Source organism: Citrus sinensis, chromosome 4 (genome assembly GCF_022201045.2).
Source record: "Citrus sinensis cultivar Valencia sweet orange chromosome 4, DVS_A1.0, whole genome shotgun sequence".
Classification (NCBI taxonomy): domain Eukaryota; kingdom Viridiplantae; phylum Streptophyta; class Magnoliopsida; order Sapindales; family Rutaceae; genus Citrus; species Citrus sinensis.
Genome location: NC_068559.1, coordinates 26047100 through 26185603, shown reverse-complemented (window position 1 = coordinate 26185603; position 138504 = coordinate 26047100). Strand labels below are relative to the sequence as shown.

Here is a 138504-nt window from a genome sequence, read left to right as displayed (position 1 = left end):
TGCTGTGGGACCGTTGATCACATTGTTTTGACAGATGTTAACCCCGATTAACGGCAATCAAAATTTCAATTCTCACCTAAGCTGTAAGGCCTAGGAACCACCAACATTACATATGTGGATGCCAAGATATATTAAATTGTGGATTAGAAAGTCTCTTTGTGCTGCATTGTTTTGTAAGGCTTGTTAGAGCTCATTTGTTCTTTAATGGTGTTATATCCAGCTGGTCAAACCTGGAAACTGTCTTTTTTTTTTCCCCACCTTCTATATTCGTTTAGGAATCTCCAACTAATTGAACTTCTTTCATTGGCCTGTAAGTATGCCCTACGCCTATCCCTGCACAAATTAATAATTACAAAATACCCAAATAAAAGAAATGCAAATTAATTAAGCATATCACTCGAGGTATGTCCTTACCAGTCAAACAAGGAGAGCAGAGCTTGCCAAATGCTCCCTTCTATATCCGAAGTATGTTTGTTGCATCGACTGAATAAAGTTTCAATTTTGAAGAGAAACCAGTCGGGTTAGTTAGCTTGTGAGTTAGTGACGAAGGATGGTTGCACATGATGAACGGAGTATTTTCTGGAGGTCACAACATGGATTACAGATTTTTATTTTAGGTGTATAATGTACTGTTTCAAAGCTTGCGATGAGAGAAACCAAATTCAAAACTATTTACATCAAATTTTTTTCCGTAATTAAACAGAAAATTCCATTTTTTCCCTAATCATTTTGTAGTTTTTTTTTCTATTACTTTCAGGATTTTATCTTTTTTTAGATATCGAATTTCGCTGTCATTTATTTTATTTTTCTTATTTTAATTAGGAGAAATTTATTATAAGATAATATTTCAAGATTGCCTATTTTTATAAATTTACTATACTTATGATTAGTATAAAAGGGCTCTAATCCTTGATTTTGTCCATTTGAACTTTTTTAATAAAATTTTTATTATTCAAAAATTTAGTTTCTCTTAACTATCAATCTCTTATCGTTCCGCATCGTCAACTTATTATTGGATTTTTGTCATTTCTAAATAAAATTTCTTCTTCCAATCTAGGAAAGAGATCAAGGAAGATATAAACATAAGAACGTAACTCCAACTGCAAAACAAACTGGAGAAAAATGTCAATCACTGGTTGTAAATTATATAATTAAGTTACGTTGTTATCGAATTGAGTGTTATTTACTCCAAAAACTTTAGTGTCGTTTTTCTCGCATGTAGCTCTGTACGTATAAGTCGAATCAAACTCGGATGTAATAATTTTTTAATGTAAAGACGACTCATCATTTAACTAATTGATACCATCTAAAAGAGTTGAAATCCTCGTCAGGACTTCGGATACATACATGTGTGTGTATATATATATATATATATATATATATATATATATATATATATTAGCTGTAACTAAGAAACACATGTGCGCACATCATATTATCAATCAACACATTCTTGTTTTATTTTTATTTATTTATTGATGTAAACAAGGATGGTAGAAAATCCTGAATTTTTGAAGGGCATTTGGATAATTTAATTAGAAATCAAAGCAAGAATTAATTAATAATGCAAAATGGGACAGGGTCGGCAGCAATTGGCAAATCAAAATGAATGAAACGGAGCTCACGCGTTGACATGACCATGAGTCATCGCCTTGTGGAGTGTCGACTGGCCGAGTCCCGACCTCAACCGAAGCCAATGGTAATTATTAGGTCACAGACGACTGAGATGCCAAAGTGCCGATGCCTTAACCAATTTTGAAAAAGCACATGCACCGAGACTTTTAAGTCTTTGCTTCGATTGGAGCCCATGAAAAGCAGTGGCGGATTTAGAAAAATAATTTACCGAGGGCTAAATTAAATAATAGTAAAATATAAAAAACTAAAATTTTGAATATATAAAATATTTTCTAATACATTTATAATTATTCTCTACGCATTTTTATATTTTAAAAATGTTATGTAATAGACTCATTATCAATATTATTAAATTTATTGTTTCTTATATAAACAACTAGACTATCATTTATCCCATCCATTCCAAAGATGATTTTTCATGAGTTTCATTATTGAAAACGTTTGTTCTATTATTATTATAGAAACTAGAAGAATTAATCTTATTTTTTATAATATAAAATATTTTGAGTCGTGGGCTATCATTATTTTTAATTAAAATATAAGTTTTTATAATTCTTAAAAATCAAAGTTTAAATTTTATGGGGGTTTATATTTTATAGTGACTATTTTAATAAATTTAACGAGGACTAATTAAAAAATTAAAATATTTTTCTCTTCTATTTAAAAAAAAAAAATTTGGCCAGTGGGGGCTTGAGCCCCCACCAGTCACATGCTACATCCGCCCATGATGAAAAGGATCGTGGGAAGACTTGCTGTCTTTAAGTTAAAGAATCAAGAGGGAGTGGGTATTATATTATTATATGTTGGTGAGACTCATTGGTTTTTATTATAAGGTAAAGCTTTTGTTCCTGACTGATTATCGAACTACTGTAGTTATATACGCGTCGATCACTTATTAAGAATGATGCCTGACATGGCATGCGGCAGATACGAATTGTTTGAAGGTGAAAGATTTAAGATTCGGAACTAAGAAGAAGGAGAGAGAATACGATGTAGCTTCTTTGAAAATAAGTCGGAAGAGAAAAAGGAGAGAACCTCTTGATATTTGAAAAAATTAATAAAAATTCTCTTCCTATTTCAAAAGATATCTAAATTCTCTTGAATATCAATTTTTTTTTTTTGTTGCTGTCTTACTATTTTAGCCTTGATGGTTGTTTGATGTTGAGAATACAAATGCTTTTAAATTATTTAATTAATTAAATAATTTTTGGAATTTTTATTAATTTTTTTATTAATTATGATTCTAAATTTATTTAATTAATTAAATAATTAAAGGCATTTATATTGACAACATCAAACAACCGTACGATTAGTAAAAAAAAAATTGATACTCATGAAAGTTTGGATGTATTTTAAAGGGTTCAATTAGTTTTATCAAATAATAAGGCTTTGGCTCTTTTTTTTCTCAAATAGGAAGTATCGAACAAAAAATATTATTTATATCTAAACCGAATAACTGATTAAATTGTACTTTGTACATAAGTTTATATATTGATGATATACGCGGAGAAATCTTGTGCACTGAAATACCACCATAATATTGTATAGTTCTCTATTGAAAACTAGACATCTTGTGCGTTAATTTAGAAGCGGTCCATGTGGTGACATGGATTTGAAGAGCCTGAGCCTCCATATCGTATCTCAGTCAAATTACTTAACAGATGATGTGCCGCGTAATTTCTGTTTCTTTTCTTCGAAATAAAGAGAGAGAGAGAGAGAGAGTTGTATTATTTTTGCCATTTTAAGAGGGTTGAACTGAAATTTGAATTCTTCGACGGCAAGTTTTCTGTTCCGACTGGGGAAGTTGAAACTTCATTCATGTGCTGCTGGGTTTCGTTCGGTCGGTCCACGACCGCATTTAAAATCTCATCTTTCCTTTTTGTCTCTGTAATTAAATTAAAACCTCTTCGACTGGCAACTTCTTTGTTATTTTATTTGTTTATCTCTGTGTTTGACTGGCTGTGTTTAGTTTATGCATTAATGGGTTGCTTCCTCCTAATTCTAAAGTCAATGCAGACTGAAATGATTGTTTCATTTTTACAATATTTGAATGTTCCTCTGTTATTCTCGAAAGTCTAGGTATGGAAAAATAAATAAAATATTATATGGGTCTGGTTTAAGCATTAATGATCGATATGATCCTGAATGTATTTTAACAATATTTATACCATTGTTCAGTTTAATTGTCCCCTCGAACTCTTAATAAGACTTGTTATGGTGAATGTCTGAATGATTGTTATGGTTTATACTCTCTCTGCTTGGAACTTTGGAATCTATCAACCACCCACATTTTGAGCAAATCCTTCGACTACATCTTTGTTAAACTATATATATATATGTTACTTCGATTAAGCTGAATTAACATTAATTTATCTAAAAAAAGAATATGAAAGGAAAGAAATGCGTGATCACTAAATAAGATAAATAATTCAAATTATAATCACTAAATAAGATATTTGTTAGCGAAATAGTTAATTGACAAAAGTCCATCAATAATATTAAAGATAAGTTTTAATAATATTATCTTGAGTTGATGAAAATAACCCAAAAAAATAATTGTTGAGACTTACTAAGATATCATCAAATTTAATTTCAATGACTTAAGATTTAGAGAAATGTTTCATAGGATTAAGCAACTAATTATAGTATGACTTTTTGAGTTTAATTGCTACCATAATTATTTTTGGGTGGGGGATTGGGTTTAAACTTTATGTTTATTTTCTTAAATTTTGATTAAAGAATCATATTAATTGGCACTTGGTCAATATCAAGTGCCATCATAATAGAGGGAATGTGTTGGTTAGATATCACCTTTAAAACATATTATTTAACTATGTTCAATTAATCTTAAAATAATGAGATGAACATCTTTAACGGCTCATTTGAGATTTTTTTTTAAGTTTAAAAGTAATTTTGAAAATTAATTTTAATGTTAGGTAAAATTTTAAAAATATATAGATAATATATATTTAAAATTTATTTAATATTATATCCACTTCAATCATTTGTATTATTATAATAGTTTAATTGGAAGGATTTACTAAACATATATGATTGTTTTTAAAATTCACAATACTTTTAAAAATAAATTTTACTAAATTTTTAATTGATTATTTCACAATTTATTATTTCTAATGCATAGCCAGCAACAATTATATTAAAAGTTACAACACTACTAAACTGGCCTTAAGCTATGCTCCATTGACCCTTAAGCTATGATATATTTTTAATAATATCAACTTTTCATTGTAGTGTTAAGGAATTATATTACTTTTTAAAATATATATATATATTTGATATGGGAGTAATAAAAATTATATTTTTGTACGTACTTATAGTCATGACGAATATTAGATTAACATAAACTTGATAATGAATTGAGAATGTCCTAATGTTGGATAACGTAGAGTGTTAAACTCAAACGTTATTAGTAATTTAAAGGAAAAAAGAAAAAGAAAAGCAAATCACATGGCCTATCCTGAAATAAAGGGAAAAAAAAAAACAAATGGAGAATCAACAATGTGAAATAAACGTAGTTAAAAATTGTGAAAACAAGAATGTATTGGACAATTTGTGTCATGGTAATTTTATGGTATAATAAGCAATGATTAAAAGTTAAAACCATGTGCTTTGTTCATAAAAATTGTCGTAACCCGACCCCTTAGTTAGTGGTCCACAATGAAATAAATTAAAATTAAAAAAAAGAAGAAGCTAAAATCACATAACATGTTCATGGTAGGACCCATATTCCCTCAAAACGCCGTCTCATATTTTCGCCAAGGCAAACCGATTGGTTATTGGTCCCCCTTGCGACCTGGTTCCTAACTTCCCAATCATAGACTTGAATGTGTCAAACTAACGTCTATTGATTTTTTCTCAATAAAAGATTTAATTTCCCGTAGGGCATTTGATTCTAAAATTTTAACTTTTCAATAGATAGACCCACGCTAAATAATCCGATATAAGAAAAATTATGTTCTTGAACATCTATATACCCGTTTTGAAATTTCATTAAACGAATTGACTTATATGTAATAGTAATATTATGAACATCAATATTCCAATTATTATAGAAACAACACGTGTTCTTTCAATTTTAATTTTCTTAAGTTAATGATTTATGAATTTTTTTTTTCTAAAATTATTTTTAAAAGTGAACACGTCTCTCAAATAATTTGTAAAGTGAATTCGACTTATTTGTATTGCAAGTGCAACACTAAACAAAAATCTTTATGCGTTTATCTTTTTATTTATGAAAATTCTTAATTTTAATTTTTGAATGGTGAATCTCATAAATAAATTCTTTTAAAGTATAATCTCATAAACAATTTGGATCTACTAGGAAGTTAGAATTTTCGTTCTTTTTTTTGGTTGACAAAAATTATCCCATGTGAATTTTAATTTATTCCAATACGTAGTAATTGAGTAATTCAAAACGAGTTCAAACCGAATCCAACAAGATAAAAGTCCGGAAAGCAAGCACAAGGGTGCCATGTGTCGCCGCGACGAGTAATTTAACAAGACAAGAAAACTTGGAATCAAATTTAATGTTAAAAAACGAACCCGGTTTTTGCAAAAGACTTGTTGTCAGCAAATCAAGAAAGACACGACATGGGGTTGTCTTGAGCCAGTCAATAGACGCGTGGGGACCGGGCCCGGCCCAACCCAACGTTCCAACCCGTACCCTCAATCCTTAATTACTAAAAAGACCGTTGCTTATGCCACCAGCCTGTGCATAAGGCATGGGTATTTCCGTCGACCAGGGAAAAAGAAATTGAAATATTTAACAGACAAAGAAGCAGTGGAAAGTTGAGGTACAAGACAAGACAAGAGAAACGGCTCGCTCTCTCGCTCGCTCTTCTTGTTACAAATTCTTTACAACTGCCACCCATTAACAGAGAGGCCACAGCCTTTCATTTTTTCTTTTCTTTTAATTATTTTTTGGGGGCTAATTATTGGTAATTACTTCTTGTTGGGGGGCTTCGATATTAATAATTTAGATTGACGCCACTCCATTAATCGCTTATTTTAGCAATTCTTAGACACCCCTCGTTCTCTCTCTCTATCTCTTGGATTGGGAGGTTCGAGGGATCGACTGGTGGAGTTAAAGATTTGAACTTTTTTGTGTTTGTTCCCGATTTGACCTCCGGATTGTAGAAGAAGAGAAGAGGGCCAGAGGGGTTTGAGAAGGAAGAAGAGGCAGAGTTGGGGACAGGGGGCATTTTGGTCATTACGGGAGCCGATCTGTTCGTGATTATCGAAGACGAAAGGAAGGAGAAAAAAAAAAAGAACAAAACATACGAAAGGAAGAAGAAGAATGTGGTGGATGATGACGAATGAAGGCGGTCATTACTGTTCTAAAAAGAGCGATGATATTTGCGGCAATGTTTGTGGCCAGGTATTTTTCAATTTTCTTTTCTTTTTTTAAAGTTATTTTTTCCTTAAATTTAATTTTCCCCATCTGGGACTTTTGTGAAACCGTGAACCCTCTTCGTCGAGTGCTTGATTCGTTCAGTTTTGTTTGCTGATTTTCCATAAATGATTTCTGGGTATGGAAAAATGTGGGGAAGAAAAAAAAATATTTTTTTTAAATTTTGGATCTAGGTTTTTGGCTACTGTAGACTTAGGCCATAAAAGGCTGGGTTCTGCGTTTTGAATTGTGTCTAATGTGACAATTTATGTGTCTTTGGTCTGATTGCATCACTTTCATCTGATAGAGCCAGGAGCATCAGTTGATTGCAATCTTCAATTTATTTGAAAATTTTGCTTTTTTACAGTGACGTTCATGTTGTGCTAAAATTTTGTTGAAATGTTTGGTTGCTGATTTGATTCTAGTAATTGATGCGTCTGGGTTTGGTTAGTGCTCTGGATTTTTGTTAATCTAGAATTAAAATATGACATACTTTGTTTTTCACTTTTATTTGTATTATTTGCCAAAATATCTGGACTTGATTGCCAAGGGCAGATAGTGAATTTACCTTACCATTAACTTTTGATACTTTGTTTTTTATTTTCCTCTTCCTGATTTATATAATTTTTGCATCTCTTCTTATAAAGCTATCCCTTGGAAATTTGGAAACTTTAGTTGCAATTTGCATATAATATTTTAGTCTCTTCTTATAAAATTATCCGTTGGAAATTTGGCAACTTTGGTTGCAACTTCTTTATTGGTGTAATATCTCCTCATTGAAGAAACAAAAAAAAGAGAAAAAGTTTATGTATTTATACTTTGAAAAAGAAAACAACTTTTAAGCAAGTTTTCTTTACTTTCTATATTCCTTTAAGGGGATTTAACAGAACATTACAGTTCATGCACTTTACTTTTTTTTTTTCTTCCTCCTTACGTCTTAACACAGCCCTGCTTTGTGTACGTGATGAATTATATACGGTCAATTGAACTTTTAGATGTGATCGTGGTATTATATTTGATTATATATGAGTTTGAGTGCTAAGAGTTTACTCTTTATTCAGGAATCAAATCGAGGTCTGAGCATGTCAAGAATCCGCTGCATTATGCGTGGCTTGGATTTGAAGACCTATATATTTCTGTTTGCGCTTGTCCCAACATGTGTTTTTGGCATCTATGTGCATGGGCAGAAGATCTCATACTTCTTGCGGCCACTATGGGAATCCCCGCCCAAACCCTTCCATGAAATCCCTCACTATTATCATGAAAATGTATCAATGGAGAGACTCTGCAAACTTCATGGTTGGGGAATTCGTGAGTACCCAAGACGTGTTTATGATGCAGTTTTGTTCAGCAATGAGTTGGACATTCTTACAATACGCTGGAAGGAGTTGTATCCTTATATAACACAGTTTGTTCTCCTGGAGTCTAATTCGACATTCACTGGAAAACCAAAGCCTCTAGTTTTTTCCGCTCATCGGGATCAGTTCAAATTTGTGGATCCCCGATTGACTTATGGAACTATTGGAGGTAGATTTAAGAAAGGAGAAAACCCGTTTGTTGAGGAGGCATATCAGCGAGTAGCACTGGATCAACTTCTCAAAATTGCTGGTATTACGGATGATGACTTGTTGATAATGTCAGATGTGGATGAGATCCCAAGCAGACACACCATTAATCTATTGAGGTGGTGCGATGACATACCTCCAGTCCTTCATCTTCGGCTTAAGAACTATCTTTATTCTTTTGAGTTTCTTGTGGATAATAACAGCTGGAGAGCTTCAGTACATCGTTATCAGACTGGTAAAACTCGGTATGCACATTATCGCCAGTCAGATGATATCTTGGCAGATGCAGGATGGCACTGTAGCTTTTGCTTCCGCCATATCAGTGAGTTCACATTTAAGATGAAAGCATACAGCCATTTTGACCGAGTTCGATTCTCCTATTTTTTGAATCATAAAAGAATTCAGAAAGTAATCTGCAAAGGAGCCGATTTATTTGATATGCTTCCGGAGGAGTACACTTTCAAGGAAATCATTGGGAAAATGGGACCAGTTCCTCATTCTTTTTCAGCAGTTCATCTGCCATCTTATCTTTTGGAGAATGCGGATAAGTATAAATTTCTTTTGCCTGGAAATTGCTTACGAGAAAGTGGGTGATTTTTTTCAGTTATTTTAGATGCATGTCTTGTAAAGATTAGTCGGAGGTGCTGCTTGTGTGACTCCTCATGAAGAGTTCCATTGAACTATTATGACACTGGTGTTTTACTAACACGGCATGAGATATTTCCAGATGAATTCATTTAATTCCTCGGGAAATGTTTGGAGAGCTGGACAATTAGATGGAACTTTTAGGGTGGATTTTTTTTTGTATATAACTTCTGGATTTGGCTTTTATTCATGTTGGAAGCATATCCATTCACTGAGGGGGGATCTCACTGTAATAGGAGCAGCTAGGTGATTGCAGCCTCACCAGGTTATGCCACTTAGCAATTGTATGACATGTTATCCCCAATATACTCAGAAGTAGATTGAGGTTCTTGCGATATCCCTGCGATGGGAAGTTTTGTTTTGAGACATTTATTTATACGTGTTTCATTTAACTCCCACATGTGCATCGTCTGATTGGTTTTATAGACCATTTATTGATGATAATGTTGACTCCCCCACTCTTGCCACAAAAGAACTTACATGCTGGACCGCTCATAAACTGTTAGTGGCCTTACAGGCAGTGCAGGGGGGCTGCATACACGACGCCATTTACCTTCACACAGTAATGGAATTCGCGCCCGTTTTCACAGGCCCTTAATTTTTCAGTTCAACAAACCTCAGTTTGTTGAATTTCTTCTTAGATGTTCCAGACATCTGCAATTTATGATTTATTTTTTATTAACAAACTTCTTCTTAGATGTTTCAGACATCTGCAATTTATGATTTAATTTTTATTCCCTGTGATGTGAGGTTGTATGGGGTTTAACATTTGTGCGCGAACAAAATCCAAACTAGCTACATAGATCCTTATCGTTTGTGTGAAGGCTTCGACGTGGACGATCCTTAGCACTGCAAACAGTTCGGATGGCCATTTGGCTTCTCAATTACATCTGGAAATAGCTGAGACTCCCACCATCTGCACCAACCAGTTGGTGCTAGGGTTGATCGGCAAATTTCAATTGATGAATTGGTTTTGAATTTGTTCCAGTTATTCAATTTTTGCTTTGCTACGGTGAATGCAGCGTGGACATTTTATAAATAGATGTACCCCATTCGCTTTTACCTGGATTATCCAGGGCCATGCATATTTTGTCAATGGAGAATAAATTCTGAAATGACACTTTAGTCTTTCGGTGCCACTGGTATTGCAATGAGACACAAGAAGACAGCGAAATGAAATATCAAATTTAAACAATGCCGCAAGTGTGGGCATGAGATGCTCTCTCGTCTTATTCTAAACTTAGCTATAAGTAACGCCTGAATTCACAGCAATATGCATAGCAAACAGAAATCTTAGAGCTTTCAAGTACTAAGCAAGAAGCAAGCAACCATGCTTGGAAACGTCAGTTACGGTCCTAATGGCTATGCAATACACGAGGACAGCTATGACATGGAAAATGAATACCGCAACAATTATTCCAGCATGCACATGATGCCTCCTCATTACTCGAAGCAGCATATGACATACAGTTCTGGAACACATGGTGCATATCCAGATGGTGGCTGGAATGTCAAGCCTAAGTACCATAATGCTTGGGATAGCCCATACATGCACCAAAATGGCTGGTCTAGCACCAATGGCTACTGCAGTTATGCCTCAGAAGGCAGGTACCCTGGCATGACTTGTCCTACGATGGCTCCTGGACGTATGCCTAACAGCACGATGGTGAATGCTGAATATGAGACTTACCAAGCAGTTCCTGGGAGAATAAGGATGCAAAACTATGGTGTCCAAAGCGAGAGCTATGATGACTTTGCCAATAGGATGCACAATGACCACCAGAAAGTTGAGTGGAAGAGTCTGTAAAGAAGAGACTGTACTGGAAAATTTCAAACTTCCATCAAAATAAGGCTGCATTTGATGTTTCTGTTTCTGCTGATGTTCTAAAATTAAGGTTGTTGTGTCATAATATGTTGCTTTTGTACTTTAAAAGGGCGTTTCTGCCACCTGCTGAATCAAGTAATACAAATAAGACGCCCTTTAGTTACTAAGAACTTTGGGACTGGCTGAGCTGAGAGTTTTCTTGATACTCCTTTCTTTACTTGCTTTAAGATCTTAAACGGATGGTGCAATTCACCAAAAAAATTAGGATGTTTTGATAAAAGTGTGTTAAAAGTTGAATAAGATTGATAAAGGCTTTGTGAAAGTAACTCAAGCATATTAAACTAGTCTAGTTCTATTAAGTTCAATTCAACAATACTAACAACATATCAACATGACATAAATGTCTGTAAACGGTCTTCGTTTTAGGTTATCACCCATGCCATTTTTAATGTTTGCCAAGATGAGGGAAATTTGCTTAGGGCAATTGAAAACAACAACTTGAATCTAATGATTGTTAAAGCCAGAAAAGGAGGGCATCAGCTGATAGAAAAGTCTATACCCAGTCTTTCTTCGTATTAATCTTGTTTATACAGCTACCTAACTTGCTTATACTGCCAAACTATCCAACTAATGAACTCAGAAATAGGAACACCTACAGTTAAAAGAATTCGACTTCAAAAGGGTTGATGACATGACTGGATACGATTCAAATGCAGGGAATGCTTCTGTTTTGCAAGTTGTGTCTGTAAGATAGATTCTTCACCATTTTTCTTATAAAGACTACCATATTTTATTTTGGATACTAAAGCTACGAATAATGAAAAGATTTGCTTTAAAAATTCCTTATTCCCCAATAATATCAGAACTTGGTTGATCTTTCAGTCCAATTTCTCCTCTCCAGTTTCTTTTGTAGTCCATAAAAGTGGCTGAAATCATCCTTGATCGTGACAAAAGAAATGGTATTAGATTCAACTTTATCATCCAGGAATCATAATGTTAAACTATAAAATGCCGTTGATTGTGCTGGGAAAACAGAAGATACAACACAACTTCAAAACCCCGTATCTGAAGGCAAACAAATTTAAAGTGACCAAAAATGATGTATGGAAATGGAAGCCCTGAGCATCATCGACACGAGCACCATCACGCCAGGCGATATCAAAGCTTTGATTCATCAAACGGTTACCCAGTTTATGGTTCCATGTCAGATGGTTACCCAGTTTATGCTACCACTCTGGAGCCGATGCCATTCCCTGAAGGCCAACATTATCAATATAGTAATCCAACGTTCAACGACTATATGGGGTATGTTCCTGAGGAACCAAGGAGGATTCGTGTAGTAAATTACGAACCTGCTCGCATTCCTGTGCATGCTAAGGTCAACAAGAAGAAGATAGAAGAAAACGTGGATGCAGAGGCTGAGGAATTTATTCAGCATGAGCACAAGAAGTTTCTATTAAGCAAGCAGAGGTCTGAGATGTCTGGACCATATTATTGAGTTGCCCATCACTGATTATATAAAATAAATCGTGGATGCAGAGGCTGAGGAATTTATTCAGCATGAGCACAAGAAGTTTCTATTAAGCAAGCAGAGGTCTGAGCTGTCTGGACCATATTATTGAGTTGCCCATCACTGATTATATACAATAAATCGTGGTTATTTTGTACACTGATACCAATTTCCATGCCGGATAAAGCGTTAGAGCGGCTTGTGTTACGGTTGCTCTTTGCATTTTAAGTTCGATATGTACTAGCCAATAATTTCTTTCAAGTAATTATATCCACGTAGTGTTTGTATTCTATCTGTGTTCTCTCCCAACCCTCACTTCCTGTTCCTTCTGTCACATATATCAAATATAGTTTGAAACTGAATGATTATTGAGAACATGTTGAACCAGCAACAGAATTACTAAATAAACCATAGAAGTCCCTGATAACACAACAGTGGATTGAAGCTTTATTTGTGCAGATTATGGAACTAGGCCACCCCATTGAACAAAAACAGAAAAAGAAATCAATTAGCTTATGCAATCAGTTGCATGATTTGTACTTATTTTGATTCAATAAAGTGCCAAATGACCGATCGTTATCGTGTCCTCAAAAACTTTTCTTTTCTGGTAAAAGGCTCAAAGCTCGACAGGCTTTCGGTTAAAGATCTTTTTCTTTTACTGGTTTGATCCGCGGAGTTTTCAGAATAAGATTTTTCAGATCCAAAATGCCAGCTGAATGGCTGATGCTAATCGCCTAATCCTATGAGAAGGTTTAGGGCCCAGTTTGTGGTCTAAGATCTTCAGTCTATACCTACCTAGTTACATTTATTAGCATCCAATATTGGTAGAACATTTAATTAAACCAAGAACTTGGACCTCTTATTGATCCTCCAGCTTCTAGTTTGTTGTGGATTATTTTTCAAGCCCGAGTCAGGTTCTTTGAAAAAGGTCTAACCTTTAAGCTAGTTTGTTGTGGAATCCACTTATGTGTGATGGTTTGTGTGTTATTCATTCCCAATTGATCATTTCTGCTAAGAAATGAGAACCAGAACATGAGTGAATAGCTGGCCTTTTGCATAAGAGTGACAATTGACAAAGTTTGGCAGCATGATTCCAGATAATGTTTCCAGAAGATTATTTTTGACAAATGGAGACTTCATCAAAACGAGGTTTCCATCTTTACGCAAAACAAAAAAGAAAGGGGGGTAAAGAAAAAAAGGTACGGGCCCATCAACAGCCTTAAAAAGCCACCCAAAAATGGCAGCTTTTTAAGAGTCTTTCAATACCATATCATTGCTATTTCCAAATACTATTACCCAATAGCATGTTTTTCTCTCAAGGATTAAACTTGCTAATAGAAGAAGGAACTCAAGACGAAGAATTTTTAAAACTGCTTCAATCCCTTCATCTTGTACCAATAATACACGATAATGTTAACGTACAGAAACATAGCAATGCAAAAGCAAGCTTGTCACATAACATTTCCCTAATTTTGAGCAAAAATCAAACCTGAAGCCTGAAGGGAGAAAAAGAGACAAAGAAAACGTACAACCAAAAATATAGAAGGACTAGTATTGTATCTTCTAAAAAGTGAAAACCTGCATTAAAAAAGCTGAACCCACCCACTAAGTAACCAAAAGCTTCTCCAATCTAGAGAATAGATCGACAAAGAGGGCAAGTACTATGCTTGTTGTCGAACCATTTGTCCAAACAACCTCTGTGGAAGAAATGCTTGCAAGACAACTCACTCACCTCCTCATCAGATTGGAATCTACTTAAACACACACAACATTCCATTGCAGCTGAACAGGAGGTGCTGCCACCATTACTTCTTGCAACAGTACTACTAGAACTGGACCTGCTGTCACACAAAGACTTGAACTGGGTTACTGATATTCTCCTCTCTCTTGCATTATCATCTTCTGAGTTAGAACTAATGAATCCATCTGATTCATCCTCGACATTTGAAGAAGAAGAATCACTAGCAGCTCCCATCCCTTGAAGCAAAGATCTCACCATGTTCTTCAGCAAAGCCACAGACAAAACTGTGTTCATTACCAGTCCCGGTAGCAACCCCTCAGCTGCACTAGGGAAATTTGAGAGACCCATGTTATAAAATTCAAAATTTATCTTCTTTGTTTTCAAGAAGCCAGAAAGCAAAACACTTTTTTTCTTCTAAAACTTGGCGCAATAACTATTCTTGCTAAGAGTTTTAGAAGAAGAATTGGCTTTTGGCTCTGGCTAGAGACAACAACAGTGAGAAGACAAAGAAGCAAGCAATTTGCTTCCACTTCCACATAACAGTTTCAACAACATAAACCCAACTTGGGCTTTCGAAGGATGATATATATAACACGGGCAGACGGGCACGGGCTCATCCTAACCACTAGACTGCTTAACCCTGGTTAAATATCTTAACCATGGTGGGGCCAGTCGGTTATATACGTGGCGACAAGTGTAAAATTTTGTGAAAGATTTGTGATTCGATGACCGAATAGTGATATGATAATCGAACATTCAACAAGAGTGAAAGAAAATAAAATTGGGCGGTTGTGCTGCCTTTTCACGGGAACATGAAGGGTAACTTCCACGAACCACGTGTCTCTAAGGCACTAATACTTTCTGAGAGCTAATGAGGCGATGCCTTGTGGCAGTGACCTTCCAGCTTTGCGCCTTGTCAAGAAGTTTCTTGAATCTTTTGATTCCCGGAGCCTCGTATGATTTTTGTGAAGCCTTCGCTTTTTGCTGTCCCTGTTTTGAACCTGTTAATTCAATGTGCTGCCGTCTAAGATGGGTGGTCCCCTCTGAGGATGAAATCAAACGGTTCAAATCTAACATCTAACCCATCGAAGCAGCAAGACCATTTTGATCAAAGAAATGACACTGATAGTTTGAGGGTTTTGCCTAATAAGCAGCTAGATTCCCACAATTTAATAAACTCTTAACGTTGGAGGCGGAAAAGGGGAAAAAAGAAGACATCATCATCATATTCACTTAGAGCAGACCCTGAGAGTCGGGCGTGCCTTTCTCTTATGGTTTTGTGCGCATTGACATCTCTCTGCGGGTCATATTATTTGACTAGTTTTCTTGTAAGCGTGTAGAACACCGTGCAAGGAAAATGTACAAGGCATCATTTTAATTACACGCCCAATACATAAAAGTCAAAAGGAATAACGAAGAAACGTGAACGCGGGCTTGAAAATCAACATGGCAACAACACATCACAAAATTAACGTTTAACCTGTAGCTTTCAACAAAAGCGAGAACACGACAGCAAGAGGTATCTTTAACAAGCACGAAGACAAAATTACCGTTTTTGTCCGCTTTAACGTTAACATTGGCCGGATTGTCATTGTGGTAAGGAATCATGGGAAGAAGCTTTTACGAGTCGGTCGATCTTTTCAAAATCTGAGAACTTTTTCCCTATCATCTGAAATTATGGCGCGGTAAACAACTCCTCCACCCCAAACGTGTGGGCAAAATTACATCCACGGAGGCACCTATGGCGCCAGGAACTTTCTTGATAAATATGTGGAGCTTGTTGACGGTGTGCAGAGAGACAAAATTCTGGTCCCGTTCACGAAGGCATGTGAATGCCTGGACCTTTTCTGTTTCCGTTTGTGTCAAGAAACGCGTCACGTATCTTGTCTAGCATTGGAAGAGACAAGGTGTGCGAAAGATAATTCAAGGGAAGCAAGGATAGAGCATTCAACATTGAAATGAAGGAATGATATGAACAGAATGACTGAAATCTCAGCAGAACTTGAGGTGGAAAACTGGGTGATCATTTTCTTTTCATACCATAAATCTAATAATTGTTAATTAAAAAAAAAATTATTACATTGAGAAATTGGATTCTACCAATATACGTAAAACCCTAAAGCACTGTACTGAATGGCGGTCATTGTGTACGGTCAGCCTCTTTACATTGATGTTCCCTAATGAGCTGAGGAATCCGTAGTATCAGCTCCCAGTGCCTGAAAATATGCTTTTTCAGCATTTGCCATCCGACCCTGAAACATGGTCCATTCCTTTTTACATCTCTCCCTTACCTGGCATTGGCATAGAAGAAAATTAGTTCATTGTAAGCGTCGGCGTGCGTGCAATAATAAAAAAATTATTTAAGAAAGGATTTCACATACTCCTTGCCATGGTGCTTTCCCATCTTTCGACTCTCCCTACAGAAAAAATAAGTGGTGTAAGTATTTCATTCCAGCATACACAAATTTTAAAATGACATAGATGGACTTATTGGTAGCCAATTATTTATTCCAATTACCTGGTTCCCAAGGGACGGAACAGTTTGATGAACAATCCATTGAGAATCTACCACACCTATCTTCTCATGTGCAGGCTGTTTTTCAAGAGATTCACGTTAAGCATTTCAGCAATAGCAAATGATCACAGAGAGAGTGATAATCAAAGACAGATGAGACAGGTCACTAACCTCTACACATTTTCTGAGGGCAAAATCAAGGCCCCACCCATGGACCAAGTCATTCTGAAATCACCACGAAAAAATAATAATAACTAAGCAATGGGATGGAAAAATAATTGAGGACCAGTTAAGGCTTTAAATGAATAAGCAAAATCCTTTATACCTGAATCATATGCCAAACACAACGCCAAGCGTCTCGCGAAAACACGGGTGCCATGATCTCTACAAATCTGCGTGCAATAACTCATCCAGTTATAAGATGTCAGCGAACTAATCAATGCATATCCAAAAATAATATCAAAGCTTATCATACGCGGCACAGGGAGGTAGATGTGGGTTAGAGCACCAGCCTGGTTTCTCCTCAGTTTCTCTAATGAATTCAGCAAACAAAGAAAAATTGTTACTTAAATCATTCAATAAACCAGACTAGATGAATTTTGGTAATAATCCCACAATTCTTACTTGTGAACTTCACGATCACCTCTTCTTTTTGTCATCTGCCATGTTAATCCTTTGTTTGGTTCCAAACCAGGTTGCGAAATCTCCAAACCATGCTTCCGCACTAGTTTTATGTATCTGAAATTAAACAAAAGGTGTGTCACGAAATGAATATACTGAAACAGGACAATCAATTAAAGCTATGGGTTTATCACTCACTCTTCGGCATTGAAATGCTCAACGCCAAGGTCTTCATCCCAGATAAATATGTAGTCATATGATGCCACAATGTCAGGATGCAAAAACCGCTTCGCATACCACCTAGGACAAATGCAAAAACATAAGATTGAACTAACAGATAATAAATATGTTATATTCAAGCTTACCAGCAAAAGTAGATATAATATTCATGATTTAAAATGAAATAGAAGATAATAATAGATAGTTACCATTTAGTTTGCTTCCGAACACTCACATGGATAGCCCGTTTCGACCACTCAAACTCATTCCATTCAGTTGTGCGGCCATCATAATGAAAGAGAACAATTGTAAAGTTGTCTGAAAACTGTTTGGAACAGATATTAGTGACACAAAGATGCACACAAAGAAAGAAAATGGTGGGAGGAAAGCAGAAACCAACCTTTTTAATTGCTGCATTAATATTATTTTTCTGGTCATAACCAACAGTGAAGGTGACAAGATACTTTGGTTGGCTGGTCAAGTCCTGCAATAGCAGACTTCATCAGATATGTTGTTGCCAGCAAACAATAACAATTTAGAAATACCAAGAGGTTGCCAATGGTGTCTTCATTAAAGCATTCACCCAGGACTAGAAAAAAACAACGCAACATTATATTGCTCATGAAAGTGGTCAGATACACACCTCATTAGGATTACCCCACAATCTGCGCAAGTAAAAATCTGATTCAGCTCTAACAATCTTTGGTGGTAGTCTTTCTGCACCTCGAGGATTTGTAGGAACCCAAATCTGTGCCAGAATAAAAAAGGAAACACAAAATGCAAGCTCAAATAAATTGACAAGGAACAACAAATTCTTAAGAGTTTGTAATCAGCGTTGGACACGAATATTAAATAAGAACAATATTATCAACTCTGATGCAAAGAGAGCATACCAAAAAGGTATGGATGTGGAAACTAAGTATAGAACACTCGAAACAGGACTTTTAAGATTATCCACACTTATGCCAACAATGAAACAAATAAATGATGGCCTAACTTAAGTACCACATAGCTCATGCATTTAAGCTCAGTAATATAGAGTACCTAAAAGGAGCCACCTTATCAACAACTACAGGTAAGATCAAAGTACAATTTCTTTACTCAGTAATTACCAATACAGGCATGTCCAGATTTTTTTCATCCATTTCAGCCACTTATAATACTGCTCTGATCAATTATGTAGAATTTTTGTACCAAATAATAGAAAAATCAAGAAGAACCCAGCAATCAACCTCCTTTGGAAAGGCAGAGAAAACCTTGGCAAGAAATAGGAGAAAACAAGAACCAATTTGACGATGGAACTGCCAACAAAATTTACATACAAGCTTCAAAAAATTATTATTAGCATATCTGATTCCCTAATCTTGACCTCCTAAGGTCTACAATTGTCTGAAGACTGAGATGCAGGAACAAGACTGAAAGCTGGGTCTCTTAAACTTATTCAGTAAATCCCTTTTCACAACCGCTTAATTGTCTATTTGTCTATTATATGCTTTTTCAATCTTTCCTACTTTTATCATATTTGTGAAGCTGCAAACCACCATAGCAAGCAGTGTTTAAAGCCCTTTCCAACCTGAAGAAACTATCTATTTGGAAAACAGAGCAGGGATCTCCAATGTGTGTTTATTGACAATAATTGCAATAAACTCTTTAATAGTCAAGAAATTAAGAAACTGGTCACAAAACAAAATTATGAAGTAACCATACTGGCAATAAGCTCCCCAATTAAACAATTTAGCCATGTAAAATCTGTTGTTCTAGATAAAAAAAACCATGGATAGGTGGCATTACCTTTGATGTATCATTCAAAACTTGAGCTCGAGTTGAGCTGCCATTATTACGGTTCAAAGGATTAAAGACATTCAAAAATCTTTGGGTTGAAAGACCTGATCTTTGGTCCTCAACATATTCCACGGTAGGAAGAAGGCTGGATGGGAGAGTCAACTGCCAGAATTGAGAAACAGTGTGAATGTTCCATCATCTAGTTAAAAATAAAAAGTACAAATATAATGAAGGGCATTCTTATAAGCATATCTCTGAATAAAAACAAAAGTGCAAATATCAAATAAAAATCAACTTTAGGTACCTTAGTTAGTGACAGTGTTGGAAAAGATACTCCTATGAAAAACCCAAAAACCACTCCAACGAATGTTGTTACTATCAGCCTCATACTCTCATTTGTTTTTCTATTAATCGAACTGCAGCAAACAGAAATTATATAGTGTTATCAAATCTAAAACGAGTCAAAAATAAAAATATAAAATAGGGTTCACTATTGTATGAAAGGAATCACAAGTTCAGAACCTGCGAGCAGCAGTTCCCATTTTATTTAAAATCTTCTGATTTTCACAACTTCTGAGCATTGCTTTGACAGTCCATAAAACAGACACAGATCCTTGTGGAAGCAAAACAGGACCTGCTGTATTCAATACATTGTTACAAGAAAAGAGGTCTATTAAGAAACATTAACTCACAAATCCAGAGAAACATCTATTGCAACAACATGAAACCGGAAAATGGTGCTCACTATTGACAAAACAATGTTACTACTCTACTAGCCACAATCTAAGATGATAAAAGAAAGAAATCGAGAACTTCCCCCTTTTCAATGTCTTCACAAGGTAATCCTATGCGGTAATGTATTAACTCTGTGGCATAATCACAATCTCACATCCCCATTGTCAAATATATACACACATGCAAGAACAAAGATTTTGAAACGAAATCAATAAATTTGCAGCTATTCCTGAAAACACGAAATGAACCAAGCAAGCATGTGCTTCCGACACATAATCCTCTACAAGAAACTAAATTCATCGAATCATAACAAATGTTCCATTTGATTGAATAAACAATCATACCAAAAATCCCGTTCAAACCCTCAACTTACCATGTTCCCATTTTTCACTAAAAATCAAAACTTTTATTTAAATCAACAAAAGCCCAAATACCCAGATTAGACAAACAACTGACCTTTGCTTACATTCAAAGACACAAAGAATTACACGACCACAAACATAAACCTAAGTATTAAGTTACTTCTGAAGATTTTTTTTTTTTAAAAGAGAATAATAATATATTTTTTTCGCCCCAAAAAAAACACAGTTAACATAAGAACCGGAAAAAAAAAAACCAATTAAGAAAAAAACAGAAAACTTTAGCAGCATACGAGCGATGCCGATCAATAAAGCTACCAGCTTTTGAACTGATTTTTAGTTGTAGAATTACTTAAAAAGCAGAAAAATAAAAAGAGAGTGAACATGTAAATACCTGCAAAACGAAAAAACCGTGCAACAAGTGTGACAAGATCTGGTGAGCAGAAAACGATCAAACTTAAAAATCACAAGAAACCCACTTGCCGTGATCGCCCCTGTTCTCTATTAAACGTGAGCAAAGGTGAAGATTTTATAGCTATTTGTATTTTTCAAGTCAAAGTTGGGCAAACAATAATGAGATCGAGCGAATTTGGAAATGTATCTGAATGATTTTTTTTTTTTCCCCTGATTTTGAGGGATATATCAAAGTTAGGTGTTTGTGTTTTGTTGAGAATGCTATAGATTTTCGCGAGAGAATTTTTGAAAAATAGAAAAAGAATAATCAGAATTTGTTTTTATTTATAATTTTCACTGCAAGAGAAAGGTGAAGTACAACTCACAAAAAGGCTTTTTGCCTTGGTAACTGGGTTTTTGTTCCATTGTTTTGTAATTTTTCTAATTTGTAATTGGATTGATTTGATTTGGTGATAACACTTGGCAGATGCATATTGCTGCGGCCACTTTGTGATGCTCGAAGGAAATAACCGCTGATATGACTTGACATCTGCCTGCGTGCGTGCGTTTTTATATCGTGAATTACTTTAGCGTCGAATTTTCAATTAGTGTTTGATTTGCGTTGTAATTTGGATTGTGGCACTCTCCATTCCATATGGAGAAGTGGGAAAGGCCTCAAACTTCAAATACAATTAAATTAAATTAAATTTGTAAAGATAAACAAGGTTTAGTGAAATTTTTGACAACAAACGCATTTTCAAATATAATTAATTAGCTTCCGAAAAATAAAAAGGAAAAAAAAAGAAAGACATAATTAATTAAGCAAGTCCTTGAAAAGTGAAAAACGAGTGGCTAAAAGCAGCTAGCTTAATAGCTATGTAGATCTACAAAGGGGGCCGGTGACCATGACAGAGTAGCTGTTCAACTTCAAATCCGGTTGGCTGTGTATATGGTCTATTGAAGGAAGAATGGACCCAAATTGCTTTATCAATTTGGCAGTACAAAAAATTTGAGATTGGTCCGGCAAATTAAATTCAATCCGTGCACGCTTTGTAAAATTTGTAACTCGGTTTGCCTTCACTCATGGCAACATTTTCTTAACCAAATGACCAGGAATAAAAAGCAGTAGATAGATCTCTTCCTATAAGGTGAACAAAATTCAATCCAAAAATTCCGACGCCGTGATGTCGATGTGTTAAAGAGAAAAAGACCCCCCGATCAATGACTTAAGAAAATATGGGACGATATTGACTTAATAGTTAAGTAGTATAAATAGTCACCCGCCAATTATGATGGTGTGCATTTTACATTTTCAATGTGATTACGCTGATAATATTTAGCATTTTTCTTGCAATAGAGCATATGTCATACTTTCACCTTTTTTTTTTTTTTTTTTTTTGTGAGTACATTTCCTAATTATAAAATTCCAACGTGGCTTGTCGCATTGCACGTCAAAGAAAATATTGTTAAATAAAATCTTTAAAAAAGAGAGAGAGAGAGAGAATTCAAAGAGGGTGGACTTTGACGGCTGAGTGGTGATCACGATGACATGAGTACGTAACAGCGTCGAACCTTTTGAAACGTTAACAAGAGAGGAGATGAAGCCGCCCTCAATCTTGCTTGGGGTTGTTCTATTGGCTATTAAATGGCGGCCATTCTGGTAACCTACAAGACGGGGCATGCAATCAATGGCACTAGAATTGACATTACAAGTTGATAGTAATTATTTTTTCTTGGAACAACTAGAATTGTTGTTTGTTTAATTATTATTTCCTAAAAATACTTTTGTTGCCCCGACCCGACGAGACACGTGGCACCTAACTCATGCTTAAGATTTCGGAATACTGATGTAGTCGGTTGTTGTTGGTTTGGTTGTGTGTGGTTGACTTGTGGAGGAATTACGTATGGATTCCTTCATCAAATCAAATCAAGTCTTTGACGCGTCCCACTGTTTTGTTTGGCTACTAAACACCGAGGCGGTGGGTCGGGCTGCACCATGTTCTCCTTCTTACGTAGGTCTCTTGACTTGACCCTGACGTTGATGACTCATATTTTCAATTATTCTTCGTATGTACATTATGATTTTTATTTCCATCCCATTAAAAATAAACAACATGTCATTCTCTATCTTATTCCATACAAAAAAAAAATGTTAAAGAGTAGAATCAAATATACATAACTCGTCCTGAATTTCAATAAATAATTTTTTTTTTGCGGATTAAAATATCTTTTTTTGACGTAAGACACAATTAATTGAGTTTAATTAAACTATTGCATGGAACAATTTAAGTCATAGTCGTTCACAAATTATTTACGACCTTGTGTTTAATTTGCCCTCGGTTTCTCTGAACAAGTAACTAATTCTATCATTGCCGAAACTTAAGGCAAGAAACCAGCTCCCTCTTCTCTCTCGGTTTTAACCGACTTTTAATTATTTGCGTGAAACATGGAATGTGAACCAGTCCATTCGGTCCACGCAATAGCACGGCAACAAATACTAAACTGAAAGCCCAGCATCTAACAGGCCAGCCTCGTGGCCCGTTCAAGTTGTCCAAAACCTGAACAAAGCCCAAAGACAACAATAATTGTTCAAATGCTACATCTTCTTTCCTCAACCTTCTTTTATCTACAAGTATGATCCAGCTGCAACGGCAACTCATCTACTCACAGGGCTTTAATGCTTTAAAAATCCTAACCCTTCATTACCTACACCTTGCCTTTACAGCAGCTAAAATACAAGCAATCTGTACAGAATCTCATTGAATTTCAGACAATAATCTACCAACCTGCTTTTGTCAGGATTTTTTCTGTTGAATGGAAAAATCTGAATGCAGTTCCATTTTTAGCTAAGTCTCATTTGATTTGCCATTAAGATCAGATAGTGGAGCCAGAGAAGGAAGCCAGAGTTCTACATGAGTTCCCCCAGATCCAAGGGCAGCATCTGTCTTCCATGGTGATATCACACGGACAACACAGCCATAGCTCTCAAGTAGCTCCCGAGCTACTGTCAACCCAGCAACAAAGTTCCACGTCATATTGTCTTCAACCATGTTTTCCGAGGACAGTTCTGATCCAAATGGAGTGAGTGAGTGCATCTGCGTCTGCAGCATACATGTCCAACAACAAAATAAATTCATAACACGACAAACTGGATATGATAAAGGCAATGGGGGTTATAGCAATGTCTGCCTGGATATTTAATAAGCAAGGTACTCTTAACTCAGAATCCCATGTCTAAAAAAGTGGATTAGATGCTAGAATCTTTTATGATTCCCGAATCTCTTGCAACAGCGTAACATTATACCATAAGTTTTGAGTTCCTCAGACCATGACATGATATTCTTTTGACTGTCGAGTATTAAAAAGGGACACACAATTCACAGCTTCCAAGGACAAAGGAGAAATATGTTCAAAGCATGCAACAACAGAGTTCTCAACTTCTAATCCAATATTGGGGTGAGGTGGGGAGGGGAATTAGCAGCAAAGTTCGCTATTATTACCATATAGTGCATGTCTGGTCCATCATCATCAATTACTACTAAAGCACCACCAGCTGGAGCTGCAGCAGACACAATTTCAACCTTACCCCCAACTTGGGTACGCAACAGTGCACCCTCAATCAAATTGCTCAGAGCCTGACGTAGAGCAGGTTCTTCTACTGCAACTAGCAAAGATTGCGAAAGTTCGCTTAGTTCCACCTGTCGTTGCTGCATGTGGGCAAGAGGCCTCACAGCCTCAACCAAATCTCCCAACACATCAGAAACATTGCACGGTCTTCCTGACATGAATGAAGAGAATAAGCGAACGAGAAATTTCCAAATTTGAGATGAGGTGAATCAAATGAACACTGTTAAATTATTTTGCATACCTTGAAATCGAATTACGCTAGGCAATGAAATTGAAAATATCAAGAAAAGTTAAAGCATACCTAATTCCATTTTGTTTCAAAGGAGCAAGGGCCAGAGGTGGCATGGGCATTTCTAAATCCTTGGCAGGTGTATCCAGTGATAATGGTTTGCAGGAATTTTGCAACTTATTGCCAGAATTCTCTCTTGAAAAGTTATTAGATAATTGAGACCTGATTGACTCTGGATGGGAATACGCTGAATTGTTCATTTTCTTCAGTGTTTCTTCATTATAGCGCACAATATTAGCCTAATAAGTATAAAAAACAATATCAGATGTACAATCTTCAACCCAAATGGTAGCAAAAAATCAATGTTACAAAGGGAAGTTGTTTAAAGTTAGCTTTCAAATTCCAACTTCATAAATAATCTCATAAGAAGCTTGTATTGTATGTAATAAACGGAAAAGAAAAAGCCTGGTAAAGTAGAGATCTATGCGGCTACGCCCAAACAACAGGAAAAGTAAATGAGAAAAAAAAAAAGAAAAGATTATAATATCATTTCATGACAGCAAAAAACAAATCTGAGTAGAATGCTGAAAAAGAAGTCAAAGTGAAGGACTGTATTTAGAAGTCTGTGTGTGCAGTTCTAATACCTTTGTCAAAAAAACAGCATCCTGGAGCTCTTGAAGGGTACCTCTCAAACGATCACCTTGGACCATAATATCTTCAACAATGTCATAAGATATCTGCAAGAACTATTTTATACTTAAACTTTTCAAACAGAAAAAGAAAATTAGAAGGGGAATCCCAGGTCACTTAAGTGCGCAAACCTCGCTTCTCTTCATATGAAGGGATAACATTTTACTTAAAGTCTGAATGCTGGACAGTGGACCGCGAATCTGAGAAAAGTTTAATTACAGGAGAATAAGTTTACTAAACAAATACAACCTTCTCCCCCCCAACCCCCACACCAAAAAAAAAAAAAAAAACACCAAAAACCAAAAATAAATAAATAAATAAATAGGTGCACAACAGTTTGAGAATCAGCTTACCTGCTCAACCAGATTACTCATCCTGGCATTATTTTGCCATGAAGATTGTTGAAGTAACATCGATTTCTGGGGAGAAAATAGCAAGCAAATTGTAAATGAACTGATACAGTCAAAATTGCATTTCAATATGGTTGATAGGCTTAGTAGTGTGCAAATTAGCTACAAGCATGAGGAAGTTCAAATATCATATGCTAAGACTGCCAGGGCGGCACGCATCATAGCAAGAACTAAGCTAAATGCATCAAGTTTCAAGTAGCATATATGAGAGATTGAAGATATGCTCATTCTAATAGCAACCCAACCCATATACCTGATCCATTACATAGGCCATGGCAAGAGACCTACATATATTAATGGCATTCAGTCTCTGGTCAGCACTAAACTTGTACACTCTCATTCTCTCATGATCAAAACTCTCAATTGCATGAGATTCTGTATCGAAGCTGGGAGGGAACGCATAGACTTCCTCTGATGACTGAAACCCAATAGCAGCATCGGGCTCTTCAGTCCCGCACATTTGCAATTCCATCAGTGGCAGCTCCGCAACCAAGAACCCCACAACAAATGGGTGCTTCACCATAGGGAACACCACCGCTCTCTGCTCAGGCACGACTTGAACCTAAAATTCAAATTCAACAATTAAAATAAAGATTAACAAAATCTTATTGAATTTGACAAAGTTAGTTATAACTAATAACTAGTAGTAAGTCCAACTTGTTGGCTAGAAAGTGCAGCTTCAGCAGCACGTAATCCAGCGGGCATGTTGAAATTGCCAACTAATACAACAATGTCCGTTGCGTTCACACCAGGATAGCTAACCACTCTACGCAGCTCTAACCTGTCCATTACATAACTGCCAGCCGGTCTCACATAAACCTGTAAAGAAGGAAAATTGGAAATTGAATGAAGGAAACAAAACAAAACAAAACAAAAAAGGATAAAAAAGAAAGAGGCGAATGAATGAGAGAGGAAGCGGACCGAGAGGACGGCGTCGGGATCGACGATTCTTCGAAAGAGGTGAAGTTGCTCGACGCAGAGTCGCTGAAAATCGGGACTGGGGAGGACTAAGTTGCATCTTTTCTGATCAGTCTCGATCGTCTGGAGGAACTCGATGGGAGATGTCGAGGTTCTACGGATAGCGGAAGCGACGGCGGAAGCTGAGGAGACCATGGGGGACCCAGCAGCAGGAGGCTCGTCATCGTTGGAGAGCGTGCGAGTCACGTGACGGAGGGAGGTGCCGTTGCTGGAGAGAGATTTAGGGGAGGTGGTGAGTGGCTTGGGGTTGAGTGAGGCGCAGAATTTGGGATGATAATTGGGGCAAAAGAGGAGACAGCATGTGTGGTCTTTAGAGAGTGGAGTTTTGGGAGTGACTGCGGTCGCAGAGAGGAGCAGCATTCTTATTAAATTATTATCTCTCTATTCTTCTAATTCTATGCGCCACTAAGTAACACAACAAAGCGAAAAGCAAAGGTAACAACAGACTTAACAGTTCGTGTCTCCGATGAAAACTGTGCGGCTGGTTTTCAACTTCAATTTCATTCATACAACTCGTCAACTCCCTCGTTTAATCGGCGTCCTGTCATATCTCTTTCCTAAGTTTTAAATATTATTCAAACGAATTACATATAAATTATAATTATAAATAACGTCATCTCGTAACGTCACGTGGAACATAAACTTTCTGTTTGATATAATTTTTTAAATAAAATTTATTTTTTTTAAAAAAAAATTATTAGTAAGTTTTTTACAAGCAGAATTTTTACTAAAAAAATTTGGTTATTTAATTATCAATTGAAACTTTTATTGAAAATGATAAAATTATATTAGTAGACAAGTCATTTAAAGTTATGTTATGAATAAATACAATAAGAATATGAAATAAAGAAATAATATTTTAGATATTTTAATATTTTAAAAAAATTTCAACATCGACTCCTAAGAGCCGAAAATTTAAACTTTTACTAATAAAGGCAAAATAATTTATTTAATATTCAAAAATTTTACTTAAAAAACAACCAAACAACATAAGAAAAAGAAAAAGAAAAATAACTCATGAGATTAAATAAATACTTATGGTCATTAAATAAGTCATACCAAACAGACGCAAAAGAGAAATTGTTCAAAATTTCTTCTCAAAATTCAAAACCAAGGGTTGTTTGTTTTTATATCTGAAGTTTTAATTTACCTTAATTTAAGATGTTTTAATATATACCTTATTTGTTTTTTGTATTGGAGTGTTATTATAAGACATTTTTACCTAAGACAAAAAGTAAAGTTTAACTTTTATCTAAATGATAAAATATTTGCAAGGAAAATAATTTTTTTTTCTGACAAATACCTTCATTAAATGTATTTATTTCCTATATAATTATTAGATGTTTTTATTAAATTGCTCATAATCTCAAAATTTCCTTGTTATTAAATATTTAACATACATTCAATTTGAATTTTAAACAAATTCTTTTACTGTTAGATAACAATTTATTTAAACTATAAATATTATTTTAAGTTGTAAAAAAATAATGTTATGAAAATTATTTTTCATAAATTATTTATCAAATGCTTACCATATAAATATTTATAACATACAAAAATTATTGTACTAGATAACACTGTAAATATATACAACTTCAAGTATATATATAATATTTTCAAGGTCATAAGTATAAAAATAATGGATTTAAGATGTTTTAAGTTTATAAAGAAAAGCTGCCTAAATTTATAATTATTTAATAATATAAAGGCCTTTTAAATTTAAAATTACGCAAGAGATAAATTAAACAACTTCAATTTAAGCGATATCAATGATTCGTGGGCATGCCAGTAGCAAATATTTTCAAAGGAAATTGTTTGTTGATATGATAATATCCAAATAATTATTAATTCACACAAAAGAAAAGCCTGTAGCCAAATTTAGGACGGAGTTTTGGAGGATTTGTTTTCCCTCCCACGTCTCTCAAAACACAACCGACCAAGTGTGCAGTCAAAGTTTGACCCACTAATGGTTAGACTACCCCCATCGCCCAACGGCTCGAGCGGAAGCTATCCCCTTTGACCTTTTTATTTGACTCCAAACACAAACAAAAACGAAACAACAAACACTCCTCTCCTTTCCTTTCTGTTTCTCTCTCCCCCCTCTTTCTTTTATAGCCGTTAGCAGCACTCTTCTCCCTCTCCCTTACGTCTTAATGCCAAGCATTCCAGCAACAACTGCAATGGCCGACGACGACAACTCGCGTTCACCTTTTGAAGCAAAAATGGAGAAGAAGCCAAACGCTGCTAACTCTTCAAGTGTTTCCTTAAAGAGAAAGAGACCGCCCAAGATTGAGATCCCCAATGTTTTGCAAGAAATCCAAAGGGATAAGCTCAAGTTCAAAGACTTGACGTCGCCCCTAGTTCAAGACGATGCCGTTTCTTTCAGTGGGATTGGCGTCGCTGTTTCTTCCCTCAAAGGCAAGAAAAAGTTCATGGAAGATACCCACAAGATCATTTCCTGCTTGCATGGCAACTCTAATAAAGTAATCGCTTTTTTTTTTTTTCCCTATTTTCCTATTTTTCTTTCTTTTATTTGTTTGTTTTGCTGAGACATTCTTTTGTTGCTTATGTTTAGAGTTTCTTTGGTGTTTATGATGGACATGGAGGCAAAATGGCTGCAGAGTTTGTGGCGGAGAATTTGCACACGAATATTTTTGAAATGATGAAGACTTGTACAGGAGATAAGGAGGAAGCTGTTAAAGCTGGTTATCTTAAAACAGACGCGGAGTTTTTGAAACAGGTAATTGTCTATTTTTTTTTTTTTTTTGGTGAATTAGTGAATTTTGCTTTCCTAGCAATTATTATTCATTCAATGTCTTTGAAATTGAAATAAATTATTAGGTAAGATTCAATATGAACATCTTAAATTCAAGTCAACCCAAACAAATTGGAAATTAGAAATCTTCGTTCCTAAGTTTTCCTTTATACTTTGTCCACAAAAGCTGCTGGCTAAATACAGTTATAGAGGGGACATTGGTCTAATAATGAAACTGATCAACGTTCCTTCGCCTGTGGCCGCATATGACCAAATTAAGAATCCTTTTGTTTATTGTATTTAGACTAGACTGTATGCTGGCAATCTCTATTACATTTAATGGCATTTCTCTGGTATTTCTTATACCGATATTGTTAAATAGACACCAACAGGCTGCAAAGATTTGAGCTAGAAGGAATACATTAGATTGGCTGATTTGGTTATAGCCTTCTGAACTTAGAACTTGCATAGTGTGTGTGTGTGTGTGGGAGATGCCTGCATCATTTTTTTAACCATTTCTGTTATATTTCTTCATGTTTTATTTTGCAGATATGTTTGAATCAGTGTGTGAATAAATGCAGGGTCTAGTCAGTGGTGCCTGCTGCGTCACAGCCTTTATCGAGGGGCATGATGTTGTAGTCTCAAACTTGGGAGATTGCAGAGCTGTCCTCTGTAGGGGAGGAGTGGCTGAAGCCCTAACAAATGATCATAAAGCAGGGAGAGAGGATGAACGCAAACGAATAGAGAATGAGGTGGGTTATTTTTGAGTGGTCAAAATTAGAAGTGTGGAGCTCAGATTCATTTTGATGGCTTTTATTGATAATGTGTTTCAGGGGGGCTACGTCGAATTCCACCGAGGAGCTTGGAGAGTTCATGGGATACTTGCTGTGTCGAGAAGTATAGGAAATGCTCATCTGAAGAACTGGGTACTGGCTGAGCCTGATACAAAAATTCTCAATTTTAGTTCAGACATGGAGTTTCTTGTGTTGGCTTCTGATGGATTCTGGGATGAGGTAAGAAGTGGCACTCTGCTGTGCCCCTGCCGGTTGTGTTTTTTTTGTTTATGTAATTGCTTGTGCAAAATGGTTTAATCTTCTTTTGTTTAAGGTCCTTCTTATGGTTCTTATCCCAAAAAAAAAAAAAAAAAGGTCTTTTGTATGGTTCATTTTTTGCATAATACCAACGGTTTTTTTTAAGCTGACAATATGGTAGGTTAGGTACTTAAGTCTACAGCAAAATTTTTTTTATTTAATCTACAAAATGTGAAGACAAATCGAGCCATCAGACTCTTGTCTCTTTTTAGTAAAGTTTTTAGTAACCTGTGCCTGTCTGAAATACTTTCCTTTCTAACATAAGGTTGTAGTCAAGTGATCCTTCTAAAATGAAATTGGCTTGTTTCTCAACTTAAGCCATAAATCTAATTGTAATGTGAAGATCCTCAATGTGTTGCTTTCTTATGTTATGCACTGTGCACAGAAATGTGGATTTTATGTTACTGTTAAAGATGATTATAACTTCGCTTGATTTTTTATTTTGACCTCTGACTTCTTTTCCCAGGTTGGTAACCAAGAAGCTGTTGATATTGTGAAACGGTTGTTAGCTGGGAAAGCAATAGGAACCTTAGGAGATTTTAGTAAAGACGATGATGAGGACTATGGCTGTGTGAATGTAAGTCCATCTTCAAAGATACGAAGGGTCTCGCTGGTCAAGCAAGCAAAAGATGCAAGTCTGTCACCCAGATGTAAGAAGACAATTAGTGAAGATGACTTTGCTTCTGAACTTGGATCACCTTCTTCAAAGTCAAGAAGAATTTCAATAATCAAGCGAATAAATGTAAAGACCGAGTCCTCGAGTCAAGAGAACACTGACTACAAGAAGAGTCCTGCTTCTTCAGGACTTATGGCTGCTTGCAAGGAGCTCGCAAACCTTGCCATGAGTAGGGGTAGTTTGGATGACATCACTGTGATGATAATTGATTTAAACCGCTTTAGATGCACCAGCTGATTGAGTTTTCTGTAACTGGGCTAGCCACAATGATTAGTTACACTCCAAAGTATCTCTCTCTTGTATATTTGGAACCATTACAATAAACTAGGATGGGCTCCATGTTGTGGAGTTGCACACAACATCAGTCAACAGTGAAAGAGCAGCGTCATTCGGCGGTGATGTTTCTGATTGGTAACATAAAATTCGGATCTCTTTTTGTAGGAAAAAACTGTTGAGAATTAATTGATTATGAATGCAAGTTCAATTTCGTCAGCATCTAGTATTCATTCCTAACTTCACTGCCACCATTTGCATTTTTAATGAACTGAATTTAGGAAGGTACTTGAAGACGCCCAATTAAAGAGGATCTAGGGATCTACGAATTACGTCATACCATTACTCAGACATCATCATTAATCATGTAGATGTATGAATAAGTGAGTTGTAGGAGAGCGTTTCATATAATGAAGCATATCTATTTTTGATCTTTTATGTTCACATCCAGAGAAGTGAAGATTACTATGTACTTATCTCCATGTCACTGCTCAATTCAAGATAGAGAGAGGATATGCTGCAAATTCTGCAGAATCCTTGGGATTTCAGAATCGCTTTCCCCTAAATATTTTGCCCAAATTTCAAATATAGCTGAAGAAGAAACCCAGGCATATGGTTCCTTTTTCGTTTGGCAATGTATTATTATTATTATAGTTCCAAATTTATTTTATTTTTTAACATATTCGGCCAGCCTCATTTTTGCGCCCACCCACATGCTCTCATGCATGAAAGGGCCCCACTTTTTCTCCTATATGAGCTACTTTTTGAGGTGCATTTTCACATAAACTTCAAATCTGCTGAAAAAGTGTATGCTCGCTTTTTACCATGCACGAAAAAGTTAATTTAATTTTATTGGGATGACTCCTATCATTGAAGCCAACCCACATCGAAGACGGAAAAGGTGCATTCGTATTTGGCACAAACAGAAAGAAAAATTATAAAAGAAAGAAACTGATGAAATAAGATTACTTGGGTTTCATTTAGTTGAATAGAAAATATGTTTCCCTTCCATCATTCTAGTATTGCCTCCATCCTTTAAAAACTGCCAGCTTAGAAGTTGAGCATTTTCCTCTTGATGATAACAAGCTGCCAACAGAAACTCTGGCAGCATCAATGCGTCAGATCTAGTGGGTGAGATCCTGATCCGTTCATTATTATATTATTCTTCCCACTTAAAAATATATCCATTTCCCATTTTCTATATAAACCAAATCAATTCTCTCTGCTCATTCTCTCAAGTACCATGCATGATTCAATTGCAATTCCTGCTTGCTTTTCATCTGGTGAAAGGCAAGCTGATGATCCGGCTACTGTAGCCAGGTCAGGGCAGAGTGTATTCATGTCTGTTTATAGAACAAAGCTTGCTGGTGAATGTCGTTTGATCACCGTCACCTGGTGCAAGAATTTGCTGCTACATGGTCTCTCTGTTTCTGTTGAAGGACCTGATGGAGATGAACATTATCGGTGTAAAGTTGAACTGAAGCCATGGTACTTCTGGAGAAAACAAGGCTCCAAACACATTACAGTAGACAGTAGAGCTGTTGATATCTTTTGGGACCTTAAAGCTGCAAAGTTCAATGGGGAGACAGAGCCACGATCGGATTACTATGTTGCCATTGTTTGTGAAGAAGAGGTTGTTTTACTTCTTGGTGATTTGAAAAAAGACGCCTTTAGAAAGACAGGTTGCAGGCCTTCTCTTATTGAACCTACGTTGGTTTCAAGAAAGGAACATGTGTTTGGTAAGAAGAAATTCTCTACAAGAGTTAAGTTTCAAGAGAAGGCACCACTACATGATATCTCAGTTGAGTGTAATAATAACATCAATTGTGACAGCAATCTAGGTGGGTTTGATCCTGAATTGGAAATAAGAGTTGATGGGAAGAGAGCGGTGCATGTTAGGCATCTGCATTGGAAGTTCAGAGGCAATGAGTTTATCAATATAAGCAAAACTAGAGTTGAAGTTTATTGGGATGTTCATGACTGGCTATTTGGGTCTGGTCCAAGGCATGGTTTGTTCATTTTCAAGCCAGTTGCAGTTACATCATCATCAGCATCAAAATCAACTCCTTCGTCTCCGGAATCATCAGCAGCAAAGTTGGCCGAATTCTGCAGTCATGATCCATCATCTGCAGAGAATGATGATGATAATGCAGCAGGGGTGTCTTCCGGGTTTTGCTTGTTTCTATATGCTTGGAAGGTAGAGTAAAATGAAAATGATGAGTGGATAAGTGATCTTTTTCAGTACCATCATGATATCATATGATAATCCACATCATCATCACTTAGTCTCTTAGGATTTTTGGGACGCTGGTCAATGAGACTGGGAGTTTTGGTCTCCAACACATGGGCCCCGAAGAGAGCTGGAATTATTAAAGATAGGATAAGCCAGATTGGATTACATATGCATTCCATGCCCAATAATTTCTCCAATCTCAATACCAATCTAGGGTTTATATCATACTTAATGTAGTTTCTATGGTTATCATTTTCTGAATTTGTGTGTGTATGTGGCTATGTGCGTCAAAAAAGGTGAGCAATATCAACATACATGTCTAGTTCAGCAAAGGCAGCTTATATTTGGGATCATGTGCAAAATACAATTGATGGTGATGGAAGCAAGCAGAGTTGCACTCAATCAGTATAATAGCTTTTGTGTGTGTGTGTGTGTGTGTGTGTGTGTACATACATATATAGCGCAAATGGAATCTACTGCTGGTTTCTTATTTTGTTAAACGGGGAAATTCAAATATATAAATTTAAACACAATTTTAAGTTTAACACCATAACCTTTTGGCTAAAAGAGGAAAAAAAAAAAAAAAGAAAACCATTACAACGTGCCTGCCACGTGCATGTAATGCACCGAAAGATAGAGACCTTACATAAATTGGGCCAAATGGTGGACCAAACACCCAAAGTGTATCTCTCGTTAGCTAGAAACGAAGCCCAAAAAAACGAAACCTTTTTCCTATGCGCAAAAGCTGGTTCTTCCACACACAACTTTTGAAAAGTGCTTTTAGAAAAATAAAAAGGCGAAGGAAAATCAGTGGTCCATTACGCGACAAGCCATTTTCATTGGAATCGGTGGGTCTGAATACGAGCCATTAATAATTTGATCGTAAACCCAGTTGTTGGCTGCTTCTGTGTAATGGACCCCATCCCAATTTATCCGAACTGATGGAACTTTGCAGGATTTTGCAACCACTATTTCCTTGCCATTTACGGTAACCTTGCTCCCGCATTTCCTGTTCTTGTCGTAATTGTACTTCCCACCATGCCCACAGCAGGCTAGCAAAGGGTTTTCAAAACCTACACATCACAACAACCATCGTGACAAATTATCAATATAATCTAAACAAAGTTATTAATTTTATAATCAAAGAATTTAGATCGTTTGGCTTCTAATTTGTAAAGATTATAACGAAAGAAAAAAGCTAAAATATTCGATGACCACTGACTTTAGGGTTTTGTATTTGTCATATTAAGCGAAAATGTCTAGCTCATTACCTAGTTTCTTGGCTTGAGTGATGAGAGAATGTTTGACAGAGTAAATATCAACGTAGGTAATTGCAGCCAAAGGAAGATCTTTCCTTAACCGAACCACAGCTTCTTTCAATCTACTATTGAAGAAGCGAGCCACGTCATTGAACGGGGTGGCGCAGCCGTGGTTATCAATCCGGGCCGCCATTATTGGAAAGCGGTCCAAAGTATAAGGGAGGCAGCCCAATGGGCCAGTGTTGTGAACCCAAAATGATCTGCCCCCCTGTGCATACACATTCTGAATCAATGAACCAAAACAACATTAATAATTACAACCTTGTTATTATTCATGAAGAAAAAGAAAACGGGTCTGCTTGTTTTGTCTTAGTCTTATTTTTTTTTTACCTTAATGACATTGGAGAACTGGCGCAGCACATCAGGAATATAAGCCTTAACTTGATCAAACGTCATGTTCTGTTTGAAACCAGAAGTGAGATCGTTTTGGCCAATGTCGAACGTGTACAGAGCCTTGGCGAAATAGTAGTCCATGGGCAGCAATTTTTCATAAACCCCTCCTGTTGCCAGAGTAAAATATATTCGAAAGATTAAATCCATTTTTGTCCCAGCAATATATATACATTGAGTGACATTAATAATGTTCTTATTAAGGTAATTACGCATGAATGTGTTCACCTCGTTTTCTAAATACTGAAGATCTTCGACGGAAATCTGAGTACTGAACAAATTGAACATCTATTGAAATGGGACTGTATCCACTCTGAGACATGGTTGTGTTTTGAGGTCTAACGGTGGAGCCAGCAGTGGCAAAATTAGCTCCGTGGCTGAAGTTTGACCCCACAGAATCGAGATATGGACTAAGATAAGGGAGTCCCAATCCTTGAGCTGTAAAATCAAATTCTAATTTCTTTTTTTTTTTCAAAGATAAAAATTATAATCTAATTAACAATAAAATAGATTCAATTAAACTAAATTTAATTAGATTGCAGCACCCTCGATGATAAGAATTATGTCCGGCAAAAACTCACGTGCAACTATTCAAGTTCACTTTTGTTGATAAAGATTCCAATTTAACGTAAAAAAAAAAAACGTTGACCCTATTTGATTGTGAGGTATTATAACTTTTAAGATATAATTATTTTAAAAATTAAATTTATAAAAACAGTTAATAATATATAGTAAATGTGACTTTTGAATAATAATTTTAACTAAAAAAATTATAAATTTTTCATCATACCCATAATGGATCAAAACAACTTAATTTTTAAATTATAACAATTAGTATTTATTAAATATTTTAATAATATAATATTTAAATTATAGCTACCCAATGTTAATATCTGGGTGATAAAAAGTCAAATCATCATTATGCATGTTTCTCATTTTTAATTATTGGTATCACATCACGTGCTGCACTGTTTAAAATATAATAATTGATTTCACAAAAATTACAGAACAATAATCCAAATCTGTTGTGTCGCTAGCTATTTTCATGACCGTCAAAACTTGCACCGTTCGTGGACCAATGTTCTTGAGATCTATGCCTCTCGAATATTTTGAAAATTAAAAGAGTGGTAGAATTTTTTTTAAAATTTTTTTATTCTTGCGAGAATTTTCGTGCAACAATTATCGTTTGCGTGAGAAATTATTAAAGATCCAAGGTTCAAGCTAGCCAACAATATTTGATTTAACCATGCATGTTACCCTGAGGACGGAGAGTTAAAACATGAAATGAAAAAAGAAAAAAAGAACTTGGAAGTAAGATTTGAGTACCTATAAAATCAATAATCAGACGCCCGTCGGAGAAACGTCCGGCGGGGGAGTGAAAAAATGTCTCTCCATTGGGATATGGGGCTTGTCCAAATGCCGCTGATAGACCGCCGGTGTCGGAGTTGGAGTCACCGAAGTTAAAAATGGCAGGAAAATTACAAGTCTTTAAAGATGTTTTAGTTTTGGGAGAATTTGGCAACGATGTTACTGCAGATATGGATAGGGCTAAATTAAGGCTAAGGGTTATGTATTTCAGGTAACAAGGCTCCATGAAAGAAGAGGAAAACAGAGACAGATGGACGAAATTTGAGGAGATTGATATAAGATGAGAGAGTGGAGGTTGACTAAAGCAAAGCAGTAATAAAGAATTTATCCGCAAGTTGTGATGACCTGGTCTCCATAAATTAGAAACTTAATTATGATGAGCCGCATTTATCACACACAATTTGCCTATTTGAACTTTGGTTTTATGCGACTAAACACGTAGTGGTCAGATATAGGATAAGATTAACATTGCATAAATGGAAATTACAATTAGAGGAAGAGCAGATGAAACTCATTAACGTGCTTGAACAGTTATTCATTCAATTCGATGGCATGCCATATTCAGAGGAATTGGCGGATCCGAATATGCACCACCAGCGGTTTGTTGAAAAATAAACTTGTTAGCCGCCTGAGTGAAGTGAACGCCGTCCCACACAACATAACCTGAAGGATCGTCGCACGGCTTCCCCAGCAGCACTTGCTTCCCGTGCTCCATTTTGGTTTGCCCACACCCCACATTGATGTTGTAATTGTACCTCCCGCCACGCCCACAACAATTCCTTATCGATTGCTTGAACCCTGTGCAGGTGCAATAAATTACTTTTGACCTACGATCAGCAATTAATTAGTTAATGAATTAAAAGATATACTAACCGTGCTTCTGGGGCTGGTGAAAGAGAGCGTATTTAACAGAATAAACATCAACATAGGTGAGAGCAGCGGATGGTAAATCCTTTCGTAATTGAACAACGGCTTGTTTCAATTGGCTGTTGAAATATTTAGCCACATCATTGAAAGGAGTTGCACACCCAGCCTCATCAACCTGTGAGGCCAACACCGGAATACGTTCCAATACGTACGGTAAGCAACCCACCGGACCCGTATTGTGTATCCAGAAGTATCTACCTCCGAGCCCGTATATGTACTGTATGTATGTAATTAACAATTAATCATCGAATAACGACTAAACAATAATTAAATAAATAATACACATGACTTACGCGGATAACGTTTTGGAGCTGAGTGACAACTTCAGGGACGTATGCTTTAACTTGATCGGTGGTCATGTTAGCGAAGTAGCCAGCAGTGAGGTCGTTTTGGCCAACGTCAAATGTGTACAAGGCGTTAGGGAAATCTTCAGCCTTAGGCAGCCTTTTCAAAGCTGCATCAAGATCAGGCAATAATTTTTGGTAGGCTCCACTATGGTTGCGAACAATTTGGGATCTACGATGAAAGTCATAAAACTCATTCCACTGAACGTCTAATGAGATGGGGCTGAAGCCGCTTTCCCGAAGAGTCGTGTTCTGGGGCCTCACCGTTGATCCTGCCGTCGCGAAGTTGGCTCCGTGAGAAAAGTCGCTGCCGATCGAATCAAGATATGCACTCACGTACGGTAACCCAAAGGCCTCAGCTGAAATTTTTTATTTTTTCACAATAAATAAGTAAATAAATAAATAATAAAATGTTACATGATTAAAAATATCTTTGTCACGCTTGAAATAATTGAAGATAAAAGTAAAAGAAAAAAAAAAAGGGACAAGCTGCATGCGTGCTCTACATTAGAAGTTACAGCGTGGGACCAAATCTAAAAGTGGATGAAGCTTTTGATTTTGATTTTGATAGCGTCGGTGGATATTATCAAACATTCCACGTGAAAAAGACAACACATTGTTTCTTCTACTCATCGGACACCTCACTACCTTGTTAAGAAATTTTTGTGTAACATTAACTATTAATCCTTTTTTTTTTCCTTAAAATCCCATCAAATTAAACAAGAATATTTATGTATACCTATGAAATCAACAATGAGGCGGCCGTCGCAGTAACGCCCGGCGGGGCCGCCGAAGAATGACATGCCATGAGGGGGACCAGCCTGACCAAAGACTGCGGACAAGCCACCGGTGTCTGAATTCGAGTCACCGAAGTTGAAGATGGCTGGAAATTTACACTGACTGGTTTTGGCCAAGGCCAAACAGGGAGTGAAGTTCAATAAGACCAGCACTAAGATGGTGATAGGAGGTGAAAAGGAACGTGACCCCATGAGGCTAGTGTGAATTCAAAAGGGCTCAGTGGGCGAAGAGTATTACTATTGTAACGCTGAAGGAAATTTGGAATATAAAGACTCTTGAGGTTGAGGCGTGCGTGCTGCGCAACGGGGCCAAAAAATATTTGAATTTACGTTTCTAGAAATGTAGTGGCATTTGAGTGTTCTGATTGGTTTTTATTGTTGGGGGCAGCTTTGTAAATGCAGGAACTAGAAGGTTAATGTGATATGATGATGATTTTTAGAATCTTGTTAATCTTATCCTTGGGGATATATTTAATTACTCCGGCGGTTCTGGGGAGGAGGATTTGCTAAGTTTAATTATCACAGATCTAATTGCCTTGGAGGGTATCGATTTTGAAGTACTAGGCCATGTTTGGATAATTCGTATATAATAAGTTAAGATAAAATGGCCGCATTAACAGGTTTGATAAAAGGAGTTTCCTACATTGATCAAAGTGTCCTTACAAGGAAAACTTGACCAAGGAGAAATCAGCATATTTGCCATTTGTATCGTAACAGTTATCCAAAACTCATCATTATTATATATATTTTTAATGCAAAAAATCAAAGCTATCATACACATGGTGAAATCCAATCTGGGGAGGGTTATGAACCATTTTAATCTGAAAAGGCAACTGTTTTCGTAATCAGCTGGATAGAGTTTGTTGAGTGACGTGGGTTACTTTTTGGAGCTTTAGCTTTGTTATCTTTAGTGAGGCTGTCTGGTGTGTCAAGTTGGGTAAGTGATTGCACGGATCAAATTGTCACTGGGGTTGGCACGTAGCAGTTTCTCGTTAAAACATGTTTTAATTTTGATTCCTTTTTCTGAAGGTTTTAGAATCATATCCGTTGGCTACTTATACACTATGGGAGATAAAGTCTAATTGATTCATCTCTTGTGTCAGGATAAGACAGGCTAAAGACGGTTGGCATTTGGATTTGGTCAGTAGCGTAATCCGCAAAATGATGCACCAATTACTACTATTCAAGTTCGATCTGTCCTCTGTTTATTCAAAAACAAAATTCCCTAATTGTAATTTCGGTATAATGATTTGGATAAAATGTTATCATGACGAATAGACCCCGCCAATGGATAAGTCGCTGGTCTACGGAACCAGTGACTCTGGATTTGATCCCTTTGGTCATTTTTAGGATTGCATACATGCATTGGGGATTGAACCAGGAGGATCCGAGAATGAGCCATCCATAATCCGGTTGGCTATCCAGTGATTTGCAGCTTCAGTATAATGTATGCCATCCCAGCTAATATATTTTGAAGGATCATTACATATAGCCGCACCAACTTTAGTTCCATTTAATATAACTTTCTCCCAGCATTTAGCATCATGTTCCCTCCAGTTCCCACAACAATACTCAAATGGGCTAACAAAGCCTGCAATTGAATCAAACATGTTCCCTATCTCAAGCTAGTTTAATGAGACAGTCAAACGAAATCACAGATGATAATATAAATCACAACATACCATGTTTCTTTGCTTCAGTAATTAGAGTATATTTAGCTGAGTAAATATCAACATAAATGAGCACTGCATCGTGAAGTTGGGCTCTTAGTCGGGAAACTCTGTCTGTAAGTTGCTTGTTGAACTCTTGTGCCACCTCGTTGAAAGGCCTAATGCAGCCATTTTGGTCTGCGTTGCCAGGCTTCGGAGGATACTTAATAACCATTGAGGGCAAGCAGCCAATGGGACCAGTATTATGTATCCAAAATTTTCTTGCTCCTTCTTGATAAAGTTTCTGTAACAATTCAAAAGCAAATTGGTTGTTTTAGGGAATACCCTCCTCTATCTATTTAGGGCCAACTTTCATATTGGGGCATCTTGTGGGAGCTGCTTACCTCAATAGCCAAAGCAAAGTGGTCGATTATATTGGGGATGGATGCCTTAACTTGCTCCTCTCTCATTGATTCAAGCCAAAATTGAAGATCATTCTGTCCACTATCTAACGTGTAAAGTGCCTTTGAGAAGTCCTCTGGTCTCGGGAGATTACTTTTGATTTGTGAGGTTTTGGCTGAAAAGATAGAACTCATAAGGCCAAAGAAGCATCAAGACTAATCAAAAGAAGTAATTCTCATGTTTCCCTAGTGTTTGAATATCTCTAACCTTGATTGTACAACTCCGTAGATCGTTCTTTCAACTGTTCAAACTGCGACAGTTGAATATTGAGAGATAAAGGATTAAAACCTGCCCCAAATAATTTACCATCCACTGGCTGAATTGTAGATCCACTAGCAGCAAAATTTGCTCCATGTTGGAAATTTGGTTGTAAAGAATCAAGATATGCATTCAAGAATGGTAGCCCCAACCTCTCAGCTGCACGGTGGGAAATGGGAGTGTGCAATATAAAGTGCACATAAATTTTGTTCCTTGTGATATTACTCAAAACCAGAAACATAGTTGATCATATCGGAGCAAGAACTAGATTTCCATTGTAAACTTAACAGCTAGTTATTCCATGTCACAACAACTGTGGACTAAAAAATCACAACACCTCATCTTAAACAGACCTTCAATCCTACTATTATTAGACCTATTACTGAATTCAAATAATAAAATCTCCTTGCAATATGGATAAAATGAATATACAACTAGAGTTACCTATAAAATCAATGATCAGACGGCCGACACAGAACCTTCCGGAAGGTTTACCGAAAAAGGTTTTGCCATTGGGGAAAGGTACCCGACCAAATGCAGCAGAGACAGCACCTGTGTCCGAATTCGAATCTCCAAAGTTATATATTGCTGGAAAGCTACAAGCATTCGAGGAACTTAGAAACGGAACAACCAAAACGATGCCTGTCATCAATGCTATTAGACTCTTCTTAAATTTCCAGAGGCCTCTCCATCTCTTCCTTCTGATAATTCTTAACCAGTCCATGGAGGCTTTATCCTTTTGATTGTTAGACCTTCTTTAGGTCAAGCAAAAACAAAGTTACTGAATTGCTAGTTCCAGATTGAGATAGAGAAATTTTATGGTTCTTGAACTGGATCTAAGAATCGTAAGACAAAAGATGTTACTAGTACTTTCTTTAAGAAAACAATTAAACTAATGTGCTGCTATTACCCTCAACTACTAGTTGTAATATAATATGGTTGCATTAGCAGGGTACTAAAATAAAATAATGTCAACTTGATGATACAGGTTCCCAAAAAAAAAAAAAAAAGGGTCCAATCAATTCGCTCCGAGGATTAGAGAAAGCAAATCAAACATTGCTTATCCGCTATATTGATGTGGAGCACCTATGACTTTTAAATTCAGTCCAAAGTGTTTGATAAACTTCTATTTCATAATTGTGAGATAAAATACTTTTATTATTTTTATTATTTTGTATAAAATATTATTGAAAAGTCATATTCAACTAGAACTTTTGTTTCACAGCCACAATGGCTAACAATGGGAACAGGCTGTTCTGAATTCAAAATATAACCCCAACTTCACTTATTGCATCCGTGTGCTACTAAATTGTCTATAATGAATTTAGTTGGTTCAATTCCAGACAAACAGGTCCCTAAATTGATGATGCAAGTAGCTTTCATCATGCATTTACGCTTCTTTCTAATATAAAATAAATTAACAAACACGACATATATCGTAAAGCTAATTTTATACCAATTAATTCACTGTTATAGATGTAGCAATACAAACGGCAAAGAGTGAAGAGCTATCATCTAATTAATATACATTAAGACTTAGGCTGTATAGCATAAAGGTATTATAGTTTTTAAGTCATAACTACTAAAAAAAATTGTAATTATAGAATAAAAGTTGATAGCGTGTGATAAATATAATTTTATTAACAAATATAGTGTGTGTGTGTATAATTATATAGGTATGCGATAAAATTAACTCAACATCACAACATCAAATGTTTATCAAACACGCTTTAGTTAGCAAAGAAACTAATAGCATAATTTTATCCCCAATAAGACTAACGCCTTGGAATTAATTAAGGTGCTGTAGAAAAAATGTTATATTCATGAAATAAAAATTAGTGTTATCTAATAAATATGACTTTTAAATATAATTTTAATAAAAATAATAATGATACTATAGGTGTTTCACTATATTATAAGTGATAGATTAAAATAACTTAACTTTTAAGTTTCAATAATTAGTGTTTATCTACGACTTTAATGCAATAATTTTTAAACTATAGATATCCAATCTCAATACGAAACAAAGTCTAAGAAGTAAAAACATTAGAAAGAACAGAATATAAAAGTGGCGAATGCGCCACACCTAAGGCTGAGGATTGAAAACACAAATTAAACTAACCTACAAAATCAAGAATGATCCGTCCCCGATGCCTTGCGGAAGAAGTTACGCCATTTGGTGAAGGAAGAAACAAATGCTGCTGGTCTGCCCATGTCTTTTTGAAACTGGAATATGCCGGAAAGTGACACTGACACACATTTGTAGTGCTGGTAGTAGCCTTTATTCGATGCAAAGTCATAACAATAAGAATGGAGACCCATGAAACAAACAGGGGAGCTGACGTTACCAAATATCAAATTCAAAGCTTTGAAATTCTTGACCTTGTTCACTGTCGGATCAATCCAAGGCCCTTTCCGTCTCCAGCTGATGCTGCTATCTCATGCATGGACAGCTTCAACCTGGGCTACTCGCATTTCCCTTCTAAGCAAAAATCTGCTTCTGCTTAAGTGCTATAGTCCAATTATAGCAATTAATAACTGAACTATGTTATGATAATCTTTAGTAAGCTTAAATTTAATATAGTAACGACAAGCGCCATCTCTGTTGGTTTTATTGTTCTCATATATGTTTGCACTTTCATGCATGCAATGCAACCAATCATCTGTTGGTGCAAACTTGCGAAGTTAATGAATAGTCAGACACTTGGCAAAACATCAAACATTAAAGGCTCATCTGTTGTGCAAAGGCCATTATAAATACGTAGCCCCCTTTGCAATTGAGAATTTAATGAAAACTCATGGAGGGTTCTGCTGCTTTCGTCTCACACTTCCTTCCTTAATTTCTCTGTCACTTTAAACTTTGGCTTATTTATATTATTCGTATTATTTATTTGGTTGCTTCCATTAGATTCATAGAAAGTACATGATTATTTATCATTTTTCAGTTTAGCTTAATAACAAAACAACTCAATCTCTCCCTGTTCATGTAAACAAGATTCAAGATCTCTTACTTTCAACATATGAAACTTCACCAACTCAATTAATTAACACCCACCATAACAACTGCATCATTACAATTAGTAATCGTTTTTTTCTTTTCTTTTATTCTTTTTAAATAAAGTAATACACGATTTTTTTTTAAGAACAGAAAAAAAAAAAAACAAACCTGCAGGGTCCAGCTTTTATTTATTTCTCGCAATTTGTATGATACAACAATATCATGAAGAGCTTAAGAGGTGCAGGTTTTAATCGCTTAGAAGGTTGCTGGCTCCAGGGAACATGTTCCTTTAGTACCCGCATTATTTATAGAATGGTCTTTTAATCAATTCAGAGTTGCCCAGATAAATAGGGTAAAAAAAACAGTAGCAAGAGATTAAAATTTATAGATAAGAGTAGCATCCACTTACAGAATAAACCAAAGATTTAACTGTATAACACTCAAAACGACTGTCACAAAAATTGAACTAGCGAGCCCCACATTGTTCAATAAAATTGAGTCCTAAGAACAATACAGGCTCATGCCTCAGAACAGACAAAAAAGTGGGGAAAATTTTTGCAATTTTACATTAGTTTCAACTTCAAGAAGTAACAAATAGATCAACGCAAGATTTTGCTGACGCCGGTTCTCAATAGTCCTAGCTCCATTTCTCTAGAGCAAAAACAAGCGATAGATTAAAATAAGTCAGAGAAAATATTATTTGTTTCTGATCTGCCAAAATGCATGGGAGATAATAAATCTACACCGCCAGTTGTTCACCATCTCTCTCTTGAACTTTGCCTGCCACAAATAGGGCACACAACATTAGTCACGTCTGAGATATTACAATCAGATCCAGAACACTAGAATCTGAAGCAAAGAACACAGCAGTAAGATTATGTACTGTCATTAATATTGTATAGGAAGACCATGATTAGAGAACTTTGGGGGATACGGAAGTAGACGCTAATAACTTAACAGTTGAAAATGGAGTAGAGTTTTAAAAAAGGCCTAATGAGGCCATTTTAACATAAATTTATTTGAAAAATAATAGATCAAGTGTCATTGACAGTTTTAATATCAAAAAAAGAAAAAGAAAAGAAAAATAGAAACAGCTAAGTGCATTAACCAATAAAGAAAAAATCTTTACATGTGGATTGTGGTAACAGTTGTCCACATTATCATCGAAAAAAGCCAAATGGAAAAACGAAACTGAACAAAAATCTTCCAATGAGAAAGCCCCAAAAGGGCTCCACTGAAATAAAACTTGGAACGCCTACAATTTTGTAATCATACACTAATTGACAACTAATTCAGAATTCTTTATACAACATCGTTACTGAACGATTTTCAGTCTTAAATTTCTTTTACTTGAAAATTACTAGCAAAGATATCAGCATTCCATGTCCGAAATTAAAACTATTTTATATATTATGATACGCAAGGGAATGCAATCCAAGATGTTGAGAAATATGAGTTCATACTTCATACATCCCTCAGATCTTCCATTCTCCAACATTTAGAAAGATACAAAATAAAAGAAGAGGCGACAGGCCAGCCACCCTGCTAAGATCGAAAACAAGACCAGGAAAACATGAAAAAATGCACTTTACCTGTCCAAGTCTCTGCTGCCCAGAAATCCTCTTTCTCTGCCTTGAAATGCTCTCCTGTCATCTCCAAGCCTTGTCCACGCATCCCCCATGCCCCGTGAACGAGGTCTATCCAAGGATTCCATGCTCCTAGAATCATCAAATGACCCAGAATGGGAAGGCGGTCTCTCAAGAAAGCCGGCTGCCCTACCTGCTCCAGAACCAGGCCTTTCGGCTTTCGGCCCAAACCGAACTTTGCTATCCAAATCTCTGACAAGCATTTCCAGTTCCTGTTCTTTGCTAAGTATATTATCATGCAGACTGGGTTGCTCTCCTCCAGACTCTTGCAGTGATTCCCTGTTAATCTCAAGTTCCTTTTTTAAATAATCGATTTCTTCTTTCAACGTCTTTTCTTCCTCAGTTTCAGGCCTGAAACATTTACATTACATTAGAGGCCAATACATGACAAGTACACTGTAGATCACCCAATCAAGTATCAGCAGTGAGTTTGACACCAAAGAAATAAGAACTACAAAAGGCATTGGCATTGAGACTAAATGTTGAGATTCCGGAATAAGAATCAGGTTTTAAAATGATTAAGCAAAATCTATGGATCATCCACACATTGGCTAAGCCAATCTTACAAGTTAAGAGAGATGGATCAATTAGGTTACCAGGCAAGGCTTCACGTGCAGCTATGCTAGACCCAAGTGATCATGCTAGTTGCTGCAATATATAACAATTATATACGTTATGTAACAAATGCCGAATTCCAGGAGACCTCAGCAATCAAGTGGCTTAAACTACAGGCCACTGGAATCAGGTGCAAATTATCTCTATCATACACTTGCATGCACAGGCACGTATTGAGCAGCCAAGACAAAGAGAACCCAGAGGTTAGGAGTAAAAGAGAGAAAACTTTAGTTTCTTTGATCTTCACAAAAACATACTGCCAATAATTAGCAACTCAAGTAGGCCTTGACTCACATATGGGCATGTGATGTGATACAACATAAACTTCAGGGCAGATCCAGTTCCACTGGACTATTCCCCAATATTAATAAGCCAAAGGATTTAACTTGCCAAATAAATGAGGTAATCTGATTCATTCAAAAATTGTGATAAAACACAAAACTTAAATCAAAGCAAAAAGTAACTCTTTAAAAGACAAAAAGTTTGCTCATAACAAAGAGGTAGTTTATATCACGAAGCTTGATAAACGTGTCAATACTCAGAAAGACACCAAGATGCATTAACATTACTCACTAATAATACGAAGGAAAAGACACCGTGTGACACATGCAATGGAACTCGCATAACAAGTCAAAACCCACAACAGATAGTCAAGGAAGATATTTTTCCTAGCCTACAATTGTATCAGTTGAATCTAATAGGAAAAAGAAAATGGATGCAATTATTCTCTCCCACCAAACAAGGGAAAAAAATGTAGGCCACCAGTTTGAACAATAAGCTAGAAAACATAAACAAAATCTGACAAGGAAATGTGTCAGCAATCTGACCAAGCTGCCCTTCATGTTTTGTCTTTGCATGCTAATCGTGGTTGGTCAACGCCACAATTCAACATATAAACAAAAAGCTATCTTGTATTAAACTTTCAAAACAGTAAATTCATAGCCCATATTGTGCAGCACAGTGAAACTCAGGGCTTAATTTGTATCATCAAAAACCACTGTTCAACCATAAACAAAATCTGACAAGGAAATGCAAATAAAGGCAATCGTTTACAACATGAAAGGAATGATAGTAGCTGCTTTACATGCATCTAGTAGGTAATAGCTATTAATAGTAATTTTCATCAGGACACTTTATGACTTATGTAAAGTACCAGGAAGACGTTCCATAAATCAGTTCCACATGACCTGTTTTCAGGTTCATATACTTCACTTCATAGGGCACAAATAGATCCAATTCACAAACTATTAGCTAAGACGTCTTTGCATTTTCCAATATGGGAAAGTTATCAAAGACAACTGCCTCAGTGTATTCGGCATATGCTAGAAAACATAACTAATGTATTATGATCAGAAAAGCTACCCTAAAGGGTGTGAAGATATTTCTTTATAGCCTTAGGGGCTGCTTGTTTTCTTGACTTAATGGCTAAATTGACTTGATTTCAATCAATTAAGTCATTAAGTCCGTTTGTTTCTTCAACTTAATGAAAATCTTCAGTCATTAAGTTATTAAGCCAATTTTTTTTTAACCTTTTTGCTTAATCTAAAAAGTCTAAATGATATCATTAAAAGAGATTCTCCAAAATATTCCTATCTAATTAATTAATTTTCATCCTTACCTAAATAAAATTTAATAAATAACATTATTATCCATCTCTAGAACTTGCGATAATATAGTGTTTCGCTATTATTATTTTTATCTTTTTATTTTCTTCAAATTAGCATTATTTATCTTCACAATCTTTTATGAATACTTTCCATATAAAAACATCATAAGCTACAATAAAATTGATTAACCTATACTAATTTAGAATAGAAAAAGTTGTACTGAATTGAACATTATGATAATATATTATCTTATTTAAGTCCTTTGATATGCTTATTATTTGTTTAACATGTATAATTTGTAAGGACACAAAAGTAAAAATATCAGCTTTCAAATTTTTTAAGTTAAAAAAAACAACTTAATATTTGTTTCTAGCAATGCAGACAAAAAAACAAACATATCATTCACATTCAGACATTCAACTCTATTCATAATTCAGGTCTATTAAGATTTCAGATATTAAAAAAAAACAAAAGAAAGCCACCTTAGTCTTCAACAACTTATTATAAATAAAAAACCATTGGACCAGCTCAAATCACATTGATGGCAATAATCACCAGCCATTTCAAGAAAAGGCCTACCAAATGAAATTTTAGAAAGTATTACATCATTAATACAATATAAACCAACAAACAAGGTTTGTTAGTCAAATCATTATGCATGGACCAGAAGATCCAGCTAACTGGGAAAAACAATCACATGACATTACAGCTCCAGGATGAAAATGGCTCCAAACTGTTAATGTATTGTCATCCTCAGCAATTATTCGTTATGTCACATTTCAAAATGTTACCAGTGAACACTACGTCCTCTGATCGTTCTAACATCAATTAAGAAACCAAAATCACCCCACTGAAACAATCACCTAATTACAATCAGACAATCTCCACCAACAACATTTAATGACAAACACACCAACACCAAAGCTAATATAGCAGTGCAGTTACTTGCAATGGACAAATAGAGAATGCAATATGAAAACACAAACCTATCAACCCTGCGCCGCTCCAATTCAAGATCAATCTTACGCCAATCCTGACCCCGTTCCTCCAACAAAACTTCCCTAGGCTTAGCATCTCCAAATGGATTCACCTTTGGCCTACTCGGCTTCACCACATTCTCCAATCCCTGCAGCCCCTGACTCTCCGACCTGCTCGATTGGGCACTTGAGGGCCTGCTCGAGTGCGCACTTGTGGGTCGACTCGTGGCCTTCTTTGTTTCCATCTCCATTTCCAGTTTCTTCCAATCCAATCCCTTCTCCGCCAATACCTCTTCTCTTGGCCTTGCTGCTCCAAAAGGATTTGGTCTATTCGTCTTCACGACAACTGTATCATTAGCCTCCAGTTTCGGCGGATCCAAATTCAATCTGGACCGTTCATGAGGATATCCTCCACCACCACCACGAGTCCATCGATCAGGTTCCGGCACGGTTTCACGAGCAAATCCAGAGCCAAATGTAGAGGATCTGGCGGGCATAATCGGTTTCTTGGCAGTTGTCCAGTTATCAACTTCATCGGCACGTGAGAAACCACCGCCAGAACCTAAACCGCCGTACCGATTTTGACGGGCAGAATCCTGGGAATGTAACGGCTGAAATGGTTTCTTGGCCATCGCCCAATTATCGACTTCGTCGGCTCTCGAAGGTTGGTCCAAATCCGAAACCCTAGGAGGTGGACCCCTGCGTTGTGGATGCTCTTCGTCGAATCCGCCATACGGTCGTCTATTACCACCTCCCCATGAGTCGTTGCGGTCTCCCATGCCCATGGTTCGTGAGGGCCGGCCGTAGGAGGAGAAGCCGCCGCCGAGGCGACCGTGCTGCATTTCCTCAGCAGAGCGTTCTCTGGGAGCAGTAGGGAGGTGGATCATCTCGTTGGGCGTGAGGCGGTTGGAGGAGCGGTCAGGTGCGCCGGAGGCGGAGTATGCGCCCATGGTGAATTCCGATAGAGACATTTTCTTCTTCTTGGGCTTGGCGCTAACGGCTTCTTTCAGGCTAGGAAAGCTTTGCGACTCGGCGGGCGTTGCGGCGCCTCCGGATGCAGCTGCTGCGGCTGCGGCTTCACGTTCTTCGGCTTCGGCTCGCTCGGCCTCGGCGGCCCAGGCGCCGATATTACCCCATTTTTTGGACATCTTTAAGATGAAGAGATCTGATGCTGGTTTGCGAAATTAATTTTTAAAAATTGATTTGATTTATCTTGAGCTGGGGCTCCGTTAGTGGAGCCGTAGCTCCGACAGCATGCGATTGCAAAGATGAGTTAACGGTTGTTGTTGTATGCTAGTTTTGAACGAAATTTTAGTTTCTTTTTTTTTTCCTCTTTTTTTCCTTTCAACAGCGAAATGAAGGGAAAAAAAAAATGTAACACTAAGAGTGTAGAGATGAAATAAAATGTGAAACAAAATGTAACAAAGGGGAGGGTGGGGCGGTGAGAGAGAGAGAGAGCGTGTGTTGGTATTGGGAGGTCACGTGACCACGCGCGTGTTCGGGGAGTGGTTAGCACGGTACAATCAGAGAGAGATTGTAGCTCCCGGCTAGTGGGATCGTGAGAATGTGTTTAAACTGTGTTTGTGGGGCCAAGATTGTGTGTCTTCCACTTCGAATCAAACGGTCAGGATGCTCTCTTGACAAGGCCGTTTGAGCGTCAGTGCTAAATGATGGCTGTGATAAATGAATCACTTGTGCGGATGATGAGATATTTCACCGTTAGATGGTTTGGACATTTGTCAACACAATGTTGCAAATTTTTTGACAAATAATACATCAAGTTTGCTAACTTGTGATAATGCGAAGAGGATAATTCAGACATTTAACACATTAACCCCTAAAGTATCATAATATTAATACCCTTGATGGTAACAAAAATAAATCATATTATTAAGGGCCAAGGAACAGTATTGAGTTCGAATCCATCTTATTTTTCCACATCTGTAAATCCTAATTATTGATGTAAAATTTTTGCTCAATGTATAGCGATTGATTTGTGTTTCGAGCTTTCTTCTAAATCGAATTCGGCGGCTTATTTTTTCCTTGAGGCGAATGTCTCAAATTACATGTCTCCTTATCGTTAATTGTTCTGCAAAAAGAAACAATTATCAAAGGGTGCCGGGGTTGCCGGCAATAACCCTCTGACGCTCAAGTCAGCCTTTTAAATTTGATTGTATAGAGAGAATTTAGAGAGAGGGACAGCATTTCCTTACCCTTTTTTTTCTCTTACCTTCAAATGGAGAGTCTTGGTATTTATATAGGTAATTTGATCCATGAGGTGGAGGTGCCATCATGGCACGTAGCATTGTCTTAGTGACAAGTGTCTGCAAAACTCATGCATAAAAACACATGTCATTATGTGTCAAGCTTGTTCATGACAAGTAATCTTTGGACATTTGTCATGTTTTTGGGCTGTTAACCTTTAATGGACTTTTAACTTAAATTCGGCACTTATATTGGTTCCTTACAAAAAGGATTGATTTTGCAACATTTTGTCTGTAAGTGCATTCTGCCCGTAAGTGCATTCCGTAAAATGCATATATTTGCCCATATGCACATTTCGTAGAATGTATATTTGCCCGTAGGCGCATTCCGTAAAATGTATATTTGCACGTGGGCCCATTCCGTAGAATGTGTATTTGCCCGTAGGCGCATTCCGTAGAATGTGTATTTGCCCGTAAGCCCATTCTGTATTTGCCCGTAGGCCCATTTCAAGTAGCTCGTGTGCTCTTATTTAGTAATATTTTCGAAGTATCTAGGTAATTTTTTGTGATAAATGGACCTAGGTCGTTTTTTAGGAGGAATGGACCCAGGTCGTTCTTTGTTAAATCGTGCCTTTGACATTTTGTCAAAGCCTTACCCTTTAGGCGTATTAAGAAATATTTTCTAAGTGCCTAGGTCGTTCTTTGCGAGGAATGGACCTAGGTCGTTCTTTGCGAGGAATGAACCTAGGTCGCTGTTTATAAAGAATAGACCTATGTCATTCTTTGTTAAATCATGTCTTTGGTACTTTTTCGAAGACTCGCCCTTTGAGCATTTTACTTATAAATATTTTCTAAGTGTCTATGTCATTTTTTGTGAGGAATTGACCTAGGTCGTTCGTTGCGAGGAATGGACCTAGGTCGTTCTTTGTCAAGAATGGACCTAGGTCGTTCTTTGTCAAGAATGGACCTACGTCGTTCTTTGTCAAGAATGGACCTACGTCGTTCTTTGTTGAATCACACTTTTATTTTTTTTGTCGTGTCTTGCATTTAGACACTTTAGTTAGAATTGTTAGTATCTTGGTCATTCTTATAGAGAACAATATTAAGTTATTTTATATAAAATAATTTCATTGGGCTTATATTTTTCGTGGGTTTGGGCCTTTTATATTTTGGTCTAACACCAATCTTGTACAAATTAATCCGGACCCGATCTACAAGCCCCAAAATGAGTTTGACCCGTATGATTCATTTATCACTTTTGGTAAGAGATCGCAAAATGCAGAGCTGATACTAGTAGTAACAACAATTTAGTTGATAAAAATGGAAATAAAGGCGTTGTTGATGGTAGTTTTAATGAGTTACTGGAGGGGTTGAGGCTTTGTATGCTCGCTGGTGGATTTAGGATTGGATCATTGACTTTTGATTTTGAGGATTGGTTTAACAGTTTGAGTTTGCTGGGTCTAAATTTCGAGACTAGTGTTTTAGTCTGTGTTACTGTTTTTTTAATCTTATTTAATTATTTACAGGAAAATTATCAATTATTTACTCTCAGATTGTTATGTTATAAGGAATACTATATTATTTTCAAGTTGTATTATTTATACTTTCTAAATTTATAATATATAACATTCATCTACTAAATCATTACCTTCGGTTAGAAAATAATGATGTCATAGGGTAATTTTTTTATTTAACATGCTAAATAAAAAATAAAAGAGAAATTATCAATTATTCATCTTAAATTTAACTTGTTATGCAAAAATTTGAATTTGTTCAATTTCCTACCTTAATTTTATAATCTATATCAACCGTGCACTAAAACGTTAACTATCGTTTATAATTAATGACATTAAAAGGATATTTTTCAAGTTTTAACATCTTAAATACAAAATAAAATAATAGTTTTAAATATAAAACTATAAAAAAAACTATTTTTTATAACCAATATTCAATTAAATACCCTTAAAACTCTATTTTTTCTTAATTAAAAAAATCTAATTGCTTTTCTCCATTTATCTCCACAAATTTATATAATTAAACTAAATTCACAAATTATCCAAACCTAATTCATGTACATCCAATCAATCCAATCTTAAATTCTTTTTTATAGTAATATATATATATATATATATATATATATAAATTATTATTGGTGCAAAGTCACAAATGCCCCTGAATTCAAAAGTTAAATGGTCATTTTACTTAAAATTTGTTAAATATTCTAACAATATTAACGTTTTAGTGGACAGTCAATATGAATTACAAACGTAGTGACCTAGAATGGGCAATCAAATTAATTCAAACTTTTATAGTATTTTTTATAATAGGATAAACTTAAGATATATGGCTAATAATTTTCTTATGTCCTTTTACGTTGAATTGAGTTTCAGGGTAAAATGGTTAATTTGCTACAATTCTGTTAATTTTATAACGAAAACTAATGATTTGGTGGATGAACAGATATTACAAATTTGGAAAAAATAAACGATACAACTTGAAAGTATCATAATATTTTTTATATGAGGACAATTTAAGGATATACGACTCATTTTTTTTCCTTATTTACAATGTAAAAAAAAAAAAATCCACGACCTTTAAGGGTAAAATAATCATTTTGGTAATTGTTTGTTAACTCCTCTCATGGTGTTAAGGAAAAAGCAAAGTAATGAAACAATTTATAAACTTCATGTAGATAGCAATAAAAAAATGTTGGTGTATTTTTAATAAAGTTTAAAACATTAAGCGATCAGTGGAATTTTTTTTTAAATATAATTTGAGATTGGAACAATAAAAAATGGGATTTTTTTATGAATTTCACATTTTAATTATAGAGGTAACGTCAAGGGCATAAATAGGATTTTGGTTTTCTAAAATGCATAAATCAGAAATCTAAGTTGGCTCATGTAAAATTGATGGACCAACAATAAGAACCATAATGTATAAACGGAAAAATGAGTAGGTTTTGGCATAATTTTTTTTAAAAAAAAATTTATGGGAGCAAAACGTAAATAGGCTTATAATTTGGTGTATTTTCAATTTTGCTGGTTCCGCCTCTGTAATGTCATCTGTTGTTTTGTAATATAAATATTTCTCAAATATTGCGTTATTTTATCTCAAACATAACATGATAGCATTAAGGCCCGTTTGGTTTTAGTTATACATTATGTGATTGGATAATTTTAATATAAAATAATCTTATATCACATTTGGTGTAAAAAAAAAGTGAAGGTAGGATAGTAATAATTGGCGCACCACTTAATCCCCAACAGTGGCAAAATTCCATCCAAGAGTAACTCTTGGGATTATATTTTTTAAGCTAAAATTTTATCGTCAACTATTCATGAATTAAAGAGAGCAAAATCCCCAACTTCTTTTACTCTCTCCATCGTGCTAAATCTTCCTGAAATCTCTCTTATGTCAATGATATGTCATATTTTCTTACATATAGCTAGTGACATTGTAATGTAATTTTTTTAATGGACTAATATTCTTATTATATTTGTTGATGATATTCTTGTCATATTTATGATCATATTATTTAGTAAAATGTAAGTTTAAAAACTATAATATGTTAAATATAAAAAAAAATAATGGAAGATTTTGCATTTTTTAAATAAATTTACCAATAGTTATGGATTTAAATTAGATTATATTCCATGTCATTTTACAATAAATCTAAGATAATTTTGATAAATTAATATATAAGACATATTATTAGTTACTAGTCAATCCCATGGCATACCAAATACAAGACATTATTATTTATAGTCCAATCCAATATTGCACCAAACACAACATAGTATTATATATAATTAAATGTTATCCAATCAAATTCTATCTTATCCAATTTCATCCAATCTAATCCGACATACCAAACAAGCCCTTGGCATCTATATAAGAAAAGTAATATGCGCCGCACTAAAGCAAATTTATAGGGAAACTTTGTCATTAAGTTAAATTTTAATGGCATCCATAAAATATTTTAATTTTTATTTGTTCTTTTGTGAGATTGAAATTGATTCTCTATGATCCAATCAGTAATGCGAGAGCAACGATCCTTGCTTAAATCATTTCACTTAAATCATTACTCACCATGTCAAATGCAAAAAATATGGTACAAAACAAAAGGTCATAAAAGTTTAATTGCCGAGAAGAATATGGGCAAGAAACAGACCGCTTTTAGCTGTAGTCAACTGATTTTATTATGCAGAGTTCAATTAGTGTATCAAGCTCTAATTATACCTTGGTCAAGTCTTTATCATGTGTTGGTGGTCAAGTCAGATTAGGCAAATTAATAATCTAAAAATAGAAATTAGATGCACTTTTTATATTCAAGATGGTCAATGCCAGTGATTGTTCAATGAACTTTAAAAGGACACATATTCATTAAATAATAGAAAAGACAAACACTAGTTTAATTTTATGCACGAGTTTAATAAATTACTATAAGAAATCAATTTCATTCATTAAATATATTAGATAAATATGATGGCAAAGTTGCTTCGGCAAGTTATTAAACTGCTTTATTTTGTTTATTCCCATTAAAATTACCTAATTTTTGTTTTATTATTTATTTTGCTACATACTCTAGAGTCTAGAATTTATTGACATTGGGGGACTTCCAAAATATTTGGTAAAGGGCAATAATATTTCTAATGAACCCTCATAGTCATAGCTCATTGAGTTACTGCCCTATTTAAATAATTTTAATAATTTGTCCCCTACTAATTAGTCATCATATCTTGTCTTAAAAAGTAAATAAAATTTTAGAAAATTAGAATTGAAAAGCAACCATAAAATCAATAAGGGTCAGTTTGGTAATGTTATAGTTTTTAAAATAATTGTTGTTAGCTGTGTTATAGAAATAATCAACTGTGAAGAGAATTAATTAAAAGTTTGGTGAATTTTATTTTTAGAAGTGGTTTTAAAAGCAATCGTATATATTTAGTAAATCTTATTGTTAAACTGCTGTAAAAATGTAAATGACTAGATTGAGTATAATATTTAATAAAAATTATTTAAATATTCACATACATGTATATAAAATATTTTTTTATTATGTACATATAATAATTGATAATTAAAATAAATAAAATATTATTAATTTTATTTTTTTTATTTTGCTATCTTACTAATAATTGGCAATAATAATAATAATAATAATAATAATAATAATATCTTTAAGGTTAATGATTTTATTTTCTAATTAATATGGATAATTTTAGATTTTTATAATATATATGACGATAAACACGAAATTAAGTATAAAACTAATTCTCAAAATCCGATTTTAAAAATCTACTTTTTCCCTACTTTTTAAAATCTTCAGTAAGATAAGGTAAATTTACCAAAAGTGATTTCTGAAAATATTTATCAAATAATAAAATTAATTTGTAACTTTTCAAAATAACTTTTAAATCTCGCAAAAAAAAATCCTAAATGAGTCCTAAGTACCTAACTTTATGACGGTCAACAAATATGGTATAAAAGTCTTCTACACCTACTGGGCATTTGAATGGGCCATCTGTCTTAGCTCTTACCTCTTAAAATGGGCTAAAAATCAGAGAGTCAGTTAACTAATATGGGCTAAAATTTGGGTACACCTCTCGGGCATGTTAATGGGCCATCATCTTTCACAGGTTTCTAAAGGGTAAAGGCTTTCTGTCTCCCAAGACTTCGACTAGTGAAATTTAATCGATATAAATATGTAGCTACCTATATTTATATAAGAAAATGATGTTCTCATAAATTTGCGTGCAAAGATTTGCACAAAACGGTGCGTTTTGTGCAGCTTTAAAAATGCTCTTCGTACGTGCACCAAACAACACACAAGCACGCCAATTCACAACATCATTTTCCCACTCGCGTCTGCCTCCTTTCACTGCAACAAAAACCCAGCAGCTTCGTTCTCCACACAGCAAGAAGTCTCCTTATTAATATAATATTATATAATAAACTCAACAGAAGTCTCCTTTCTTCCTCCATTTTTCCTCACGAGATAGCTCCGATCTCTCTCCCTCCGTCCTCCTTTCTTCCTTACAAGACAGCTCGGGTCTCTCTCTCTGGCCTCCTTTCTCCCTCACAAGATAGTTCGGATCTCTCTTTCCAGTCTCCACGCCGCTAATAGTCCCAGTTCTAACCTCTCTCGCCCCGCAGCAACCATAAGATCTCTCTCTCACCCGTTTCAATTCATTGCTCTAATTGAAATCTTTAACTCGTTTAAGATATTGTGCTGAATTACCTATGGATGGTGTTGGTCTTTTGCTTGAGTGTTGTAAATTAGAATCAAATTATGCAAAACCTGATGCCTTTGGGAATCATATTTATTTCAAGCTTTCATGTTGTGATTTGATTGTTTGATGAAGTACCTGGAAAATTTAGTTTGCTTCCTCAAATTATTTTACTCTGTTGAATAAATTGTATTTGCCATTATTTGAAAAGAATTTTTAAAAAAATTACAACCCCTAAACATTGAGCTTATGCTATAATTTACGCGTCTCCCTCATTTATAGCACATTTTTTTCATCATTTACGCGACAAGGGAGAACAGAGATGAGACTGTTACTGGCGTGGGGATGAGAGAGAAAGATCTGAGCTGTTTGGTGAGGTTTCATGAGGGAGAAAGAAGATGGGAGAGAGAGACGCTGAGTTTTGTTCCCCTTACGTGTGTGTGTGTGTGTTTGTTGTTAAACTTTGCAGCAAAAAGTGGGTTTTATACTTTGTACAAAACGCACCGTTTTGTGCAAAGTTTTCTACAAAGTGTTGTAAGAATATCGGCACCGATTTATATATGGGTTGGCAGCCTGCATCAACCTCTTATTACAATTTTCTGAAATCAACACAAACATTAAGACTTTTGTTCATTTTCATTGGAATTCGATGGATTCACGTCTCTTTATAATTATGTTACTCTTGTGTTTAGTAAAGTCTTCTAATGGCGATGTACGATTCTCCTCTGTTCCAAGAATTATTACTATCTCTCAGTCTATCTCTTAAATAGCTAAAGCTTATCTAAAAAGGAGACGAATATTAGTTAGTTCAATAATAATTTTACAAGATTTTTGTTGTATTGTTCCATTTTTGAAGTTTTGAAAGCAGGGGATGACAAGATCACAGTGAGCTGGAGTTTGAATAGGAGCTTTCGGGCAACCGATGACTTGTACAAGAAAGTGAAGGTGACTTTGTGCTATGCACCGGCAAGCCAAGTAGACGGCGCATGGTCAAAGACCGAGGATGATATGACCAAAGACAGGACCTGCCAATTCACCATTGTGAGAAGGCCTTATGCTGATGATGCCGCAGCCACAGTAGAATCATAGCCTTGGGTCGATGATTGAGAATGATGCGCCTGAAGCAAGCTACTTCGTTACAGTCTACGCTTCTGATTCTGCTGGTAAAGAAGTGGGATTTGGACAAACATTTGGTGCTAGGAAGAGCAGCAACTTGTTTGAAATTCATGCCATTAGTGAGCGGCATCTGTCCCTTGAGATTTCATCTATGTGCTTCTCTTTTTTTCCTGCGGTGTCTTTGTTTGGATTTTACTTTGTGGAGAGAAGTAAGAGAAAGGGTTCTCAAGGAATTGAGAGAAGGTGAGTTGATAGAGTAGAAATAACTACGTTTTCCGGGTACTTTATGGTAGGAACTGAAAGAATGTGTTGACACTTCAGGGTTTCTGCAAGCAGATTTCTTCATCAAGAAAATTTTGAAGGGTAAGTGAATATTTGTAACTTGTATGACAAATATAATAACGAGGGGAGCCATGTGTTTGAGTGAAGCAGAAAACAACTAGAAATAATACACTCAGCCCTACACGTACAATGGCATTCAAGAAAGTGCAAAACTGCATATGCAACGTTCAGAACTTGAAACCCGTCCAGCTTAGAGATAAGAAGGATTCTTCTCATCTCCTTTTGACAGCTGAATGAAGGATACAAAGATACTAGCCTATCTACTACTAACTTCTTTGCCTTTGGTATCCGCAAATGCAATCCACATAACCTGTGAGGACTATGTTGTTTTGATGTTGGATGAAACTAACCTGAATGAATCATCCAGCTTCATAGCTTGTGACGGAATCCTGGGTGTAAGTTGAATGAATTCATCTTGAAGATTAAAGTGAATGCGATAGAAATGAAATATCCTGACTCTGATAGAGCTAAAAATTGCGTAACATCACACTTCAGAAGAACCAAACACTCTCGAAGCATCTTTTTCTTTTTTATTTTGGGGAAAGTATCAGACTTAAAACATATAAAAAATGATTTCATCCATAACAAATCCATATACAGTCAATCTCATAGTCAATGATTTACACATCAAATTGATAGCCTTGTTTGGCGGAACTTAATAATTTTCTAAAAGCTGCATCATCAAGATTCAAGATTGAAGATGTGTATACCCGAAACCCTGCATTTGCTGTCTGCATCCAGGCATCCATAGCCTTTGGAGCCCAGTTTCTACATCTGAATTATCTCAAACGACTTTGTAGTTTGTAACAAAATTAAAAGCTCATGTACAACAAAGCATCAGCTGCCAGCAGCCTGTAGGTGGAGGAAACAGGATACATGATGACATGAATTGTGCCTCGAAGTACTAAAACATAGAGACCATCAAAGTCAATTAAAGGCCATTCACTAATTAAAGCAATTACAACCAGCAAAGACTTTCCCTTCTCGCTTCATAACCAAACAGCGAGTCCTCTTCTGCATAGCCAACAACACATTCTGCCACGTGTTGACTCTGGACGCCCCCGCCTTGATCCCAACATGACTTACCCCAACACCAACGTTCATCTCAGTCAATTCCTCAGTCTTAAAGCCCAACACCTCCTCCGGCTCGGCCCCGTCGAGCACCATTATCAGGCACGAACAAAACCCTTTTGAAATCTCTGAATCACTGTCGGCTCTGAACCTCATTCTTCCTCTCTCGTCCATCACTACCTCAAGCCACACCTGCGTGGCGCAACCCGCCACCTTGTTCGCCTGCACGCGCCCTGAGTCGTCCAACCCCGGCAAGACCGCCGCGTAATCTAACAGACGTTTGACCCGGTCAATGGGTTCCGTTAATGAATCGAATTCTGACACCAGCAGTTGAAGTTTAGTGCTTGTTGTTGCGATGGGTTCCGGGTTGCGTTCGTGTACGCAAGTAAAAGACTTTACGGAACGGTTTCTTGGTATCCTGATATTACTGATTGGCGTGCGTTTAACGTTTGAGAAAAACAAAGGTGACGAGAAAGAGCGGCGACTTGTGTTTAGGGTTGATGAAAGTTTCAGGCTCATGTTTAGATGAGGAGGAAGTGGAAGTGAAGAAAATTAATTTAAGTAAAAACAAAGGGCGAGGAGTAGAGCAAGCAAATGGGAAAGATCCTTAAACTGCGCCGACTTTTGTCTGTGTCTTTGAGAAAGTTGTTCTCTATTCTATATATAGGTAACAGAAATACATCGCGCCAAAAATAGATCACGTCATAGTCGTGTTCCGATACAACCACGTCTGCCAAAATTTAGGGGGCAATGGAAGTGTACTGTTTTTTTTCCCCTTTTTTTACCACAAATTTATGGTGAAACTCGAAACTTTTCACCTAATAAATGAAGGAAAAGTTATCTGAAAATATTTAAAAAAAAAGTATATGTATCTACGACTTAAAATTAAAATAATCTTTTAATAGTAACATATGTGAATGTTAATTAACAAATAAATAATATTAATGGAGGGGTAGAATATGGACGAAAGTGAATCCGCAGAACCCGACTGCTATTTTTTTTTCTATTCTATTATGAATATTAAAGTAGAAGAAAAGAAAGCCAGGTCTGAGCATCCTGGCGGCTGCTGTTGAAATTGCTTTGTATTGCCGGCTTAGTTCAGGTTGGGACAAAAGGGGAAGTGATTGTAGTAAGATAGTCCTGTAAAGAATTCTTGGTTGTATCATAATCAAACAGTTATTTTGCTTCTTGTACTTTGCTTTGCTTTTTTTTTTTTTTTTATTACGTGAGATTATTGCTCGGATTACAATTCATATTACATGAGAGTATAACTGATATTTACAAATCAGACTATTACTGAGACCAACTTACATCAATGCTAATGGAGTTCTGCCCAAATTTTAACCCTCATAAATATTCGAGGGATATTCACTCATCACTCATGGGTAAGGAAGATGACTGCTTTCACTCAATTTTTAATTGAGGAAGGAAATATCCCCACAATACTTTTGTGGGGGTTCGAACTGCTGCCCTCCAAGTTGGAAGGCAGCAGTCCTGACCACTCGGCGTTTTGCTTTGCTTTTCTTGATTCATAAAAATTGGAAAAAAAAATTAACATACATTATTACATTCGTCTTTTATCATTGGAAACCCCAATAATTTTGGTTAGATGTTATGTATAGCCTTAATTAAATAACTTTTTTTCATTTCAGAGGAAAAGTCAAAATTGTCATCTTCTTCTTACACTTTCAAACTTTCTTGCTTTCAAGGTACTGCTACAAACAATAACCCAGAGCCGTTACAAGTTGACTGCCCAGCCAATGTCAAATATGTCGTTAGATTATGTATGCCAGTTGGTATTCAATTTCTTCTCTTGTAAATAATAGTTGTAAGCAGGAATATCTTAATTTTATCACAATCTCTCTACCTTGTGAAATGTGCAATCTTATAGAGACTGATTCTAAAGTTATAGACTGTAGATCCCTTATTGTATTAAAATTATATGAATTTCGAATTTAAACCCTTGTTTGTAATATGATATTTCTAAAAGAATACGTCTCTCAATTTTGGTTTTAGTATAATATATACTCTTAATAAAATATTGCATAGTTTTATTATTATTATTTAGACTAATAGCAATTTAATCTTCTTTCCATCTACACGAGGGGAGGTTCGAACTTTAACCTTTTATTATCAAGATCAGAAATTTTGTCATCTCAACATATGATAGTCGCAAAATATTACATAGAACTTAGATGGTACTTTGTGAACTTAGATAGTAATTTATGTAAAATATTACAGCAACCGGCATTTCCTCTTGATGAATTTGGTTCAATGACAAAGGCCACTTCCCAAAGTGCCTTTTTTGGGAGTAGTTTTCAGCTAAAAAGTTGTAGAAGTTTTATACATATTAAGAAAAAATCTGCTTCCTTTATCATTTCTTAACTTTAACTGTTTTGCCACCAAAAGAAGAAAGTTTTCGGACCAAATGAGATTGTCTTTATAATAAAAAGCCATTCATCTGAAAAGCTATGTCCCTATCTTGATTATTCTGACCATGAAAATGATCATTAACAAACTAATGATTCAATGGTTAGTGATCTAATCGGCTGCTAAAGCTACATATTCTTTTGTTAATACTTTAACATCAATAATGTATCATCAATAATGTATCTTTCAACGTGGACTAAGACCCTCCCCACTAACCCTTCTTTTTCTCTACTCCAAGCGATGCCTCGAGTAAGTTGATGTTGCTCAACGAGAGAAGAAAAGGGCAACCATCTTTCTTTTTCTTTTTCGAAAGTGAGGTGTCAAGTCTCCTCATGCGAGAAATTGGGTATCAAACTATCAATCACCTGTCTCTTTTCTTTTGGGCGAGTTTTGGCAATATATGTGATCTACAACTTCGGATTAATATATATGTGTGTGTGTGTGTGTGTGGTGCATTATATTGAACTTAATACAATTCACAATTTTTTTTCTAAAAATTATCTTAATATTCTTTCCTAGCCATTAATATCTGTGTACCTACTTTTGTGGGGGCAATAAACAACAAATTTGAATATCAAATATGAAATTATTAATCCATCCAAGCACGGTCTTGCCTCCTTTAAAATATAGCACATACTGTTGCTGCCATCATGCATGACGTGTAATTCACTTTAGGTTCTTCAACAACATTTATGAAATGATAAAAATGTAATTTACTGTGAATTGAAAATTACGACACTTTGATTTCAAATTTGAAACATATCTTAATACGTTTATACGAAGAACACAATATGGGCATATTTGGAAGGATCAATCACTTACCAAGAAAATTTGATTTGAACTTCTGAAACAAATGCAGTAGGAGTTTTTATTTTTTTTGGGCTATAATATAATTTCCTCTACACTAGTTACAATTAAGAACAAATAGTGCACAACCATGGGTCTCAACTTCTGCCCATACAGACTTTTTCATCACTCCAAAGTCTTTTCCACTCCAGATTTCAGTCCCTTTACATGGAGGCTTTATTTTCCACCCAGGGATTGCCTTGCTCAGGTCTGCTATTTCGGCCCAAATCGTCGTCTTTGCATTGTTCAGATTGAAGAATGCAAGGTATATTTCTCCTGAGGATGAGCAAAGATAGAAACAATCAAACTATGGAATGTAAATTAAGAAAAGAATGCACATATAACATAAAATTTTTAATATGTGATGTTCAATCCTCAAGGCCGAAGCCGAACGTGACCAAGATAACTGGCAAAGAAATCAAACCTTTTCTTCCAGTTGCAATCCAAGAACGAACTCCCGAAGCAACAGCTCCAGCACTTGGTCCAGTAGCTCCTCCTTTTCCTCCATTAATATAAGGAAACTGTAATTAAAGGCGAGAGAAAATCTATTAGATATGAAGCATTTGGAAATTTGTATTCTTCAGATTGCTGTCTTAACTATGTGTGTTTGTGTTGCCTGTACTTGCCTCCTTATTGTTTGAGCTATGATGGTCAATCTCCAGCAGAGTCGGATTTGTAATCAGACCATACGTTGTGTCATCAAGCTTTCTTACATCTCCTCCGAACATAAGAGGAGATTTGGCCATCGCCCACAAAGTAATCTGTGTGAAGGCGAAATGAATGAGCCCTTTTACCAAAGATCAAAACACCAATTCAGATTTGCATATACAAGCATACCTGAGTTTTTTGTTCATCTTGAGTAAGTTTACAAGCTCTGTATGGACCTTGAGTTGAATCTGACAAAACATGAAAACATCAAGATTAATTTGTGAATTACTTTGCATCCATTCTTGAAATTTGAAAAACTAGAGTGTCCAAGCATGCTACATAATTCGGATAACGGAATCTCGTTGAATATTTATGAAAGAGAGCAAAAATTTTCCAACATATATTACTTGCATCAGTAAGCCACCCCAGTGGTAACATATCCAAATCAGGCCATGACTTTCCCTTCAAGCCCAGGGCGCCGGTCATATTAGCGGCAGCGAAATCCCTGAAGCAAAAGGTGACACATTTCAATCCCTATATGGAATAATGAATAATAAACAAAGCACATATTTTTGAAAAAAAAGGAGGGAAAAAAATTCTGATTAAGCTCTCATGGAATCCATAATCTACCTTGCAACACTAAAATGGGCAGCAACATCTGGCCAACTATCCCAATCATCCCCAGTTACCCGGTACATGTTGGCTAATCCATTTATTTTTTGTGCCATAGCTGGTGTTGCACTTGTTCCTGGAGACAAAGAATAGATAATTGGACGGTTTTGTTGCCCCTTGAAAACCTGCACGGTGAAATGTCATAAGGATTATCACCTCAAAGTTTGTAAAAGAGGTTTTTTTTTTTTTTTAAGTGCGGACATACTTCTTTTTTTTTATGTGCCCATGTTTTTTTTTAAATTAAGAGGCTTAGAAAAGTTAGTTTTTAACTTTCTTAAATTTTATAACTCTATAGTTCATTAAAAGATAATTTTATACAGTTTAAAAGTGTGTCTGTATTTTTTTAATGTGATTATTTTGTAAACTTATAGATTTATGACTAATTGATTTTACCAAAAGCAGGATTTTTTTACCTCCGACACAACGGCTATTTCACCCTCATCCAAGTCATCACCAAATGCACAATCATGTTTCACTGCAAGACAAAAGGAGAAAGAGTTTATTAAACGAGAGAAAAGATTGAGAACAATTAGTAACATGGCAATAAAAATGGAAGGAAATTGTTCAAATGTACCAAAATCAACACCCCAGTCGGCATACTGCTTATGCAGTGACCTCAGAAAAGCTTTGCCAGCTCCCAACTTTGTATTTACGGCCATAAATCCATGCGGCATCCATGCGCATGGCTTTTCCTTGATGGCTATATCTTGCGCCCGCCATTGGCGACCTGCCTCCATGTAAGGACCTCCCTGATCAAATATCAAGACAATAATGCGTCAAACAGAGCAGTTCCTACTGTGGTTCGCATATTTGACATCAATTTTATGAGTTGATACCTTGTCATAGTCATAGATAAGGGTGTTAGCATTAACCGCTTGGGTACTAATTCCTTTCATCACATGAATCCCAAACTTCAAACCTATATCATGTACTTTCTTTGCTATTTCTGTAAACCCTTTCCCACCTTTCGAAGATGGCCATCGCTCAGGATCAGGCACCATTCTTCCCCATTCATCGATCAAATCTATCCCTTCTGAATCTATATGTGCACCTTTCACTTTCTTTCTATACCAGAGATAATCCACCACAACGTACTGCATCACATTACATAAAACACACAATGAAAAAGAAAAAAAAAAAAGGCCATTAATTAGTCCGATATTATTTGCGTCATGCCCTTCCCAGTTTGTCTAGATCATTTTACACACGTTAAGAAAATTTAAGCCTCATTTACGTAAGTTCATTATGCCACCTTACGAGATGGAGCAATTGATTACCTCATATCCATGAGGAAGAAGACGCTTAGCAACAATATCGGCACTTTCCAAGAATTCTTGTTCTGAGATTATCCAGCAAAATGAATCATACGAGTTCCAGCCTCTGGGCGGTAAGGCAGCATGTTCTGTCTCTTTGTCTGCTGCATTTACAGACGGTATCCTGAATTCCAAGACATCTCCTAATTATTTGTTTCATCATAGTAAAAATTTTAACTCACTGATCAAAAATAACAAACAAATACTATCATTCATTTCTCATTTCCTACGCATTCAAGAGTGTCTTGCAAGTAACTGTAATGTTAGTGGTAATAAGAAAAAGAGGTACCTGTGAAGGAGTAGGCTAGAGAAGAAACAAAGAATGCTCAATGCAAAGAACTTCATTGTTGCTTGTAACTTTCAGTTCTATAGAATGGTATTTATAGATTCTAAAGAAGAGAAATTCCAGACAAAGATGAGGTAATCCGAACTTTTACCTATTTTTGAGGGAGTCATTTACCGCCAAAAACATTTTTTATTTGCATTTTCCACTTTTCCAGACAAGGAGGACAAAGGTCAAAAAAGTTGATTCAGTGGATAAAAAAGAAAATCCAAAAAGTTATCTAAAGAGAGAGAGCATTTATTTTTTTCCATTTTTAGCATTTTTAGACCCTAAACAATAAGAGAAAAAAGTGGAAAATGATTATTATTAACTAATGAGCTTCTAAACAAGGGCAATCAAGAACACCAACAACTCAGAACACACGACCATCAACCATTTACAACTTAGATAATAATCGGATAATAAATATTTTAAGAACTAAATGAATTAAGGCTATTTTGAGCAAAAAGTTTCTCAGCGTAGGATATCTTTAGGCAATGACACCAAGGACTCATTAATTTTGGTTACTTGTAGGCTCGGTTTTGTTTTATTTTTTTTTCTTTTTCCTCCAAGTAAAGCTGGAAACTAGATCCATGCCCTACTCGTTATGGAATTAGAACCACACCTCTGTGAGAACCAAGAGACTTTACCTAAATCATCTGGCACACCCACAATGTCGTATCGACATTGAACGACTCTGCTCAGTCATTTCAGTTTTTTGTTGTGAATAATACGTTACAGTTTTCAGCCATGCATCTAGATTCCGGCCTTTATCTGCATAAAGAGTCATGCTACCTTAGAGTGGGTTATGATTGAAGTTGGATAACTATACACGCATTTGGGGTAGCTATGCTGCCACCGCGCAGCTACTCCCCATGTCTATTTTAGGGAAATATTCCCCTCGAATATAGCATGTGGAGCAGCTGTGCAGTGACAACACAATTGCTCCAAACGCGCTATATAACTTTAAACTATAACACTAAATTATTTGGTAAATATCAACTGTTGTATCTTAAAAATTATGTTAATATGATTTTTTACTTGTATAGTAGAAAATTTATTATATGTTTAATAATTTTGTTAAAATTATTAATTAAATTTACTAAAATCAATAAATACAATTAAGTTCCATATATAATTCAGCGGGTGCAATGTGCGCGAGTGCATACAAACGATTTGAGGAAAAAGAATGCAGAAAACTCGGGGGTAGTCTGTAGAAGTAAACTAAATAATTCAGCCGGTGAAAAGTGCAAGTACATTCAAACAACTGGAGGAAAAGAATGTAGAAAAACTGTGGGGGAAATCCGTAGATGGAAAATGCGGTATAATTTCCTCTACACTAATCACAATTCAGAACAAATAGTGCACAACCATGCATCCCCACTGCCGTTGATAGTGTCTGTTGTAACACTCCATAGTCTTTTGCACTCCAAATTTCTCGGCACTTACATGAAGCTCCATTGAGGTTTTTTCCAGGTAGTGCCTTAGCTAGGTCTGATATCTTGGTAGATATTAGTGTCTTTTCAGTGTTCAGATTGAAAAAAGCAACGTATATTTCTCCTGAATAAGCAAGGAAACAAAGTAATCAAATTCAGCTGAAAAAAACATCAACCCCGTTGTTTTACAAGAGTAATAGATTGCAGGGATGTGATAATTCAGCACGAATTGTGACAAGAAGCTGAACACTAAGAGCAAGATACAATGATAAGGAAAGTGATTATTAAGCAGAAGCAATTCTGGAGAACGACTTGTCTCCTTTACTAAGCATAACCATCAGAGAAGCTACCCTTTTCAAAGATTGAGGTATTGATAGCTCCCAACCAACAAACAAGTCTCTTAAAAAGACTTGTTTCCAAGCAAAAACAAAATCATTTTTTTTTCCTTAGTCTTCGTCATAATTAGTTACATTTTAGCTTCCCTCAATGAAGTGAAATAGCTTTCAAATGGGTGATTGACCTTCATTTATCATTCTACTTGTAAAGTGCTCAAATGAGCATTTTTAGTGATTCTAAGCCATAAGATAAAGCATTAGAGAAATACCTTCTCTTCCAGTTGCAATCCAAGAACGAATTCCACCAGAACCAACATCAGCTGCATAACACATAAGTTAGCCATTCAGAATCATCATCTTAAAAACAATTTTCAGATGTTTATCATTAGCATGTAGAAAATCTGCTTAGAACTATCACCTTGAACTAAATTCACTGTGGCACAAAGACCTGAATAACTGCTAATGAGGGCTCCACTGGGGTTCAACTGCCACATCTGCAAAGTTTTGAGTTAAAATCTCAATCATATAAACTTCACTTCGGAATAAATATCAATAGTATAAAAAATTGAGATGAGTCATAGAGTTTGATTCTCATATACGGCTAGATTTATTTGAATAGGGTTAAGCTCATAAACCTCAAGTTCTAATTCCAAGAAAGAGAACTTATCAACTTTCCTGTCCAGCTAGTATTAAGGCTTAGTTGAATCAAATTGGTAATGACTGGGAGTGGTAGACAAAAGGTCTCCTGAAAACCTCTTGTTGTAAATGTTTCTTACTGAAAATGAATTGATTGTTTTTTGCATCTTATGTTTATAGCTAGAACTTCTAATGACATATCTTGGTTATGCTTTCCTTCTTTTCATGGTAGAAGAACAACCATTAAATCTTTGTAAAATCACTTGACACCGAGGGGTACCTGGTTGGCATCTCTTTTGCACTTAGAAAATGATCCTCTTCTCAACTCTTTAGAAGTAAGCTTCCACTTTGGAGAAGCATCCAAGCACACCCCCACGCCTTTACTTGCTAGTAGATGAACTTTCCCCTGATACTGCTGCTTGTAAATCATCTCTCCATCTCTACATCAGCATTCATATTAAGTTGAAAATCATGATCATTAATCAAGTGCAAGTAATGACAACAAAATCACACAGATAAATCCAATAATGAATAGGTGAAATAAACATTACGAAGACAAAAGCGCTCGACTCTTGTATAAGCATAAAGGTTCCCCAATTTTGTTTCCTGATTTTCCTTTCCAGCAGATTTCTTCAAGCTCTTGGTCATGAGCTTGAATTGACCAACTGTTTGCTTTTGGATCCTTACAGCTAGTGAGACCCAGAACATGTGTATTTGACTCAGCGACTTCTGAAAGATGTGGAGGGGTGACCTTAATTTTCCTAGTATTTCCCTTTGTTCCAATAATATAAGGAAACTGTAATGCAACAAAAAGTTAGGTACGATGCTAGAGGAAAATATTCTTCCGACACAATTATAAGAATGTGTTCACATGCCTCCTTATTGTTTGAGCTAAAAGTGTTTATCTCCAGCACCGTAGGATTTGTAATCAAGGAATATGTAGTCTCATCAAGTTTTCTTACATCTCCACCAAACATGAGAGGAGATTTGGCCATAGCCCACAAAGTCATCTGCTAAGCAAAATGAAGAAGGTGAGAAAAGAATGCTAGTCTATTAAATATCAACAAACTAACTCAAATATAAGTATGCAAGCATACCTGAGTTCTTTGCTCATCTAGATTAAGGTTGCAAGTTCTATGTGGACCTTCATTTGAACCTGGAACACATGAAAATATCCAAGTTAGTTTTATGGATTCTCATCCATTCTGGAAACTTTTTTTTCATTTAATCTGCCAAGCTAACCAACCATCACTTGCAACTTTATGAAATCACAAGACATAAACCCTCTGTACTTCAATTTCATGATTAGTAATCTTATGACACAAAATTTGCTCCAAGAACCAACGCTGCTAGCTCCTAAAACATTTCTACTTAAGAATAATATGCTTTATAGGGATGGAATGCAAGACAATTAGTTCCTGTGTCATGTGGCTGAGAGTTTGGATATGTTAGACAGATGCTGAGCAACAAGCCTAGAGTTAGCAGCTACCATCTCATTATTTCTTTGTCTTACTAATACATGCAGAAAAGTACTGAGTGGTAGATATGCGTTGTATGCTACTCCACTGTCATCAATCCCACTGTCATCAACCGGTCCAAGAATGTTCCAGATGAAAGAGAGAACTAGTTTCCAATTTACATAACCTGGATCAGTGAGCCACCCCAGTGGCAGCATATCCAAGTCAGGCCATGACTTCCCTTGCAAGCCCTTGGCGCCTATCATATTGGCAGCAGAGAAATCTCTAAAGCAATTGCAAACATGTCAGAGATATGAAGACAAGGAATAAAATAGCTCAAACGGAAGCATAATTCTAAGGTCTTAATGCATATGTATCTCTTTTATTTACCTTGAAACATTAAAATGGGCGGCCACATCTCCCCATGTATCCCAGTCATCCCCAGTGATCCTGTACATGTTGACCAATCCACTTACTTCTTTGGCCATAGCTGGTGTCACGCCGGTTCCAGGAGACAGAGAATATACAATGGGGCGGTCGAGCTCCTTTAGAACCTGCACAAATGCTCTTCATATGTATGACTTCCGCCCCAAAAAATTTAGTGAGATTATCGCTAATTTTATCAGGCACTAATCTGTACCTCTGACACAAAGCTTATCTCGTTTATGTTCAAGTCATCACCAAATACACAGTCATGTTTTACTGCAATAAGACCAAGGATATAAATTAGAAAAGATTAGATGAAGCCAGTCCAGGAAAGTAAATAAAGTGATGCTATAGTTTGGTTGTGATTGATGCATGGTACTTAAAAAAGAAGATGCACTAACCAATGCTACAGAAAAATCAAAAGCCAGCACCTTAGCCAGGTAATTTCATCAGGTTAATTGGGACTTGATTTAGCCTTTAGCCTAGGTGGAAAGTTAATGCCTGATTTATGCTTTCATGGGGGGGCAAAAAAAAAATGGCTCTTAGCATCTGATGATGCATAACAATGGCTCCTAGGGAAAATGGATGCTACCTACAAGGAATTTGAAACTTCAACTAGTTTTCATCATGACACAACAAGAAAGGATGACTTTCAAGTATTCATCATGACATAACAAGAAGGATGACTTTCAAGTAATTCTCAAATTACCAAAATCAACACCCCACTCAGCATACTGTTGATACAGTGACCTCAAGAAAGCTCTTCCAGCTCCCAACTTGGTATTTACACTCATGAAGCCATGTTGCATCCATGCACAAGCCCTTTCCTTGAGCCCTATATCTTTTGCCCGCCATTGTCGACCTGAATCCTCATAGGCACCTCCCTGATGAAAAGAAAAAATAAAGACTCAATCATTAACCTTCGGATCTAACACCTCACACAGTCCTGAGAACTTATGTCTTTAACATAAATAAGAGAAGTAATACCTTGACAGTGTCCAAGATAGGGGTGTCTGCATTAAATGCTTGAGTACTTATGCCTCTCATGACATGAATCCCAAACTTCAAACCCATGGCATGTACTTTCTTGGCTACTTCAGTAAACCCTTTCCCTCCTCTGGATGATGGCCATCTATCTGGGTCCGGGATCATCCTCCCCCATTCATCGATAACATCAAATCCAAGAGAATCAACGTAAGCACCTTTCACTTTTCGTCTATACCAGAGGTAATCCACCACAACATACTACATCCATACACAAAAAGAAGGGAAACATCAAGTTTAGTTTCCAAATTCCAACAGTCCATTATCACAAATTCACAATACAAGGAAAATAAAAATAATGATAAAAATAACTTCCAAAATGGCTTAAAAATTAAGCTTTTAGCTGCTGGCCATGCTGTGTATAATGCTTATACCTCATATCCATGAGGACGTAAACGCTGCGAAATAATTTCAGCACTTTGCAAGAACTCTTCTTCTGAAATGGTCCAGCAAAATGAATCATAAGAGTTCCAACCTCTTGGCGGTGAGCTAGCACGGACCGGTACAGCTTCTGATATAGATGATACCCTGAATTTGGAAACATTTTCACTTCATCAAAGTGGAATTTTTTTAATCACATTAACAAACACAATCACACATTTTTCCACAATTTGGCGCAAAATTAATACGATTCCTGATGTCTTGGAAAAGATTTCCAACGGACCAAAATGGTGAAATCAATGGGCCCACCAAATGAGTAATCACAAGGTAGAAGAAACACCTGTGAAGTAAGAAAGCCAAGTACAAACACACAGCGCTCAAATTCAATACAAATATCTCCATTGGCACCGGCGCTGCTTTCGTCGTTGCTAATTACTAAATGCGAAATTATTTTGACTGAAACGGAATTGTCGGGCTTTTTACTTGATACATCTTGATGAGGGGAAAGATTTTATTTGGGGACGTGTCATTATCTGCGTTTGTCGGCTCGGCCACCTGCGTGTGACGTTGTCTTTTTCTTTACGACAGAGGACACGGCTACCATGCAGGGCATGAAATCCCTGTATGGTGCAGGGGCCAAACTTAAACCGTTGGATTCAGCTTGTTTGAATCCAACGGTTGTGGTTTTAATAAAAAAAAAAAGAGAAAAAATGAACAAAAACAGGAAAAAAATAAGGCAACCGGTTGAATCAAAATATTTTCCCCTCCCTTCCTCTCTTTCTCCCTCCCTTTCTCCCTCTCTTTCTCCTTTCTCCCCCCCGAACATTGAGCAGATCTTTGTCATTCCTCACACTGTCACGGTCTCGTTCTTGGTCACTCTCCCACTCCGGCTCACACTCCCGCTCCCACTCCGGCTCACACTCCCACTCCCGCTCTTGCTCACACTCAGGCTCCCATTCTCGCCGTTGTTGTTGCTATTGGTCTTGGCTTTTCTTCCAACTCACACTCACGCCCGAACTTGCTCTCACTTTCGCTCTAGCTCCCGGCTCCGACTTTCACTCTTCTTATCAAGGTTACTGAACTTGAAACTTAGCCTTGTATTTGTTAAAGTGATTTAGATCTGTAATTTGTTATATTTGGGGAAAAGGATTTGTTAATGATAGTGTAGAAATATAATGCTTACATAATATTTGACAAAATGCCACAAAGAACTATAGAACTATTTGTCATCTTTTAAGATAATAGGTTAATTTTTTTTTTATTGACAAAATGCTGTAGGCGTGTTTTCAATTTTTTTTATAATAATTCGATGATGAAAAAAATTAGACTTGACCATTCGAGTGTGGTAGCTTTGTGTGATAGTTTGGCGTATGCATTCGTTTGATGCAAGATGCATTTCGGTTAATGCCCATCGCACGTGTGAGGTGTGTTTTGGTGCGATAGGCACCGTCGCACCAACACGTGTGGGAGAGGCAGTAATTGTTGTTTATTAACTGCTTTCTTGTAGATTTTACAAGAACACATGGAATCTGTTGATGGTAAGAGGAAAAAATCGAAAGAAAAATCATTATGGCAGGAAAAGCAAGCAGTGAAAAAAAAAGCATGGATATACTATTTGTAAGTATAATTTATATGCATTTATGTACCCATTATGTTTAAGGTTCAATTTTTTTAATTAATGTAACTTAAAATATTGATCACAGTAAGGCAGAAGCAAAACGACTAAGGCTATTAGGGGTAGAAAAGGTGGATAAAACGGTATGTAGCAAAAATAATGACCTGCTGGATATTCAATTTTCTCTTGCCTAAAATGATATGCCACTGATCGTATATATATTATCATTGTTGTAGGTTAGAGCTGATATTGCACAAAATTGGAAGAAACTAACCCCCGAGGAGAGGCATCAATGGATGGTTAGTAATATGAATGAGATATCTAGCTCAAATAGTAGTGAAAATAGTGGTACGAGTAAAAATATTAAGGAATCTGATGAGGAGAAGACTGATGGTGGCAACCTTCTATCTCGATGTCGTGTAGCCTCATTCTCCGATGTGGTTTCATCTTTTTCAAGTGACCAACAAGCAGCAGTGAATGAAACCGGCTTAGGAAGTCTACTTGACCTAAAATGTGGACGCTTAAGACAAGAGTTATGTGCAGCATTAATTCAACAATGTGATGTAGGTAGGCAAAGTATAATTCTACATGGGAAAGAATACAATTTAAGCCCTACAGTGTTTGCAACTATAATGGGGGTTAGAGATGGAGGCACACGTGTGGACTTAAATGACCAAGCAGTTGATATAACTGATTTGCGTGTAGTGTATAGTAGTGGACCTAGAGGAATTCATATAGCGGAGGTGAAAAAAAGGCTAATGAATACTTCAACTTCTGATGATGAATTTAAGATACTTTTTAGTCTTTTTGCGTTGGGAACCATTTTATGTCCCACAAGTGCAATATACATTAATCCGTTGTATCTTCGTGCACTGAAAGATACAAATTCAATTAGAGAAAAAAATTGGGCTAGTTGGTGTTTTACCTTTTTATGGGAAGGTGTGCAAAAGTTTAAAGAGAATAAAGTTAGCTCTGTTAGCGGCTGTGTTCTTTTCTTAAAGGTTCGTATTTAATTAAGAAAAAATATATTGTTTCTTGTTTCTTGTATTTTGCTTATTTCAGTGTATAACATACGTACTTTGCCATTGATGGACAGTTGTTCTACTTTTCCTCCGTTGTATATGATCGACCTTCTATTGATAGAACAATGTGTCCTATCAGTGTATGGAATAATGATGAGATTCGACGATTCTTGAAATGGCAAAAAAAGCTTGGTGGCATCAAAAGCAATAAGGTATAAAATACATGCATACTATTTTAATGAAATCAATTACCATATTTTTGGACTAAATTGTTATTATTTTATGAATTATTTTAGGTTTCGATGCGTGACCCTGATCGGCTTCATAAGCCTGAACAAGCAGAACCTCCTGGGTGGAACAATGCGAATAATGATGCTTTTCAGTTACTAATGGAAAGGTTTGGGTCATTCGTCGCACAAAACAAAGAGTCGTTCCAAACCATTGAACGGAGATTGGAAAATATAGAGAAAATATTGGGAGAGTTGACATCAAAGTATCACGGAGGATCAAGCAAACAACCAGTTGCTCCCGATCCACCTTCAAATGTGAAAAGTCAAAATCGTACATCTCCGGATGGAAAAACAATGTCAAAAACTGAAGGGAAAATGATTTTGGTCAGTGATGACGACACCGTGGATCGTAGAGTGAAAGCAAGTTTACGAGCCTTTGATGTTATGTTGGGCTGTATTGGGACTACTGCACATACTAGTGAAACTCCGCTCGATTCATTTCAATTTGATAGAGGACATGATCTCCATTTAACGCCAAAACCTCGAGAGGAGGGAGAGGTTTGTCTAAGCGATCTTTAGTTGTAATTTAGTTTTAATGATAATGAATTAATTTTGACCCTGGACATATATAGAATTTAGCTGAACCACTTGACACTAAGCAAGAGTTCCAGACCTCCACTAGCATGAGCGTACCAGCAACACGACCAGCACGGAACAGAAGGCCGGGACGATACCAACTCTCTCCTTATGATAAAGTGTCTCGGGGAGCGAAGGCTAAGTTTAAAGCTGGTCCTTTCCATGTAAATAACCCCCTTTCTCTTGACCAATTGAAGCTCATTCAATATGCATTTGATAAAGGTGGTAACGGAAGGTACTTGTGGTTTATAAGGCTTTGTATTTTTTATTCCCTTGTACATATATATTGATTAGCTAACACTTTATTACTTGTTTGTGTTTTCAGCGAAATCGTTGTCTCTACTGATGATCAATTTATCTCCAGGCATAATTTCATGAGCCTTTTGCCTAACACGGCTCTGAGTGGAGAGGTTTGTGGTGCATTGGCACGCACATCATCGTACTATATGTTTGGATGCTTTATTGCAAAATTAAATACTAAGTTCTCACTTATTGACCACTGTTTTAGATTCTCACCATGATAGCATATCACCTCACACTATATGAACGGGCTAAACGCAATGATGCACCAATAAACTGGTATTTACCGACAATATATGCAGTAAGTATCCACCACTATTATTTCTATGTGAATTGAAGTTGTTGTTTATCTATAATAATTTTCAAACATTGCTCTGTACAATAAGATATTTTTCAATACTTGTGCATTTATTGACATATCACTTGTTTACTTATTGTTCTTTTTTAGCAATCAGCACTTACCGTTGGAGCCGACGTTGATGGTTTTGCACAAGCAGCAAGTGTCGGAAAACCTTTCATGCTAGACTTTCAAAGGTGCCAAAAGGTTACTTTCTACACTCTCTACTGAGAACAATTTTACTTTTTGTAAAACATCTTCTATGAGAAAAATACTTATTTTTATTTGTTAGATTTATGTTCCAATTATCGATGGTGACTGATTTTTTTTGTTAGATTTATGTTCCAATTAACGATGGTGCCTTTCATTGGTTCCTGTTCATCGTGAATGTGAAGGAAGGCTATGGTGAGGTTTGGGACCCTCTTCCTGATGGTCGAAGTAATCGAAAACGCGAGCAACAAGCTGAACGCATAGTATGTTACATGTGTATATGTCGTTCCTCACTTTGGTGTAGGTTTTTATTATTCAATAATCTAATTTGCTATTTTGATTTGAACTTCGCAGTTACATTCTCTTGATTCCATTTTTCATTCAAAGTTACCTCCAAATGTCAAGCCATCAACGCGATTCATTTGGTTCCCTATTCGGTCTGGTGAGGGGGTTCCGAAACAACCAAATGGATTTGATTGTGGAATCTATGTCATCAAATTCATGGAGACTCCAGGGCTCATTCCTATCAAATCATATATGGTAACAATTAAAAATTTGAATAGAGATATTTTAACTCGTTGTCTCCTTATTGTATTGATCAAGTAAAAGAACTTATTACATAGTATGTTACATGCGTAGCATGATTCCCAAGATGTTCGTGGAAGACTAGCAGTTCAACTTATCGACTCGGCCTTTAATGAAGCACGAGCTGGATTGCTTGCTCAAGCAAACGTCACATTTGCTGAGCATGCTGCCCAGGCAAGGGCCATACCGTCTACGCTGAAGGCAAACACATATAGAATAGGCGCGAAAGCTCCAGGGAAAAGTCGGAAAAAAAATCCAAAAAGATTACGGTCGTAAATGTTAGGTCTTCTTCATTGGGTTCGTGTGAAATTCCACATTTTGTTGTAGGTTTAACTGTGGAATCATAATTGTTCATTTAGTGCACTGATTTTTGTAGTTTGACCACTAACATTGTTCTAATTAGTGTATTCAAATTAGTAAATGTCATGGATACTACTTCGAAGACACACACTCTATTTGTATAATATATTTTTGAGGATGACATAACACATACTACAATTGTGACGGTTGCTTCCCCTCACTATTGCAAGATTTAAAACTAATTGCAAAAATTTAAAAACCTCGCCCTAATAATCATCAGCATCTCAAGACAAGCACATTGCTTAAAAATTATCCAAACACATTAGGCATGATGGGAATGATTTTTCTAAACCCATTTGATGTCAAAACGGTTGAAAATGATGGCTTTTGGAGTGAGCAAGAGAAAAGATAAAACAGTTTGAGACAGAGAGAGATATCCGGTTTGCCGAAATGCCAGGCCGGATTCGGACAACCGGCAAGCCGATTTCGTGCCAGAAAAGAAAGATAAAATTGTTAACATAAATATGTTAATAATATTGATTTTGATGATAACAAATTTTATATGGTTTTTGACAAAAATATTGGAGCTATTTCTTTATAAACGAAAACCCTTTTTAATCATTGCCTTATTTCTTCATAAAAGATGGATTTTCAAATTAGAAAGAAATTCTCTGCAAAAACTTGTTTAAGATTGCAATTCTGGTCATTAACGGTGAACCGTTTATTTTAAACGGTTAACCGATTAAAGGCAGAGAGTAACACTTTTCCTAAACCTCTAACCGTTTATGAAAAACGGAAAATACAATAGATGGTGAGGTTACTGGAAGTTAACGGTAAACCGTTTTATTTTAAACGGTTAACCGATTATTACCAGAGAGCAACATATTGCCTAAGCTCTAACCGTTTACGCTTAACGAAAAACACCCAAGATGGGAAGGCTACTGGAAACTAACGGTGAACCGTTTATTTTTTTAACGGTTAACCGATAACTTCCAGAATTGAAGGTTGTCCTCCTCTGGCATTGATTAAACGAAAACTGATAAGGCTAAATTGTTGTGCAGGTTACTGGAGCCAAACGGCAAACCGTTTATTTTTAAACGGTCAACCGATAATACCCAGAGAAGCCACTTTATGCAATCCCTTAACCGCTAAATGAAAACGGATTAACTGATGTTCATTTTGCAGGTTACTGGAGACAAACGGCTAACCTTTTATTTCAAACGGTTACCCGATAACATCCAGAAACGTTACTTCATGCAAGTCCTTAACCGTTTAGTATAAGCGGATAACAAATGCTCATCTTGCAGGTCTCTGGAAGTTAACGGCGAAAGGGCAATCGTAAACGGCAAACCGTTTATTTTAAAATCTGGCCCAACGGTAACTTTGACAACCGAAACGGTTAACCGTTTAAGGTTAACGGCGAACCGTTTTCTGTCCGACAGTTTGAATCTCTCTTCCCTTATCATTTTATATTGTGATCATCTTAATTGTTATTGCTTTGAATTTGAGTTATAATTGCATTAAGATTTTCTTTAATATTGAACAATTTTTTAGAATCCCAATTCACCCCCCCTCTTGGGTTGCTTACTTGTATTTCAAAAATTCACGAAACCGGCAAGCCGGATTCGTGCCAGAGAGCTCTGGAACGAATCCGGCTAGCCGGTTGGAGAGAGCCGGCAGGGCGGATTCGTGCTAGAGCTCTCTGGCACGAATCCGGCCTGCCGGTTTAGCACAACCGGCATGCCGATTTCGTGCCAGAGTAGAGAGATAAAATTCACGAAATCGGCTTGCCGGTTGGCCAAAACCGGCAAGCCGGTTTCGTGATTTTAATCTTTCTGCTCTGGCACGAACCGGCATGCCGGTTGTCCGAAACCGGCAGGCCGGATTCGTGCCAGAGAGCTCTAGCACGAATCCGGCCTGCCGGCTCTCTCCAACCGGCTAGCCGGATTCGTTCCAGAGCTCTCTGGCACGAATTCGGCTTGCCGGTTCGCACCAACCGGCTAGCCGGTTTCGTTCCGTAGCTCTCTTGCTCGATACTGGCTATCCGGTTTGATAAATCTATACGATAAACAGCAAACATGTGATTACAAGCGGTATACCGATTTATCTTTGGAAAATATTTTGCCATTACAATTAAATACATGGTTCAAAAAAACTTCAATTAAATACATGTCTTTCGAATAGTGAAAAGCTTCAATTAGATACATTACATGCTTTCCAATTAGTGAAAAGAATTGTCTCCAGGCCACATATCAGAGTGCATGGTGGGATATGGAAGAAATGTGAAGGTATTACTTCCCATCGATGGTGGCATTGATGAATTATTCCACAAGTGATCTGTGGATTCAGAGCACGGTTGAGAACTACTCCCACATTCATTTTGAGTTTCTATTTCATATGAGGCTTCACTGTTGTAGAATGAAAAATGTTCACTCGAGCGAGCTAATATAGATGTACCCCAACTGTCGTTGTTAGCAGCATTGGCTTCGCTACTCCTGCAAATAATCAATCGTGAATAACACTTAATATTGAGACCATAAATGGATCAAACAGTCAAAGACAAACATAAAAACATATTAAATACCTCGCGCTATTACTGGCAATAGGACATCTTCTTGCTGTATGGCCAGGCTGTGTACAAACGCTACACTTCCTGTTGTTTGAAGGGGATTTTTTTAATCTTGTCGCACCACCTTTTGTCCTGACCACAACTGGATCTAGTACCGTGGATTTTGTTTGTGGACCGTATACAGAACTTTGATGGCAAGTTCTCTGTCCTCCAAACAGTTCTTGAAATTTTGATGTCAATTGATTGATCGCAGCTAAAGCTTCTTTATATGAGTGCTCGTTTTTTGCCGCATAGAAACACATTTTGTTAGTTGCGGTGCTCAAAGAACTGAATCTAGCAACATCGGAAATCTCACTATCAACTTGTGATCGGGCTAAGTTGCACGATGTATAATCCTTCGCCTTTTTTGTCCACCGATGAAGAATCATATTATCAGGGATGTTTCTAAATTGTTCCACTTTCATGACATGAAACATGTGTCGACATGGGATTCCAGCAGAATCCATCATTTGACAAGAGCAATCGATTTTGTTAGTGGGTTTATTATATACCACTGTCCACTTTATGTCTACGTTCCCAAATTGTGTCAGCGTGTAGTAGTTAGTATCAGTGCAGTTCAAGGCTTCAAACTGAATCAAAGTGGCTTCTTGACGAATTTCTTCCCTAATCCAATGAAATACGCTAATTGGGAAAACATTTGTAGCATGCTTTTCTAGGCTGCGTAAGTGTGTGGTCAACACAGGAGTACTAAATTTTGTTTTAAACTCATCTTGAACTTCGGTGGTTCGAATGTTGCAGAGTGCGCGATCAATTTGTAGCACAAATTCATATAATTTTAACCTGTACTGTAGAAAACGATTGAGATAACAATGAATACTTTCACACCGTTGAGTGCTTCGCATACCAGCAAAAAATGTTCCTTTAAGAAAAGCTTCGGCCCATTTATGTCGCTTTGCATACATTTGTTTAACCCAACCATGTTCGTGTAGCTTAAACTCATCAACTAAAGCAAACCACCGCTGGTCAAATTCACCTGCACTCATGCCTGTCAACATAAGATCACGAAATTTACGAGTGCAGTCTTCGTTTTTAATATTTGCTTGTGCATTTCTCTCTAAATGCCAGCAACAAAGACGGTGAGTAGCTCCAAAAAAAACTGTCTTAATAGCCTTTGCCATTGCTTTATCGCCATCAGTAATCACGGACTTCGGCTTTCGATTACCCATAGCAGACAAAAAAGTTTGGAGTAACCATGTGTATGATTCAACGGTCTCATCGCCCAATAGGCCAAATCCAAAAACTGTAGTCCTACGATGATGGTTAGTGCCAACAAGGGTCACAAGTGGTTTCTGATATGCATTAGTTTTGTATGTCGCATCAAACGCCAAAACATCACCGAAGCATTCATAATCATACCGTGCCATGTAGTCGGTCCAAAACAAGTTTCTCAACCTATTTTCATCATCTAATGTGTACTCATGATATAGACCAGGATCATTATCAGATTTTGCCGTGAAATATGCTATAGTTGCCACGGAATCAGTATCACCAATTTCAGCACTTCTATCTGCATCTAATCTATTTTGCAAATCCTTACGCTTGAACCTGAGATTATGTGAACCCCCAACTTGATCACCCATGTAATCCACAACTTGGCATGTCTTCACGCCAACATGCCTCAATGCCTTAGCTTGAGCAAGATCTCCTTCACTAACATGTCGATGTGAACGAAGGAGATGTACTTCATTCGGAGAAGTCAACGGATGATTGTGCTCAGTTTTAAATTCTGTCACAGTAAACTTGCCACTAGAATTGTCGTAATTCACTCGAAATGATGCTTTACAACCCGTACGCGTTATTGGTCTTGGTTCCCGCACTCTATTATCATTTGCCAAATATTTTTCAGCCCTATATCCTTCCAAATTACAAACCCACCGACGGATCGTAGTTTGTCCAGACTTGGAACGACGAAGCTCATTTTTTCTAACACTAAAACCAACCAATCTTGAATAGTTCATGTACCATGCATCTGCATCTTCTACTGAATCAAACTGAGCTCCAAGTACATTGGTCCAAGGTAACTTAAGATTATCAGAGGATTTACTCATCTGTAAATCTTGAAAGGTAATAGCACGAAATTTAACAAAACAAATAAAATACAGTGATCAAAATACAATGACAATGGGTATATTTGTAAAAATCAATCCACATTCATCCAACATCAGTTTAATGTAATTCATATATTAAAAAATAAAAATAAAATTGAGATAAAAAAAATATTTAAGTCATAAACACTTACTTGAGAAACAACACTGAGATTTTGCAATGGCTGAAATTTGCACCTGTAGTAGCTATGCAGGCGAAAGAAAATGTTGATCCAAGGTGAGTGAGTTATGGTAGGTAGGTGGCATTTAAAATGGAAATATATATATATATATATATATATATATATATATATATATATATATATATATATATATATATATATAGGTATATTTATGAAGGAATGAACAATGCCATTAATTGGTTCAATAGTTAGTGAGTTATAAATGCAACAATAAATATACTATAGAGTAGGTGCAAAAAATTAATACATTTCGAAAATACGTACATGGAACATTAAACAACAAACACGAAACATCTTACTTAAATTATGCAACAGCAAACATAAAATATGAGTACCTCAATAACAGTGAACATACAACGTAAAACATGAAACATAGAACATCAAACATGAAACATAGAACGTAAACATGAAACGGGTGCAAAAAAAAAAATTCCGGGGTATTTTGAAAAATCAGTACATGAAACATTGCACAACCAACATGAAACATATCACTTAAAATATGCAACAACGAACATAAAATATGAGTCCCTCCGTAACAGTGAACATGAAACATAAAACATGAAATATAGAACATCAAACATGAAACAAAGAACGTAAACATGAAACGGGTGCAAAAAAAAAAATTCCGGGGTATTTTGAAAAATCAGTACATGAAACATTGCACAACCAACATGAAACATATCACTTAAAATATGCAACAACGAACATAAAATATGAGTCCCTCTGTAACAGTGAACATGAAACATAAAACATGAAACATAGAACATCAAACATGAAACATAGAACGTAAACATGAAACGGGTGCAAAAAAAAAAATTCCGGGGTATTTTGAAAAATCAGTACATGAAACATTGCACAACCAACATGAAACATATCACTTAAAATATGCAACAACGAACATAAAATATGAGTCCCTCCGTAACAGTGAACATGAAACATAAAACATGAAACATAGAACATCAAACATGAAACATAGAACGTAAACATGAAACGGGTGCAAAAAAAAAAATTCCGGGGTATTTTGAAAAATCAGTACATGAAACATTGCACAACCAACATGAAACATATCACTTAAAATATGCAACAACGAACATAAAATATGAGTCCCTCCGTAACAGTGAACATGAAACATAAAACATGAAACATAGAACATCAAACATGAAACATAGAACGTAAACATGAAACGGGTGCAAAAAAAAAAATTCCGGGGTATTTTGAAAAATCAGTACATGAAACATTGCACAACCAACATGAAACATATCACTTAAAATATGCAACAACGAACATAAAATATGAGTCCCTCCGTAACAGTGAACATGAAACATAAAACATGAAACATAGAACATCAAACATGAAACAAAGAACGTAAACATGAAACGGGTGCAAAAAAAAAAATTCCGGGGTATTTTGAAAAATCAGTACATGAAACATTGCACAACCAACATGAAACATATCACTTAAAATATGCAACAACGAACATAAAATATGAGTCCCTCCGTAACAGTGAACATGAAACATAAAACATGAAAAATAGAACATCAAACATGAAACATAGAACGTAAACATGAAACGGGTGCAAAAAAAAAATTTTTGGGGTATTTGAAAAATCAGTACATGAAACATAAAACATAAAATATGAAACTTAGAATGTTAAACATGAGATAAATTTCATAGAAAATGAATAAAATTTTTGTCTTTTTATTAACACATTTTATTTTATTTTTAAAAATATTTATAATAAAAAATATTTTTTTTCATTTTTACTTTACTTGTCATTTTTTACTTGTTATTATTATTATTTTTTAAATATTATTCGTTTTAAATATTTTTTTTTAATTTATTTAAATAAAAAAAACATATTAATGGCAGCAACCGGCTGTAATACCGGTTGCTGCCAGTCAAAAAAGTTGTTTGGCTGCCAGATGGCAGCCAAACAACAAAGGGGTCAATAAATTGACCCCCTCTATGATACAGGGACTTTGAGTCCCTGTATCATAGCCATGTCCTACGACAGAAAACAAAACAAGGACTCTGTGCCGTGTAATGTTGTTGGAGAAACTTTGGTTCTTGCTCCACGTGTCGTTTAATTAGTTTGCATTTTTCTTTTTCCCGATCATTCTCAAAAGTAACAGTTACCCTCCTCAGACCGGATGTTGCTTTTTTCCGCTGTAAATCTGTGTTTTAAGCTTCTATAATTATTAATCAGTTGACAATGAAGATAATTAGATATGGCTACATTTGAAATTAAAAAAAAAAAAAAGATATGGCTACATTTATTAGATATTTGGATCCAACTATCTTGCTAAGGTTCCATCGATTTTTATCTTTTATGATTTCAAATTTCATTCAACTCCTTATTTTTTTATTTACAGTTTATTTATAATTTTATGTGCTTTGATTGGTGACCTTTTAAAATGTAATTTTATTTTATTTAATATTATTTAACTTTTAAAAAAGCATAAATATAATAATAAATTTATGACTAAATAATATTCATTTTTAATAAAATAAACAATGTTAAAAAGTTATTTTTAAATAAAATAAATAATATTGAAAAATAAATATAATAATAAGCTATGACTAAATAATATAAAATAAAATAAATGCTTATTAAAAATTATATTTATTTTTTAAGACACTATTGATTATTTTATTTTATTTAATATATTTAGTTTTTTAAAGAATAAATATAATAATAAGTCTATAGCTAAATAATATTAAATAAAAAATAAAAATTATATATATTTTAATGCTCATTACTGATTATTTTATTTTATTTAAATTTTTTTTATTTTTTTGAAAGATTAAATATAATAATAACCTTATAACTAAATAATATTAAATAAAATGAGTAAATAATATTTATTTTCAATAAAATAAATTATATTAAAAATTATTCTTTTAAATAAAATATGTAATATTAAAATAAAATTTACTTTTTAAAACTCACTACTATTTAAACAACATAAATTTGAAACAATCCAGACTTATGTGCTAAAAAATTTTTCAACTCTTTAATTTTTTTGAGTTTTTGTTAAATATTAGGAAGCATAATTTTAATATTCAAATAGATAAATTTCTACCATTAAAATTTTCTTTTCATTAAATCCAACGGTTAAGGATTGAAATTACAAAAAAAAAAAAATCTGTGGTGCCTTACAACTGTTGCAAGGTAGCTGAATCTCATTTATTAACATTTATTAATTATTTATGATTTTGGGGCATCTGCTAGGTTATATTTTCTCCAACTCAACGGAATTCCTAATGTTCGAGTCAACTTGACTCCCTTAAAAGGATAACAAAATATCACGTTTAGAAATTGTTTAATAGAATTGAAGCCCATAAGCCCAAGTAATGATCATCAACAAGCCAGAGACCATTAACATTGCCATCTCAATCTACCATAGCAGGCATAATCTCTGTAATTCAACAGAATTGTCCTGGCTGCTTTTAGCCAATTTCCTTAATCAAGTCAAGCTTGAAAACAATGATGTACAAGACAACAGGGACCAGCTCTTGCACTACAAGCATTTACATCTTTCTCTAGAAAGCACTTTTTATAAAATGACTTCCAAAACACATCCAGAAATTGACAATAGATCGTGTGATGTGAGAAGCCAAGAAGGAAAAAAATAAAAAAATAAAAAAATAGTTATACCAATCACGATTTCAGTTCCTATTCTGTTACTGGAAAGTTTTTACAATTTTAATGGCAATGTCCAAAAAAATGTAACAGCCATATCACACATTTCACTTGAAATTTACACAACATAATAAAGATGAACAGAAACTAAACTATTTGATGTCCTCGGGTCAAAACTGCTACTGATTATCCATCTGTCTGGAGACAAAACTGCCTAGTGCTTCTACAAACAGATTCACAAGTGGACATATGAAGAGACTCCTCACCACAATCATGTTGAATTTCGACTCCAGCAGGTGCCACCTCAATACGTCTATCACAAGTCTCAAGTCATTCCCAGCTAATAACTGTATTGGCCACACTATCATGTAGCTTGTGAGTAACAAATTTCATTTTTTCAAATGATGATTACAGGTTCTTCCCAGAGAAGCACCTCAAGACAGATCAGTGTCAAAGGGAAAAAAATAAAAGTCCAGGAGGTCATCAGGCTTTACACATGCAAGGAGTCAGAGGATTTTCCCAGAGGTCATAGTTAGGGAAGGTCTCTTCCGGCAGTCCAGTCCGCGTCTGGTGGGTGACAACGACATCCTCTACAAAGGAGGCCCAGCCCATGTAGGGATCCCCAAAAGATTTAGACATAAGCCCCTTGTCTGGTTTTATGGACTTATAACGGTGACCCATGTACCGACGTGCCCCAATTATCAATTTAGCAAAGTTGCCTCCATGCGTCATTACAAACACATCGGACTTCAAGCAGACCAGGAAGTCAAGAGCTGCCAAGCTTGTGACATGCTTCCTGAAACCAGCCAACTCCTCCTGGCTTGCCAACTCCTCCTTTGTAACCTGTTACTAAACCTTGTCATGATAGTTCTCAACTTCAATGACAATCCAACACAAGAAGTCTCACCATGGTCAAATCCATATTTATCTTCACATACCATAAAAATTTCAGATTACTACCATGAGTTCAAAAGTGACTCAGAGTTTCTCAATCCCAAATTACAAGTAACGTTGGAAGATCAATTTCTAATATATGTACCTGCATCCATTCATTTGATGTATATATGGACATACAGTATAGCTAGCCAGTTATTGATCTGTTTAATCTTCACTTCAGATATGTACAAAGAGTAAAACTTCATTTTTCCCCCCAAATCATGTGTTTATGATGATGGCTGAGCAATATTGAATAAGCTTTCTATTGTTTTCCCTTTGAATAGCATTGCTCATATATAAGATGCACTAAATAAATACAGAAGCAGAAAACCCATAGCAACATAATCTTTGCCCGGGAAATCAATCTGAACTTCCTAAAAAGAGAGTAAAAGATATTTTAAACAATTAGCCTATGTTTGGTTGGAAGTAATGAGAGGAGAAGAGATGAATAGAAAGGAGTGAGGGGAAGAGAAAATGAGGGAAAAAGAGAATCAATCTCAATTTCATTGTTTGGTTTGACATAAAATTAATCTGTTTTCCCCTTATTCCTTCCCCTCCCCTCCCCTCCTTTGTTCTCCTCTCCTTTCCTTTCCTTTCATTTCTTCAAACCAAACATGCCATATTCCATCATTTGGAGTTAATGTAACTCTCTATAGTAACCCAATCCAGGAAAGGCATTGCATAAGAAATGAATTCAAAGGCCTTACCAGATTTGGGAACATGTTCCTGAGTGGTGCCATCCGGTTCTGGCCACCATAAACCTGACCAGAAGCAACATAAATTTGAGTTTCTTTGGGATAACCCATTGCCCGAAGAATCACTGCCACTTCTCCAGGCTCAAGAGGGCATCGTCCTTCCTTCCGCTTCTGCAGGGCCAGTTGCCATAGATGGGAACCATTCTGCCAGCCAGATAATCACAAAGGTAAGAGATGATACACGTTTCTTTTATGATCCAATTAAACCAATAAAGCTGGTGGTTCTAGGTCACCTTGTAGCGTCGAGGCCATTCCTTTTTCCTATACTCAGCCATTTTAGCTTTCTCCTCCCGTGTCCCCACAAAATCACAAAATGACAAGCCGACCATACCTTTCTCAAACCTAAGGTGCAGAGCCCTGTGTAAGAGAAAATTGTTAGTAACACAGTGAAAAGTAATAACTTGCAACATTGTTCAACAAAGTTTCAGAAACCAAGATCACATACATATAAGGATTTGAACTGCCAGTGCGATTTTTCATCCTTGATGCTAGTAAATCTGACATCTGCTCAATCTCAGGAAGAAATTTCAGAGCATGATAATTAACCCTGCACCTTAGCCTGTTGATTTCTGGAGGAACATTATCATACCTGCACCACTCAAGACATATTCAGTAACATTTCAGTCGCAATTTTCCAAAAAACAAAACTAAATTATAGTCAACTGCCAAGCGAATCCATAGTGTTCATACCCAAGTCGATCAACAAAAGGTTTTAGGGCCATTATCTTCTTCTCCTTGATTCGAGGCAGTACATTGTCAATGTAAAATTGGGCAGGAGCATACTTTGGAATGTTTTTTACTGTTCGTCTAGCATAAACATTAAAAACTTTGTGAATGAATACCGAGAAGCATAAGTTAAGATTCAGAAAATGAAAGGTCCAACAAGCATTTATTTGTTTCCCTATTCAATCATGCCCTCACATCACTTTCAAAAAGGTCAAAAACAGCTTACGTAGATAAAACTTTGATTATGGACATGGCGAACTCCAACATTCAGGTCATTTTATCCTTCCTACCATTTACAAGTTGACTCCCTCCCATCACACCCTCATGTTATGATAAAAATGAGGAATACGTTTCTTAAAGCACTTTAAAACCAAGTTTCAAAATGAGACAGCTCAACCAAGTCCCTGAGCTAATTCAGCTCATTTTAAACAGGTCTAGCAGGTGGCCTGTTCCCTTTCTACATTCACTGGCGAGCTGTGACTTAGTGAATCTTAGTTTTGCATATTATTGTGAGCTTAACGACCTAGACTTCATTTATAGTGATTTAATGAATGACAGTGAAAGAATTGAACCTTATGCTAGAGAATAATTCTGATTTGTCAGTAAACCAGTCTGGGATATCACGGACAATTCGGACATCATCCTTCAAGTAGTCGATAAAATGATCAACATCAAAGATGTCTTCAAATTTCCTGCATAATGATAATGATAATGATGATGATGATGATGATGATAACCCTTAATAGCATGATGAGGTGCATTTAGTCTATTTGCACCAATCTTGTAAGCCATGATTGTAAGCCATGAAATAACTACACAGGTTTAAGCAAAAACAAGAAGCCATCTTACGTTTGATCTTTCCAAATCTGGTCCTGCTTCAATACTGGCAAGATGAGGGTTGCATTCATTATTTTGGCTACAGCAACTGCATTACATATCTGGCAAATGAACTAGAAGTTATTCTAAACCTTCTGGCTAGGCAGTATACATGGTGATATGGAAGTAGAACATTAAGAGGAAAAACAAATCTCAATCAGTTAATAACTGGAATGCACAGAAACCATACAGCAATTCGTTGCTGATTAAGACCACCCTCAGCATGGATGAATATATAACCATTTGTTTCATTCTCAGGAGGAAGTTCTGCAAGGCAGTTGATAGAGGTTACAACTCAAAATTTTAATAAAATTAACAGCAAAAGACAAGCTAGAACATGAAATAGAAACATATAACCATATTTCAGAAAAAGTTGATATAATATGAATTGCATGACACACCCGCATAAAATGTCATGAAACACAAAGTTGCCTCCAGAACTACATTTTGTATTTGTGGTGGCAAATAAAATACAGGGAATATTTGGGAACACATTTAAAGATAAGTGAATGAATATTTCATAAAATTGCTAAAATGAGTCCATTAAGTCCAATAAAATGAGTCATGATGGATGGTAATTCTGATAGCTAAACCCCTCTCAATATACACGATCAGCCAAAATATTTTCATTATAAAATCAGGTTTAACTGTAAAGAATCCCAGAAATATGTTTCAGCTACTATTTACAAATACATAGTATAATTTGTACTAGTGCATTCAAACTGTATTAAAGGGCATATTTCTTGAAAGGATGATGTTTACTTTGTCCTCAAGTGATTATCCTACTTGATGAAATTATACACCATTCTGTAAAACTGCCTACATTACATATGACAATAAAAACCAGGGAAGAAAATACCCACGCATTATTCATTAAAGAGCCTGAGTCTACCTGATATACCACCAAGACGACGCTCAGCACAAGGCTTCCAAGAAGTAGTTGCAGAGTAAGGATTTTCCCATAGAGAAGGAGCCTCTTTGACCTAAATAGAATTTAAATAAATAAATTAACATAAAAAGCAAAAATATAAACGGTATTAATCATCAAAACCACAGAAGCTGAGAAGATAGGAAATTGGAAAACAAGGTCCTTAAACTTACACGCGGGCAGTGAAGAACAATGCCATCTTTTTTACACAAGTATGGAGCATTCTACAATAAAATTAAGAAATATAAGAAAAAGAAGAAAAAAAATCAATAAGAAGCTACTAAATCGAAGATTCATAAACATCTCACATTTGGATATTGGATGCAATTTATAGTGCGCTATGGAGTATTTTTCAGACTAAAGAGCCGTTTGAAATAGCCAAAAGTGCTTTTATGCCCAAAGAGGCCAGATCTCATGCCATTCCAAAGACTACATTGATGCAAAATTAGCTTCAGCATCTAGCAAAGCAGGTATTTGAATTACATATCACGGCATCTCTGAACGCCAATTTTATCAGTAAATTCTCATAGCAAATTTTTAAGAACATGCAGCAATAAATTCTTGGAACACTGACCACTAAAATTGAAGAAGAAAAAAATGCCGAAGCAAAATAAAACCAGGTAACTCACCAAATGATTGACGATCGATAAGATCGAGATCAATCCAGCTACAACAACGAACAGCGCCAAACACAAAGAGATCCTGGAGTTTTGTTGAGAAACCCTGGGATCATCACTCAAGAAAGGGAAGTACGACCAAATCGAGCGGACACGATCTCTGAATAGATGCCTCGAGCGACCGTCGTCGTCGTCGTCCGCGTGCTGTTCGTGAATTAGAGGTGATGCGGTGTCGTCGCGCTTCATTGGAGAGGAGCCGGCTCGGCTTCCCAACGAGCTGGAATGTCTCAGCTCAGCCATGGCCCGCTTTGGACTGAAAGCCAGCTTCGTTTTTATTTTCCGTTTTCGACTTCGTTTAGTGTGGCAGTAGTGGTGAAGGTTCCTCACTCACGGTCATAGAAGCGAGTCGTTTCAGATCAAAATCAAAACCAAAGAAATGTTGATATTGTAATTTAGGTCCTTCAACTTTTTACATTCTCTTCTATAGCGTTCTACTTCTTTCATTTATACCAAATAAGTTCAATTGAAATTGACATTAAGTGATTAAAAAACTATTAAACTACTGTTAAAATTTGAATTTTTAGTTTTGACCCGCAAAACTTAAGAGTTTGTTCTGTATGGGTTCTAAACATATACTTTTTCTTTTTAAAAAAATCACTTATTTAGTGTATCAATTTTAACAAAATTTCATAGAATAAATCAGATTCATTTTTATTTCTTATAACAGATGTAAAACTGATACATTCTCATTTTTTTGGTCTCCTAAATAAAGTTTTTTATTTCCTTTATTCGCCATTATTAAAATGATCAAATTGCGTTTACACTATAAAATTTTGATTTTTGACCCTCACAATTTGAGAATATGTTTGATATATTTTCAAATGATCTTATGCCGTTTTTCATTTAAAAAGAAAACAATAAATACATATACCATAAGATCTCATTTTGGTTAACCTTTTTGATACAAATGTACAAATTATGTCATTTTACAAGAAACCTAATAAATGCATGTTTGATATAGCTTATCAAGTTATTATAAGTGCTTATTTAATTTTATAAGTTCTTTTTAAAATTTTAATGATGTTTGGTTATTTTTTAGGTAGAGCTTTTGAAAATTAAATATGTTATTTTGACTCTACTAGTAAAAGTTCAAATTTTAGACTTTTGAGAGTAAAAGTTAAAAAAAAAATTTAATGTTAAAATATTTAAAATATCCTTTACTTATTTGACAATCCTAATTCATTTATTTTATAACATAACTTTAAAAAATATACATATTAAAGTAATTTTATAATTTTTAATAAAAGATCTCATTGACAACTAAAAAATTATTATTTTTTAATAAAATCTCTACTTGTAAATACTCTACTAACAAAACCTTTACTTAAATAAGTTCTATTTGAAAAGTTATATCAAATAGAGCTTAAATCAGAGACCTAAATGAGATCATTTGGGCTAGTAATTTTGGATTTAGATCAGATTCGGAATCTGATTGAATTATGGATAATTTAAATTGGGAAAAAAATCTATCTAAACGTCAAATTTAATATGACAATAGTTTGAATTGGATGAATATTTCAGATAAGTTTGGATTCAGATTAGTTCGGGTGAGTTAGGATTTTGGATAAAAGCCATCTCTCTCATCTTCAACCTCGTCTCTTTTCACTTTTCATGGAGTCATCAACACTCCAAAACTCATTGAAGCCATTGGAATATCTAGCTTCTCAAACCTCTTTCTTTTCTATATCATCTGCTACTAAGATGTTGTTCCCGAGCAAGTCACCAAGGCTAAGGGTGAGGAGGAGGAGGACAAAGAACAAGTAGCAGATGAAGAAGAACAATCTTAGGTGGTGGCTTTTGAAGGCAAAAACAAAAATGGAGAAGGTGAAAGTTAAGTGGGTGATAATGACGAAGAATGTGAGATAGCAAATTTTGGGTTTTTCTAGAGATGGAGAAATTAGTTGTGTAAACACAACTAATTTGACATTTATTTGATATGGTATTGTGGTTTATTTGGTTTGTGCTTTGTTATGGTCATGGCTACTGCTAGTTTAGAAATATATGGAACTAAGGATTAAGTTTACGTTTGTGGTTTGTGGTTTTATATTATCTTTTTCGTTTTTTTTTTAAGTAGCATTATTGTAGCTATGAATTTGATCGATTATTTGGATTGATCCGAATCCAATCTGATTTGAATCAAACCTGATTGAATAACACAAATCATATATGATTGTATTTGAAGCAATATATGAATATGATCTGAATTTGTATGGTCTAGATTGGATCAGATCAAATCTATTCAAATCCAATTGTTGCCCAGCCTTGGAAATGACTACATCCCATATGGTTTATTACTTTAAGAGATTAGATTGAGAATCTTGAATAGTGAAAATTTTAGAATTGAAAGTGTGGAATAAGGGTGGAATTATGTTATTTACTTACATAGGAATAGAAGTGTGAAATAGAAATCAAAATCTCATTTATGTGTTTATTCTTGGATTGAGAATGAATTGTTCTAAATTACAATTTTACCTTTATTTAAAGAATTGTAATTTTTAATTACAAAGTGAATAAAAATATATATTTCTAAAATAGACTATTTATTTTATAATTAATTTTGATGATATAAGTTAATTATTATTATTATTAATATAGTACAAAATTAATACTTTCTTAGAATAAGTTATTTATTATTATTAAATAAATATAATACTATTAAAATTGAATAAATATAATAATAATAATATTATTATATTTTTAAATAAAGATATTATATGGCAATATTATTAATTTTATGTGAATCTAATAATATTATTAAATAATATAATAATACCATTTAAATAAATATGATATTATTATTTTTAAATAAGTGTAACACTATTCTATTTTCATAAATAAAACTATATTATATTTAATATTTTATTTAAATAGATATATTTTTATTAAAAGGAAAGGATTAAAAAAGAAAAAAAAGGTGTGGAATCCATGGATTAACATCCTCTCCTGATATGAATTTTATCTGAGCAAGTTCTATTATCATGATTGGTGGTTAATAAATTCAAAAGAAAAAGTAGTTAAATATTAATCATACACTAATACTAAAATATAGATGACACAACATCTGTAAAAGATTAAAAATACTCAAATCAGGAGAGAATTTTTATATGAGAATTCACTCCCACCTCTATTTATAGGAATGAAAATTTTACCCTTCACTTCAAAATTGAATGAAACCGACAGAGTAAAATTCATACCTTTTATCCTTAAATAAGCATATAAATATTATAGTAGGAGAATTTTACACTTCCCACTGCATTAAGAGCCCTGAGAAAATCGATAACGGCTAATAGGAGACAGAAACGGCATCCTTGCTGCCGTTTTTAACTTCCAAACGCACCGCTTTGCGCTATGTTCACAGAAAAAATAAAATAAAAGTCCTCAACCCTAACGAAGCAAGGGAAAAAGGAAAATGAACTCGGTAGGTAGGCAGCTTTCCGGTTACTTGACGCAGCCGAGTCAAGGCTTAAACTTATTCAGTCGGAATCAGTGCCAACGTCATCAGGTTCAGCAATGGCGGGGGATCAGAGTGAAGGTATTCAACGGGAACTTGGAGCAGGCGCTGTCATGGATGCAGCGTAAGATGCAGTCTAGCGGAATCGAACGGCTGATAAAGCGCGAGCAAAGGCACCACATCAAGAATTCAGAGAAGCGCGTGTTGGCACGCAAGAATCTCGAGCGCAAAATCAGATCCCAGGACCTTGCTCGCAAGCTCAAAGCCATCCTCGTCAAGAAAGTCAGGTAATCTTACGTTCAATGCTTAATTTTTTGCCCTTTTGTCGCACATAGTTCTTCTTGGGAGCCCAATTTCAAGGAAATGGTTTCCAGGATTTTATTTGTGCGTATAACAAAAGTTAATCCTTTCTGCTTGAGCCTTCTTCTTTTTTTGAATGGGGATGTGCTCCAATGTTATTGGATAACATTTTATTTATTTCAACCTTATTCAAGATTTATGTCATGCATTTTGCTTCTTTTTTTTGTTTCATGGAATCAAATATCTTTTTTTAGGTTTAATTTATGCAAGCAGATTTAGCTGCCATTTTGCCGATTTGTAGTGCTTGATACGCTATGATAGTTTTATAGCTCCCATAAATATGTGGCTTAGTAGTTGCAAATTGTGATATGCATGTACATGTACTGAAGAAATATTGGGCTTACTAGATTGAAATTGTCTTGGACTGTCTTATTCCCGTCTTGCCTAATTCTTTAGTAAAAGAGAAACTCTATTTGCTGAGTACAAATTGATGTAGAAACTACTGTAAATGTTGAGTTTTCATTGCTAATATGGTTAGCAGTTTGTTTTCCATTTACTCTGATTCAAAAGCATCATCTGCCTTAATGATTTTGGGGTTACAAAAGCCTTTCTGGTTCAAGGCCAGTGGCTAATGCAACAGGTTTTCTTCCTTATCTAACGTATCCTAGATTAACTTAACGGTGATGATCTCTTATTTGGTGGAGTCAGATAACTTTTCCTATAGAAGAATTCATAATGATGCTATTTGAGGGCTATGATCTGTGTTTTTACTTCTCTTACAAATTATACAGGAGAGATAGGTCCTTTGGTTTTGCGATGGTTGCTTTCTTCTTTCTACTGGACTCCTAAATTGTGAAACTCAGTACAAAATTAATATTTTCAAGTGCTGCCTGCTCATCTCAGGTTTTCACCAAGGTTTCCTTGCCCCATTAGCAAAGGACTTAGAATAATTTATCATATTATTGTCTTCAATCTTCTTTCTTTATTTCTGTTATGGCTTGAAAAATTGCTTTTCTGTTTCTATTGCATTAGTGTTTGATAACTTTTCATCTTATCATCTCACATCAATTGATTTCATGATTTGCAGGGGTCTATAAGAGGAGTTATAGAGTTGATTGGGTTATAGAAAAAAGGTTGTTTAAGCTCTGAAAAAAGTTACAGTGGTTTTCCATTTCTTCGGGAATGAAAGGATGCACATCATTCTTTTTTTGACTCAGTTCACATGGCAACTTACAACTGCCTCTGTAAGCAATTGTAGGCTACTCAGATAAATTTGCTTTCTTTAGCTTTTCACAAAGATTATTTATTTTTCAAGACTTAGTGTGGGTGATTTTTTATTATCATGTCCTACAATGCTGATAAGAGAGAGGGATCACTGCAAAACAAACAACATCTTAATGGAATAAATTTTATGCAAAATTTTGATGTAAATTAATTTTTTGTCTTTTGCTTGGATTGCACAGCTTGTTGTAGGTGATTGGTGAATTTGTTGTATATTCTTTTCATACCTGTTTAAATGGTATTTGTTGAAGAATGACTAGACAGAGATCTTAGACCTGCCCAGTAATCTTCAAGATTAAGCATCATATTTCGACAGCTTGATTGGGTTGATTCGCTATTGAGATATCTTCCTGCAACATAACCTGGAGTTAGTTTAACAATTTTTTAAAGGAAGGATATGTATGTAGTTGATTCTGAAATTCAGGATTGCACTGATGCTTGAAAAAAAATAATCTTCTGCTGCTTCTCTAAGGATCACCGGGATTCAATAAAAGAAAGATCTTATGAATGGCTGATAATCTTTTTTTTTTAAAAAAAAAAATCGAAGGAAATGCCAACAGAAAGTTTCCTGGGTATTGATTTAGTTTGTAATTTGTAATAGTTGGTTGACCGAATGGAAATTAGAGGTTGAGAAAGATTGATAATATACCAATCTCCATTAGTTTTTTTTCTCCTTTCGACGAAAATACAATTGTCCATTACTTTTTTTAACTGTCACTTAAATTGGCACTTAGATTTATTATTATTATTATTGAAATAATATAGCGTAAGCGCTTATCTAAAGCAGGCAATGGTTTACCGTCATTTACTTGTTCATTATTTAAACAAAATAAAGAAAAAATCGTCGTTCTCAGACGAGGTTAAGAAAAATTTTAGGAATCCAAATGGGGCAAATATTAATTCTGCTTAAAAACAAACCACTTCGGAAAAAAAAGAGAGAAATAAAAAATAGTGTAAGAGTACAATTTTAGTCAGAAAAAAATTTTGATGAGGAATGGGACGGAATCAACTTTTTCTAGTTAATATGAATATTACTGATAATAATAATATAGTGTGACAAAAGCATTTCCTTACATAAAAACTCGAAAGTGAGAGCAAGTGAAGAAGAAGAAGAAGGGTTGAGGGTTTTAGGCAGCAGAGAGGAGAGGAGATGATGGAGAAAGTAAGAGTGCGAGTGGTGTTCGAAGGACAGCACATTCTGAGCGAGGCACAGAAGAAGGAAGGACTGAAGAAAAGCTGGATTCTCTTTAAACCTAAACACTTGAAAACCATCTCCGATCTCGCCGATTATCTCCTTCGCATTTTCCACCTCCACCACTCTTCCCCTCATGGCCTCGTCCTCTCTGTAAGTCTAACCCCCTCTCCCTCCCTAATTTCCTACGTGGAAATCATCATTTCTTCATTTGTGTATCTTATTATATTATTACTGCAATTTTTGCTCCAGATGGATGGCTTTGTTTTGCCACCGTTTGAGTCCACTGCCGTTTTCAAGGATAACGACGTCATCTGGTCAGTTCATATTGATTAGAATTAGATTGCATTTTTATTGGCGTTTTTTCTTACTTCTGTTGCGTTTTAATTTATTGTTTTCTTACAGTGTGAGAAGGAAAAGAGAGGCCTCCAGTGAACTAATTACCCTCGATGGCGGGGCAGATGCCTTAGATGCTGTTCAAATAGTGAAGCAACCTGTACAGACGGGTTTGAAGCTTCTGGCGAATGAGGAATTTTATCAGGAAAAAGGAAGCCGTGACAGTGAGTCAGAGGAGGATGGTCACGAGAAGGGTTTGGAACAAACTCCTGATGTGAACAAATCTTCCAAGAAGCGAAAGGCATCCAAGAAACTTCAGGGTTCAAAGTATGTCTGGAACCTTATATTTTCAGAGTAGGACTCATTTTTGTAATTGTTGATCACATTCTTTTTCCCTTTTTTTGTTACTGTATCTGTATTGTAGGAGAAAGAAGAGTAAACTTTCGACTGCTGAAGAAACTCCGGTTGTTTTTGAGGATGTTCAGAATGTCTGTGAAGTGAAAAGTGGGAGGAGCTCTCGTGATCGTAGTCTGTTGAAGAAGGACAAGTCATCTGATGTGCAGGGAAACCAGGAGAAGTGGAGGACCCCTGAACTTGGTGAAACAAGTAATTGCATTAGTAAATGTGTACCTGATGCAAAGAGGTAATTCTGAGTCTTGCAGTCTTTGTTACTTATGATTTTTTTCATTTATTGACTCTCATTGCTCTAGCTTACAGAAAGCTCCCCCCCCCCCCCCCCCCCCCCTTCTTTTTCCATTTTTTAGGTTCTCTCAGCTTCAAGAAAATGGCAAAGGGAATGTGGATGTATCCTCTACACCTGTTGGAACTAAAAAGGTTTGTTCACACTGATTTATTCTTCGGAACTGTAGTTTTCAGTTTTTGCTTGTGGGCATGATAACTCAATCTTTAGTATAGGATCCTTAGCTTATAAATGGCATGGTTAGGCTGAAGCTGCACAATTGTTGCAGCCTTACATTTGGTTCAATGATTGTGGCTTTGTTGAGTTGGGCACACACTTTTGGGCTGAAATAATGTGCGGTTTTCCACTCAGTCTCCTGATACTAATAGAGTTCCAATGTTGCTATTTTCCAATGTCCCTGAAATCTTTCCCTTTGTTCTGCTGGTTTTTGTGTATCTGGTTGTTTTACATATTGTTCAGCATTTTTAGACGTTGGTAGATATATTCAATAATTCCTGGGGCTTGACTTGAAAAGTTGCCGTATGTTTTGTGTCATCATAATTTAAGCTTAACACAGTTTTCCTAGCTGATCATATTGTCTATGGTGATCATTTATAAACTTAACTACTAATTCCCATTTGTGTGTTCAGTTCCCTAGTAGAAGTGCTCGACGCAAAAAGGCCAAGAGACAATGGTTAAGGGAACAAGCCAAAATTGAAAAGATGGAGGTACTTTGCATTTGAAAGAATTATGAAATGTAATGTACCATTAAGATCAATATCTATGTTTTGCTTACATTCGCACCCCAAATAGAGGAGAGAGTGAGAGAGAACTCACAAATTTGATTGTATAACAATTCACCAATCTGCCTCTTCAAAAATGGTACTTGTTATATGGCCTGCATTGGTAATATGTTTTCCTTTTTTTATATTCAACTCTTCAGCTGCATCAGAAGCAATTAAATTCCAAAGTCATTCTCCAATCACCTAATAAAGATGGTCAAATTCTTTCTGATGAACATCAACAACCAGATCCTGTTTCACAAGGGAAAGATAATAAAAGATTATCTGATGGATGTCAACAACCAGGTCCTAATGGTGATGCTGATGATGACGTTGTTCCTGTTGTAATTAGGCCTGGACATATTCGCTTTGAACCTCTCGGTAAAGGTCTGATGCTCTCATTGTCTCTTTCTTTCTGTATGTGTGTGCTTTGGGATGGGATGGAGACTCTTACTGATTCTGGCATGAGTTTAGTTGCTGATGTCAAAGGTTCATGTTCTAGAATAGAACTTTTAGCTGACTTTTTATCTTTGTCCAGTGGATGATATTCAAACTGTCCAGCAAAATCAAACTCCATTGGTATGTTTTTGTTAATTTGTTTCCAATTTCTGTTTACTTTGTTATTGTTGTTGATGCTCTGCAATTGGAAAAATTTAATGTTTTCTTGATTTACATTGGCTTCTTTTTATTTGTTATAGTTTGTCTGAGACTCCTTCAAATTTGGTCGAATTTATTATGCTAAACTTGTATTTTGATACGTTCTTTAGGAAACTTATCAGTGGAATGGAATAACCAGCAAGAAGAAGGGTCAAAAATGGGGCAGAGATAAGGCTGCATTTTCTAAGAAGAGCATTTATGAAAATTTCGATCAATTTTCTGAAATGCCTAGTTTTGAGAAAGAGATCTCCATTGGCAAGGATATGGAATTTGAAAAGCTTCCACCCTACATTAGTTTGCCTAAGGTTCATTTCGTGCAAATTCTCATATTACTGCTTGCATTTGTGTGCGCGCGAAAACTTTTTCCAAAACTGCTAGTTTATATCTTGAATTTTTTCCATGTGCCCTACATGTTAGGCATGATGTAGTTGCTTCATTCTTAACTTCTTCATAGGTTTAAATGCTAATTATTCTCAATATATTGCAGGAAGGTGATGTAATCGCATATCGTCTGATTGAGCTAACATCGTCTTGGACCCCTGAACCTTCCTCTTTCCGAGTACAGCACTTTCTGTGGTTGAATTTTAGTCTGTATTTTATATTTATGTCAACTTAGGATGCATTGTTGACCATGTTCCTCCTGTAGGTTGGGAAGATATCATGGTATGACTCTGATACCAACAAGATTTTGCTGGCACCTGTTCCAGAATATCCACTTGCTTTTGAGAAGAAGACGGATGAAAATGTGCCTGCACTGCAGTCAGAAACCCTTTATGGAGAAGATGGCTCTTTAAAGGTAAATTTATCTACGTCATGAATCTTCAATAACTCTCCATTTTAGTACTTTGGGATAAGGTTCCACTGCATATATATTAAGTAGTGAAAAAATGTTAATATTGTTAAATATGGCTGAAGTGCTCAGCCAGCTATTTTTCTTTGATTAAAGATTGACATTATGAAGTATCATTGAAAACAGATGAAAATAAGTCTAAACCATAAAAAGGCATCTCTAAAATAAAATCAGAAGGCCAGAAGCATGGATATCATATTTATTTGTTTGTTTGTTGCTTTACCGCCAAGGAGAAATATCAGTTGAGGACTCCGCTTTGTTTTTGTGATATTGTTACTGTTTGGTAATCAAATTACATTGCTGATGTTGGATTTTACATGTCAAAACGGATGCTCTGCCAATGTGTTTGAGGTTGCATTCTTGTGTATGGTATAGTTGTGACAGTTGTGGTGCAATAGTATTTTTTTTTTCATATTTTTTTTAACTTCTAATCCAGCAAAACCAAGGCCAAGCTGCATCTGCTGATTTTTCTTTTTTTGTTTAAATTTTTACCTTCATCGTAAAAAGCTGATGAGTGAAGCTTTTCTTCAGATAGATTTTTCATTACTACTTGATGTCCGTATCATCAAGCATGGTGAGAAGGCCAATGAAGTTCATGTGGGAGATCAAGATTTTGTCACGAACTTCAATGAAGTTCATCTGGGAGATCAAGATGTTGTCATGAACTTCAATGTTCATGTGGGAGATCGAGATGTTGTCATGAACTTGAGGGACGACAGGAAACACGGAAAAGCCCATGCACCTGCACAAGGTTAGTTCAATGCTACATATCAGGTTTTTTGGGGTGCTTAGATATGTAATTCTCTTAAAGAGCTCTCACCACGTGTTTTAATATCTTTGAAGGAAATGGAGAAGTCCGTCTGGGAGATCAGGATGCTGTATCAAATGTGAGGGACAACAGTAACAAAGAAAAATCCCCTGCACACACTCAAGGTTAGTTAAAGTCTACATATCAAGTTATTTGTAGTGTTAAGATCATGAAATTATATGATACACTTAAATGAGCTCCCACAATGTAATCTGTATCTGTGCAGAAAATGGAAAATTGAATGCATGGGAAGAAATTAATCTGGCTTTATCTGCAAAGAAGGCAGAGTTGTCCCATGTTGATGATCAGAGTGCAAAAGAGAGGTCAAAACAGAGTTCGGGCCACAGGTTGTCGTACAAGGCCTTGAGAAGCAGCGCACTGGGTCCAACTATGGCTTTTCTTAGATCAGAGAACGGACTCTGAGTTACGTGCACATCCAGTTTTTATTTACATGCCTTTCAACATGGTCTTTTCAGTTAGATTATAAACCCTGCAAGGTATTGTTAATTTCTGCAAATGAGATTGCAGAATTTTGTTTCGGGTGATATCTTGCTGGGAGCCATATGAGCCAGCAGAAGGCCAACTTTTGTACAGAACATGTAACATGGCTAGATTTGTTTAAACAGTAATATACTAAGCCAAAGCATGAGCAGTTAGAAAATTTCTTCGCAATCTTCCCTTATTCCACGTCTAACCAACACATATTTAAGGTGGTGAAATTCAATATCCATGTTTGATTATTGCGATTACCTTCCATATACGCAAAGCCACTGAAATTACGAAATACAATATCAGCTTTCCACAGATGAAGGTGCGTCAAAGAAAATCGATGAGCTGTGCTGACCGTTTGGACAAAGTCATTACATTCCTAGGCCTTTGGGAAGTCCATTCAGCCTCATGATTCTTCATTTCTTTGCCCAAGTCTTCAGGAGTACGTAAGATCCACTTACTTGAAGTGACTTAATACTGAAATAATTCATTTTAATTTTTATTTATTACTCAAACTTGCAAGCATATTATGCAAAATTGAATGCCGGCATTAAGATGTAGACCTCCCAAAAGGGAGAGATGACCCAAAAAAAAAAAAAAAGCATCGAGATGATTGCATAGAACGCTATCGTTCAATTACTTTGGAAACGAGCAACCACAGTGCAGCGTGCGGATAACTGCCATCTTTAAGCTGGCATCCAAAGAGATATACATGCAAAGGGACAGCAAGAATTTGGGATGTTGCCAACTGCAATTTACTGGCGAAAGGCTTTTAATTTTCCTATTGAATGAAAATGAATGAAAATTTAGAAAACCAATGCATGATGAATACCAGCATAGGTCAATAAAATCACTGAAAGTATAGCTTTAAATGAAAAAACGGCTTTTGTCATGCCATTCCACTAGCAACACCTTCGGTGCTGAGTATAGCCAAAGGACGAATAAAAAGATAACTGGCAGAGAAATGCTCTTAATTCACTTATTCCAAAGGGTATTATTTACTTCTAATGAGTAATGCAGGCTGGTTTTCTGTACATACTGCATTGTTGCAATAACTCATTTCCTCTCAATACATCACACGAGCAGACCTTATTCACTTGGACCGCCCAGGATGCCTACTCCCTTTAGCTAGTTGCAGTATTTCTGACGTCCACCGGGTGCTAAGAAAGATCACAAGCTAACTTCTTGAAAAAATAGCACCTTTCCCAGACATCTCAATGATTGGCGCTATTGCTTGCCTTTTGGAATGAGAAACAGTTAAGGTGGTTCAGGAATTGCTCTGGCTCCTCACCTTCTCTAACTATCTGCACATACCATGTAAAACTTTTTCAGATGAATTCAGCCCATCAAAAAATGTCGAAAATGAGTAATTAGGAATAAACAATTCAATAATATAAGAGAATGATTAATCATTGACAAATTCTGCCCAGTATATCATATCAGAAGACTGCTAATCACCAATAAACAATTCAATATTGTAAGAATAAATACACATAACATGGTGTTCAATACCAAGAACTAGTGTAACTAAGATGAAAATTTTAAGACCGAAGTATAAAACTCCAGGTGATTAAAGGCATTGAAAAGTGAAGATGTTTCTTCCTTCTCAAGAAGTGATGCACATTTTACAACACATCTGAAGTAACAAAATAATAGAAATATTGCTCACTCAGGCTGCAGATAATAGAGATCAGGGGAAAAAATTCATATGGTGAATCTGATCTCTCTAATTTGAAAAGGAATAAAGAAAAATCACAAGGCATATTGGCATTATTGCTGAGAAATTGAGATTATCTACCATCACCATCATCCTAATAACTGCTCACTCCAGTAAAATCTCTGATTCTTCTTTTTAGTAATTTTCTTGGTTTTATGTATACACTAAATAAGGAACTGAAAACAGAGCTGCTGATATGACTTGGAAGTTGGAAGTGATGCTAAATGTGAAAGAAAGTATGATGTGTCTCTCTCAACATGTCAGGATTGTTTAAGTCATATGGCTATGTTGGAGTTCACCCATGTGGAGTACGAATCTCAGCCGTAAACTAATAAATAGTAAAAAGTTTATTATAACTTATTATTTATTATTTATCACTTTACGTGTGTGGCTGAGATTCGTGCTCCACCGTGTGAACTCCAAAATAGCCGAACCCTCAAAAGAGAAACTACCTTGGTAGGCAGAGAAAGTACCTGAACAGACGCATCCGCTGGCAAACCCATTTGATTAATAATGTTGTGACCGATGGTCTCCAGCTGAAGATGACCATGCTTGCAAGTACAATTGTTGCTGACCAATTGACTCTGCCCTTTTTCACACAGAACTTCACACCCCAGCCAGACATACAAAATACCCGACTCATTTGTGCCCAAACTCGTATCTGGAGCCAGCAAAATATACACTGATCTAGAATCAAGGACTTGAAAGGAAGAACTCTCCACTTTACTCAAAGCAGGCCACTGGTATAGTACTGGGTTTGCCACTCCCATTCTCTTATCAATTGTACCTAACGAAAAATGGACTCTATCATATTCTTTCTTGTCTTTGATTTTGTCATGTGAATCATTGCTGGCACAGGCGAGGTCAGCATTTAACATTAGCTCCTCCCTATCGCCTTCGTGCACAATTTGGTTGTTATCCATATCCTTCACCTCATCATTTTCTAAGTCAGTTAAAGAAAAAGACCACGACCTTACCAGGTTCCTAGGGACTATAGATGGTTTGCCAGCAGATGGTAACAAGCGGGGAGGAGGGTTACTTCCTCTACGCTCTGCAATAGAGGGAAAGTTCCCTTTACATGGGAAACAAGAATTTGCCACTCCAGAAGTATGATTGGGAGAAAATACCTTTGAGAGTGAAAAGGCAGTTTCTTCACACAGAGAATGTGAACTATCCGTAGCTTCGAGGCCAGAAGGAGAAGGCTGCCGCGACAAGTCAGACCAATTACAAGATGATGGAGAAAAGGTAAATGAACTGGAGTAATCAGATGTTGACGGTGACAGGGTAGGAGATTTAGAACTGAGCTGTGGGCTGCTGCCAGGAAAACAAGAAAAAGAATCCGGTGAACCGCTAGGAGGTGTTATTGGAAATAATGGATCCAAAAAAGAAAAAGAGCTTTCCACTTCTTTACAAGCGTACCTTATTCTGTTAGGACTGACATTCGGGAAGCAATCAAAGGAATCTGGAGAACCACACACATCGGCTGGGGGTGATGACGGTGATGCAAAACCGGCAAGCGACACTGCATCTTCTGATGCCTTACCAGTATCTATTATCATATTTGACTCATCATTCACTGCGGAAGTGGCACAATTCAGTTTGGATGCAACAAATTCTCTCATAAGACCATTAACAAATTTACGTCTTAATCTGCACCAGCCACTTTCTCTGGCGGGGACGCAAGTTTCTGATCCAGCATTCGAGACTGAAAATGGCGGAACAACCCCACCATCCAGTGCCTTATGGAAAAGTTCAAAATCCAAATCATACTCATCAATTTCGCCAGCCCCATCTTGCATCAATGTAGCAATCTTATTACTACCAGAAAATGACACTTGTTCATTTTTCACTTCCTCTTTGTTGCAACCATCTGCAAAGAATTGTCCTCTAACAAGCGCATCCCAAAATTCCAAGGGCTCTTCCCCTTCTTTGATGCTTGTTATCTGACCCTGAGCTTTTTCATAGCGAATTACTTGATTTGCAGCTTCTCTTGCCCTATTTGACATCATCACGCTGCAGTTCTTCCCAATCCACACATATATAGCAGAAGGAACGAGCACAATGAAAGCACCACGAGTGTCAAAACCTTGGGCAACCGGGTAGTTTAACAGTTTTGGTACAAGATGAAGAGGATCATATGACGAGTGTGGTGCTATCCGGTATATCCTAAGCATAGAATTTGGGCTGGCAGGCATAGCATGCACTCGTTTCTGGCACAGCAAAAGCTGGCAAGCAAAACCCATGTTCGGATTAGTTACTCCTCTTGCTGCCTTGACGTCCTGAAATGCGTCCTCAAAACTCTGGCCCTCCCTCCACATGAGGTATGCAATAACCAGAGAGGTAGACCGCGACACTCCCTGGCAACAGTGTACAAAAACTCGCCCGCCTTGTTCTCGAACGTCTTCAAAGTAATCAAACACATCATAGAGAATGCTCGTAATATCCTCCGAAGGACTATCTTGCAACCAAAGTGTCTTATAAACAAGATCGCCCTTGAAATACTCGGGACAAACAAACCCAACACAATTAAGCACATGAGTAATCCCATTTTGCCTCAAAATCCCACGATTCTTGGCCACGGCATCACTCCCTAAATATATATGATCAGCGATCCTGGAGCACTCCTTATCGAAAAATGCAAGCTTATCTTTCTTAAACTCAAATTCCTTCACAGGCTGCAGCTCCGAACTAGAACTCTCAAGGGGGTTCAGTTGAACCGACCCTCTGGGAGTTTGAGGGTTAGGCCACACACCAAGATCATCAGAACCAGCCCTTGGCCATTGCTCAACAGGCCGCCTGTTGATTGAAAGCGGCTGAAGAGGCGGCAATAAAGACCGAGCTTTACTATTAGGTTGGGGTCTGGGAATTGGATTAGGCTTATTGGGTGACCGGTCAGTCCAAGAGACCGACCGCAAATAAGCTCTTCTGTTGCCACTGCCACCGGATAGCCGGTCTACGTGTTTGTTATTATCCTCCTCTCCTACCATTTCAATACAACTTTACAAAATTCAACGATAATTAACTCCTTCCCATTAAATGATTGTTACAAGTAATGCCATGGAAAGTAACAAAATTGAGTCTCGACAAAATACAGCCACTATTGGAATAAAAAACTAGCATTAATTTGTGTTTTAAAAAAAAAAAAATTTATTTTCCTTCACCTAAAGCCCTTGACTGACTACAGTATTGAGAAAGGAAAATAGAGTGAAGAAGAAAAAATCAAATACGAATGAATGAAGTTATGACCCAGTAAAAGCTCTAAGAAGCAAAACCAGACCATATGTACGTATGCATTTTTTTTTTTTTAATTGTTTTTTTATTATTATTTTATTGCAGTTGAGATTGTTGAAGAGAGACTTACTTTTAATAAAAGAATGATCAAGTAGAAGAGTCTTTGCTGTAATTTAATGTTTTGAAAATGAATAAAGAAAGAGAGAGATTGGGTTGAGTTGATTTGATGTAACGGGTTCTGTTGTTTGTTGTTGACTCGCTATTAACTAAGTAGAAGTGGCCGCGTGCGTGGAGGCTTCGGTTGGAATTTTCTTCTTCTTTTTTCTTTTTTTAATTTTTCAGACAGAAGAATAAGTCAAAGTGACGCGTCATTATCGGATGGTCATGGACTCGTGGTCATATTTTGGATGCATGTCAAGTCTTGTGATGTCATTTAAATCGTGGAGATCGATTTTAATTTTAGAGAGAAGCGCTAGCGTCACGCGTCCGTTACTTAAGAGTACAATGAATGTATTCCACACGCCTTCAACCTCACTGCACATAAAAAAGATTGAATCATGAAGTTGATTGCATTTCCTGAAATTCTATCAGTAGCTGCCTTGTAGGTTAATGGTGCTAACATTAGTCTTTAATGTAATTGACATGATGACTCTTGTAGTCGAATCAATATCATCTAATATTTGCATTGAATGATTTTTGGGGGCGAATTTTCGGATTTGGTTTTAACAAATATTTATCTGGTTTATGAATGAATATTTCAGAGTCATGTGTGTACTTGACAAGACATATTTAATGATCGTAAGTATTTATTTAATTTTACAAACTCTTTTTAAAATTTTAAAATATGATTCGATTGCTTTAAAAATTAAATAAGTTATTTTATTTTTATTAGGAAAATCTCAAATTTAAAATTTTTAAGAAAAACTTTTTAAGTTTAAATTTTCTAAACTACTCTTAATTTTTGTCACAATCTTATTTTATTCGTTATATACTATAATTTTTAAAAAATAATCTATAAAATAATTTTATAATTTTTTATAAAAATTCTAATTGACAACCAAACAACTCAAACATTTTAAATAAAAATTATATTTAAACAAGCTCTATCCAAATAACTACTACCATGAAACAACACAATCCAGCGCACTTTTGTGATATGTGGTGCCATTTGTGGAAATTTGTCCAGCCTTTGAAGTCAAAAATCAGACTGCCACCGGCCCCAGCCGGTGCCAGCAAAAATGAAGAATCTCAAGACCCGCAGCCAGCCTTTACTCATGAATACAGCTCCAGTAACTGTGATTACCAGAAACAAGCAATCAAAGGACAGACTGAGCACTGTGAGTGTTAGTCAGTAAGTTTGCTAAACTTCAACATCTAATTGGATATAGACTGTGGTTGAAATCTTGACCCAAAAACATCTCGAATATAATAGATTATGTTATATTATTATTTGAAGAATGAAATCAACTAGTTATAAGAGAAATTTTTAGGAGATGAGTTGAAGTTTCCGTGGGATCACATTGGGCTTGGGGACAAAAACCAAGTGGGGTGACACTTGCTTCAATGAAAGAGATGTATGAATGGAAGACTCTTTTGGATCATGTGTGATGGCAGAAGTGAAATACTGCAATTCACTTGGCAACTTGCCAGGAACTTGGTCATGCTACGATTTGCCCATCTTTGAATATGCGGATATTGGCGACTCAAGAATGGCCCTATTTTAAAATATACACTAGTTAATTTATGAATATGTTTGCATTAAAAAAAAAAAAGAGAAAATTAAATTTTAAAAAATGAATGCTTAAAGCGATGTACATTCTTATATAAAGCGTAATCGAAAAAATTGTTTTTTACATAAACAAATACTTTTAAACCTGCGTTTAAAAGGATTTTTCATCAATTAGCAGTAGCACTTTTTTTATATTGAATAATTTTTTAAAAAAGATAAGGAGGTAGACGAAGCCAAAAAATCTATTTTTTAATTATTTTATCTTTTCAATATTCAAATTTAGATGGCTAAACAAATAAAATTATTTAAAAATTAATCAACCAAACCGTTGGGACATTATTATGTGCATTTTTATTTGACTATAAATTAAGGAAAGGAAAGGGAGCCATTGATCTTTTTTTAATAATGGATAGGAATCAATTTGATTCAAATGTGTATTTAAAAATAAATTAAATTGGGCGTATGGAACATGGTCTTTAGTATTAACACAAAACACATGGCGGATTGTGCTTGGGGTCAAGGGATTGGTTGCTGAAAATTTAAAACAAATAAATAAATAAAAATGTTGGTCAAGGAAATTGGGCGAGAAATAAACAAAATGACAAAACTTGTAGCTTTCAATATCTGGCCCCCATCTAAATTTAGATATATATAAAGGTTTTCACTCATTTTCCCTGCAGTTGAAAAGCTTGTAAGCAAAATACCAATCTTGATCTTGATTAGGCCTCCAAGGTCCTTACTTCACTTTTACCAGCCGGGACATTTTTTTTTTTTTGTTTTTTTTCAATTCTGATGCCCCATACTGTAAAAACATATAAAAGGTGCGAATCATACCCAAAAAAAAAATGATTTATTTAGATTTTAATTTGAAAAATAAAAATAAAATATTTGTTATTTGTATTGAAAGGAAAAATAAAAAGAAGACTATTTTTATTCCTATGATGATATAGAATTAGAATTAAAGTATCATTGTCAATTATTCTTTCGTTTTTTTTTCTATTTATTTGATTTTTATTGGAGAAAATACTAAAAAAAAGCAAAAAAGAAAGATAATTTTTTTTTACAATGCATTTATTTTTGTGCTATGACTTAAGTTGTTTTATCTAGTCATATCTATCAAAATTCGTTTAATGAAAGAATTTATTTTGAATTATTAAATTTAGTTATTTAAATTAAATAACTCTTCCTATTCGAATTGCACTGGGACATCTCACAAAGATGTTAATGTTCTAATTTTAAATTTTTATTTCATGATTATTTTGAATTTCTATACTATCTTGATAACATTCAATTCCCTTGTTTGACAAAAGGCGCTCCCATTTTTTATACAATAATCGCATTGTACTAGGCATAGGCCCCGTTTGATGGTAAGGTTGAAACTCAATACATTATTTATTTCATCATTTTTGACAAAAAATATTATTTGATAAATTTTATAAAATCTGCTTATTTAATAATTTTCTTCATTTTGATAGTAATTTTTAAAAACAATTAAGGGTTTACTTTTACATGCAACTTATTAAATGGGTAAAAGCTTGTTTAGTCCCTATATTATGAGGTTAGTGTCCATTTAGTCCCTGTATTTTTAAAAACACCTCAAAACGTCCCTGCTACTAAATATTGACACTTATGCCATTATTTTTTTTTATTTTTAACTTGCTTTTACAATATTACATTTTTACAATAATGTTTCTTTTTTGGATATTAATAAAAAATTAAATTATCAAATTAAACTCAAAAATAAAATAAAAACAAAAAAGGTATATATTAATTTTTGTGGAAGCTCACGTATGTCTAAAAAATTAATATCGTAAAAAATTACATTATCAATTTTTTTAGAAAAATTAATATTTTAACTCAAGAGTGTGTTCCACAAAAATTAATATATATTATTTTATTTTATTTTATTTTTTGGTGTTAAAGTGGTAATTTATTTTTTTCTTTTTAATAATGTCTAAAAAAATTATTATAATAGGGTTATTTTTTTTCTTTTTAATAATGTCTAAAAAATTATTATAATAGGGCAATATTATAAAAATAAGTTAAAAGGAACAAAAGATAATGGCAAAAGTGTCAATAATTTAATGGTAGGGATGGTTTGAGGTATTTTTAAAAATATAGAGACTAAACGAGCACTAACTTCAAAATATAGGGACTAAACGAGCTTTTACCCCTTATTAAATAAACAACCAAACCTTTCTAAAGTTTCTATTATAATCTTAATATTTAACAAAAAGTAATTATGTCTTATTATTCTACAAAGCCTAAATTATAAATCATTAGATATCATATTACCATTACAATCAAATTATGCTAATAAAAATTATGTCATTACAACCATAACATTGCATAATTCTATGAGAAGGCATGCACAATATGATCCTTATTTTGACAATATTGAAAATAATCGTAATTCAATATTTGATGAAGGATTAGTAAGAGACAATGACATTCAAGATGAGTATTACAATATTAATGGCACTAAATCACAAGAATAGAAAATTTAAGGACTATTATTATAAAACGTTTAATGTGAATGTAATATATATTATTTTTTATTTTATTTAGATTATGTATTTATATGAATTTTTATCATATATTATGTAACATATTATGAAGTTCATTAGACATTATTTTATTGACTTTTTTTTCATTTTATGTAATTTTCTGTGCTCTAAAAAGGAAAAAGACATGTCTATGCAATTTATCAAACATACTTTAAAGAACAAAAAAAAAAGACAATTTAAACTTATTTATATTTTTTTATTATATATTAAAAAATTCTTTCATAAAAAAATTATCATACACATGTATTCTGATTTTCAAACTCACAGCAATCACAACAACACAGTTAATCAAACACCAAACTGTTTTTTTAATTAACTGTTTTATTTCATTTGTACAACAGATGTATCTTATTTATCAACCATTGCAATCACAAATTGGCCCATGATTTAGTAGTAAAAGCAAAATTCTTTCAATTAATCCCTTTAAAAGTTAGAGCATCCTTCAACTTAATTTATATTCCAATAAGAAAAACTTTATTTCTTAAAAAGATTAAATTTGAATCCTTTCACCCTAAAATTAAAATAAAAGATTTGAGGAAAAATATATGTTCTCATTATTTGCATCTAAGTGTTGATTTGAAACATGTTTTTTTTTAGTTGGATTTGTACTTCCAATTTTTTTAACTATAAATAAAGGATCCACGAATAAAGATGGAAAAATTTGGATCGAATTATAACTAAATCTTTAATTTTAGTTTTTATAAGTTAGATTGAAGCAAAATAGCTATTAAATGATCATTTTAGTTTACTAGAGACATCAAAATATTCATATACTTTTTTTTTTTTTTAGCTTTGCTCAAACGAAACAAAAACCCTTTAACTAAGTAACTCAAAATATTAGTATTGTTATAATCCTACATTTTGAAAAATTGAATTTCATCTAGAAAGTGAATATTTTGAATTCATTCAGACAGAAAAAGATAACATAATGTTACGACTCGACTTTTGTTATTTTGCTTCCGACTTCTCTCTGGGAATATATTAATCTTCCATAAAGGAGCTGAATGACCCCAAAATCTTATGTTCGGATTTTTATTAGTGGCACTAAATAGTATGAATCAATCTATAACTCATAGCCTTCCAACCTAACGATGCAAGTCCGATTTGTTAACATGAATATGTTAATAATATTGATTTTGATGATAACAAATTTTAAATGGTTTTTGATAAAAATATTGGAGCTATTTCTTAATAAACGAAAGCCTTAATAATCATTCCATTCTTTCTTCATAAAAGATGGACTTTCAAATTAGAAAAAGATTCTCTGCAAAAACTGGTTTAAAATGCAATTCTGGTTATAAACGGTGAATCGTTTATTTAAACGGTTAACCGATAACGTCCAGAATTGAAGGTTGTCATCCTCTGGCACTGATTAACAAAACCTGATAAGGCTAAATTATTTTGCAGGTTACTGGAGCCAAACGGCTAACCGTTTATTACAAACGGCTAACCGATAATATCCAGAGAAGCCACTTCACGCAAGTCTTTAACCGCTTAATGTAAATGGATAACTGATGTTCATTTTGCAGGTTACTGGAGACAAATATCCAGAGAAGTCACTTCATGCAAATCCTTAACCGTTTAGTGTAAACAGATAACTAATGTTCATCTTGCAGGTCTCTGGAATTTAACGGCGAAAAGTTAATCCTAAACGGCAAACCGTTTATTTGAAATCTGGCCCAACGGTAACTTTGACCAACCGAAACGGTTAATCGTTTAGGGTTAACGGCGAACCGTTTTCTGTTCAACAGTTTGTAACGGCTAGATTTTCAGCTCCAGATATAAATAAGCTCATTCAAATCCAAAGAAAGTTGATCACAACACTACCACTGAGCTTATATCCGAGAATACAATCTTCATAGAGCTTTAAACACATTTTCTCTTCATCTATTCACACATTGGGCATTGATTTGTAATCTTAAATATTGTATGAGAGAAAAAAAATTTGCAATCTTTTACTTTGAGTGATTGTAAGTGTTGGGATACACTTGGGTTAAGAGATTGGGGATAATCTCTTGTTGTAAAGGTCCATTGACACCTTGGAAGTCAATTGTAAGCGTTTGAAGCCTTGGGTGGCTAGCTTAGTGAAATCCTCAAGCCCGGTGAGCTTGGAGGCGTGGACGTAGGCGGAGATTGCCGAACTACGTAAAAATCATTGTGTTTGTTCTCTCTTCCCTTATCTTTTTATATTGTGATTGATTTATCTGTTAATGCTTTAAATTTGTATTGGATTTGCATTGAATTTGCATTGAGTTTTGCTTTAGAATTAAATAATTTTTAATATCCCAATTCACCCCCCTCTTGGGTTTGCCTAGTTAGTATTTCACGATTCCCGCTACCCGCTCCATATGATAATTATATCAGTTAGTATATCAACTCGGCGATGCATTAAGTAAAGTTTACTTAATGCATCGCCAAGTTGAATATGAAAGTCCTGAAATTATATCACATATTCTTTATGCTTTCCGAAGAAGAGATAGGAAAGAAAAATGCGAAAAAAAAAATAGATGGAATAGGAAATTATACACACATTCTCAACTATTGCTAAGTGAGCATACTTTCTTGATTTAACTACAAACCTGATTTAGTAACTATTTCCAAATGTTGCGAATACATATAAAAAAAAAATCTTCTATATAGGCTTCACAACTGAGAGGTCTCTGTAACAATAAGCATGTGCTTGTTTGGAGAGATCATCATAAATGATTAAAGTGTGTACATTCAAAATTCATAAAATATTCAATTAGAGCTACGCTCGTATAAGTAGCGAGATATTGTAACATAACCGAGGAATCTACCATTTTGAATGCCATAATAGTGTATCCCATTACCCTCATCTCCTGGAGAGTAACCACTACCTGAGCCGCAAAAGATGTTCTTTGACCAATAGCTACATAAATGCATGTTACATTTCGCCCATGTTGGTTAATAATTGTATCTGTAACTCCTGCCATTCTACTTGTTTGTCTATCCCAACAATTAATTCTCACTGACCGTGTCCTATAAGGGGTCTTTGAATCAGTAGCAACAAATCATGATTAACAAATCTCATATACGAAAAGCTTAGAAATAATAGCCAGAGCGAGGGATTCAATTAATCTAGATTTAAAAGTTGAAATTTCGCTTCTTGACCATTGATAGGTTTAGGCAGAGCATTTACAACACAACCTAAATAAGCCTTCCTTACTAATATCTGAGCAAATGTTTTTTTTTTTTTTTGTTGCTTTTACAAAACTTTCCTCTTGTATCATTAAACCGTCACCCATTAAAACAACACCAACATTAGTTGATTCCAAATTCAGAGCAATGCCTATTGTACCCTCTTCAAATTCTACTAATTCACCTGCCATTACTTCATCAAGACCATAAATACGGGCGATGCCGTCGCCTACTTGAAGTACGGTCCCAATATTTACAATCTTTACTTCTCTATTATATTGCTCAAGTTCATAAATAATATTACCAATTTCATCGGCTTTAATCATTGCCCTGAGTGTTTCTTAATTCTTTTTTTTTTTTAATAATGTGCCTGCAATAAAAGGAGCTTACTAAGTTACATTATATTGTAACTTATAATAACACAAGAGTTGTATCCAATAACCCAAAACTATTTGATAACTAAATTACAGTTAACTTGATTGGTATAACTCTTGGGTTGTTGTAAATTACAACATTATATAACTTAGACAAACGTCTTAATTACGACTTGATAAGGAAAGCGTGTTTTTATTAAAGAGCATATTTATTGTATGTTATTACAATTTTTTTTTGGAATAGTATTTTTTTATATGGTAAAAATAATTTTCAAAATCCAAATCTATCTTTCTAATATTGAATAGAGCTCGGTATTTGTTAAGAACAAAAACAAGTCATTAATATTTAATAGAGTGAGGTCTATATATATTATATAGAAAAGTATACATTTCATTTAAATAATCAATAATGACTGATAATACAACGGTCACTAGGGCATAAATACAAGGCCATTTTAGGCCTAAATACAACACATAGGATAAAATATAAGACTCAAGGCTAAATTAGCCGATGTCTAATAACAAAATACAACTACACAAATACTAAAACTATAAATTTTCTAAAAACTAAAAGGAGACAAAAAATCGAAAGGACACTAAAATGGTCTGATGCATTAAGATCTAATGAGGCGTTGGACAAATTTTACAGAACGGTCTTAGTCTATTGATCTTATTTACTACATATGAAACCACTTTATAATTGAAAAAAAAGTCTAATAATACAACACAACACAATTATAACAACATAACACAAATAAACAACAATTAGGGTTCGCAAATATGGGCTTGCGCAAGCTTCTCCAAGCCCACGCCCAAGCCAATATTATTCATAGCAAGCCTAGGCTCTTGGATGAGCTTGGGCGAGGCTTGGATTTTTTCATTAAATATTAAATAATTTTTTAATAAAGTAAAACAATATTTAAATTAAAGATAATTATCTAATACATAATAGAATAAGGGTAATGCTAAGTTACATGCATGTACCTTACAACCCTCTCACATGAATAGTATCTATACACTATTAGTAACACAATATAATATTAGTAACACAATATAATAAATTATAAATAATAATTTAATATTTTGAGTTTTTTCTTTTTTATTTAAATTTAATTTATTTTTATTTATAAATTAAAAAGCCCAGACTTTTTTACTAGGCCTTTATCCAAACCAAATCTGAGTGGTTTTTAAATTGTTCGGCTCATATTCAGACCCAATTTGGACTTCTTTTGCCAACCCTAACAACAATAAAGAAAGTATAGAACTGCAATAGAAAACCACCCCTATGATTCACTAGAAAGTCTCTCAATGAGTCCCATACTTCACATTTTCATTCAAGTGTTTAATTGAATTTTCATTCAAAGAAGTAGTAGTAGTAGTAGTAGTAATAATAATAATAATAATAATAATAACAACTTATTTTATGTAATTTCAATTAAAGAGAGGTTTCGTAAGTAATTTACGACGGTGTCAGAAGGCCTACTCTTCATAAACACCGTCCATTTTGGGTTTGTTGTGAGAATGTATCCGACCGTCTCTTCAGTCTTCATTATCCTTAAAGGGGTGTGATTAAAATACAATTTGGGCTTGTTTAGTCAATTTGGCATAAAATTTTGACATTTGGGCCAGAATCGGTCTACCACACAGCAGCGTCCTCCTCGCAGAAACAAGCTACACCGTCAGCCTCTTCCTCACTCACTCACAAATCACAGTCGCCGAAACCCAGAAGCTGTAACACAATCAGCTCACTATTATGCATTTCTCCCTGATATGATTCAGAAACTGGGCGCCCAACGCCTGATATACCGCGCCCAGATCTCTAACTTGGTGAAAGCCGGCCTCATCGACCAAGCCGTCCACGTGTTCGACGAAATGACTCAATCAAACTGCCGCGTTTTCAGCATTGACTACAATCGTTTCATCGGCGTTCTAATTCGCCACTCTCGTTTTGACCTTGTCCAATTCTATTACCAACAAATGCACCCTCTTGGTTTCTCTTTAACACCCTTCACTTATTCGAGGTTTATCTCAGGTTTATGTGAGGTCAAGAATTTTACTTTAATTAACATACTTTTAGATAACATGGATAAGCTAGGTTATTTGCCTGATATTTGGGCTTTTAATATTTATTTGAATCTTTTGTTTCACGAAAATCGGATTGACTTAGCTCTGGAAGTGTTTCATAAAATGGTTAGTAAAGGAAGAGAGCCTGATTTTGTTACTTATACTATTGTTATCGATGGGTTGTGCAAAGCTAAAAAGTTTGATAAAGCAGTACAAGCTTGGGAACATATGATTGAAAATGGGATTAAACCTGATAATAAAGCATGTGCAGCACTTGTTGTTGGGCTGTGTGGGGATGGGAAAGTTGATTTAGCATATGAACTAACAGTTGGTGCAATGAAAGGAAAGGTTGAGTTTGGTGTATTGATTTATAATGCATTGATTAGTGGGTTTTGTAGAACTGGTAGGATTTGTAGGGCTATGGCAATAAAGAGTTTTATGAAGCGGAATGGCTGTGAGCCAGATTTGGTCACTTATAATGCAATTTTAAATTATTATTGTGATGAGGTCATGTTGGATGAGGCTGAGAAGCTGGTGATGGAAATGGAGAGTTGTGGGATAGAACCTGATGTATATAGTTATAATCAACTTCTTAAGGGTCTTTGTAATTCTAACCAGCTGGATAAAGCTTATATGTTCATGGTGAAAAAGATGGAAGCAAAAGGGCTCCGTGATAAAGTATCATATAATACTGTTATCGAAGCATTTTGCAAGGGAGGTCAAACTAGAAGGGCTTATAAACTGTTTGAAGAAATGAGACGAAGGGGGATTGAACTGGATGTTGTGACATTTACTATTCTTATAAAAGCTTTTCTTAGAGAAGGAAGTTCTGCTATGGCAGAGAAGCTTCTTAATCAGATGAGAGGGATGAATCTGTCACCTGATCGTATACTTTATACTACCATTATTGATTGTCTATGCAAGAGCAGAGAAATTGGGACGGCTTACGGTGTTTTTCTTGACATGGTAGAGCAAGGCATCACCCCAGATGTGATTTCATACAATGCCCTCATAAATGGGCTGTGTAAGTCTTCTAGAGTAAGTGAAGCAATGCATCTCTATGAAGAAATGCAGATTAGAGGAGCACATCCTGATGAAGTAACTTTCAAATTGTTAATTGGTGGGCTTGTACAAGAAAAGAAACTTGAATTAGCTTGTAGGTTGTGGGATCAGATGATGGAGAAGGGTTTTACTCTTGATAAGACAGTTTCAGCGGCACTAATAGAAGCTATCCACTTACAAGATGCTGCAAATAAATGAGGCATGGTAATACACTCCTTAAACTCTATATGTATTTTTTTGGATGTGCCACTTTTTATGAATGGCTAAAAATTTATATAATTTCATATCTGTTCATTCCCACCACTGATGTCAGCACCATCCCATTTATAAATGCCATAGGAGCTCCAACCTTGCTGTAGAAATGCTAGCATTGGTGTTCTGTTTCTGCTATAGCTTTACCCATGTCTCTTCTTCTTCTTTTTTTTAAATTAAATTAACTTATGCAGAATTAAGTATGAATCAGCTGAAAGTTTAGATGGTCTATCGAAGGAACCGTATTAGGGCTGTCTTTTATGTTAGTCTATTTGCTTGGCGGTGGGACAATATGGAGCTTACTTTGCACTGTGGCCAACAAGTCGATGGAAGTGACCTAAACTGTGGTTTCTTAAAGTGTCAATGCTGCCAGCAGTTGTTTTTTCTAGGCGTTACATTTTCTGATGCTCTTTTTTCATGATATAAAAGTATTTAGCCTCCCATGATTGACTGTGTGACCACTATATGCTCTGTATGGTTGGTATGAGATTTCATTCTGACATGAAGGAAACAGGGTAGTCATTTAGCTACTGTCTTTGAACATGTTAGGCCTCGGACCCCCTTCTAGTAAAATGCAATTAGTTGGGTGTTCGTTGTTGCTGTGCAATCTATCAATTGCATGTTTGGTTGATTGTTCCTATGTGACTCTCTTATTTGCAGTATTGATAGGGGACAATGTGATTCTCTTTGTCTTTTCATGCTTCATTGTTAATGATTGAATTTCCCTATTTCAGGTTGAAGTTTATGCTGTTGGTGGTATGTTAACTCTATTCTGCTGCAGAGAACTATATTGGAAGTACTTTTTCTCTGGCATCATCTCGTCAAAACCATAATAGCTTCTGAAAAGAGCGGCACTCAGGTTTGAGCTGCTAGCTTTCTTTTACTGTAAATAGTTGTAATTCTATTATTCTCCCCGTGGGTTTAAAATCTCTTTAGGATATCTCTCTCTCTCTCTCTCCCTCCCCTCTTTCTCTAATCAACCTCCATATTCTCGTCTTATCACTAGATTGAGTTTTATATAATATTTCACATTAACAATTCCCCAACCCTTTTGCGTACTCTTGTTCAGCTTGAACCTCCGTCATCTGAGAGAAAATACAACCTAGTTTCTGGATGAAGTGGAAGCAGAATGCTCATACTTGAACTTGAGCTTCGAATCCAGAGATGGAGGTGTGTGCCCTCTTTGTTTTTTTGGTTGTCCATCCAAAGTTGAATGCTCATGCTTGTTTCTTGTGGATTCACTGATATTAATCTAACTAGAGAAATTTTGAATATAGATGTATCATATGGCTGGAAAGGAATGAAGCATCACAATAATTCAGCACATATTGTGGAAGACATGCAGATTACATGGAATGCAGCAGAGGCTTCTTCACATCGATTTGAATTCAGTTAGCTGCCTTAGTCATCTGTGTTGAAAATAGAAAATAATTCCAATTCCTGAGAGTTAAGGACTGAATACAGGGATCCTATGTCCTGAGGGTCGAGGACTGAATATGCATCTCAAAAACATGGGTGCATATCTCTGGATGATCAATGTTACGAGTTCAGTGATGTTGTGAAGTTGAAATGATGACTTCGAACTTACTCTCGAGGTAACGAGTTTGGAAAAGAGTTTTTGAAAAATGGGTTTTTTTGTTTTGACAAAAATATTAAGAACTCAATAAAAGTTTATGTTGTTTTTCTGAAAACTCTTTTTTTTTTTTAAAAAAAAAACACAGCCTCTATTAGTCCGGTTTAGCCGATAATATGATGTTTTGAAAATGCATTTTGGGCGTGAGAGGAGTTAAAAGTAAATATCATCTATGTAAACTGAACAAAATTTTGACACCAGTCTTTTTTATTCATGAGGAAGACTTAGAAGTGCTAGTGCATTTAGCGTTCACCAAGAGTACATGTTGTTGATGTCAAAATCCGAATGAGTTGGTTAGTGACTAGATCTCAGATCCCTGCATCAACATTAAATTTGTTTGGTGGGAAGCTGGTGGTTGATCTCTAAGAAGATCCTCCAACTATGAGCAGAATATTCATGAGCAGATAAATTTTAAGCTAATGATCAGCAAGTACTTGAAATTACAGAGAATGCTCAGAGGCGCCGGAAGTTTTTCCGGCGTAAACTCTCCGACGCTCAAGTCAGTTATCAGATTTACAGGAAAAACCAAATATGTCATTTCTCATATGGCTTAATAAACACTGCTTTAAAACCAAAAGTTTTTTAAAATAATTTACAGAAAAATGAAATAGAGTGTAAAATAAAGAATTTCTCAGTGAGACAAGAAGAAAAAGAGCCCCTTTGGCGTGGTTTTCTCGGGGTTTTTATAAATACTCCACACCCACGACCTTAGATCGTGAAGATAACCATTAATTGATCAAATTTGTGCTATGATTTTTTAGAGGAGTTTTGTGGTGGTTTATTTTAGTTGAGTCTGGATTCTTGGTCATCACTGACAATAACCATTAATTGATTAAATTTGTGCCCTGATTTTTCGGAAGGGTTTTGTGATGGTTTATTTTACCTGAGTCTGGATTCTTGGTCATCACCTAGTCGAGGTCATTTGCTCAAGCTCATACCACCTGGTCGAGGTGATCTCCTCAAGCTCATAGTAAATGGTCGAGGTGGTCTGCTCAAGCTCATAACACATGATCGAAGTGGTCTGCTCAACCTCGTAGTACCTGGTCAAGGTGGTTTGCTCAACCTCATAATACTTGGTCGAGGTGGTCTACTCAAGCTCATAGCACCTGGTCGAGGTAGTCTGCTCAAGTTCATAGCACCTGGTCAAGGTGGTCTGCTCAAGCTCATATCACTTGGTCAAGGTGGTCTGCTCAAGCTCATACCACTTGGTCGAGGTGGTCTGCTCAAGCTCATACCACTTGGTCGAGGTGATCTCCTCAAGCTCATAGCACCTGGTTGAGGTAATCTCCTCAACTTTTTACTCACTTTTACTTAAAGGAGATCATGGTCACCCTAGTTAATTCCCTAAACACCAGTCCCCAAGTTTCTAGTGTTGAGAGTAAAACGAATCAACACTGGAAACTATAAAGTTTATAATTTTAAAAACTTAAAACCTTAAACACTTAAAACATTTTGCTTTCCCTGCTAACCATGCTTTTATATATATATATATATATATATATATATATATGGGTGAGTAGGTATCGTTAGTTTAAGGTTTTATGCATTATCTATAGCAAGTTTCAAGGCTTTTAACCTTCTACTGTTTTAAGCAATTTTAAGGTCTTAAGCCTTATCTAGAATAGGTTTTAAGGCTTCTAACCTTGCACTTGCTTAATCCGCTCATGAATGAATTTTTTTTTTAAATATATGTGATATAGCGGATTTGGGTAAACCTTTGCCCTGGCATAATTTATGCAAATTATGCTTGCTCGTCCTCATGTGACAGAGCAGATTTTTTGGCAAACCTTTGCCTTGGCGTAGTTTATGCAAATTCTGCCTGCTTGTCCTCATGTGACAGAGCAGATTTTTGGCAAACCTTTGCCTTAGTGTATTCCTGTGAATTTCGCCTGCTCGGCCTTAGTTGACGGATCAAGTTTTTGGCAAACTTTCTCCTTAGCGTATTTATGAGAATTCTGCCTGCTCATCTTCATGCGACAGAGTAGGTTTTGGCAAACATATGCCTCAGGAATATTTTTTGCGAATTTTTCCCAATCGTCCTCACGCGACTGAGCAAGTTTGGGTAAATCTTTGCCTTAGAAAATGTTTTTGTGAATTTTGCATGCTCGTCCTTTTGCGACTGAGCAGATTTGGGTAAACCTTTGCCTTAAAAAAATATTTTTGCGAATTTTGCCTGCTCATCCTCACGCGATTGAGCAGGTTTGGGCACCATGTGCCTTAGAAAATTTCTTGTCAATTTTGTCTGCTCGCCTTCACGCGGCTGAGCAAGATTCGGCACCATGTGCCTTAGAAAATTTCTTGCCAATTTTGCTTGCTCGCCCTCACGCGGCTGAGTAGGATTCGGCACCCTGTGCTTTAGAAAGTTTCTTGCCAACTTTGCATGCTCGCCCTCACACGGTTGAGTAGGATTCGGCACCATGTGCCTTAAAAAGTTTCTTGCCAATTTTGCCTGCTCGCCCTCAATCAGCTGAGCAGGATTCAGCACCCTGTGCCTTAAAAAGTTTATTGCCAATTTTGCTTGCTCGCCCTCATGCGGCTTAGTAGGATTCAGCACCCTATGCCTTAAAAAATTTCTTGCCAATTTTGCATGCTCGCCCTCACGCGGTTGAGCAGGATTCGGCACCCTGTGCCTTAAAAAGTTTCTTGCCAATTTTGCATGCTCGCCCTCAAGCGACTGAGCAGGATTCGGCACCCTGTGCCTTAAAAAATTTCTTGCCAATTTTGCATGCTCGCCCTCACGCGGCTGAGCTGGATTCGGCACCCTATGCCTTAAAAAATTTTTTGCCAATTTTGCTTGCTCACCCTCACGCGGCTGAGCAGGATTCGACACCCTGTGCCTTAGAAAGCTTCTTGCCAACTTTGCCTGCTCGCCCTCACGCGGCTAAGCAAGATTCGGCACCCTGTGCCTTAGAAAATTTCTTGCTAATTTTGCCTGCTCGCCTTCATGTGGCTGAGCAGGATTCGGCACCCTATGCCTTTGAAAATTTCTTGCAAATTCTGCCTGCTTGCCCTTTCATAAATCGTTCTCATATTGAGCAACTTTCAAGAAATCAAGTTGATTGAGTTATATCACTAGCTTTAATATGAGCTCTATTAATTTGACATGTACAAACTATCCTCATTTAATAAATTACTAGTAGGTAAATACTATACCCGCAAATAAATGCTACAAATGCATGTTTTCATGTAGACATCAAGACATAAATTTGTTAAAATTTATGACCTAATTAGGATGCAACTTTTGGCATCAATGTCTCCTTTCGGGTGCATAGCTTGCCTCATTCGCAAATGTATTAAAATTGACTTGGCCAGTCAAATAAGAGTTTGTCAAATTAATAAGTATCAAACACAAATTATAGACGTGATATCATTCACTAGGATTATGATTCGAAAACGTAGCTTAAATAGTAGCGAATCTAGTGTGCAGGTGTCTAAAGTCATCATTGTTACGAAATATCTCAAAACAAACTGTAACTTATAAATTTCCCAAAAAGTAGCTCAAAAAATCAAACACATAAGTGGGCTTTTAGCCACGCTTCTAGTCATTTATTTATGCATTTGGGTTTTTTAATGGATAACATCCTTTATGCTCCATGATTATCAATAACATATTCATTTATCAATATGATAAAAGTCATCTACTAAAGGTTCATTGTTTCATTTATTATTGCTATGAACATTGAGATTTAAACATAAAATAAAGCATAGCATTTTAGAACATGTAATCATAAAAGAGATGGTAGTTTAAACCATTAAACAAAATCATATCATTATATCAAGGGGATGTAGTGCTATGATAATATAGAACTAAATTATATATGGTAACATAAAATTTTTGTACTAGAAAATGGGTAAAGACGGTGAGTCAAAACTCGATCTAACATATATCTTAAATCAATAATTAGTTTTAAAGAATAAATATAGAATTGAGGTTAAAGAACAAGTGCACCTGAGATTGTGCTCTGCATTATTTGATTGGCATTTCATCAAGCAAATTCCAAGCTTGACTTTGCATTCTTGCAATATTATAACTCGGGCATAAAACGAATAAAATTTGCGGGAAAAAAAATCCAACTTTGTCAATGCTTTGAAGCTTGAAAATATTCCTTTCAATTCTCATCATCAATAAACATTTGTTTTGTTTTAAAAGCATTATTAAAGTGAGCCAAAATAACCAATACTCGGCCTCATCCAAATTATGCTAATTATACTTCTTCCAACACTCATTAACAATTATGAGAATTTGTGCAATGTGGATGACAAGCATTATTTACATACAGCTATGTATGCATAATTTCTAATGTTCTCTCATGCAAAGGTATAATAGAGCTATGATTAAGAATAATTCATGCTCTCAATTAGTTTGATGAGTATATTGAATGAACTGAATCAGAACCTGGATTTTAATCCTTGCTCCTAGACAATGTTCTTTTGAGCGTCACTCCCTTCAATTTTAGTTGCTACCTTTGCTTTCCAATCCAATTAATCTCACCATCGTGAGTGTTCTTCTGTAGATTCCTGAGCTTGTTCCTTACAATTTGAGGCTGCGAAATTTTTTCAATTCTGTCAGTTATTTTGTCGAACATTTATTGTGTGTGATCTCGTGTCATCACTTTTAACAAATATCCTCTGACACATGTTTCCAAAATCGTAAAACACCGTATCTCTGCACCAAATTAGTAGTCAAATCTTTATTTTAAAAGAATTAATCTATAGCAAATATGCTAAAACCGTGGCACAATCCAATTGTGAGTATTGCATTTATAAAGTTATTAGATCATGTGCATGTGCCATCATGTTTAAAGTAAATAAGATCTTAATTTTTCTAAGCTTGAAATATGTGCAGAATTTTATAGCAAGCACATGATCTGGAGTAGGGATGGCAAAAATTTTCATGGGGACGGGTACCCTTGGGGATTTTTCCCATTCGGGGAGAATATGAGGATAATTTCATACCCAATTTTTTATTCGGGGAGGAGACGAGGATGAGGTGGAATCTCTATCCCCTACCCATTTTCCCATTTTAATTTTTAATTTTATTTTAATTTTTTAAAATTACTAGTAAATAAATAATAAAATTTAAATTATAAAATTATAAATATTGGTAAAAATAAAAAATATCAAAATATTTATATTATTAAACTTTTAGGCCTAATTAACTAATTAAAGTCCTAAATTTTTATTTAGAACATTAAAAAGACCGAGTAGATTCTATTAGCCCAAAATTTTAATTTTAATATTCTTTAAATTTTTTAAACTTAAATCTATTTTTTTATTTATTTTTAGATGTTATAATTATCCACAGCGAATCACAATTTTAATATCTAATCTAATCTAATCTAATATTTGCTCTTGATTTGCTCTGATTTAACTATTGTGTTGTAAAGGGAATAGTCCACATTTATAAAGTGTCCATGTCACCATTGAAAAAGTTAATTTTGAATCTAAATTCGATTTTATTTGTAACAATTTTATATTAAACTATTAATTTGTTCATGATAGTTTGTAAAAGAAGTTTGTATCCCTTGCATGTTGCGTTACTTACTAATTTAATGTATATAACTTTTGTAATGGATATTAATGTAAGATATATTTCGAACTTTACTTTTATTTGAATTTTTTATTTTAATATGATTAACTCAAAATCGAAAACAAAAAATATATTAGTTATTCGGGGATCGGGGACCTTCGGGGATCCCCTGTTATTATTTGGGGAGGGGATGAGGATTCTCTCAAGTAATTCTGACGGGGACGGGGAGGGGACAAGGATATACGCAAAATATCGGGGATGGGTACGGAGAGATTGGTCCCCTCCCCTCCCCTCCCCTCCCCATTGCCATCCCTAATCTGGAGAGAAGTTTGACTATAAAGCAACTAGCATTAGAATTCCACATTTCTTAAATTCGTGCTTACCAACTAATTTCTAATTATTATGAAAGTTAAATTTCTCAAGTCGGTGTCATGTGAATACACAAATTTACCAATACGGAAACAAATTCAAACTATACCGAGGCTGTGGCATGTGTAATTGATCATTCAGATGCAATATATCACACATAGAGATGAGTAAATTGAAAGTAATCACATCAATTTAATAGAAAATACAAGCAAAAATGAAATTTGTGAGACATATTTTACTGATCTCAAGCTCATGAATGTCAATATTGGTTTAATTTTTACTGATTCAATTCATTTTTTTTTCACGTGAATCCAGAAATAAAAGAGGGCTTGCTGCAATTTGTGCATGATAATATTCTGCCTTCGTTTTGGCTAGATGAAAATTGATAGAGTTAGCAGATTGGCTTTTTGTATCGATCCCTACAGACGGCGCCAAATGTTGATGCCAAAATCCGGATGAGTTGGTTAGTGACTCGATCTCAGATCCCTGCATCAGCATTAAATTTGTTTGGTGGGAAGCTAGTGGTTGATCTCCAAGAAGATCCTTCGACTATGAGCAGATAAATTTTAAGCTAATGATCAACAAGTACCTGAAATTACAGAGAATGCTTAAAGGCGCTGGAAGTTTTTCCTGCGTAAACCCTCCGACGCTCAAGTTAGTTATCGGATTTACAGAAAAAACCAAGTATGTCATTTCTCATATGGCTTAATAAACATTGCCTTAAAACCAAAAGCTTTTTTAAAATAATTTACAGAAAAATGAAATAGAGTGTAAAAGAAAGAATTTCTCAGTGAGACAAGGAGAAAAAGATCCCCCCTTGGCATGGTTTTCTCGGGGTTTTTATCAACACTCCACACTCACGACCTTAGATCGTGACAATAACCATTAATTGATCAAATTCGTGCCTTGATTTTTCAGATGAGCTTTGTGGTGGTTTATTTGAGCTAAGTCTGGATTCCTGGTCGAGGTCATCTGCTCAAGCTCATACCACCTAGTTGAGGTGATCTACTCAAGCTCATAGTACCTGGTCGAGGTGGTCTGCTCAAGCTCATAGCACCTGGTCGAGGTGATTTCCTCAAGCTCATAGCACCTGGTCGAGGTGATCTTCTCAACCTTTTACTCATTTTTACTTAGAGGAGATCGTGGTCATCCTATTTAATTCCCTAAACACATGTGTTATGAATAAAATTGTTCTTAGCTATTTATGATGTAATAGATGCCATTATGGCAAGCTTTATCGTTGCCTAAAGGTTACTTGTTAGGGCTGTGTATTATATTTAATAATAATATCGTAAAACATAAGTATGGCAATGGTAGCTTCATTCTTTTCACTTGGTCGCGTGTGCCTTCAAGTTTGTTAATTGAAAAGTTTCTAAAACAAAATTAATGACAAAACAATCTAAATTAACATTGTATTAGTAAATGGCTGATAGTTACCGCAAATTGCCATTTACTCGCCTACAATGTAAGTTAAGAGGAAGTTTTTGAGACAACATCTATTTATTTATTTTATTTATTCAGGAGGTCGGACTCGATTCTATAATGCGAGAATCTGATCTGGAGTCTGGACCCTATCATCAATGTGGGTTGAAAAAGCCCGATAGGCAGTTGCTTGGACATGCCTCGTACCCGAAGTTAACAATAACAGTAAGGGAGCTCTTGGGAAAAGGGAATTATCAAGTAAGATTACTTGCCTCCCATACTCAGCTAATGTTTGATTCCTTCCCCATGCATGAATCCTCCCTGAAGTTGCCATGAAGTAATCCTCTTTCCCACTGGCCTAGCACCAACTCATTCATATCACCCTCACTTCTCTTCGTTGTTCCGTCGCAATTCTTTTTGGCAACACATCACATATCACCATGTCTTGGCGCGGTGAAATTGAAACCAATCCTCATTTTCGCCCACCACCAAATCAACTTGAACGCCAACATTCTCCGTTACCTATTCTGGGGGCGGCAACGACAACACCATGGTACCAAGATCACCAAGACCAATATACCCAGCCACCGCGTTCACCAGTGCCACGAGCAAAGAAACAAAAGCAGCGCCAGGATCGGCGTTACTGGCCACTAGGTGCATGGTCAATGACACCAATGGATCAGGAAGTCCGGCCACAACCTCCGGGTGGGCAGCAGCAACCGCATGGTCCTGATCAGGCGACGGAACCTCAATGGAAACCGCAGCCTCAATGGTCACAAGCGACACAACCAAAGCATCATGGCCAGCCGCACGGTCCAGAGGCAGCAATACCACCACTGCATCAAGATCAGTACCACCAACGTAATTCACAAGGTTTGCGGGCGCCATCTCCTCGTCGAACCAAGCTCTACCAATGGTTTTTTGCAGGCTTTTGTGCAATCTTTTGGATTGTCATAATTCTAGGAGGCATAGTCGTCCTCATAGTTTATCTTCTCTTTCGCCCACATAACCCACGGTTTGATGTGTCTAGTGTCAGCTTAAACGCAGCCTATCTAGACGTGGGAGTTTTGCTAAACGCCGATCTCAATGTGCTTGCTAACTTCACAAATCCTAACAAGAAAGTCAAAGTAGACTTCAGTTACGTAGTCCTTGATCTTTACTACGGAAAGACCCTCATTGCTTCTCAATATGTCGAACCTTTCTCGGCAGCAAGGCGCACGTCTTGGCTTACAAATGTTCATCTGGTGACAAGCCAAGTTCGGCTTCCTTTCGCGGCAACTGAACAGCTTAAGAAGGAAATAGACAGCAACGCAGTTATGTTTCAAGTCAAGGGAGTGTTCCGGGCACGATCCGATTTGGGAACTTTCTTACGGTACTCTTATTGGCTCTACAGTCATTGCACTATTGTGCTCTCTGGTCCTCCCAGTGGAGTCTTAAGAGCTAGCAAATGCAGGACAAAACGCTGAGAGGAGAGGGAACCATTTTTGGAATTATACTTCTCTAAATTGTTTTCGATTCGTTGGCTTTCAAGTACAAATTAACCAGTGATTTTGCCTTTTTTTTTTTTACATTTTTTTGTTCTTTTGTATAACAATATATTTTCACGCACCATATAATTAATTAATTAGCAACCATAAACACCAGCCTTTCTTCAGTTTCTGCTCGTGTTCTTTGGCGTTTCCTATCTCTTGGGTTCAAATCGTGAGTTAGCATCAAAATTCTAGATAGCCAATAATATTATGCAAATATATATGCTTCAGCGCCGTGCGCACATGATGATTCCTTACGAGACAACAAATTATAATTAAAAGATAAAGCGAAAGCCGGGGAAAACCTGATTAAGCAAAATCTCGTTTCATGTGATAAGAGCAAAGACTTCAATACAATGGGAAGACGATATATAATGAATGTATGACACTTCCGCAGTAGAAAGAATTGCTCACAATGGATTATTTACAAAAGCTACACACGAGATTTTACCATAAGCAGGCATTATTCTGGCCCAATCTTTCACCCTTCACTAAGCCCAACAGAAACCCGCACCAGCCAATTTCACTAGAGCCACACAACTCCAAAGAAAAACACTTGTGCGCCCTCGAAATGAAGACAAAATAACAGCGACCCAAAAAAAAAAAAACTTATATCTAAAATCTTCTGTAATAATCTCTGGTAAAGAAAGGATGCTTGAGGGCATCGTGGGCGGTTAGTCTGCTGGAGGGGTCATACCTGAGAAGCCCTTGCAAGAGATCTATGAGGTATCCAGCTGAGTGATCTACATGCTGCATTACTAGGTTCTGCAAAGCAAAAAGACAAACGAAATGATAAATCAGTTGAGTAATCTTTTTCTTTTGCCAGAAGTTTTTTTTTTTTTTTTTAAATAAAAGAAAGATATTATCATTTTACACTGAACTCTTTTTTTTTTAATATCACTTTGCCATTAAAATTTTCTAATAATTACTTTTTTCTACTCAATGTTTTAGTTTTTATCACTTTACCACCAAACGCTAACTCCATTAGCAAGTTACTGATGTCACAGGGATATTTCAAGAATCTTAATATATATTTGCAATTCTATCAATTGATTATTTTAGACATATTTAGATATATATAAAAAAAAATCAATTAATAAAAGTATTATCTATTTGTATATAATTAATTTTGTATTTTTTTAATTCAGAGGATTAACTTGTACTTGACAGTTTAGGGGTAAAATAGACTTTTATTATGAGTTCTGTTAAAAATTCAGTCATTTTTAACAATTTGCTGATAAAATAATAAAAATTGAAACGTTAGATAAAATGATAAAATAATTGTCAGAAAATTTTGATTGTAAAATAATATTCCAAGAAAACTTAAGTGATAAAATGATAATATCCCATAAAAATGGATGAGTATGATGTGCATAGGCTTGCAATGAGTAATGAACCTCTAAACAAGTCCCTGGAACCAAAAGGACGATGTAACTTGAAGATACATGTTATCATACACACCTGGAGACGAGGTAGCTTTAGAACAGCTTTAATGCTTTCCCGTGATGTTGCACCCTCTGGCCAGTCCAATCTACCTCTTCTAACAAACTTCTCAGCAGGTTTGCTGAACCAACAATTAAGAATAGACAAACAAATTGAAAAATAGTATATTGAAAGGATAAAAATAACAGGAATTTTTTGAAGGGCACGCACTCGACTCTTTTTAACATGTGTTGAGGTATCGGGCCAAGAACCCTTTCCATCATAGCCAAGTGCTCCAAGTTTTCATGTGTCTGAAACAAAGCTTCTCCCTACAAAGAAACATATTTTTTCCCACAGGTATATGTTAAAGATTATTTTGTATGCAATATCTGTCAATGCATGCCAACATACTCTGAAGACATTAACATACCGAGCACAGCTCAATCAAAATACATCCAACACTCCACATGTCACATGGATAACTCCATCCAAGTCCTGAAATTTAGTTAAGCATTAAAGGCATGAACTTCCAGAGATCCAATGACAACAGAAATTTCTACAGAGGACAAAGCAACACCATACCAAGAATAACCTCAGGAGCACGGTAGTGCCTGGTGGAGACAATATAGTTGTGTTCTTGATGCTCATATGCTGTGCTTCCAAAATCAATAACCTTAATAGCACTTGACTTTGGCAACCTCTTGTAATAGTTCACATCAGTTGGTGATCGGGCCGTAACCTACAAATTAAAAAGTTAGAAAAACTAATTAACCAACATCAAAGGGCAAATAGTACAAAAGACAAACAATATAGTACAATTGCAAAGCCAGAAGATGCATCATTAACATTTGACTTCTAATAACAACAAAGGCACGCACCAATTGAGAACATCTGAAAAATAAGCAAAGCTACCTTGTAGTCAGGTATTTTCAAGTATTCCGGAGAAACAAAAAGTATATTCTCAGGCTTCAAGTCGGTATGGATGAGGCGCAAATCATGCATGACTGCACAATGAAAATGAGTGTGTGCATATAAGCACTTATGGCATGACTATTATAATCCAGCCTCAAATCTCAGCAATTCACTTGAGAGAAATCAAAGCTCCCACGAAAATAAAAATACAAAAAAGAAATAAAAATTTATTAAACTTAACAGAAAAGCTACTAGTGCCTTTGTGCGAGCATGAATTGGCTCAGATAACTCCCGAAAAATGGTTACCAACTACGGGGAAAAAAGAAGAGTAATAGCAGATTACACACATGCTACACATTCCAACAGTTGTCTGCCAATCTCACGGACAAGATCAACCGGAAATGGGCGATAATTATTTTTCCGAAGAAAATCGTATAGGCTAGGTCCAAGCATCTCAAACACCTGTGAAGATCATTTAAATCCACCAAGTCTTAACCCCAAAATATTATCAAATTGGGGAAATCATGTCATTGTAAATCAGTTGTATACTTACGATACAGATATGGTTACGATAGTCAAACCAGTTCCTTATTTGAACACAACTGCAAAGAATATATGCACTTTAAAACTAACTCAAGATTCACCTCAAAACCTTAAAAAACGACAAATGATAACAAGGAAGAAATGTAAACTCACTGACTGCCACTTCTGTCATATCTTTTGAGCAACTCAAGCACATCAATTTCTGTCATTGCTGCTTCACGGTATTTCTTAATACTTCGCACAACTTTTATGGCAACCGTCTCTCCTGTTTCCCTATCTAAACAATCCAAAACCTGACCAAAAGTTCCTGTTGGAAGAAAAAATATAAATGGAAAAGGGGGGGAAAAAAGAAGAAGAAGTAATATGAGGACGTAAACCACAAAATCAATAACACAACTGTAGACAGAATCTAGAGAAGTGAAACCAACCTTCACCAATTTTTCTGAGGATTTTATCTGCAAGCAAGAGGGCAATAAAATGAGAATAAGTAACTCTTGGAAAATTAATAAATGATTAATAAAAAATTCAAATAAATAAGCAAATCTTTTTTTTTATAATTCAAATAACTTGAAAATAAAGGTTTTCCATATATTGAAACCCAGTAAATAAAGACACTGATAATAAAGTAATTAAAAAAAAAAAACTCAACAGCAACTAAACCATGGGAAAGGACAAGATACGTTTTATTTTATTAGCAATAAGATTTATAAGGAAATATTATTATAAATATTTTTTTTCTTATATGGAAACGAGGTGGATATACAAGAGGGAGAGAGATTATATTTTTAGCACATGGCAGAGAATTAATGCCACTGCTGAAGATAACCTAATTCCAAATAAAAAAAATTTTTAAAAAATTCCCAAATCCACAACGGTTAATGTAAACAGTTAATATTCTGAGCCTCAATTTTCTTTAAAGCTTCTGCCTATACTGTACTACACATAAGAGAAGCTTTTGAGACCCTAAAAATCCTCACAATTCATTCAAGTAAAGAAAGAAAATATTGAAAAAGATAAAAAAAATAGAAAGATATCATTATTATGCATTTAAAATACGGTATTCCCTACTTCATCCACATAAAGCAGAAGCAAATATTAGCAAGATACTTTAAAAAAAACAAAAAAAAGAACTCATCAAAAATAATGATCAAGTGTAATTACAGCGAGAAGTTAAATTCTCTCCAAGCGCAAACAGGTAATGTCCATCTTTGTCATCATTTCGCCATTGGGGAGTGCCATTTTGAGCCAATCCCTTTACAAACATACTAGCATGGTCTGCATGTACCCTTGATGGCCCAAAGCTTGTCAGATTCCCCAACTCTTGTCCACAATACATTCCTGACTGAGCCTACACACAGCCATTCATTCATACTACACTATACACAAAGAAATCATAAACTCTGCCCACCTCCACATTTATTCACTTCCAAAATCTTCCCCCAATTTTTAAGGATATAATACTAATAAAGTGGAAGACATATACAATTTGACAAATTCTAAAGTCACGTCAAGTAACATGATCAACACAGAGAAATTCTTGGTCATTTTTGCAAGATCAGACTATTAAATAACCAACATTAAACATTTGTCATTTCCAAGCACAAGGGATAAACAATATACTACTAATACAGTTAAAAAAAAAGAAGAAATTTTGATCTAAACAAGCCATTCAAATCTTTCAATTATAAACAAAGGTCCAATTCATATGCCTTTGCGGAAAGAAAAAATTAATTTTATTTTATCCTAAGGAAACAAACAGATCCTCAATAACTATTCAAATCATTTTTTTCTTTAAAAAAATCAAATGTACCTTAGAGTGAGCTTGAGGGTTTTCCCAAGCTAATCGAGGTCTCTTCGTGGGACGACGATCCATGTGACTGTGAGCAAACCCTGTAACGTAGTCCATTTCCATCTGATACAAAACCCTAACCCCAGATTGACTTATCGATTCATCAATTACGGGAAGAGATCAATTGAATTTTTCTTCTTTGTCGCAAAAGCTTGTGAGGCCGCTGTTCTTTATTGTAAGCTATTGCAAGCGGTTGGATTCGTTTCTAAGGTTTGATCCAGCACCGTTCGATTTTTAGATTGAGATTGACCATGGTTAGATTGTAGCAGCGGTTGAGTTAGCGTTTCTTTTTCATTATTTTATCCATTTGGAATATTCTACTCCACGAACCGTGATCCTCTGTGTTTCAAAAGTGTTTATTTTTGGCACATTTACGAAAATAATCATAGAAGTTAAGTAAATTACAAAAATAACCACACAAGTTTTATTTATCAAAATTAGCCAAACACCAAAAATTTGGACCAAACTACCCCTGCCATTTTCACCCAAACTCACCGAAATCTCTCACCTATCGCCGACAGTGTAGAGTAATATCGAAGTCCATCATTGACGGTCAATCTCATCGAAATCACATCCAACAACATCAATCCTGCTGAAATCAAGTCCAATAAATGTTTAAAGTTCAAAAATCCTAGGTTAGTAGTTTCAAATAAATGTTTTATTTTATTCTTCTGTTGTGTTGTTGTTGTGTGTGTTGTTGTTGTGGTGGTGGTGGTAGATTGAGTATTTGTTGGTGGTGATAGAGGGTTGAGTATTTGTTGGTGTTGGTGTTGGTGTGTTGCCGGCGTTGGTGCATTGCTGAGGCACCCATTGCCTGGAATTTCTTGTGATAGGTGTTGCCATTGCGTAAAGATTCAAATGATGGCAGCACCCATCACAAGAAATTTGAACGATGGCCATTACCCATCTCATGATTTTAGGTGATGGCTTGGAACTCATCGCACAAAAATTTAGATTGTATGTAATTTAAATTTAATCTGAATTTTTGTGCGATAGGTGAGTCGTCGCACAAAATTTATCTCGTCGCACAACAACTCATATTACACATAATCTAAATTTTTGTGCGACGAGAGCATGTCGCACCAAATTTTGTGTGACGACTCGCCGTTGAACTAAACCAAATTTGATTTGTTGTGCAACGAGTGCCCGTCTCACAAAAATTAGTATGATGGACACTCGTCACACCAAATTTTGTCTAACAAATCACCGTTTAACCTAAAGCAAATCTGATTTATTGTGGGACAAGTGCTCGCCTCACAAAAATTGTTGTGATGGCATCCATCGCACAAACATTCTGGTTGCACATTATGCCCATTGCACTAATTTTTTTGCACAATTTGTTTCTAAAACATAAGACCATTTGTACTTTTTCAGCTAAACTTTTTATTTTACATTATTATTATAATAATTTTACAGATCGCACAATAATGAATAAAATTTCGATTTTAGTTTAGATAGATAACGAAAACTAAGTTGGTAAAACGCAATCCACCTAAATCTATGAAGGAGTCAGGTGTGATGAAGTCATGATTTGATGATCATTTCTCAGGCCATATTACGAAGACACCAAAATTTAAAAAAGTCATCAAAGCTATCGAACGTAAGCTAACGTACAAAAAATTGTTATTGTTCAAAAGTGATACTTTTAGGCACTTCATGGACTTGGATAGTTATGTATTTAGTGATGTTATAATCCACAACCTATTACTTAGGCAAGTGGGACATGAAGAAACTGATGAAAATTAATTATGGTTTCAAATTGGAGAGCGCTTGATACGTTTATCGATCGAAGAGTGGTGCCTAGTTACAGGGCTTTCCAATGGTCCAGATGTCCTACCAAAAAATATGAAGACGTTTCAGTTTCTACTAGTATTTCAACATGTCGATTCTAAACTCGAGGAGATATAGTAATAAATATTGGGATGCATCCATAATTGATTACATAAGAGGCAATATGTAACATAACATTGATTATTTCGTCATTAAATATGTCCCTAAGTAGTGAACATGTACGATAGATTGTGTTATTAGATCTCGTAGTTGTATTCATCGTGATACTGTATTCCCTATTATTTATCTACAAAACCTCATAAACTTTTGTCAGAAATTGATCAAATGTACAATCTTTTCGAACAAAAAAAGTTGTATTATTACCATTGATGTATTCCATGAGGCCATCCGCCGATGTCTCCCACCAACCAATAAAACACAATTGAAACACAATTAAATCCAGTAAACTTGAAAAATGTAAAAAAAGCAAAATAAGTGTGGTTACACACTACATAACATGATAAAGTGAATATGCGACATATTTTACATGAATGGTAAACAAAATAAAATATATGCAACAAGCAACTCTATGTGCAACAGGTGTCTGTCACACTTAAATTAAGGTAAATTTTTTGTTTGACCATGGGGGAGACTGGTGAAAAAGTTGTGTATTTGATTCGTCTTGTCGTAAGCTTCGAAACAACATATTACATGCCAAAAAAGGACACATGTAGCTTAAGTTATGACCTCCAAAAGATACATGTCGCACGTACTATAATTTTGTGCAATAGACTGAATTATGTGTGACAGACTAGGCAACAAGTGGCTGTCACATAAAAATATAGTGGTATTTATGTGCGACAGGCACATATCGCCTAGCTTGTCACACATAATTCAACTTGTCGTACATAACCTGAATTTTGTTTCTAACTGGAGTTTCTACTGTTGCCAATATTTTTTTTTTAATTTCTCAACTCAAATCTAGCTACTTTAACAAATTACATTACTTTATGAATGAAAAATAACAACATTTATAGCAAAATCTACATCAATTTTGAACTTAATACATTAAAAATTCATATTTTTGTAAGAACATGGACTAACATTTAAGATGCTCCCAATTGATGATTTTATACTTTTGTTATGCTGAGAGTGTAGAGAGTGTTAAGATTTTTATACTTTTGTTATGCTGAGAGTGTAGAGAGTGTTAAGATTTATTGAGTGTTGAGGTTTGTTGAGGGTGTTGAGAGTGTTGAGGTTTGTTGAAAGTGACATTGTTTGAAAAATTGATGAAATTGATGAGGGCAATTTAGTCCAAAAGATTAGTATTTGGCTAGTTATGTTAAAAAAAATTGAGGGATTAAATTTTTAAAAAAATACAAAAATATTATGGCTACTTCTGTGAATTTTCCTTTATTTTTAAACAAAATAAAAAATTTAATTAATTAGACAAATTTGCCCAATTGAAATTGGGTTGAGAAGTTAACGAAATGACGTGGCATTTACTGGTTATTAATTTTATGGATATTGTAAAATTATCTCATTATTAATACTATAAAATATCTTCTATTAATTGACTCTCATTAATTAGTGATGCTTAATTTAACGGACGAAGCTACGGTGCCGCGGGTGCACGGTACCCCTTATTTTTGGTAAATTACTTTGCAGTCCCTCTTATTTACTGAAAAGTGAACAAATTAGAAGTTTTGAAATTTTAATATATAAGTCCAAAATATTTCTACTATTTACACTTAAGAGTATATTTCTATTATTTATATTTGAATACTAAGCCATAATTGATTATTATGAATTTTTTAACATTGTCATTTGGTCATATTATTATTGATAAATTAAAAATTAATTATATATTAAAATTATTTATTATTGATTAAATAGATTTTATACTGTTTCTAAAAATTGTTTAATATTATTGATAAATTAATATATTTTATTATATATTTAAATTATTTATTACAGATTAAATTAATATTATATTATTTTCAAAAAATAAAAAAGATTTTATGTATTAATTTTTTTTAAGTTATTGGCCTTATATTGTCATTAATTTAATAGTAAATTAGATTAATTGATCACAATATAAAATTTAAAATTTAAAAATTATCCAAAATTATTTGTCGAACTTTTGATTATTTTACTTTTTTGAAAAACAATAGAGATGTCAATGTTAAAAACCAAATAGAATACATCCATACCGTTGAAACAAGTTTTAAATCACACTACTGCATAAACCAGAGAATCAATAGTATGATTTTTGTCGATCAAAAAATCTACTTCTAAATATGATGTTTTTAATTAAAATTATTTTATTATGTTAGAGTTTATGAAAAGAAGGAAACGAAAATAGAGGATAGAGTTCATGGGTACTAAACTGCTAATTAGAAATAAAGAAAGAACATAAATGAAATTAAGTTATCGTACACAAAGACGATAATAATATCAAAATAAAAAATTTAATTAAATATACCATACGAATTACGCAACTTGTTCATTAATAATATTATTGGAAACATTTAATTTAGGCATATGCATGTTCATTATGGTCATATATTATTATTGTTAACAAATTAATATATTTTTATCAGGTATTCAATTTTAATTGACATATTCAAATAATTATTGTATATTAAATAGATATTATGTTAACAAAATATTTATTAAGGCGTGTTAATTTTTCGTGCATTTTAAAATTTTTATATGAGATTACATTATTTTCCGTACACTATACTCATGCTAATAGTCAAATTAGGTCAATAGATTTAATTGTAAAAAAAATTGAAACAATCTGGACATATATGTCAACATTTAGAAACTTTTGCCTTTTCTAATTTTTCAGAAAATATCAGGGATAACAATGTTAATAACCATACAAACCCACATGCAGGCCTTTGCAACTCTTTGGTTAGATTTAATGGTTAAATCACAAAATCACAAAATAGGGGTACCAAACACCTGTTGCAAAGTAGCAGGACTCTAATTTAAGATATAAAATTTTGTATGAGCATGTCACTATTCTTAATAATATAATTACTTTATAATTTAAAGTAGAGAATGGTGAGGAATGCCGGCAGTTCGTCATTTTGCACTTTTTTTTTTGTTTTTGATTAAAATAGACTTTTTTATTTATATACATTGTCATGGAATATATATTTGTTTTGCCATGCATCAATTTTCTAGCTGAATTTCACATTTAGAAAAGGAACGGTTATTTATACTCTAAGCATTCATATGTTTAAGAAATTTGATTTTATTAAAATACTCATAAGTTAATATACTGTTCAGGACAATCTGTTTGATAAATACAATGATAAATTTTTAATTATTTCATCGTGAAATAAAAATTTTTAAAATTCCTCTTAATTATTGTAAACTTTAAATTATTTTTATTTTTTATTCAAGAGACAACGGTGGGTCAATGAAATTTTTTTATCTTCTTTATATAAATGAGAGGTAAATTAAGGTTTCCAATACTTAAACGGCATTTTAAAAATTATCATTTCAAGAGAATTAATCCAAAATTAACCCTTAACAAAAAACACATATTCAACGTAAAGTAATATAAACAGAAAGCTAAATTTTAATTTTTCTAATTTTATTTGATCAGTTTCTTCCAGTAAGGAGCTCAGAGTAAAATTCTACAACAGCCAAGTTC

At 35.3% G+C, this 138504-nt stretch overlaps 21 protein-coding genes and 1 long non-coding RNA gene across 41 annotated transcripts; 8 read left to right on the top strand and 14 right to left on the bottom strand.

The window, feature by feature from the left end:
* Positions 1-6428: 6428 nt before the first annotated feature.
* LOC102616219 (uncharacterized) lies at positions 6429-12880 on the top strand. 2 transcript variants are annotated; one of them, XR_008054321.1, is made up of 3 exons: positions 6429-7033; positions 8107-12550; positions 12675-12880. XR_008054321.1 is itself a non-coding variant. In XM_006483890.4 (2 exons), the coding sequence occupies exons 1-2, from the start codon at positions 6953-6955 to the stop codon at positions 9202-9204; spliced, it is 1179 nt and encodes a 392-aa protein (XP_006483953.1). In that variant the 5' UTR covers positions 6429-6952; the 3' UTR covers positions 9205-12880. The 2 variants fall into 2 exon arrangements, 1 of the variants encoding a protein (XP_006483953.1); XM_006483890.4 differs by having other exon boundaries at positions 8107-12880.
* A 980-nt stretch (positions 12881-13860) lies between these two features.
* Positions 13861-15581, bottom strand: LOC102616511 (hypothetical protein). Its single transcript, XM_006483891.4, has one exon. It carries the CDS (start codon positions 14677-14679, stop codon positions 14221-14223), a length of 459 nt encoding a protein of 152 aa, XP_006483954.1. The 5' UTR covers positions 14680-15581; the 3' UTR covers positions 13861-14220.
* Positions 15582-16333: 752 nt separating this feature from the next.
* On the bottom strand, positions 16334-21367 carry LOC102616998 (hypothetical protein). 2 transcript variants are annotated; one of them, XM_006483892.4, is made up of 15 exons: positions 20957-21367; positions 19991-20105; positions 19773-19884; positions 19478-19630; positions 18330-18434; positions 18087-18170; positions 17896-18011; positions 17666-17767; positions 17471-17584; positions 17322-17378; positions 17172-17238; positions 17018-17071; positions 16850-16924; positions 16713-16748; positions 16334-16622 (listed from the first exon to the last, which is right to left on the bottom strand). In XM_006483892.4, exons 2-15 carry the CDS (start codon positions 20047-20049, stop codon positions 16509-16511), a joined length of 1248 nt encoding a protein of 415 aa, XP_006483955.1. In that variant the 5' UTR covers positions 20050-20105; positions 20957-21367; the 3' UTR covers positions 16334-16508. The 2 variants fall into 2 exon arrangements, with proteins under 2 accessions (XP_006483955.1, XP_006483956.1); XM_006483893.4 differs by having other exon boundaries at positions 19991-20102.
* Positions 21368-23194: 1827 nt separating this feature from the next.
* Positions 23195-27445, bottom strand: LOC102617508 (chloroplast sensor kinase, chloroplastic). Of its 2 annotated transcripts, none has more exons than XM_015531991.3 (9): positions 26833-27445; positions 26569-26730; positions 26165-26473; positions 25855-25920; positions 25633-25701; positions 25456-25557; positions 24884-25110; positions 24456-24729; positions 23195-24056 (listed from the first exon to the last, which is right to left on the bottom strand). In XM_015531991.3, exons 1-9 carry the CDS (start codon positions 27247-27249, stop codon positions 23802-23804), a joined length of 1881 nt encoding a protein of 626 aa, XP_015387477.1. In that variant the 5' UTR covers positions 27250-27445; the 3' UTR covers positions 23195-23801. The 2 variants fall into 2 exon arrangements, with proteins under 2 accessions (XP_015387477.1, XP_006483957.1); XM_006483894.4 differs by having other exon boundaries at positions 23335-24056; positions 25456-25548; positions 26833-27444.
* Positions 24020-24604, top strand: LOC127901932 (uncharacterized). Its single transcript, XR_008054286.1, has 2 exons — positions 24020-24164; positions 24322-24604. It is a non-coding gene; the product is annotated as an uncharacterized LOC127901932 (long non-coding RNA).
* Positions 27446-28739: 1294 nt separating the features above from the next.
* On the top strand, positions 28740-34258 carry LOC102618638 (uncharacterized). The gene is made up of 6 exons (XM_006484261.4): positions 28740-29372; positions 29465-29629; positions 30226-30396; positions 30478-30657; positions 31202-31639; positions 32946-34258. The coding sequence occupies exons 1-6, from the start codon at positions 29043-29045 to the stop codon at positions 33888-33890; spliced, it is 2229 nt and encodes a 742-aa protein (XP_006484324.1). The 5' UTR covers positions 28740-29042; the 3' UTR covers positions 33891-34258.
* Positions 33996-39611, bottom strand: LOC102617790 (uncharacterized). Its single transcript, XM_052439936.1, has 9 exons — positions 39005-39611; positions 38215-38624; positions 37868-38138; positions 37532-37792; positions 36953-37360; positions 35855-36064; positions 35567-35736; positions 35189-35459; positions 33996-34990 (listed from the first exon to the last, which is right to left on the bottom strand). Exons 1-9 carry the CDS (start codon positions 39252-39254, stop codon positions 34725-34727), a joined length of 2517 nt encoding a protein of 838 aa, XP_052295896.1. The 5' UTR covers positions 39255-39611; the 3' UTR covers positions 33996-34724.
* Positions 39612-40197: 586 nt separating this feature from the next.
* Positions 40198-42346, bottom strand: LOC102618542 (GDSL esterase/lipase At3g27950). 2 transcript variants are annotated; one of them, XM_006483898.4, is made up of 5 exons: positions 41876-42346; positions 41381-41590; positions 41116-41288; positions 40745-41015; positions 40199-40653 (listed from the first exon to the last, which is right to left on the bottom strand). In XM_006483898.4, exons 1-5 carry the CDS (start codon positions 42153-42155, stop codon positions 40409-40411), a joined length of 1179 nt encoding a protein of 392 aa, XP_006483961.1. In that variant the 5' UTR covers positions 42156-42346; the 3' UTR covers positions 40199-40408. The 2 variants fall into 2 exon arrangements, with proteins under 2 accessions (XP_052296028.1, XP_006483961.1); XM_052440068.1 differs by lacking the exon at positions 41381-41590 and having other exon boundaries at positions 40198-40653.
* A 2436-nt stretch (positions 42347-44782) lies between these two features.
* Positions 44783-50649, bottom strand: LOC102618826 (eukaryotic translation initiation factor 4B2). Its single transcript, XM_006483899.4, has 3 exons — positions 49284-50649; positions 46022-46426; positions 44783-45209 (listed from the first exon to the last, which is right to left on the bottom strand). The coding sequence occupies exons 1-3, from the start codon at positions 50420-50422 to the stop codon at positions 45185-45187; spliced, it is 1569 nt and encodes a 522-aa protein (XP_006483962.1). The 5' UTR covers positions 50423-50649; the 3' UTR covers positions 44783-45184.
* Positions 50650-59680: 9031 nt separating this feature from the next.
* LOC102618933 (sufE-like protein 2, chloroplastic) lies at positions 59681-61008 on the bottom strand. Its single transcript, XM_006484262.4, has one exon. The coding sequence runs from the start codon at positions 60754-60756 to the stop codon at positions 60112-60114; it is 645 nt and encodes a 214-aa protein (XP_006484325.1). The 5' UTR covers positions 60757-61008; the 3' UTR covers positions 59681-60111.
* Positions 61009-64139: 3131 nt separating this feature from the next.
* On the bottom strand, positions 64140-66602 carry LOC102619231 (alpha-galactosidase-like; the record flags this gene model as incomplete). Its single annotated transcript, XM_052439935.1, has 9 exons — positions 66584-66602; positions 66111-66289; positions 65670-65927; positions 65408-65582; positions 65247-65308; positions 64792-64958; positions 64569-64666; positions 64351-64409; positions 64140-64274 (listed from the first exon to the last, which is right to left on the bottom strand). Coding segments are annotated over exons 1-9 (1152 nt in total), but the record flags the coding sequence as incomplete, so codon positions are not given.
* A 1073-nt stretch (positions 66603-67675) lies between these two features.
* Positions 67676-72733, bottom strand: LOC102619323 (probable alpha-galactosidase B). Its single transcript, XM_006483901.4, has 14 exons — positions 72524-72733; positions 72177-72330; positions 71746-72003; positions 71468-71642; positions 70973-71034; positions 70723-70886; positions 70520-70617; positions 69973-70031; positions 69751-69885; positions 69427-69671; positions 69156-69315; positions 68658-68733; positions 68509-68559; positions 67676-68028 (listed from the first exon to the last, which is right to left on the bottom strand). Exons 1-14 carry the CDS (start codon positions 72583-72585, stop codon positions 67808-67810), a joined length of 1920 nt encoding a protein of 639 aa, XP_006483964.1. The 5' UTR covers positions 72586-72733; the 3' UTR covers positions 67676-67807.
* Positions 72734-72805: 72 nt separating this feature from the next.
* On the top strand, positions 72806-77566 carry LOC112498999 (uncharacterized). 8 transcript variants are annotated; one of them, XM_052439532.1, is made up of 13 exons: positions 72806-73255; positions 73691-73800; positions 73887-73941; positions 74035-74799; positions 74895-75032; positions 75117-75608; positions 75683-75921; positions 76012-76096; positions 76195-76287; positions 76435-76530; positions 76719-76796; positions 76888-77073; positions 77173-77566. In XM_052439532.1, exons 2-13 carry the CDS (start codon positions 73706-73708, stop codon positions 77392-77394), a joined length of 2544 nt encoding a protein of 847 aa, XP_052295492.1. In that variant the 5' UTR covers positions 72806-73255; positions 73691-73705; the 3' UTR covers positions 77395-77566. The 8 variants fall into 8 exon arrangements, with proteins under 8 accessions (XP_052295492.1, XP_052295491.1, XP_052295490.1 ...); XM_052439531.1 differs by having other exon boundaries at positions 72808-73255; positions 76051-76096; positions 76659-76796; XM_052439530.1 differs by having other exon boundaries at positions 72808-73255; positions 76659-76796.
* Positions 77567-79192: 1626 nt separating this feature from the next.
* Positions 79193-82095, bottom strand: LOC127901892 (protein FAR1-RELATED SEQUENCE 5-like). The gene is made up of 3 exons (XM_052439934.1): positions 80003-82095; positions 79714-79913; positions 79193-79476 (listed from the first exon to the last, which is right to left on the bottom strand). Exons 1-3 carry the CDS (start codon positions 82093-82095, stop codon positions 79193-79195), a joined length of 2577 nt encoding a protein of 858 aa, XP_052295894.1.
* Positions 82096-85969: 3874 nt separating this feature from the next.
* Positions 85970-91241, bottom strand: LOC102619611 (protein PECTIC ARABINOGALACTAN SYNTHESIS-RELATED). Of its 2 annotated transcripts, XM_006483902.4 has the most exons (11): positions 90828-91240; positions 90372-90422; positions 90163-90253; positions 89461-89537; positions 89244-89332; positions 88967-89086; positions 88359-88475; positions 88114-88257; positions 87902-88025; positions 87621-87812; positions 85970-86820 (listed from the first exon to the last, which is right to left on the bottom strand). In XM_006483902.4, the coding sequence occupies exons 1-11, from the start codon at positions 91113-91115 to the stop codon at positions 86461-86463; spliced, it is 1653 nt and encodes a 550-aa protein (XP_006483965.1). In that variant the 5' UTR covers positions 91116-91240; the 3' UTR covers positions 85970-86460. The 2 variants fall into 2 exon arrangements, with proteins under 2 accessions (XP_006483965.1, XP_024956959.1); XM_025101191.2 differs by lacking the exon at positions 90372-90422 and having other exon boundaries at positions 90828-91241.
* A 2888-nt stretch (positions 91242-94129) lies between these two features.
* On the top strand, positions 94130-96057 carry LOC102619906 (uncharacterized). Its single transcript, XM_006483903.4, has 2 exons — positions 94130-94613; positions 95714-96057. The coding sequence occupies exons 1-2, from the start codon at positions 94285-94287 to the stop codon at positions 95721-95723; spliced, it is 339 nt and encodes a 112-aa protein (XP_006483966.1). The 5' UTR covers positions 94130-94284; the 3' UTR covers positions 95724-96057.
* Positions 96058-96753: 696 nt separating this feature from the next.
* On the top strand, positions 96754-101874 carry LOC102620183 (coilin). Of its 2 annotated transcripts, none has more exons than XM_006483905.4 (14): positions 96754-97252; positions 97352-97416; positions 97505-97762; positions 97860-98078; positions 98200-98269; positions 98765-98842; positions 99058-99277; positions 99435-99475; positions 99664-99858; positions 100041-100112; positions 100200-100349; positions 100935-101154; positions 101247-101336; positions 101438-101874. In XM_006483905.4, the coding sequence occupies exons 1-14, from the start codon at positions 97058-97060 to the stop codon at positions 101632-101634; spliced, it is 2070 nt and encodes a 689-aa protein (XP_006483968.1). In that variant the 5' UTR covers positions 96754-97057; the 3' UTR covers positions 101635-101874. The 2 variants fall into 2 exon arrangements, with proteins under 2 accessions (XP_006483968.1, XP_006483967.1); XM_006483904.4 differs by having other exon boundaries at positions 96755-97252; positions 99058-99283.
* Positions 101875-102560: 686 nt separating this feature from the next.
* LOC102620651 (protein-tyrosine-phosphatase MKP1-like) lies at positions 102561-106848 on the bottom strand. Of its 4 annotated transcripts, none has more exons than XM_025101364.2 (3): positions 104837-106847; positions 104545-104731; positions 102561-103004 (listed from the first exon to the last, which is right to left on the bottom strand). In XM_025101364.2, the coding sequence occupies exons 1-3, from the start codon at positions 106402-106404 to the stop codon at positions 102915-102917; spliced, it is 1845 nt and encodes a 614-aa protein (XP_024957132.1). In that variant the 5' UTR covers positions 106405-106847; the 3' UTR covers positions 102561-102914. The 4 variants fall into 4 exon arrangements, with proteins under 4 accessions (XP_024957132.1, XP_006483969.1, XP_006483970.1 ...); XM_006483906.4 differs by having other exon boundaries at positions 103891-104731; positions 104837-106833; XM_006483907.4 differs by having other exon boundaries at positions 103891-104728; positions 104837-106830.
* Positions 106849-113576: 6728 nt separating this feature from the next.
* LOC112498800 (ATP synthase subunit alpha, chloroplastic) lies at positions 113577-114429 on the bottom strand. Its single transcript, XM_052439933.1, is given in 4 exon segments — positions 113577-113669; positions 113671-113955; positions 114063-114161; positions 114163-114429. Coding segments are annotated over 4 exon segments (744 nt in total).
* A 1612-nt stretch (positions 114430-116041) lies between these two features.
* Positions 116042-123017, top strand: LOC102621409 (pentatricopeptide repeat-containing protein At1g13040, mitochondrial). Of its 2 annotated transcripts, none has more exons than XM_025100360.2 (4): positions 116042-117802; positions 118590-118714; positions 118925-119025; positions 119133-123017. In XM_025100360.2, exon 1 carries the CDS (start codon positions 116248-116250, stop codon positions 117799-117801), a length of 1554 nt encoding a protein of 517 aa, XP_024956128.1. In that variant the 5' UTR covers positions 116042-116247; the 3' UTR covers position 117802; positions 118590-118714; positions 118925-119025; positions 119133-123017. The 2 variants fall into 2 exon arrangements, with proteins under 2 accessions (XP_024956128.1, XP_015387355.1); XM_015531869.3 differs by having other exon boundaries at positions 116049-117807.
* A 2665-nt stretch (positions 123018-125682) lies between these two features.
* LOC102621884 (uncharacterized) lies at positions 125683-128554 on the top strand. Its single transcript, XM_006483911.4, has one exon. The coding sequence runs from the start codon at positions 127250-127252 to the stop codon at positions 128273-128275; it is 1026 nt and encodes a 341-aa protein (XP_006483974.1). The 5' UTR covers positions 125683-127249; the 3' UTR covers positions 128276-128554.
* A 93-nt stretch (positions 128555-128647) lies between these two features.
* LOC102622173 (serine/threonine-protein kinase AFC1-like) lies at positions 128648-133302 on the bottom strand. Of its 3 annotated transcripts, XM_006483912.4 has the most exons (12): positions 133026-133302; positions 132377-132563; positions 131644-131670; positions 131369-131522; positions 131226-131274; positions 131020-131134; positions 130673-130764; positions 130343-130499; positions 130191-130255; positions 129992-130089; positions 129800-129902; positions 128648-129103 (listed from the first exon to the last, which is right to left on the bottom strand). In XM_006483912.4, exons 1-12 carry the CDS (start codon positions 133125-133127, stop codon positions 128954-128956), a joined length of 1299 nt encoding a protein of 432 aa, XP_006483975.1. In that variant the 5' UTR covers positions 133128-133302; the 3' UTR covers positions 128648-128953. The 3 variants fall into 3 exon arrangements, with proteins under 3 accessions (XP_006483975.1, XP_024957050.1, XP_052295547.1); XM_025101282.2 differs by lacking the exon at positions 132377-132563 and having other exon boundaries at positions 133026-133301; XM_052439587.1 differs by lacking the exons at positions 131020-131134; positions 131226-131274; positions 131644-131670; positions 132377-132563; positions 133026-133302 and having other exon boundaries at positions 131369-131519.
* Positions 133303-138504: the final 5202 nt, after the last annotated feature.

Coding starts and splice junctions, on each gene's coding strand:
- LOC102618826 (XM_006483899.4), bottom strand. CDS start 50,422: ATGTCCAAAAAATGGGGTAATATCGGCGCCTGGGCCGCCGAGGCCGAG. Junction 46,427..49,283: donor GAGCGGCGCAGGGTTGATAG/GTTTGTGTTTTC, acceptor TAAATGTTTCAG/GCCTGAAACTGAGGAAGAAA. Junction 45,210..46,021: donor GGCAGCAGAGACTTGGACAG/GTAAAGTGCATT, acceptor TATTTGTGGCAG/GCAAAGTTCAAGAGAGAGAT.
- LOC127901892 (XM_052439934.1), bottom strand. CDS start 82,095: ATGAGTAAATCCTCTGATAATCTTAAGTTACCTTGGACCAATGTACTT. Junction 79,914..80,002: donor ATTGCCAGTAATAGCGCGAG/GTATTTAATATG, acceptor GATTATTTGCAG/GAGTAGCGAAGCCAATGCTG. Junction 79,477..79,713: donor AATGCCACCATCGATGGGAA/GTAATACCTTCA, acceptor TTTATCGTATAG/ATTTATCAAACCGGATAGCC.
- LOC102618638 (XM_006484261.4), top strand. CDS start 29,043: ATGCCAAGCATTCCAGCAACAACTGCAATGGCCGACGACGACAACTCG. Junction 29,630..30,225: donor ACGCGGAGTTTTTGAAACAG/GTAATTGTCTAT, acceptor GAATAAATGCAG/GGTCTAGTCAGTGGTGCCTG. Junction 31,640..32,945: donor ATTTAAACCGCTTTAGATGC/ACCAGCTGATTG, acceptor GATTCAATTGCA/ATTCCTGCTTGCTTTTCATC.
- LOC102616511 (XM_006483891.4), bottom strand. CDS start 14,679: ATGGGTCTCTCAAATTTCCCTAGTGCAGCTGAGGGGTTGCTACCGGGA.
- LOC102619906 (XM_006483903.4), top strand. CDS start 94,285: ATGAACTCGGTAGGTAGGCAGCTTTCCGGTTACTTGACGCAGCCGAGT.
- LOC102617790 (XM_052439936.1), bottom strand. CDS start 39,254: ATGGGGTCACGTTCCTTTTCACCTCCTATCACCATCTTAGTGCTGGTC. Junction 37,361..37,531: donor GGCATGCCATCGAATTGAAT/GAATAACTGTTC, acceptor ATCATAATTAAG/TTTCTAATTTATGGAGACCA. Junction 35,460..35,566: donor AGTTCTCCAATGTCATTAAG/GTAAAAAAAAAA, acceptor TCATTGATTCAG/AATGTGTATGCACAGGGGGG.
- LOC102616219 (XM_006483890.4), top strand. CDS start 6,953: ATGTGGTGGATGATGACGAATGAAGGCGGTCATTACTGTTCTAAAAAG. Junction 7,034..8,106: donor GCGGCAATGTTTGTGGCCAG/GTATTTTTCAAT, acceptor CTCTTTATTCAG/GAATCAAATCGAGGTCTGAG.
- LOC102620651 (XM_006483906.4), bottom strand. CDS start 106,404: ATGGTAGGAGAGGAGGATAATAACAAACACGTAGACCGGCTATCCGGT. Junction 104,732..104,836: donor GTCAGTCCTAACAGAATAAG/GTACGCTTGTAA, acceptor TTTTCCTGGCAG/CAGCCCACAGCTCAGTTCTA. Junction 103,005..103,890: donor CAGCGGATGCGTCTGTTCAG/GTACTTTCTCTG, acceptor TGGTATGTGCAG/ATAGTTAGAGAAGGTGAGGA.
- LOC102620183 (XM_006483904.4), top strand. CDS start 97,058: ATGATGGAGAAAGTAAGAGTGCGAGTGGTGTTCGAAGGACAGCACATT. Junction 98,270..98,764: donor CACCTGTTGGAACTAAAAAG/GTTTGTTCACAC, acceptor TTGTGTGTTCAG/TTCCCTAGTAGAAGTGCTCG. Junction 99,859..100,040: donor CCTACATTAGTTTGCCTAAG/GTTCATTTCGTG, acceptor AATATATTGCAG/GAAGGTGATGTAATCGCATA.
- LOC102621409 (XM_025100360.2), top strand. CDS start 116,248: ATGATTCAGAAACTGGGCGCCCAACGCCTGATATACCGCGCCCAGATC.
- LOC102618542 (XM_006483898.4), bottom strand. CDS start 42,155: ATGGACTGGTTAAGAATTATCAGAAGGAAGAGATGGAGAGGCCTCTGG. Junction 41,591..41,875: donor TCTGATCATTGATTTTATAG/GTAACTCTAGTT, acceptor CCCACCGTGCAG/CTGAGAGGTTGGGGCTACCA. Junction 41,289..41,380: donor TACGGAGTTGTACAATCAAG/GTTAGAGATATT, acceptor CTATCTTTTCAG/CCAAAACCTCACAAATCAAA.
- LOC102621884 (XM_006483911.4), top strand. CDS start 127,250: ATGTCTTGGCGCGGTGAAATTGAAACCAATCCTCATTTTCGCCCACCA.
- LOC102618933 (XM_006484262.4), bottom strand. CDS start 60,756: ATGAGCCTGAAACTTTCATCAACCCTAAACACAAGTCGCCGCTCTTTC.
- LOC112498999 (XM_052439530.1), top strand. CDS start 73,706: ATGGAATCTGTTGATGGTAAGAGGAAAAAATCGAAAGAAAAATCATTA. Junction 75,033..75,116: donor GTGGCATCAAAAGCAATAAG/GTATAAAATACA, acceptor GAATTATTTTAG/GTTTCGATGCGTGACCCTGA. Junction 75,922..76,011: donor GATAAAGGTGGTAACGGAAG/GTACTTGTGGTT, acceptor TTGTGTTTTCAG/CGAAATCGTTGTCTCTACTG.
- LOC102619323 (XM_006483901.4), bottom strand. CDS start 72,585: ATGGAGATATTTGTATTGAATTTGAGCGCTGTGTGTTTGTACTTGGCT. Junction 70,032..70,519: donor GGGGTGGCTCACTGATCCAG/GTTATGTAAATT, acceptor CATGTGTTCCAG/GTTCAAATGAAGGTCCACAT. Junction 69,886..69,972: donor TAGATGAGCAAAGAACTCAG/GTATGCTTGCAT, acceptor TTTGCTTAGCAG/ATGACTTTGTGGGCTATGGC.
- LOC102616998 (XM_006483892.4), bottom strand. CDS start 20,049: ATGCTCAGAAGTTGTGAAAATCAGAAGATTTTAAATAAAATGGGAACT. Junction 17,585..17,665: donor GAGCATTTCAATGCCGAAGA/GTGAGTGATAAA, acceptor GTTTAATTTCAG/ATACATAAAACTAGTGCGGA. Junction 17,072..17,171: donor GTGTTTGGCATATGATTCAG/GTATAAAGGATT, acceptor TGGTGATTTCAG/AATGACTTGGTCCATGGGTG.
- LOC102619611 (XM_006483902.4), bottom strand. CDS start 91,115: ATGGCTGAGCTGAGACATTCCAGCTCGTTGGGAAGCCGAGCCGGCTCC. Junction 90,423..90,827: donor TATCGATCGTCAATCATTTG/GTGAGTTACCTG, acceptor ATTTTATTGTAG/AATGCTCCATACTTGTGTAA. Junction 87,813..87,901: donor AATGGCCTCGACGCTACAAG/GTGACCTAGAAC, acceptor TCTGGCTGGCAG/AATGGTTCCCATCTATGGCA.
- LOC102617508 (XM_015531991.3), bottom strand. CDS start 27,249: ATGCTGCTCCTCTCTGCGACCGCAGTCACTCCCAAAACTCCACTCTCT. Junction 26,731..26,832: donor ATCCCGACGCCGTCCTCTCG/GTCCGCTTCCTC, acceptor CCTTCTTTACAG/GTTTATGTGAGACCGGCTGG. Junction 26,474..26,568: donor CTGCACTTTCTAGCCAACAA/GTTGGACTTACT, acceptor TTTGAATTTTAG/GTTCAAGTCGTGCCTGAGCA.
- LOC102622173 (XM_006483912.4), bottom strand. CDS start 133,127: ATGGAAATGGACTACGTTACAGGGTTTGCTCACAGTCACATGGATCGT. Junction 132,564..133,025: donor ACCCTCAAGCTCACTCTAAG/GTACATTTGATT, acceptor GGCTGTGTGTAG/GCTCAGTCAGGAATGTATTG. Junction 130,256..130,342: donor TGCTCCTGAGGTTATTCTTG/GTATGGTGTTGC, acceptor ACTAAATTTCAG/GACTTGGATGGAGTTATCCA.